The sequence below is a fragment of the Heloderma suspectum genome, chromosome 5 (assembly GCF_057233095.1).
Source record: "Heloderma suspectum isolate Gila_16-S chromosome 5, 16-S_ref, whole genome shotgun sequence".
In the NCBI taxonomy this organism is placed as follows: domain Eukaryota; kingdom Metazoa; phylum Chordata; class Lepidosauria; order Squamata; family Helodermatidae; genus Heloderma; species Heloderma suspectum.
In genome coordinates, this window is record NC_139462.1 from 59,652,127 (window position 1) to 59,760,431 (window position 108,305).

General features: G+C 42.3%; 2 protein-coding genes across 12 annotated transcripts; one reads left to right on the plus strand and one right to left on the minus strand.

Annotated features, from left to right (window-relative positions):
- Positions 1–20,431: 20,431 nt before the first annotated feature.
- Positions 20,432–37,040, plus strand: ELMOD2 (ELMO domain containing 2). 11 transcript variants are annotated; one of them, XR_014792080.1, is made up of 10 exons: positions 20,432–20,689; positions 22,375–22,522; positions 23,676–23,704; positions 24,677–24,774; positions 28,088–28,217; positions 29,333–29,466; positions 29,784–29,852; positions 30,525–30,658; positions 31,900–33,334; positions 33,567–33,849. XR_014792080.1 is itself a non-coding variant. In XM_084856120.1 (9 exons), exons 1-9 carry the CDS (start codon positions 20,645–20,647, stop codon positions 32,046–32,048), a joined length of 936 nt encoding a protein of 311 aa, XP_084712246.1. In that variant the 5' UTR covers positions 20,432–20,644; the 3' UTR covers positions 32,049–33,849. The 11 variants fall into 11 exon arrangements, 4 of the variants coding, with proteins under 4 accessions (XP_084712246.1, XP_084712248.1, XP_084712247.1 ...); XR_014792084.1 differs by lacking the exons at positions 20,432–20,689; positions 33,567–33,849 and adding exons at positions 20,829–20,968; positions 36,471–37,040 and having other exon boundaries at positions 31,900–32,226; XR_014792082.1 differs by lacking the exons at positions 20,432–20,689; positions 33,567–33,849 and adding exons at positions 20,829–20,915; positions 36,471–37,040 and having other exon boundaries at positions 31,900–32,226.
- Positions 37,041–38,256: 1,216 nt separating this feature from the next.
- Positions 38,257–107,373, minus strand: TBC1D9 (TBC1 domain family member 9). Its single transcript, XM_084856119.1, has 21 exons — positions 106,146–107,373; positions 84,509–84,619; positions 75,955–76,073; positions 75,059–75,287; positions 73,101–73,362; positions 71,704–71,911; positions 69,672–69,878; positions 64,559–64,729; positions 63,157–63,307; positions 61,393–61,607; positions 58,435–58,552; positions 56,925–57,210; positions 55,245–55,374; positions 52,809–52,907; positions 52,640–52,708; positions 49,963–50,203; positions 46,719–46,784; positions 45,558–45,644; positions 42,401–42,475; positions 42,187–42,287; positions 38,257–40,559 (listed from the first exon to the last, which is right to left on the minus strand). Exons 1-21 carry the CDS (start codon positions 106,270–106,272, stop codon positions 39,855–39,857), a joined length of 3,777 nt encoding a protein of 1,258 aa, XP_084712245.1. The 5' UTR covers positions 106,273–107,373; the 3' UTR covers positions 38,257–39,854.
- Between the last annotated feature and the right edge of the window lie 932 nt (positions 107,374–108,305).

The window sequence follows — 108,305 nt, forward strand, 5'->3', positions numbered from 1 at the left end:
ATTCTGTTTGCTGAATCAAATGCAACTCTTTCAAATATCTGCTGTGTTACTTGAATTTAGATAGAGGTTTTTAACATTTTAAAAGTTAAAATAGAACTTCAGAAACTGAGCAAGTTTTCATTCATAGGTAAAGTCTAATTTTCTCATGTACAGAAGAAAATTAAACCCAGAATATCTGTGAAATTTATATTTCCCACATTTGAAACTGCCAAGTTTCAGAATAGTTGAAGGGCCCACAGTTTTGTAAAACCTTGGTTTAAACTCAGAATGTGTGCTGAACTCTCAGTTTATTGGTGAAACATGCATTTGATGTGTTCAGTACTAATTTTCTTTGACACTCATATTGTGACATTTGCATTTGCAATTCTAATTCATTTTAAGTATTCATTTCAGTTCTAGCTAAAATGTAAGTTTAGCCTAAGTACAAATATTAATTGCACTATCCTCTCAAAAGCTCTGGGTCAGTATGCTCTTAGTCTCAAATGTTGGCTCTTAGTCATCAAATGTATAAAATGTAAAAAATGTATAAACAGTACGCTCTTAGTCATCAAATGTATAAACCTTCAGAGAGGTGTATACAACAGCCACCAAGAATGCTTGTGTGTCCTTCCTGTATAATGCTGGAACAAATGTTATAAACAAGAGACTATTCTCTATAGGTATCAGAGACTATGACAGGAGGTGGAAGTTGTTTCCTATGTATTTTAGACTTGGGTGAAAGTATCTTTTGTAAAATGTATTTTGTAGCAGAGGCAGTTTTTACTTATACATTAAGATCCTTCATTTGTTCACTTTCATTGGAGTGAACTTCCTGTATTTAGCAGTTTACAAGGGTAGTTTTACTGCCCTTCTTAATAGTCATTATAAATCATAAATGATTATTTGTTTATGATACCCATGAGTGTACTAGAGTGTGTAATGAGCGTGCTCTCAGCAACATAAACAGACAGTCTTTTCTACAGAGCTTGCAGTGTGATTTCTAGAATAAGAAACCTGTAGGTAAAGATACAATATTTACTTAAAGGAATTCTAATATTTATTTGATGCCTATGGCATATATTTTAAGATTCATGTGTTTACAATTAGCACAAAAGTGTCATTGTAATCAAATTAGCATTTAAGTTGTGCATTATTTACATTGTGGAACATTACTGTAATGTATAGTCCAATTTAAATAATATAATAATTATATATTTCTGAAGTGTGTGATCCTGTTGAATATATCTTTTCTTCTGAATAACTAAAGCAAGGTATATTTTTTCTTTCAAATTTTAGGCTTACAGGTAAAGAGTAATATTTGACAAAATAGAAGCTATCCTATCCTATATGTGTTATGTCTCTTTTTTCATTTGATTGAATTATAGATAACATCTTTGTGTAGACAAAAAAAAATTACTGATCCATGATAAATCAGACTACTACTGGAGCTGCTTATTTGAAAATGAATACACTTCTACTGTCTAAATTAGATGCCAAGGATCACAAAGGGGCATGATGTTAAAAAGGTGCCATTATCCTTTTTTATGCAGAAGGTATTTTCAAAGGCCAGGCTGAAGAATTGATTAATATAAATGGAGATCTCTGAATCCACTGGCAACAGCATATATTGATTCTATTTGTATAATTAGTAGACTTTACGTAAGCAGTATTCCTATGTACTAGTTATACTAAGGGGAAAACTGTCATATGCACACATACTTGGGAATAAGTGTCATTAAACAAAGTGATACTTCTACGCAAATAGCTATTGATTCAGGATGTACATATAGTATCTGTAGTTTTTGTAACAGATGCAAAAGTATGTGACAAAAGGTCAAATGGAAAGTTTCATAGCAGACAAAAGAAAATGTAATCGCCTGATTGTGTGCAGCATTTGGCATAACTAAGCCAACTGAAATCCACAGGTTCAGACGCACTTAGCTCTGCATAGAATTGAGCTGGTAATTAGCTTGGTGAGATGGTAACTGCAATGTGAACAATAACTCATGCAGTCAGAATTAAAAAAAAAGTAAATCTATTTGCTACAATGTATTTGGCAAGAACAATCTTAATTACCATTGTTATAATTTTTAAATTCATAGTCTAATTTCACACTACAAAGAATAATGTTAAAAAATATTGATGTCCACAATTTCTAGCTCTGAGAGCCCTTTAATCTAAAACAAAACAATGGACATATAAATATCAGAACTTTGATATAAAATACTCGTACACTAAAATATTTTTGAGAACCAATTTTACTAGGTTCTATTCAGTGGTGGCTTTGTGTAGCAAATTAGCTCATGCAAAGGCAAGGCACCTGATTTTTGATACTGCCCCCAACCATTGCAGCCCTCTCTTACCCCCTGAAAAGTGTCGAAGGACTGTCTGGAACAGAATGGGATATGGCACAGAGGAATACCATAGGTAGACAGGACTGGCAAAAATTGGGCTGGAGGGCTTCCATCCTTCTTGGGGACAGTGAAATACTCTGAACAAAACCCACAAAGTCTTTTGTACAGGTTATATTGCCCCCTTGCACAGAAAGGTTTTGATCCCTTCCTCTAAAGGAGGAATTGGAGATGTTGAGTGGAAAATGCTACCTGGAGAAAGCAGGAAGAATTTGAATGCATACCCCATGCAAATGATGGTTAGTTCCCAATGGGTGATGATGATGGCATGTAACATATGATTAAAACACCAGTCTGGTCCTCAACAGCAGGGGCATGGTTCACTTGGACCTCTCCTAGGTCCATCAAGGAAGCCCATATGGACTTAGGAGCCGAAATGGGAAACAGATGCTGGAGTTTATCCAGAAATGTTGTGGGGAGACCATGGCAGGAATAGCAGCAGCAGCCTGAGTAGGAAGAATGGCTGATCCTGTCATACTCATCTTTCTTCCTCTTCTGTTGTTAGGCTCTGCCTTGAGGACATGGAAGGCACCTTACCCTTAGACTTACATGCCTGATGAGAAGGATCAAGGCATGTAAGTAAAAGGAACTGCCTGAAGTAAAAGGAACTACGTCCACAGTGAGCTCTGGTACCAACATCAGTACTAAGATGGTCAAAGACTGACTGATGACATGGTAATTGTGGATGGGTCAAATCCTGATTGGCGGTGTCTTAGCATGGCTAGAGGAGACCACCATGACACTTGCAACTACTCTTGAAGGCTGCAGGGCAGCTGAAGGATTTGTATGCATGGACTCAGGCTCAGTTGAAAAAGAGGATGGAGCCAAGATGCAGCAGTATAGCCACTGCTCTGAGAGCTTGAGTGATTTGAGCTGACAACAGGTTACCCAAGATATGCCAGTGTGGCTGCCTCATACATTTCTCACACTGGCAGCAAGGTCTACCACAGGCCCCTCACTGAGGCAAAGACAGTAGACATGTCCATCAGAGGGAGGGAGTTTGCTGCCACACAGTGCAGTTCTAAAAAAACCCCACTGATCTAGATGTCCCAGTTAACAGCCTCACATCCGCATTCTGAGCCAGGTGAAGTTTCTGAACATTCTTCTCAGGCTGCTCTATATCAGGTGCATTGCAAAAATGTAACCTGGATGCTATCCAGGCAAATTATGGCCTGGACCATTTCTCCAAGGAGAGTCACAGCTGGCTTACCATCTGAAGCTAAGTAAATAGTACAATCCTATGCATGTTTATTTGGAATTAAGTCCCACTGTGTCCTATGGGGTTCACTTCCTAGTCACTGTGTTAGGATTGCAGCGTAAGTCACTTCTGAGGTATGTGTTTCTGCAGAAGATAATTGTACTCTGATGGGATATTTGCATAGAAATGTTTTTCGATTTTGTATATAATGATGCCAATATTTCAGCTGATAAAGGTGCAAAAATGTACTTAAAAGGCAGTCATATAGTTATCAAATGTACTCCCTGTGAAGGTTTGAGGCCTACAGAGGCAAGGTAAAAAGGTAAAGCCTAGAGGCTTGGGTTTTTTTGCTGGGAGGGGGTATCCCTGTAATTTCATTTCCCCAGTGTGGAAGAAAATTCCACGAGCTATTAATCAGACTAGGGATGTGAGAATTGACCCCAGCTCCAGTTCTCTGGGCACCCGCAGAAGAGCAGTCCCTGCTTGCCCCCGCCCCCCGGACCTGCACTCAGGCTGCCTATGAGCTCAGCAAGTTGCCCAGACTCACCGCGATCCTGTCTGGTGAGCGCTCACCATTTTCCCGCCTTTGTTGTCTGTGCAAAAAGGAGGTTTTAAAAAATGCACATTTTTAAATATGTGCAGTTTGGGGCCAAGAAAGCGTAATATGCGCAATATTAGAGGCATTATACCTCTAATATTGTGAACATTAAGCTTTCCTGGCCCCAAACTGCGCATATTTAAGTATGTGCATTTTTTAAAACTTCCTTTTTGCACAGACAACAAAGGCGGGAAAATGGCGGGTGCTGTCAGGATTCCTTTTGCCCCGACTTTACTTCAAATGCTGAAACATACACAGACAAGAGGCTTCAGTCTACAGCTTTTAATCCATTACTTCACAGGGTCATACAGATACAAATTCTCAGTGACTCTCAGTCTACAGGGAATGCCTTCAGGGAGTTCAAAAGGTAGGTACGAAAGTTGCCCGCTGTTTGAAGTAAAGGCGGTCTTGCTAGCCTAACTTAAGGTGGGGAGGACCCTCTCTTCTCATGAGGCTTCTAAGTGCAGCTTTTCATACAAGGCCAATTAGGTAGACCATCTAAGTTCCGCCCCTGCCTTCTCTCTCTCTTTGCTCTGCACCTGCGCCCGGCATCTATTAGATCAGACTCCCCAAACCTCCCCTCCCCGTTCTCGGTCTCTCACAGGGGGCGTGGGGCGTGAAGAGGGACCCTCATCCTCAGCCAGCTGGACATTTGTAACCCGAGAAGCCAGCCTAATCATGTCTGGACTAGCCTTGGAAAACATCTCCCCCATGTCTGGCAGTTCTCCTTCAGAATCTGAACAACTATCCCCCTCCCTATGCTCAGAAACACTCCTGACAGGTACTCACTGGACCGATCACGGTGAGTCCGGGAGGGTGCGAGCGGGGGGCTGAGCAGGTGTGAGCGGGGGCCAAGCAAAGACAGCATCTTGGTGGGCGCAGTCCGGGGGTTGTGGGTGGAGGGGGCTCCAACAGACTCCTGGACCCACTTGGGTGCCCACAACATCCCTAAATCAGGCCCATGTTTGCTCTGACCCCACGCTTCACCATCTTTGCATGTACCAAAATACTGTAAACAAAAGCAAGCAGACTAAGTGTCTGGGTGCAAGGAAGTATCAGGGTAGAGGGGGAAAATTCCAAGCCCCAGCTTCAATGCCACCTGAAAAGCCAGGTAAAACCAGAAGAGTAAGAACTGCTTATCACACTGGCAACTAGGCTTATTGTTTTGCTACGTGGCAGTTACAAACCAATCAGAAGTATTATACAACTTGTCCCACCTATGTAATGTTCTGTATCCAATCAGTGTTAGCCAAAGTTGTGCCTTGTCAAACATTGTATAAAAGCTGCATTTGACATGTAAACAAACCTCCTTACAAGAATTTTGTAGGAATCTCCACATGTGTATGCTTTCTTTTCTGTGTTTAGTTTTCTTTGAATAAAGATGTGAATGCTCAGAATAAGCTGTGAAGTTTTCTTCAACACCAGTGAAGTTTAATCTTCCTGACTTAGGTTTCATCTCTCCACGTTTGAAATAGTACTTTTGGTTTTAAGGAAGGAAGGGATATAAAAGGAGAGTGCTGGTGAGATTGACCAGAAGAGAGGAAGACCAGAGAGTCAGGAAAATCAGAGGTTTAATGCCTCTATTGGAATTTCTAGAGCTTTCTGTAGAAGTCTAAGTGCAGCTAGGGTAGAGGAACTTGCATTTTTGCAACCTTCATTTTCTTTTAAAACCTTTTGTATCACTCAGTTCTAGTCTGTAAATACTTTTAGTTGTAATTTGCTTGCTTTAATTTACCAGTAAACTGCTGTGGTTAAAACCCCAATTGTCTGGAGTGTCAATCACCCCATGTCTACAGCCTAAACTCCATGTTATTGGGAAGGGGAAATTCAAAAGAAGGAAGGTTGGACTCTTGAGGAGGCAAGAAGTCCGTAAGGAGTTGCTCAGGAGGTCCAGGTCATAAGGGGAACCCTGACACTTCCAAATAAGGTTGCATCCAGATCAGTATACATTTTATATTACTCTGACTGTTCTAGAAGAAGTCCTGTATTTACCCAATTGCATTCACACAGCAACTACCAATAAATGTGATCGTTTACAAAAACAAAAATTGAGGGGTAACATTTAGATTAGATTGTAAAGTAACCTGGTTGAGAGCTGATGCAATTTTATAGTGGTCTGTGTGAGAACTCACATGACCCACTTACTATGCAAGTTAGCCCATTCACATGTAGTTAGCATTAGCACACCAGCAATCAGTGGCCTTGGCAAGCACACACTTGTCATGCTAACAGGAATGTGCCAGTTCACACAGTGAATGCTTCCAGATGGGGCTTTTATGGCTCAAGTGCCCTGCCTCATTAACTGAATTCTACAGGTGGGTGTGAGGGAGGAGTTTCAAATAATGTCACCTTCAGTTTGTAACCTTCTTGGGTTTCTCACTGAGTGGGGAGGAATAGAGCTCAAACAGGGACAGATACCCAGACCTTTCTCTATACATGAATGTTCATAGCAAATATGCCCACAATTAATGAATGCTTTACACAAACCCTATCATACTTGGGATATCAGCTTTAGACAAATTTGCAGCATGATTCTAAGCATTCTTACTCAGAAGTAAGACTCTCAGTGTTCTGAGCAAGCATGCAGAAGATTGCAGCCCTACTTGGAAATAACTACTACTAACCTGAAGTTATTTGGAAGCAAACCCCCCTAACTGTATTTTTAAGAACACTTCTATCACAAGAGGACTGTGATTTATTTTAGCAGCCATGGTCATACAGTGGCAGATGCTTTCTGTAACAAAGAGCAGAGAATATTTATAAGAACAGCTGGGATGATTCATGCATTAATGTTCTGTATTTTGTTCCAAGAGGAAAAAAGGCAGGATAGAAATGTAATAATAAATAAATAAATGTGCACATATCCTCAGTTTCTGATAGTGCTTTACTGGCAAACACAATTGGTTGCTGTTTCTGTAACAGGGCAGCTCCTAGCCCTGTGTCAGACAGATCACAGTGTAAGATTAGCTGTTTGACTGTACTGTAGTACTTCAGTCTAGGGCTCTTGGGTATTGTGCCTTAATTTTCTAAAAGGCCTACCAATGGCTTTTTGAACATTCCCACTCCGCCTTCTTGTGCGTCACCTGTTGGAATGGCTAACAATGACTCACTAGCTCTTTGCAAAATTTTACCAGGTAGTTTTCCAGCCCATTCCCAAGAATCTTTGGACTCCTATTCACATCTACAGCTCTTGGCATCTTCTGAACTCCTTCAACTTTTCCTGGGTCCACTTTCAGATCCTCTGCTGTCAACAGGTGGCCAGTGTAAGGCACTTCCTTTGCTCATAACATGACTTTACCTGAGTCTAAGTTTTTATGTCTTTCTCTGCACTTGGAAAAAAAAGTGGTGGGGGGGATGAAGACACAACTTTTTGTCATGATCTCTTAGGATGTCATCCAGAATGATTTTTAGGCCTGGAATATTCTGTAGCTCCTGATTCTGTAGCTCCTGTGCTGGAATATTCCTCAGGTGGGGCCAACAGCCACTGGCAATATTGGCTAAATCGAGTGGCAAAAGTGATCAGATAGCTTGCCACTGTGGCTGGTTCTACATGACACAATCCTTAAAAAAAAAAAAAATCAAACACAGAGAAAACCATTTTTACATTGAACAGTTAGGATAGGTCACATACCTGATCAGCAACTGTTGGTAATGGATAATCACTGGGTTCAGTGCTCTGTTCAAAGGTTTAGGATCAATCCAACTTTCTTGAGGGGTTTCATACGATAATCAGGCATGTGATCCATCCTATGCTGGTATCTACAGGGGCAATTATATTGTTGGTTTATGGGATGGCCAGTTCCTGCTTCAGCAGTTCAATTACCCTTCTTTTGAGGGTCCTCACTGGTTCCACCCTGGAGTCTAATTAAAGTTTTGGCTTCCCTACCATGCAGGGAAAAACATCCCCAAACCCTTCTTTCATTGTCCAGGCAGTGGGATGACTTCAGTCACTGGTCTGCACTGCATGCAAAATGTTCTGATGTTGTGCTTGAATCAAGTTGCATGGCTTGCACTGCTTTGTTCCCAAACAGTGTCCCATGCTCTCCCCCTTTCAGAATAACACATTCTAAGCAATTGTTATTGTTGTTTGAGTTGTTAACCTTAAATCTGCACTTGCCCACAGGATTCAGGGTATTCTTATTGTACATAATAAGCATCTGACCATATGGTTTATTGCATGTCTTTTCATTTACCAATTTCAATGACAACACATTGCAGCTGGTTTCACAATCCAGTTGAAAGTGACCTGTTTCTTGGTCCAACAGCATAATGGCAAACATTGCAGTGAGGAATGTATCTGTCCCTTCAGTATCTTTCACTATGTGGATATCATGAATTCGTGATCCCAAAGTCAGGCATAGGATAGCCTCACAGCTTTCAGATTCAGTCTTCCTGCACCAGTGTCAGTCTCTGAGGTTTCTACACACTTCTACATTGACTTTGGAAATAATTTGGTTTGCCACATTCTTTCCACTGCTGCCCGTATGCTGGGCATTTTTCTTCTCCCTTTTCATATTGTTTCCCACAATATAAGCCTTGTACCCTGGGTCAGCTCATAGCAATGCTCGAACTATCGTTGGACAGTATGTGCCTGCACTTCTAATATTCCGATCCTCTCTTTACAAACGTTTGCGGCCTACCAATTTCCAGGCAACAATTAGCACGGAAACTGCTTCTCCAACAGTTGCTCACAGAGATGCAGTTCTCTTGTCCCATGTACAATTATGTATATAATAAAGAGTGTTATCATCCCAAAAGTACACGTTGTTGCTACTGTTCTTAATAGAGCTTCTTCTGGCAGTCATTTAAACTTTAATCTGTTGCTCTGATTAATAACTTTACTGTTGGCTCTAATATTTTACTGTTTTAATATTTTTATTGTTGTGATTATTACTATTATTAACTCGCCTTTTAGACCACACTGCCCTGACAAGGCAGTTTACAATGCTACAAAAATATGAACATACAATTACAATTAAACACAGACACACACCAGTACCAGCAGCAGCTAATGATTTTTAAGCAGAAAATACAGATTGGAGCAAATGAGTCTTCAGGGTTTTATTTTTTTTAAGCCAGTCATGATGAAGCCATACATATTTCCCTGTGGAGGGAGTTCCAAAGGTGTTTGGCCACCATTGAGAAAGCTCTATTGTTCTGGATGTTATTGTATTGTTATTTTTTTAATGATTGTAAATCACCCCAAGGGCATCTGCCAGCTGAGTGGTATATAAATGTAAATAATAATGTTAAGCTCAATACCTGCCATCTCCAATTAAAAAAAGGAAGAACAGACCAGGTAGAATGTGATGGGAAAGACCTAATGGGAGAGTCACTGTCAGTCTGAGTACAGAATAATAGGCTAAATAGACAAATAGTCTGAATTGGTGTAGGGCAGCTTTCTATGTTTATTATCCTTTAAAAAAGCATTTTTTTATCCAGCTAAAAGGCTCACAGGTAAAAGGTAAAAAGGCTCACAGAGCAGCATACTGTAATAAGACAGTATTCACCCTTAGACTTACAATAGAAGCCATGACACAAAAAGGAATGGCAGGGGGGAGGAAAAAGGCAAATTCAGACACTAGTTTTTCGTTACAAACAATGTTACCATATTGGGGGTGGGGGGCTCCAAGAACTACCAGTCAGGAGGCTTTATGCAGCACTTCCTTTTTTTCTTTTTCTTAGGGTTGGATTTTCTGGAGTAAGGAAAAGAAGTTAGAAGCGGTGGGAAAATGCAACAGGGCTATGAGGTGCGTTCTCTACATGGAGCTTTTATCCTGCTATTTGAGATTGGTTACTTGCAGACGTTTGCGGGTCCTTTAGATGACGTTGTCAACCTTCCCGGCATCTCCCGCACTAAATGTCCTTTATTCCATTTTTAAAAGATTGGAGATAATGAGCTATCAAATTAAAGCACTTCAGTTCCCTCTGAAGAAGAAAACCTGCAATAAGAGGAGCTAGACCACTGCGCCATCTAGTGGCTATATAATGAAACTTATCAACGACTCAGATAAGGGGGAAAGGGGGGGAAGGAAGTGTGTGTAAAGGGAGTCCGTCATGATCCCACATTTAAAATGGAAACAGAAAGCCCCGTTTTAAATGCAGGATTTTAGGCTGGTGTAGAGATGCTTGAAAACATCTGCTGGACCCATAGGATTCTGTGCATGAGACAAGGCAATGATGCCATAAAAGCCTCCTGTGGAAGCAAAGTTCTCTTAAGTGTTCTTTCTGGCAGGAAGGAGGGAAGCTGATGCATGCTGTATGATTAACAAGAATTGATTAATGTAGCACATCAGTGCTCATTTGCTTCCTTTTAGACATCACTGGGGTGTGAGCAGAACGGAGCGCGAGTATGTGGGATGTCATTGGTACTAATTATCGTTATAGTAACCAGTATGTATATTTCATAATTATGCAAACATTGTTCAATTTGTTTTTGTAAACTTATAATTAAAATTCTTAACAGAAATAAATTGTGACACTGCATCTTCAAGCTCTTCTTATAGCACACTCAGAGGGGACAGTGTAAAAGCTGGAACAGAATAGGCTGGAACGGCCCCTTAAAAAAAACAACACCATGCCAAACACTATGGTAGGTGTTAGAGACACCTGAGAACAATATTTTAGGACAGAAACCATTGAAAAATTACATTAATCTTAACCCTTAATGCCCAGAACACATCTGGAACAGAATGGAATGGCCTGGAACAGCCACTTCGAAATGAGCCAAATCAACCAAATTCACCAGTCACACATAATTACATATGAGACATGCAATAAGCCACAAAACGTCCACAGAAACCACATTCGGACAGCCAGGCAATAGTCCATATTCCGATAAACAGCTGGGAATGGCAACTTCCAAGTGAGCCAAATCAACCAAATTTATCACCCAGACATAAACTGCATGGGAATGATATAATAAGCTACAAAACTGCCATAAAACCATGTTCCAGTACCTGTTTCAGGCAACAGCCTGTATTTTGTAAAATGGCCCATAATGGAAATTTCCAAGTGAGACAAATCAATCAAACTCACCAGTCACACATGATTAGATGAGAGTGATACAATAAGTCATAAGCAAACACTACCACTCAATATTGGAATTAAAAGCTATCTTTAATGTATATTACAATAATATAATAATTATAATTATTATATATATAATTATTATTATATTATTATATTTTATATTACAATAATATAACAGAATCAAACTCAGCTCAAAAATTACTGGTGTCTTTAACCTTTAGCCCTACCAAGTAACATTTGACATCATCAAATTAGTCTATTGTTAAAGCAGCGTAATTTATATTAAATTATTTTTTAAAAGCCTGCTGGTTTAAGATCAGAGTTAAAGCTATCTCACATTTGCTCAAGGAAATCCAGGAAATTGGAAGCTAAGTCTGATGACTTAACTGACATGCCAAGTGATGATGTAGTACAATATAATGAATTATGCTTGCTTGCCACTTACCCTCTACTTTTCTTCAAGGTCTTTCAGGCCCAAATCCACAAGAGGAGGATGGAGTGTCTGGGACCAGCAAAGATGCCACATGTTGTCCTGGTCCTGTATTGCTTTATGAAGCATCTGAGCCTTACTCTATCACTAGAAGAATCCTCCTGTGAGTTGAGCCTGTATGCTAGTTACATCAGTAGCTGGCAGGATGGGTTAAACAATGGGAGGGAGACCTCTTTTAGAAGTAATACTAGATGCCTCATAAAGGAATATAGGGCCAGGACAACATGGGCATCTTTGTTGACCAAGGAAACGTATGGGTGTATGAAGTGATATGAAATGGGCATATGGAGTGTACACTCTCTGTATGAAATGTGCATACTGTGTGTGAATGCATGTTCAGTGTGTTGCAGAACCCAGAGTCAGAGAGACCACGGAGTGAAGGAAAAAGAGATTCTTTATTTAACGCGCGGGCTTAAGGCTGGAATCATTTCCAAAGAGCCAGAAGCCCCGATTTACATTAGCACATTGGTTTTATAGACATTGTGACACATATGAAACGGCTCCTCCTCTCCCTCCCACGTGGGGTTGCAATCCTCAACATTTCTTCTCTTAGCACTATTGTTTATAATACAAGAACTGGGTTATAGGGTAGCCATGATAAGGAGAGAACAGAAGAGAACAGCAGAGAACAAGATATACAACTGTATGACCTTTGACAAGATAAGGAATTCCTGTGTCTCGTCAGCTTGCAACAATATATTCAAGGGAGAAAGAGCTCAGCAAGAACATGAAGCATGAGACTGCATGAGGCTACTTAGTCTGACCCCCGATATGGCTGCTACATTCCCCCCTTAAATGCATAATTTCATTACAATTATAGCATTTTTGATAACCATACAAAGCTTTTTGTGACATACATATTACTTAGCCTCTTGTTGAGCTATTAGAGCGTAGAGGGCAGCAGTTTTACTAGCTGAGACATAAAACAGATTGGTTAAACAGCGCATAAGACAAGGAACGCAGAGACATAACAGTATCTTTATGAACAACACTGGTAGAATTAGGATGAACAATGCTTTCAAGCCAGCTAAGATCTGGAAGCCAAGGGGTTAACTAATTTAGCTAATTGTTTTGTCTTATTGTTTTGTTAGCTACTATATTGTGCAGCTTGTTGATTTGTTCATCTACAGCATTGCCATTATCAGTTAAGTTAAAACAACAGAGCTTTTGGTGGGTCTCACAACTTAAATGATGAAGAAGGAAGAGGTAATCTATACCAGCTCTATTTTCTAGAACTGCACCTCTTAGATCACGCAACTCTTTATTTAACAATGACAATGCTCGTGAGGTGGCATTTATGCTTTTGGCTAAGCTGCAAGCTAACCGGTTGATCTCCAGACTATTAGCCAAGGCTAAACCTGGAACCTTAACCAGTGACATTGCTAAGGCCAATTTTTCTGAGTCAAAATATAACTGCACATGACTATTACAATTTTTAGTTAGTTGGAGTGCTCGAGGCTGCCGTTGACGGATTTTCTCGGGCTACAGGGGAAGAATTGGCACCAGTTCAATTGGCGGCTGAGGCAACATGGGTGGTTATTAGACAAGTTGGCAGGAATGAATGACCAAGTGCGGGAACTACATGTTTAAAACTATGAGGCAAAAGTATGTGGGCATCATTAAAAGATATGTTTTGAATTTTATTACAGTGGAAGGGGGCCAGGGATAGCTTTATATTTTCTGGAAAAATTTTTTGACAATTAAGCATTCGTGCACACGTAGCATTTGTTTCAGCAACGATGGGGGTGCGTAGAGTGAACTCTGTAGGGGGTAGGATCTTTGCAACCACGCCCCAATTAGCATTTTGGGAATAAGTTAAACTTACACCATAAACTCTTAACATGGTATCTTTTTGAATTTTTCCAGGATGTCTACAGACAGGTATTAGGCAAGAGCTAATAAGCCTGTTTGCAGGTATACCTCTTGGCAAACAAAAATGTTTTACTCTCGTGATGTTAGCCAGGTGAAGCCAGTAATTATCAGCAAATCACTGGGACAAACTTTCCCTTTCAGGGGCTGGCCCCCCTTTTTGCACCTTATTAAGGAAACACAATGCAACACTACTAACACTACAACACACATGTTTGATCTTCTTTGGGATCTGACCGTACGCCGGGCAGCTATTCACCTGGCAAGCTGCAGTAGGGTCTAGTCCCCTTCTTCAATTTTCCAGTTGCAGGTCTGACCGTACGCAGGGGGACAGTTTCCCGGTGTGTCCACAGTAAGGTCTAGCCTGAGTCTTCTTACTGCTTTTTCAGAATGATTTTTAAAGGATTTTCAGGATTTCTGTTTATAGTCTACTTTCTCCCTCTTGCTCTCTTGACTCGTGTCCAATGTATCCAGGGTTTAATTCTAGCTGCTTTCATAGCTGCGGGGGTGGAAAGTATGACAGTTTTCAGTCCTCTCCATCTGGGAGTCAAAGGGTTATTTTTCCCTCTTTAACTCATACTTTAACTCTTGGTTGGAAAGGATGAGCTTCTGTGATGGGAATGGCTTATTTTTTTAAGACAAAGCGATGGTGGGCTTGAAGAACTTTGCTCAGTGTTTGAACTTCTTGTTTAAGGCTAACGTTTGCTTGCTTTTGATGCTGCTCCAGTGTTAATTATGAAGTCAATGTCACGGCCCCTCAGAGTCAATGTCACGGCCCCTCTCAAGCTGTCTCCCTCTTCGCCCATTCTGGCCCCTTTGGTTTTTTCCTTTGTGTATTTGATTTATTTTATTTGGGCATTCATGCCACTAATGTCTATCTTGTCCACACTGGGCACACTGGTTCTTTTTTAAGAATCTTCTGCCTCTGCCGGGTCTTCTTCTTTTTTCTTTTGTCCACGTCTTCTTGGGCCTCTGGGTTGAGGGAGGTATACTGGCGATAGGCATTTGAAAGACGCTCCAAGTACGCTCTGGGGCCTCGGTGGCACCTTGCAGCACTTTAAACACTTTGGTCATATTAATTGACTTCTTCATACCTGCTTTCATGGCTTCTAACAGCAGGGTTTGATACTGGGTGAGGCGCTCTAGCCCCACTTGTGTTTTGGGATTTCAGCGGGGGGGGGGGGTTACTTACAAGGAGACTTTATTGGGTAACTTACAGCACACAGGTGTACTTAATGGTTGGATCAGACAGCTTCTCTGAACCACGAGCTATTGGGCTAAATGGGTTTTTATACCATACATGTTACCCATGAGGCAGCACAACACTAGCAAGCATTTTCAGCATAGGCTAGAAGTGTTTGGTTCTCAGGCACAGCTTCCTGTAAACAACTTTGCTTCCCAAAGTGCTTGATAACACTTTTATTTATTAGTATGGGAAGACAAATTTTTTCTCTTTCTTTTGCTTTCTTTTTTTTTTTTGCTGATCTGCCTGTATTGCAGATCATGTTTCAAACTTTTTATATAAAACTTTCTGCTCCATGCACCAGCCTTGTCTCTTTATTTGTCTTTTTCAAGTTAAACTCATTTACTTAAACCTTTCTGCCTTACACTAGTCCCAATGACACACATTTGGGATAGGGTCTTTTTTTCTTCTAGTTACATTTTCTTTATCTTAAAGAACTATTATACTGCTCTTCTGGCTGAAAGCTCAGGGCCCATTAAAATCAAGGGACGGGCATACCCACACACGCAAAGAGTTCTAGGTCACCATTTTTGCCTCGGCAACTCTATGCTGCATGAGTTCTGGCAGAAGGAAATCTAAAAGTCACAGATCAAACTCAGCCTGCTGTACACTGAGCTGACTACAAACACAGATACACGGTCCACAGCAATGAGAGTTCAAGTTTATCAAAAGCTTCACAGCACTGTCCATGGCAAGTCTTTGACAATTTAAAATTTTAGTTCATGTGCAGAGTGTCTCTAAAAAGCCCAGACATTGATGGAAGCAAACAGAGACGGCTCTGGGCAATGAAGATGCGATGTTTCCAGCAAAGGCTCTCCACTTTTGCATCAGTTTAAAAAGGGAAAGTGTGGCCCTACACCCCTTCTGACAGACAAGGGCCTTTAACTTTTTAGCAAGGCCTCTGTCTAAACAGAGCGGCACAGCTCAGCTCTCTAGCCATGACACTTTAACTTGGGCAACTCCTCTGTAAATTTTATTTTACTTCTATCAGGTTCTCTCACAGACATTTTAAAAACTTACTCTTTTTTTTTTCTTCTAACCTGGTACACGAAAGCACTGAAACACTGAGTACTGAAACTCAGGACGCTGGGGGGTGATGGGCATCGCTTTATACTTGCATTTTTCAGGCAGCCATTAATCTTCAGGGAGGCGGTGGGGTGATTTGCAAGACTTTAAAGGCAAGCTTCTCAGTTTGTTTGTATTTGTAAATCCCAAGCTCAAAACAGGACACGATGAGGTACAGGGCATCCAAATTCTTGCTTTGGCACGGGCAACAAATAACTCGGGTTAGCTTTCTTCGCTGGGGTCTCAAACAGGAAAACAGTCTTAATTTAAAGTTGTAACATCACTGACAGCGTCAGCCAGCCAGCTACACAGATCTCATTGTTTTTTAAGACAGTTGCTCCAATATCTTCTTTTCTTCTCAATCAGGTTGGGTCTCCCAGCTTACACAGTTTATTGCAGCTTTCAGGAGCATGGTAGTAGCGTGATTTTGGCTTGGCCAGGAACATGCTGTCTGGTTTCTCGGTCTCTTTAGCACACACACTTAGGCAGTGTAACACTGGACACTCAAATCAGTGAGATTTCTTCATTGCAGGGAATCCCACGGCAAAAGCTTAATGGTTACGCTCTTCAGAAATCATATAGCTGATGGTCAGTAGCTACAGGCTTTATGCAATTCTAACACAGTTCAAAGCTAAACACGGTTACCTTGACAGAGATCTTCAACGTGGTCTTTCCGCTTTATTCTGCTTTGGGACAGTCTTATGGCACACTTTTCACTCGAAGAGGGGTCTAGCCTGTGCTCTGGGGGCTGATTCTGCACCTTTATTTTCTATTTTGCCTTCATCTTCTGGGTCTTCATTTTCAGTTTCCATTTCTTAGGGATTTCATCTCAATTAGGCGAGGTGATGATGTTGCACAACTCAGAACGTTGTGGGCAATTTTCCTGCCCCCCCCCCCTCTCGGCGCGCTAGGCTAACAGCTACTTCTTCGGCCTTACACTCTCACGCTCCCACGCTTTGTTAAAAGCCAGACTGTCCTGCAACATTTTTCTAATAAACAGCCTCAGATCTTGTTCTTTTTTTCCTCTCAGCTCGACCTTGAGCTTTTTGCTGTTTTCTCTCTCTATTCTGAATCTTTTTAAAAAAACCTTTTTCCTTCTTTGTTTGACATACATCTCAAGGGGGTGCAAGGTTTGCTTTCCCCACCACCCATAGCCTCCCTCCTAAATTGAAGACAGACACAATTAGGGAATGGGAATTGGTCAGTGAGTAAGGGGTCTCACTGGCCGACACAAGAGGATTTTACACACCACGCACTTTGCTACTGGCCTGGGCACCCGGATGGTCAACGGTATGCATCAGAAACCGCAGTAGCCACTCACACAATCATCATTCTCTCTACTGCATCCATATGTCCCTGCCACCCACTTTTCCCACTTTTTACCAGAGCGGAAAACGGCTTCCCCAGCTTCCTCAGCTTCCTACTGAGTACTGGCGTGCTGGGTACTGGCGCCCACTCGGGGGTGTGATCAGGCCCCCCTTCTACCCGCAAGGAGTAGGTTCTTTTGTATACGTATACCACCAACACTGACCTTCTTCATAAGGCGGGGCCCTCTTTTTTCTGCCCAGTGGCCTTTCTCCCTAAAGGCGGGGCCCTCTTTTTCCCATATACTTGCCTTTCTCCTGAAGGCTTCCAATGTGGATTTCAACTCAATTGCAGCTGTGATACAGGCAGGGCTCAAGTTCCTTCCTCTGCTTCCCAAGGTTCTCTTGCCGCTCGCTGCCGTTTGGGCGATCCCGGTGCAGGCTTTCTCCCATTCACTCGACAAAAAGGTCGGTGGCGCCAAGAAAGGGAGGCATGCGCCGAGCTCGTCCTCCTGGTGCGGCGATCAAGAGCAGGCAACTGCCACCTGTCTGGCTCAGAGCCTGCCACATCCGAGTCACGGCACCATTTATGTTGCAGAACCCAGAGTCAGAGAGACCACGGAGTGAAGGAAAAAGAGATTCTTTATTTAACGCGTGGGCTTAAGGCTGGAATCATTTCCAAAGAGCCAGAAGCCCCGATTTACATTAGCACATTGGTTTTATAGACATTGTGACACATATGAAACGGCTCCTCCTCTCCCTCCCACGTGGGGTTGCAATCCTCAACATTTCTTCTCTTAGCACTATTGTTTATAATACAAGAACTGAGTTATAGGGTAGCCATGATAAGGAGAGAACAGAAGAGAACGGCAGAGAGCAAGATATACAACTGTATGACCTTTGACAAGATAAGGAATTCCTGTGTCTCGTCAGCTTACAACAATATATTCAAGGGAGAAAGAGCTCAGCAAGAACATGAAGCATGAGACTGCATGAGGCTACTTAGTCTGACCCCCGATATGGCTGCTACAAGTGTAACATGTGAATATAGTGTGAGATATGATCCTTGCATGTCCTTTCCCCACCACACAGAAAGAGCAAGGATTAGGGCCCTTGTACTGCATTTCTGCCATTAGAAAGGTGGTGTGAGGTCCTGATAGTTCTGCTCCCCATCTGTGCATTCCATCCCCACCCCTCCCAAAGTATCTGAGGGTCAAATTTCATGTTACTGTAAAGATGTAGCTAGGTTCTTTCATTTGTACTCAAAAGTAAGCCCATGGGACCTCATATGGCTCAAGACCCTGGACTGGTGGGTAGGGGGCCTTTAACCCTTTCCCCTATGATAGCAATTTACATTGCAACTACAATTTTCTTAAATCCGTTCTGTGTTTCAGTTTGTCAGGCGTCTTTTGTTTCGTTGTCCACTCATAGACAGAACCATATCTTTTCTACAAGCATTTCATTCATTTCAAATGCACATTTGTGCATTTGCATGTATGCACACGTGTGCAAGTGCACATTTGCACAAATTCCCTGCATAAGTAAAAAAACTAGACTGTAAGTCTGGTTATTGGAACATTTAAACTGTGGCGGTTTTGAGGCTCATTGCATCACTCCCACATAGTTACATGTGACAGGAGATTTTGATTTGTCTCACTTGGAAGTTCCTGTTCCAGGCCATATTATAAAATACAGACTGTTGCCTGAAAGAAGCACAAGAACATGGTCTGTGGAGGTTTATTACATCACCCCCATATAATAATGTGTGACTGGTGAATTTGGTTGGTTTAGCTCACTTTGAAGTTAGAAGTGAAGTTGAAGTTTGGCTCACTGTTAGAGCAATGCGACAATGGAACCAATTACCTAGGGAGGTAGTGGGCTCTCCCACACTGGAGGCGTTCAAGACGAGGCTGGACAGCCAGCTGTCAGGGATGCTCTGACCTGGATTCCTGCATTGAGCAGGGGGTTGGACTCGATGGCCTTGTAGGCCCCTTCCAACCCTACTATTCTATTATTCTAAGTTGGCATTCTGAACCATTTTCCAGAATATGGACTATTGCCTGGAATGGGTATCTGAAAGTAGTTTCTGTGGACATTTTGTGGTTTATTGCATCCATCCGATGTAAATATGTGTGATAGGTGAATCTGGTTGATTTGGCTCAGCTGGAAGTTGCTGTTCCGGGCCATTTTCCAGAATATGGACCATTGCCTGGAATGGGTATCTGAATGTAGTTTCTGTAGGTGTTTTGTGACTTATTACATCCATCCCATTATAATTATGTATGACTGATAAATTTGGTTGAGTTGGCTCACTTGGAAGGTGCTGTCTTGGGCCTTTCTTTGAGAATGCCGACTATTGCCTGGAACGGGTACCTGTACATGGTTTCTGTGGAAGTTTTATAGCTTAATGCATCCTTCCCGTGTAGATATACGTGAGTGGTGAATTTGGTTGATTCAGGTCACTTCAAAGTTGCCATTCCAGGCTGTTTCCTGAAATGTCGATTATTGCCTAGCTAGAATGGATATTGTCACATGGCTTCTGTGGAGGTTTTCTGGCACACTGCATCCCTCTCATGCAGTCACACGTGACTGGTGAAGTTGGTTGGGTCAGCTCATTTGGAAGTGCCTGTTCCCAGCCATTTTTTTAATAATATGGACTATTGCCCAGAACAGATACCTGAGCATAGTTTCTGTGGAAGTTTTGTGGCTTACTGTACCACTCCCATGTACTTACGTGTGACTGGTGAATTTGGTTGATTTGGCTTATTTAGGAAGTGACGGTTCTGGGCCACTTCATTCGGTTCCAGATGTGTTCTGGGCATTAGGGGGTTAAAAATATAATTTTTTTCAAGGGTTTCTGTCCTAAAATATTGTTCTCAGGTGTCTCTAACACATGCCATAGTACAGGGCATAATTTTTGTTTAAAGGGGACGCGTTCTGTTCCGGCTTTTGCACCGTCCCCACCTGGAGCCTCCCTTGCATCTCTCCTCTAATTCTACACCTTATCCAGGTTGTTGTTGTTTTTTAAACCCCTCTTCAGGAGGATCCCTCGCGCCTTTCGTCTTCCCACTCCTGGCTGAGGAAACGTTGCCTCAACCTCCTCATCTCCACACTCTGGATGAAAGAACACCGACGAGCGAACGTGACTGTCACCAACAGTCTCCCTCGCGCGCGCCCCTTTTAAAATATACATACCGCCCCGCCCTCCCGTATTAAAAAGCAGGCGGCAGCCTCCTGCTGCCAGAGCGGCGTCTTAACAGACGGGCGACAAGACTGGATCGCCACGCCCCCTTTACCAGCGCGTCCGCAGTCGTTGCCTTGGTGACAAACGGCGGCCATCCACATCCTTTCCACGCCGGCGGTGACAGCCCCGCCCGCTCGCTGAACGGGCAAAACGGAAAACAGGCCCATTTTTTGGCCCTCGCAGGCTGCCCTGTTTTTTTCGGACGGCCGCCATGGAGGCCGAGGCCGACGCGTCCGCTTACGTCGTTTCTAGAGAGGTGGGGGGGGGGAAGAGGAGAGAAGGTGGGAAACGGGCGGTTCATTCAAAGACGGCGAGAGGACAGTTAAATACCACCTCCTCCTGCGCCTGGGGCCTCCTCCCTCACTTCCGGGTCTGTGTGGCGGCCACTTCCTGTTAGGGTGGGCGGGATCTGCTGGCGAAGGTGACGTGAGGCCGTTGCCAGCCCTCCTGGGCATTCGCTGGGATGATGTGACCAGAGCTTGGTACCGCTTAAACGGGGGAAGGGGCGGCGGGAGACCGTGCAGGGCAGGGGGCGGTAAGAGGACCCTGGGAAATGGGGCGGTGGGGGTAATGCCGCGTACTGGCGCGGCCCCTTTCAAATTCAGCTGCGACGCCGTGGCCTAATATTAGCTTCCGGGATCAGGCACACTTCGGAAGTGGGGAGGGAGAAAAAGAGGGCGTCTTGTGGTTGCGTGCACCAAAACGGGTTTTTTTCTAATGCTGAGATGACTTCCCGAAACTATTGCTGTTTTAGATACCGCGAAAATGTTTAGATGTTGGCCAGAAACAAGCCAACAAAACGTTGCACTTCGGTGCTTTTTAAAAATACATTTATTTATCTGCCCTGAAAAAAGCAAGAAAATATGAGTGAAATTCCAATAATGAGAGTAACTCGTGACAAATAAATTTGCCCTTTAAAAGTACTGTTGTGTTAAGATTTCTGTAACAATTAGTAGGGGGAATTAGGATCTTTTAGAATATTTATATACTGCCCTTTAAACAGTTCCCTGGATGGTGCACAAAATACATAAATAAAATGATAAAATCCGTATGAAGTCAAACCATGTGTTAAACTGGCAGTATAGTCTAGTAATTAAGGTTGCAATCCTATACCCGTTTCCTTGGAAATAAGCCTCATTAAACATGCCGAAACTTGCTTTTGAGTAGACATGTATAATAGGATTGTGCTGTAAAAGCAGCAGATCAAAATGGCCCAAACTCAGAAATTAAAAAGCCTGGGAGAACAAGAAAACTGTAATTATATTCACACTTACCTGGAAGTAAGACTTATTGAATGCAATAAGATTTACTTATGAGGACCGTGCTGGCTTAGTGGTTAAGATGCTGAACTGCAGACTGAAAGGTCGGCAGGTCAGCAGTTTGAGACCCGAGTGCTGCGTGACGGAGTGAGTTCCCGTCTTCAGTCCCAGCTTCTGCCAACCTAGCAGTTCGAAAGCAAGAAATTGCAAGTAGATAAATAGGTACCGCCTCGGCCGGAAAGGTAACAGCGCTCCGTGCACCTCAGTGTTCAGTCATGCCGGCCACATGACCACGGAAGCGTCTTCGGACAGCGCTGGCTCTTCGGCTTAGAAACGGGGATGAGCACCGCACCCTAGAGTCGGACACAACTGGTTGGGGACACCTTTACCTTTTTAGATATGCATAGGGTTCTACTGTTAAATCTCATTGCTTTAAGAAGATCTTTAACTTAAGAAGAAACATTAACTTTGGGTAGAATATGCCCTTAGTTTAACTGCTGGAAACACGTAGAACTGGGATTTAGGGTTTGCAGTCCTATCCCGTGCACATTTTCTTGCAGAATTTACACTGATCGCAGTGGGACCTGACTGAGCATAGGACTAGGTTGCCCATAAGCTCTAGTATATGAACCAGGTTTTACGCTGTTAGTTATATTAACTCACTTTTTTGTGATTTTTGTAGAAAATGATTGTACACTTATGGAGGTATCTGTATAGAAATATCTTTCGATTTTGGTTAAAATGGTTTCTAAGACAGCTCACTGGAAAATGTGAACTGCAGCGTATCTGTGATGGCTCAAGGAAAAGTGCAGAAAGGACATTAAAAATAGGTAATACATGTGAAATATACAAGAATGCATATTGTTATATTTTAAGGTGCAATCCTATGCACATTTAGACAGGAAAAAAGTCTTACAATTTCCAGCGTTCCCCAGCCAGCACTCTGGGAGTTGTAGGACTTTTTTCCATCTAAACATGCATAGGATTGCACCCTTAATCTCTAAAGTTAATTTATCAACCACAGGTTAAGAGATAATACGAAAAAATTTGCACCTTCCATAAAGGTTTGCCAGTCTTTAAATAATAATGTCCTTTTATTATTTTTGTGGGGTGAGGTTGATACAAACAAGATAGGTGATTCAACACAGGAGAGAGCTGACACTACACAGTGCAATATTATATCATTTTTTTTTAACAGTGTCTCTCTTCACCATGTTGGTTATGACAGTAGTAGTTTAGAACCCTGTCCAGCTACTCTGTCTACCTGTTTTTCTTCTTCAGACTCCTCCCTCTGGGTTTATCTTTTCTCATTTTTTTAGGCTTCCATCTGTCACCCTCATACCCCTTTCTCTTTTCATTGGCTGCCTCTTTGTGTCCTAGGTCTTGCTTTTGTAGGTCCCATGGTTCTTTGTCTCCTTTCCTATGCTTTGTTGTCTTTTCTGCCTCTCCCTTCAATCTGGTCAGCCAATGGCAGCCAGATACTCATCTTCCTGTCCTGTTCTTCTCTGGCATTAGGCATCTCTCAGTGAGTCACTCCCACAGATTTTGTCACCATCATCACAGAATTCCTTATTACATTACTATACAGATGTGCAGAAAAGTCTCTTGATTTTGAAATATTATGAAGTCAGAGTTGTTGGATCTTTATTTTTTGTGAAAATGAAGTGTGGTCTTAATATGTTCTTGAAAAGTTCCCATGTTGATGCTTGATAATGCAATAATATGAATTTAAATAAGATACAAAATAGTGTTTTCATAGCTCTGTCTGTGTGGAAGTGGCTAAAAATGCTACTGTAGAAAATATTTTACTTCATTCTTGCTAGTTTTTCTTTGGTTTTTAGTTGATGGTTAACATGTTTTTAACGCTGCATGGAGGTCTTAAACCATTGTCACAATCATATTTACTAATTTATTTCCTACAACGTATGAAATGTAAATTTTATGAACTCTTTGAATAACTCATAGGTATTTATCTTATTACAGAGTACTCATTGGAATCATCAAAGTGTAAGGTAGGATATCTTTAACATTATGGCCAGGATCTAAAGATGCGACCAAGGGCTTGTGTATATCAAGCAGGATTTTTGCCTATTGTTTTTTTGCTTTGAAAACCTCCATGGCACATCCAAACTGCTTTTGAAACTCACACTCATTTCAAAATCAATTAGTTGCCTTCATGGGTGTGTGTGTGTGTGTGCTCTATGAGAAACATACATCCCAAACGTACAGAACTAGTTGTTCTGTTTGGATCCTGCCCTTAGAAGTCAACATTTTCCTTTGCAGAGGCTTTGTATTTTTTTTTCAGAAGAGGTCTTCAAAACATTGTACTCAGGTGGGCATGCTTCTGAGTTAACATGGATAGGATTGGGTTGCATGTTTTTCAGCAGAGTGCTTTGAAGATATACCAGTAATCTAAGGCATGTAAGAAAATTGCTTTGCCATTGGCCACATTCACACATAACAATAAGCCAGAATTACTGGCTTGTCCTTGTTTACTGTGAATGAACAGTCTGCTGTGCATGAGCTCGTTTGATCCTCCCTTCGCTTGAGCAGATAAACAAACCAGAAACTATGGGTGGTAGGTACCATCCTAGAGGTTTCTTTCTTTCTTTCTTTCTTTCTTTCTTTCTTTCTTTCTTTCTTTCACAGAGAACAGAATGCCTTGTCAAAGAAGGTGGCTGCTATGAAATGTGAATGCAAGAAAGAATGCATTTTTTCAGAGCTACTGTTTTATACATAAGTGAACTAATGCATATTTAATTGAACAATTAATTGATTAAAACTTAGGATAAATCAGTTGAGTTCTTTAATTGGATAACAGCTATTATCATCATTATTATCATTATTTTAATACATTTGGTACTAACAATGGGTAGATCTTTCTTTTTTCACAGTCTTGGGACATTCTCTGTACAGTAATGGGGATTATCAATAGATGGTATGTTGACTCTAAAACAGTTTGATATTTTACTTGTATTTATCAGGCTTTACAAAATGCTGTATGTGCCACTGAAGATGAAGTGGAAAAACGTGTCGCACTAATCATACAAGAAAAAAAGATTAATATACAGAAAGATACAAGGTAGGTCTGCTACTATCTCTGTAACATTTTCTTTGAGACCAGCAGTTGTGTTTTGTTGTTGGATACTTTTTGGTATATCAATCTTTATAAAACGCTGAAAAAGTCTGCAATTAATGTATCCTGGGTGATCTAGACGTTCTGGCTGGTAAAACTTCAGCTTAAGCCTTAAGACATCTGCTTAAGACATTGTAATTTTAAATATGTGTTAATATTAGCATAAATAGAACGTGATCTGGACAGGGTCCATCTTCGCTGAAATCAACAGTATTTCTGCTATTGTCTTCCGTGTTATCTGTGTTGTTTTAGATTAATAGTAGTTACTGTGTACCATTCTAATATATCTGAAGAAGTGAGTACCAAACTCTTGGATACATTAGAAAGTTTGTCAAAACTTGATAGAATAATGTCTGCATATCACAGTTCTTCTAACTATAGCCCTGGCTTTACTAGTATTTTGGTTCTCAGGGATTTGTGAGTGGTAATATTCTAACCTAGAGGTGGCAACTAATGCACTCTCAGAATTGGTCTATATTCTGCACAGTGATCTAGTGACTGATACACTGCAACTTCAAATTATTCAAAAGACTTTGGGCATCCAAAGCATTAAAGAAGATAAGGGGGAGTGATATTTACAAAGGGCTGCAATGACATAAGGAATATCACTCCACCCCCCCCCCCTTATTGGCTGTGGGCAGGGGCTTAGTGGATTTGCTCCCACTCTTTTCCTGAATGCAACACCAAGTGGTGGGGCAGAGCTGAACCAGATGTGGGAGGTATGTATGGAATGCTGTTACAGGCATGTGTCCCTCCCTTCCCATCAGTGTAAGGTAAAGCTGCAACCCCTTCCCCTAGATGCCAGTAGTGTGGGATTTTTGTGAACTGCCCAGAGAGTTTTGGCTATTGGGCGGTATAGAAATGAAATGAAATGAAATGAAATAAATAAGTTGGTCACCATTCATGGGTATGATGATGGGCACAGTTCCCAGTATGATAATGGGCAAGGTTCCCCTCACTCCCATCTCGTTCCATGCTACTGGTGGTGGATATGTTGCTGGTGGTAGTGATTTAGGGTAGTCTTGGCTTCTCTAGTTCGGTAGGTACAGTGTTGGTAGGGATTGGTTTTGAAGTGCAGTGTATCTTTTGTGTACACCCTGAAGTGATGGAGAGGTGGCTTATGAGTGTGAGGGAAGCTGGGAGGGAGGGGAGCCACTCTTCAGGCATTGCTTTCTTGGTTGACCCTGAATGCTTAGGCATCCTTAATGGTGTCTGGCAATGAAAAACATGCATCAGCCATGAGGCTAAGCTGAGGTTCAGAGCCAGACTTGGGTTGAAAGAGTAAGGGAGATACCAGAAGGTGATGCCAACTAGGTCATATCTTTGGCAGTAAGTATCCGCACTGTAGAAAGAGAGAAGATCGGCTAAGGTATCCAGTTGCAGATATTAAAGTTTGGGTTAATGTGGTCCTTATTTCAATCCATGTCTTCTTTGTGGGTATGAGAACAGCCTGTGAATCCGAGAATGCAAGCCCTCATGGTATTTGAAAATACTTCAGATAGTATGATCCTTTCTCTGGGCAGTATCTGCCCACACACTAGCAGGAACTATGGTTGGCACAATGGGAAGCTAGCAGCTCCTGAAACAATTGGAAGTGTATGTTTCCATTAGTATCCAGGCTTGCTTTAGGAAGCACTAGTTCGTGTTGTACTAGCAGTTGGTCCCATGGGCACAACAGGTGCAGTGGCAGTATTGGATGCTGCACCATATCTGTAGATTCATACAGTTTGATATTTTCAGTCCTTCAGACTCTACCAATGAATACTGTCAAGAATGGGTTAATAGAGTAGGAGCCATAAGGGCCACTGGGGTAGTCACATATGCAGCAGCCACCTGGAGGTTTATTGTTTTTAGCTGGTTCAAGGTCATGATTTGTCTGGCTAATTGGGAAAATGATAACAGCTGTGCTTGGTGGGAAGATGCAACCTCTTTGGAGGGTGGAGTGGGTTGTCCCAGGCCTGGGTTTGGATTGGGTGCCTAGAATCTGCCTTGGCTTGCTAGGGCTGGGCAATAAAAGGAGGGCTGGAGAAGGCGTGGGTGTCTCTTCTTGGCCCTGATGGTACTAGGGTGTGCTGCTGGTCACTGGCTATCCTGGGAGGCCCATACTTTGGTATGTATGGGATAGACTAGCTAGCTTTATTGTTTTGCTCTTGGGAGTGTGTGCCTTGGTGTTTGGCATTTCTGCTTTTGTTTAGTTTTGAACCTTGCTTGTAATTTCCTGTACAACCTACCACCTCTCCCCTGCTTCTTCCTCTTTGCCCTTTTTCCTTTAATAAACTTTTATCCAACCTTCAGTTGGTGTGGTCTTCCTGAATAACTTCAGTGCTAAATACAGTACCTGTTGGCCTGGGAGGGAGCTACTGGGTTAATTTGGGGGAAATTGAGGCCGAGTTTGGCCCGGTCTACCTTGCAGGGTTGTTGGGGTTAAAACCAGCAATCCTTCACAAATACTATAATACTATTTCTTTCATTAATGTAGCAGGGAAAGTCCTGGTTCCTTTGTGTATTTTTTAAGATGTACATGACAGCTTATTTTACAGTACAGATGAACATAGGCTTGGTTCAGATGTAAAGGCCAAACTATGGTTTTTGGCTATTGTGATAGTGCCTCAGGCTCCTGTGGATTGTGTCTCTCACTTCTTGGTTCAGAAAAAACATAGTTTATCATTACATTTGAATTGGGTGGGGGAAAACTGTGGTTTATGCAAGCTTTAGTTGGTTTCCAATTCCGGTTTGAAGGCAAACCATGATTTCCCTGAACCGGAAAGTGAGGAACGTAATCGGAATGTGGAAGAGGGAAGGAGTGTATGAGCTTGTAGGCACAGTCACAACAGCCAAACCATAGACTGGATATTATATGTGAACTGAGTTTATGGTATCCTTTACTACAATGGTCAACCAATGTTGATTTCAGACTTCAGTAGGTGAGACTTCGGTCAGAGAGCATGTGAGCATAACGTTTTGTGGCCATTATTAAGGTCTTAGTTGAAAGGGTGCAACTGAACTAATTCTTCTTAAATACACAGTTTAATTCTGCAGTACTTAAAGCCTGTGTTAAAGTACTAACTCAGTAGGCACAGAATTGGAACACTCTAAACAATCTTTGTTGTAGTTGTTGGAACGGCAAGTTTGGTGGTCTGGGAAATCAAAGTTGTATATTACACTTCAATCCATACTAGCAGAAACAAGTGTTTTCCATTTTAATTGCAGATGAAAGCGATGTTACTTAAATTCTCCGTGTGTTGTCCATGTATTATAGGTTTGCCTTGAAGCTGCAGTTGTGTTTGCTGCAGATATCTGGTTGCAAGAAACTTTATTTGGCTGTAGAAGAGCTGAGAAAACATCCATATAACGCAGACAATAAAGAACATGAGGAACAACTAATGGAGGTGAAAATGATTGATTTTAAGTGCCTCTTTGTTATGTACTTAACAAGTCCAAATTTGTGACTCCATCATCATAACTAACACATTTGTTTTTGATCTACTGAAGCTGCACACCTCTGATTAGCCTGGGCAGCGGCAATGCAGTAAGGCCACTGCTTCACTACCTGTTGCCAGTGATGTAGGTTTATAAAGTTATGAATAGCATGGAAAGAGTGTGTAGAGCGAGTTGTCTCTCATAATATTACCAAAGTGCAAGGTCGCCTACTGAAATTGATTGAACATTAACTCAGGAACAGGCAAAAGAAAGTACTTCACACAATATAATTAATTTATGGAATTAATTACCATGGGATATGGTGATGCCTTTAAAAAGGATTAGACAGATCCATGGACAGATGAAGTATAAATGGCTGTTTGTTACCCATGTAATTTAAAAATTACAGCCCCCATGTTCAGTGGTAGTATGTCTTTAATTATTGGGGACATACAACAGGGAATGGCTTTGTTACCATGCCCTGTTTGTGAGCTCTCAGAGATATCTGGCTGACTGGTATTGGAGAGAAAGTGCTGGACTAGATACGCTGATTAAATCTGGCATTCTTTATGGCATTGTACTGCTGGCCAACAGTCTGGGAAGCCAGTGTGGCCTTGGTGGGTTGCGCCCGACATTTGTTAGGAAAGTGTTATAAAACAGTTGGTTGTGAGCTCATATGCCTCGATGAAAGTTCAGCATTTCATCCAGTACTTACATGAAGCTCCTAAGTGGGTTGCCATACTCAATTTGATAGGGGGAGCGAAACTGTGCATATAAGCCTACTCTTTTTGCTAAAATGAATAGGGAGTCTGGTGGGCAGAATAGCTCTATGCCTACAACAGAGTGTCTGATCAGTATGACAGATTTTTTTGTTTAGGTTAACGCGACCAGAAAGGAAAACATTCCTCTTTAATACATTTCTGTGACTGTTTCAGGATACTTATGTAAATGGTTGATAGGATGTTTGTCTTTTTTTTAAGTGTGGCATTGTGATTGCATCCGATTCTTTGAGACTTGTATTAATACCTCAGTATGAGGTTAGGAAAATATTGATAATTCTGTTAACAGAGGCATATTTATACAGCTTTGGAATTTGTTGATGCCCCATGAAAAACTGAAGGCTAGAATCACGAAGCAGTGGTGTGACATTGGTTTCCAAGGTGATGACCCTAAAACAGACTTCAGAGGAATGGGCATGCTGGGATTAACTAATCTTCTGTAAGTCAGAATACTTTTCCGTGATGTTTCTATGTAATAATGGGTATACTTTTGCTGATGTAAGTGGGTATTGAGGAGAGAAGTGAGCTAATGCATATTGGATTCAGTATTCAAAATCCAAGATGACAATCTATTTCAAAAGCTATTATCTTAGTGTTCATGACATAAACTCAGTTAATTACACTAGAGAGCAGCTGTCTAGGCAATGCAACGGTTATTATGTGAATGTTCTGAAATAGCTATAATTTTTATCACAGCTAGCATAAGTAGTCTTTTGTAAACTGAAGTAATTACTTTGTGTTTATATATGTTTTCAGATATTTTAGTAAAAATTATCCACGTGAAGCTCGTCAAATTCTTTCTCATTCAAATAATCCAAAACTGGGGTAAGCTACTTCTTAATAAAGCTATTGTCATAATTAGCTCTTAAAGTTGAAAAAACAGACCTGTCCATAAAAGTTACTTTAGTTCCCAATAAATCAGAACACAGTTATCCTCTGATTTAATGGGATGGGTGGGAGAATATTTGTGAGAATAAGACTGTAAGTTAAAAAGATATCAAATATAGACATACATTTTCTTTATAAGTTAGTCTTGTGTTTGTCTCCTCTCCCTTCTCTGGTCTACAGCTAGATGGCCTATTGGTGTCATGCACCCTGACAAAACTCTCCTTCTCTTTTCCCTTACTTCCCCTGAGGGTTGATCAGGGCTTTGTGTGTATTTATTTGCAGTATTTTTATATTCCCTTTCATATTGAATACATGCAAAGCATTTCACATAAACGAGTTTAAAGTCAGAATTAGAATGAAAAACTATTAATGAAAAGCTGTCAACGTAGAATGCTAGACATTGCAGTATTGCCAAAGCTAACAACTTATACATTGAATGAATATATGTATGTATAATCCACAACTTTGGTAATATTTTAAAGATGTCAAGGCTGTTAAAAGCACCATTAAGGGGGCTGGTTCAGTACAACTTTGGTAAACATGATATTAATAGTGTTTAAAGTGCAGAGGCTCAATTTCTTTAGTGGTAAGAATGTACGTATGTTGCAGATATTCCTATGCAATAGTTGGGATCAATTTGACAGAGATGGCTTATAGCTTATTAAAGAATGGCTTTTTAAAAACTCACTTCTACAACCTGGTTCCTGGTGTACCACAACTGAAAGACTTCCATCAGTTTTATTGTGAGTATCTGCAAGTATCTTTTGTAGCTTCTGTACTTTAGGTGGCTGCTCTTCCTGAACCTGGAGGCAAATGGTTCTAACTATTGTATGAAGTGTTAAAAGTGTTGTAGTTGCAGAAAGTCTGGAAAAGACAATGTAGTATGTTTGCTGAAAATTATGTTGAAATCTACCTGGAGCCTGTCAGTGCTATCTCATCCCCAAGGTGGGGTTTCAACACACTTTCAGTAAACATAACATACTTCTCTATAGATGAAGGCTGAGTTTCTATGGGATGATGCATACATTACTTTCCAGAAGAAGAAAGATAAATAATCAAGCCTTCTGCCACCTATATTAGTCTCCAAAAGACTGGAGCAGGCTTGTTTTCTTCCAGAAGAAACAGTTGCAGAACTTCCTTCCAGAATCTGCTTACCCCCACAGTCCACCATAGAGAAAACCCCACTTTGGATTATGATGCTCCACACCCACTGTAGCCTTCTTTGATGTCAGCATACTCATTCTGTATGAGTGTGCTCTTCTTTGAGCAGAAAAGTTAGTTGGCTCCATATGCCTGCTTGTGAGGAAAAGCAAGAAGATAGACAAAAGCTGGAGAAAGAAGTCTCTCCAGCTGTGGCCTGTGCTAGTTTGTTCTCCTTTCTGGAAATAATACAAGTTTGCCCTAAAAAATATGAACAAACCATGATGGAACAAAGGATTGTTAAATACTGCCTACTTGTTTTATAGCTTTAACATATGTGTGCATCTTTGTTGCATGCAAATAGTGTATGTTGGATTCAGATAAATGTACACCTATGGGGGCTGGTGGAAGTTGACTTTCCTGTTCCCTGAAAAGCCCTTTGAAGGTCAGAGGACCCTGCTGAATGAAGTGGGCTATGGAATGGGGAACTGAGGAGTAAAGGGGAGTTCCTAAAAATCAGGCAGAGGCAACCTTCATGAGGTTTCAGAGGGGCTTTCAGGGGACAAGGGGGCAGGGACGTCTTCCCCCATCGGTCCACTTACATGTATATTTATCTGGATCCAACTAAAGATTAATGTTCAATAATACAAGCCTTTAAAAAATATGAAATACCCCTGGAGGTGCCTAAATATTTGGGTATGTCTAATGTTGTTCTTTTGATTTTAGTCAGTGTATTTGGAGAATCAAGCAAAAGTAGTTTTAATAATGGATACAGTTTTTGAAATGTTGCCTCTAGGTAATATGTTCTTTCAACAAATGCTTTGGGTTTTTTTGGTCCTCACAGGTTATTTGGCTTATGAGTTTGACAAATTTTGGTTTGAAGAAAAACCCGAAAGTATTATGTACTTCAACCAGCATAGAGAGAAGTTTCATGAAAAGGTCAAAAGACACCTCCTGGATTATGACGTAGTCCTTGCCTTAAATGAAAAATAGTAATGTGCAGTCCTTTGGGTTCTGCACATAAAAATTATGCACTTGACTGGAATTCTTATATTTAACCAAAAACTTCATTTAATGATCAAAGTTTTATACAACTATTTTTTTTATTAAAAAATCAATAGAGAGCTTGGACAATCAAGGCTTATTTAGGACTCTACACTATTCGCTAAAGGTAAGAACGTCTTAAATTCAAAGATCCTCATTGGATCACAAGACCTCACAACTTTATACACCTGGTAGAAGGTGAAAAGTTTCTTGGGCTGCATCATACTGTCTAGCAATAGTGTTTTTTTTCCAAATTTGACTTTGTTTAGTTTACAGCAAGAGGTGTTGTGATGTTTCCTGAATAGAAATAGCTTTTGGTTTAGATTTGTATGTTAGGTTGTATGTTTTGTTACACATCTGTGAAGAAGACACACAAAAAGGTTAAATTATTTGGATGTATGAGAACGATCTTCACTTGTGTTTATGTAAGCTTATTGCATAATGGTTCTGGTTTAGTTGATCTTTTTTGTGGTAGTATGTAGCTAGAAATTGCCATATTAAAGCTTCCTTTTTAAATGAGTCTTTGCAAGGTACCATAGCCATTTTATGCTAAACAAATTTCCCCTTTTATTATATTTATTTAAGGCTATGCAGTTGCCTTCATGTTTCAACTATTGACCTATCATTTTTCTTTGTCAGCTAACAAACTGACAGCTGACACAGAAGCTTCAGAATAGTGGAGCTTAAAATATTTAAGAGGATAATCAGCATTAACGGAATTCTTTCTTCTATACATTTCTTTCATGTACTGAGGAAGGCGAGTTAGATAGCATATTCCCAGACAATCTAGGCAGTAGGATTTATCACCAGTTGAAAGTCTAAGCCTTGTATAAAATGTTTCTAAATAAGCTTGGCTTGTAGCTAGCCTCATGTTCATATATATGTGTGTTTTGTGGGTGGGGTGATCATTCAAATCTTTTTTTAAAGTGCCTTTGATTTACTGCATTGAGCCTCATCCATGAGGCTTTGGAGCTGGCACTGGCTGAACCGTTTCTAGCACATACTGGCTGCTCTTATGAGAACTGATATCAGAATTGGGCAAAATTCATACTTCCTCTTGCCAATAGATAATTGACTTACTAATTATATTGCCATTGAGGAAAAATTAAGAGCACAGGAGGAGAACATCTGAAGAAGAAAAAACACATACAATTCTACATGGGACGTTGGGGCCAAACTAATTAGCAATTGCATGAATAGCTTTTAAATAGTGTATTGCAGGTGTGGGGGGGGCAGTCCAAATCAGGACCCTGGAATAGGGGGTAAGGGGCTTCACTATGGTCCTACTTTGGATTGGGGAGCCCAGTCCTACTATGTGCATTACAAAAAAAGCTCCCATTAGACTGAACGTGAGCTTTTTTCCAATGTAACTACTAAGCACAGGGGGAATGGGATGGATGAACAGACAAATTGAACCACAGTGGTGGAATGACACAAAGGGCATGAGCCTTCCTACACCCATACCAGGGTCCTGATCTACATTGGGTCCCTTGTGCTTGTAATTTACTTTTTAAAAGCTTTTAATGCATAGTTTTAAAAAAAGCAACATTGAAGACATCTAATTTTGGGGAGAGTTTAATATCTTATTGTACTGTTGTAATAAAATGCTTTTCAGAATCCCTTTCCCCTGGGGGACAGGGTATGCCCTGGCAGAGAGATAGAGCGGTTGGTGAAGGGTTTAGTTTCAATATCTTTATCTATTTTTATACATGTTCAGTATTTGTGCAATAAAATATTCTTGCAAGAAAAATTTTTTATGTGCAAAATGTGTTGGGCATAATCCTTAAGTCTAAATGGCATAGATGCTCCCCTTGAGATCTGTGTGCAGGGACAGCCCTACTTCCTTCTCTGAATTGGGCAGGAACAATGTCATAGAGAAAATGGAGAAGCTCATATACCTGGTTTTATATGAGCACTGGTTCATGGTATCAGAATCTACACAAAAGTAATTCTTGGCTAAAACTGTTGTAAATAAGATAAGCATTCCCTTTTTTCATGGTGTGGAGGTAGTGATCACACATTCAGTTCCATTTGCGTTTTCCCTTGAAATGGCTTAATTGGAAACAAAGAATTTTTTAATAAAAAGTTCCAGGTAGCTCTTTCAAAACTACTTTCACTAAATTATATGCATCAGGAATACTATAAGCGGAAAATTCCCAAGTGTTTATATCAGGGTATTGCTTCTTTATCACTTAGTACTAAACCAGAATCACAGGAAGCTCTATTCTTCTACACATTCTTGCATAAAAATCAATTGTGTAACATTTTTTCAACATGAACTATAGCACCCACACTGCCTTAATTATTCCCTCAATCTGCCTTTTGGATTTACCGGCACACTTGGTTTTGTGAGGATTGGATATGCTGAATCAGTCCATCTGAGGCCTGACAAACTTCATTTGGATGTTATTTGGCTCACAATCTGTAAGAAATGTTATGGGTTTACCTTTTCTTGTCTAGTGTTGAGAAACATAAAGAAGACTGACATCAGATTAGAAATTCCGCCAACTTTTAATGTTTTAAAATTTTAATTCTGAAATGGCAATTTGGTCATGCAGGGATTCATAGTTAGGTAACCTTCACAGCCAAAATGAGCAGTTACCATGACCTTGCCTCTCTCCCAACTTAGAGGCAAGGCAGGTGCTTTACTGTGATGTACTGCTGAGCTTCAGCTATGCTTAGAGGGCATCCATATGATGACTGCAGGAACAATCCTACCCAAGCTCAGGAGAAGGGGGTTCATTATGAAGACGAATGAGTTTGTAGACCTGTTCCGACATTTTCTGTGAAGGCCCCTAGCACATTATGCAGGGCATGGCATCACCAGAGGGTGTTGAGGCCTTAGATATTTGATAACCTGATGGCTGGTTCTGGTATGTCTGGATACTGGTTTGTTTCGGAGTATGCCAAGGCAAAACCTCAAATCTGCAACGTCCTTAATGTATTTTACCTGAAAATTACTTTATGTATAATCCTTGAGCATTCCTATGTTAAAAAGATCAATGTTTAACAACAGAATACACAAAAATAGTTTTAACTTTGGTTTGTTGCTTTAACTATTTAAGTGGCAGGCTAGACCAGATTATAAAAAATCTACTTGTTTTTTTTAAAGCCCTAAATAAAACATCAGATGAAAATGATTATCGGTAAAGCACAAGGTGATACAATAACATATCCAGTTTCAGTCAGTGTTCATGGTGCTAATAATTATACTTGGCAGTCTTTATTGAGTAGATTTCTAGAGTTTGCAAGATGCCAGTTGTGTTGTAAACATTTTGAAATTTTTACTGCCAAATTGAATGATTTGTATCTTCCTATTGAGTGTATTAATGATGTAAAGAAACATTCCTTAATTTTAGATAGCTAGGTAGTCCTACGTGGATGTAATGTTCAGGTATAATTTTTTAAAAATGAATACGTTCTCTCATCCTTAAGCTGCATCCTATACACACTATCTGGGAATACGTTCCATTGAATGTGTAGGATTGCACTTTCAATTTTTTTAAAACTTTTAAATGCAATAGTCTGCTTCAAATATAATTTCAGACAGATTACACCATTATTTATTGGACTTGGAATGAGCCATGAGCCGCTCTCCTCCCTTTTCTAGCTTCAACAAATCTTTCCTGGTCTCAACTACTTTTCTGGGACATCCAAAGCATCCTGTCCCCCGTTCCCCCCCCCCCCCGCCCATACCAGGGTTTGAACCTGGGTTGGAGGGAACCCTTAAACCACGGTTTCCTAGTGGCGAAATTGGATTAAATAATGTAAGAAAGCTTTACTGAAGCTAGTTGCATGAGGGAAGGGTGAGCAGAAACTGCATGGGTCTGTGGCTTCTTCCCAGTCTGATAAAACCTAGGTTAATCAGAGTGATGTGATCACATCTGAACTGGGCCAATGTGTTTCAATAGGTGTGTATACATACTTGTCCATTTCCTTTTAAGAATTCATCTAGACTACCAGTTGGGCCACTTAATGGTATAGTCTTGTGCTGAGAAAACATAATAAGCTTGATGGTAGGTAGGAATATTTTGTAAAAGTAAAAAGGATTTACGATTTAATACAATATTGCATTGTGACAATCCTAAGACAATATACTAGTAGATCTGCACATTTTCTACAAACAAACTCTTCAGTTCACCTTGACGGAGTAAGGGCTGGTTCCTTCTTCAAGGAGTTGTGTACATGACCAAATAGAGAAATGTTAATGTGAACATGGGTGGGGAGGGTAGATGGAAATAAATGTAGTCATTTCCATTATCACTGTATCTGGAAAGTGCACTGTGATCACAGAAATTATTGTGGCTATCTGCATACTCCCCCTTCACGTCGTCATAAACACAGCTTATGAACCTGTGTTTATGTTCACAGGGAGGACAAATCCAGCTGCTTACATGTAAGTTCCTTTTATAATAATTGTGTTTTGAATCGCATGAATGGGACATTAAGTTAGACTAACATTGGATACAACTGTAGGTGTCCGAATTCATCAGGCTATTTACTTCTGTTGCTACCGATGGATCATCTTAAAAGTATTCAGAAGGTAGAAATAAAGACCACATGATCCTAAAGATAATGGACTCCTCTTTTAAAGCAAGCTGTTTCTTTCGCTATCTAAATTATTACGTGTCAAAGCTGTCATAGTTACAGTTGTAAGGTTTAGTAGCCTGTTTTGCTAACTGTTGTTTCTAATCCTTATGATTTGCACTTGTACTAGTTTAATTTAGTGGTGGGTTAAAGTTCTCTTTCTGTTGCTACTTGATGTGTGCCCCTTTCCACTGTATGGAACAGTTGTGGACAGTGACTTGTAAACCTTTTTGGAGCAAGACAATTGTTCACTACTAAATGTGTATTCTTATCACATTATGGAAGCAATACAATGTGATCCTTGTTTTAGGAGTGGGGTGAGAATGTTAATAAAGATGAAGTTGACCAGAAACTATTTTTTCTTGGTGATGTGCGTCATATCGATACTTCTCATTTTCCCTGTTGCTTGGTTCTAACATTAGAAGAGTGCAGCATGGTTTTATTTCCTTCTCTGACTTGTTTTCTACTTTACAACCATTCTAAGGCTCCAATAAAGTTCAGACGTAAGATTCCAACTGTAGTAGTAGGTGTGGGAAAATAAGATAAAGCATAGTTTATGTAATTTCTGTTTATATGAGCAGCAGTAGCCCAAGGAATAAAGTCGGCGTATGAGTGAATACTTAACCCCTCGAATAAATTCTTCTACAGGCAAAGTTTATATGTTCTTTAGACCAAATAGATTACAAAGATAGGTCTCCCCACTATTTTGTTCTGGATTTGTAGCTGAGAAGCTGCTGCTTCTGTATTTTCCTCCTTACTCTTGTTACCAATAACCATTATGCTGAAGGCTTTTAAGCAGATAATGCATGGCTGTGCTTCAACTGGACTGGAATTCTGACAATGATGTAATTCCAGTTCAGACATTTTGTGCAGCAGTGGGCTTCATGCCTGTAGCGAAGACCTCATTAACCATTACCTAGAATTGTTTTAAGTTGTTAGTACAACCAGTGAAGTTATTCAGTAAAACACTGAAGCCCATTCCTTCTTTTTTTCTGGTGATGATTTTTTTTCTCGTCTTACTTTATCCTTACTGCTTAAAGTTCAGGCACTTCTACATGTGCAACTAAGGGCACAACCCTATTGGGCACATGCCTGGACAACAGAAGACTCTGAAATCAGAGCTTTCCAAGAATCCTATGCTTTGCCGGGCTATTGCTGGCAGGGCTGATAGAGGTGATTTTTGCCTCTCCCCCCTCCAAAACGCCTTTCTTCGCTAGATGGGCCTCTGAGCCCATCTAGCTGGGTTGTGCTGCTGGGGCCTGAGAGGCTTTCACGATGGTTGGGAATCCTTTCACAATGGGTAACCAGCGCTTTCCACGATGGTTGGGAGCGGCTGGGGAGGAGGGTAGCTGCCTGGGGATCTTCTGGGGAAGATTTCAAATTCCATGCTTGAGTCGTAGACCTATGAAAAAATGACATGTGGCCCTGGCTTTTCCTCAGTGCCATGGAGACAATCTGTACATTGTTCATTTTTTCCCCTTTTAAGTTATCTTTGGCAGAGATGGTCCCCCTCCAATGCAAGTTTTGATTTGTTGCATAAAAACTGACAAATTCATGCTAGAAGAGTTATACCATGAAAGACAGTCACACTTGATATTAGTTTAATGTCTTTTTAAAAAAACAAAAAGCCTTGTTCACATTTACCTACTGTGGTTAAAACCACATCAGACAGTTAAGTATCTGAAATAAGAATTAACGCAATAGCTTTGGCTAAAAAAACTGGAAAAGTTGCATGATAATTTACAATATATAAAAAACAAAACAGTGATGGATATATTTTTGAAGGTAGCAAATAAAGTTCAGGCATGTAAGAATAATTTGGGCCTGTGATTAAAAATCATGTTTTTTTTTTAAGATTGGGCACAATCCAGTCCTATGATGGGCACAGTGCCCACATTCAGAGAACTCACAGAGGATCAATAGAGCCATTTCCCCGCCTTCCTGCATAGGCAGTGCAGGGTGTGGAAAGAGGTTTCTATTAAACCTGTGGGAAGCTTCTGTGTATGGGAACTGTACACACTGTGGTACTGGGTCATGCCCATTTAATGGTTCCGAGAAAGAAGCAAGGATTCAAAGTGCAGGTGCTCCATTTGTCATTTAACATACCATTCAGTAAATTACATTATACATTAATCTATAATAAAGTGTCAGTGTTTTCATTCATTAAGACCTCTGAACATTCAGTTACATTTTCTTGCAGATTTTTTTCAGATTACATTCCTGCTAATAAGTGTTTTAAATGAAGATTTATGCAATTCAGCTATGAATTCTTAATCTACAATATGCTAGATTCATGGTAATGCTTAGGTCTAAAATGTAAACAACACAGAATTATCTACAGCTGTATTTTTTAAAAACCCTCTCATTTTAAAAAGGGGTACTATGAAGTGTTTAGGTCAGGACTTGGACAGGTGTCAAGGAAAGTTCCTGGCAGTATCCCTGAAGAATGTATTTTAAAAAGTATTAGAAATCACTAGACTCTTCTTTAAAAAAAATATATATAAAGAGACAGCCTCCAGGGATGCTGCACAGAACTTACTTTTGAATCCTAAACAAGTTGACAGCATCCCTTTCTATTTTTTCCTCAGCCTACCACTCCTTTACAGGCACAAGGGCTCCAGTGCACAAATGGTGCTCCCTGCCTGCAGGGGCTTCCATTTCCACATTCACTTCAATGAGGGAAGCAGCTGTGTGTGAAAAAAGGGCATCCTAATGTAGTGCTGCCTCCTCCCTCAAAGTAAATGGAGAAAATTGCATGCAAAGGAGCTCCATGGGCACACTGCAGCACATACGGTGCTAGTGCCATTTTGGGTTCTTCCAGTTTCTTACCCCAAGATTTCAGGCCTGTATGAAAAACATACAAATATTTTTTCATTAAGTTAAAACAGAACTAATTGTCACCATTTATCCATGAATAGCAAGGCTAATAATACACACACACTACTGACAATGAACCCCCCCCCCAATGTATATTGGCTAGGACAAGCATTCTGGTAATGTTTCCCATACAGAGAAAAAAGTAATAATTCAAGGTAAGGATGGATTTATATCCCAGTATGTTCACATGAGCAAGAACTACCATGTTTTGAAAACATCAGGACCTGTGCCAGGCTGTAATAAATATGTCATAAAAACCTAAAAGATATATTTTTAAAAAATCTAGCCCACTTAGCCTGACATAGCACAGATTTCATAGTCACTCGCAGATATAATGGGTTTACCCATCATCCGCACATTCTTAGCATTCGTAATCCTTGCCATCATACACACTGGCTTGTCAAAGTACCGTACAAGGGCTGGTTCAGTCAAGAGGGAAGCCACAAACTGCTCAAAGGTGATGGCCCAGTCTCTATCAATGCTAGTGCTTCTAGGCAGAGAAGTGGCATTGCTGCTTCGCACCAAAACAGTGTCCTCGCCAATGTCTTCACAGTGCAGCTTGTCATCCTCGTGAGAGCCTGCACTTAGGACGGAGTAGGAAGACATGGAGCTGTCGTCTTTAGTATCATCATCAGAAATAAGCATGGAAGAACCAGCTCCATTATCCCTAGGAGAAGAATCTTCCAGCTTAATGTCCTCCATCTGTGTACCATCACCACAAATATTCTCTTCTTCATCAGCCAGGAAACCATCTTGAAAAGGATCATGTTGGTCAAGGTGATACGGATGGCTCCCCTTCTTTGGAAGTGGTGCATCCTGAATGGTTTTACTGCTACTCTCAGCTTCTTTAATAGGCTGGGCACTAAATAACTTACCAACCTCACCGATCTCCAGAAGCAAACTTGTCACAGCTGCAGTAGCATGGTAAAGATCCTGTTCGTTGGGGTCTTCACTGAACATATTATACATTGTCTTGCATAATTCAATAAACTGTCCCTAGATGTAATAGAAATATGCTTTGTTGCTTAACATTTATTCTACTCATATCCTATTTTCACATGTGCTCCCAGTTGTCCCTCATTTTAGGGTGTGACCAGGTCCACACCTGCATCTCTCCGCCTGTGACACCATATCAGGTGCTCCCAGCCTATCCATTGGGCCTCAAAAGAAATACCTTTGTAATGAAAATGAGAAAGGCACAGTTGCTCTTGTGTGGGAAGATTACTTTTTATATATGCACACATACATATGTGCTTCAACTGAGATTATGTTCCTGTTGTATGCATACTCCTGCACTTGACAAATGTTTTTAAAATAAATCGTACAGGTTTTAAAGCACTTAGCGCTCAACACAGTTCAAACAAATTGTTCTCAGGCAAGTGATGAAGAATTGGGGCCTCCACATTCTCTCAGCCAGCTTGTATACTTCATAAGGTGAGCGCAAGCTCACCCCCCATCCCCGTGAATTTTAACTGAAGGTCTCTCCAGCCTCTCACAGGACTCTTTGTTTTGTCTCACACCCACAAATTGGGGAAAAAAAGTTTTGCATGGCACTAGTTATATGTGAGTTACGTAAGGCGCCATAGTTTAATCACCAAAAAGTGGGTGTATATGGGGGGCGTCTATATGCAAAATTATAAGACGACAATCCAGAGAAATTCTATATATTAAGACCCGGTTTACAGAGTCAAAATAGTCTGCTAGGCTTATATAAGCCACAGTGGGCTGCTGGGCAAGATTTGAGCATTCAACACCTGGCTATGGCTTGTGGTGATGTGTGAACCTGGGCCGTGGGAGTTGTGTGACAGTTATCCCTCGCATAACCCATGGTCTGTTTGGCCATTATTCAAAATGGCAGCCCACACCATGCTGCAGCCTATCATGGCTTATTTATTTTAAGGCTGTTCCATTGTGCAAACTGGTTGTAAGGCTCCATTACATCTGGGCATCTGCATTCAGAATTCAATTTTTCAAAGTATTATGAGTGCAAACAAATGATGCATTTATTTTGTTTTAGGCCTATGACTGAGCTCTAAATGGTTTAACAGTGCAATCCTATACCTATCTACTCAGGAGTAAGTCCGACTGAGTTCAACAGAGCTTGCTCACAGGTAAGTGGGTATAGGATTGAAGCCTAAACAACCTTCACCCAAAAAATAACAACATGGGATTGATTCATCGATCCTTCAGTACAGCTGTGGTGTACATGTGTTGCTGCAAGGATCCACACACTGAACGAACTGTTGGTGTGTATACAGCACTGATCACCAGCTGGAGCAAGTGGGAAAGGGATCCCTTGTTCAGTTTTGATGTAGTACTACTAACAGTGATAATAAAACTAACCGTACCACCACCATCCCGATCCTGTTATGGGATGTACATGCAGACTCAGCAATCCACACCAAGTTCCAGGTGCTGGATATATGGCTTTTGACTCCACATACCACACTTTTGGCACACAGAGGACCCAATCCAGAGGGTGAGCTATGCATGGAAGTCTTGCTTCTGCAAATGGATCATCTTTTGCCACATTAGGATATAAAAGGCTCATTGTGAACTCTTAGTGAATCTGATAGTTTTGCAAAAGTATTCAAACTTTTCTTCATGTGCCAAGAAAGCTTACCTGGTTTAGTTTGGGCAAATGCTTTGCATTCTTTGCTTTGGATTTATTCTCTTGGTTCCACATTCTAAGGTAATTTCTATTTTCTTGAGAGTTCTTCTTACCTACCACAATCAATTGTCCAGAAAACAGAGGAGAATGTTTAAAATCTAACTCCTTTCACAAAGCAGCATTTGCACACATACACCCAGGTTAGCAAAAAAGATGAAGAGCATACCTTTTTCAGTTTTCACACTCACGTTAATAAATCCTTCCTCTGTTCCATGTTTGTTCCTGCTTTCTACACCAACAACTAATAATGTTCAGAAAAAACATAAGTAATGTATTTTGAGAGATCTCTGCATTTATACAAGTAAGTACATTAGTGAGCACAAGCCTGGGAAATCTGATATCAGCCAGGCTTTCTGATATAAACACACTGAGAGCTGCTGAGCAGAGACAACTAACTTGAAGAGCAACACCCTCTTAATTGCTGGCTTCGAAGTTCTGCGGGGGAAAAAAGATTGTGGGAGAAGACTTGTTGGGACCCTTCAGGACGGGAAAGTAAATCAGCTGCAGCTTTCTGACTGCAAGCTAGAAAGAAAAGAGAGAATCCATATCTACTTATCTCTGACCCTGAAGTGTCACTAATCTGGAGTGGTGAACAGGCCTCACACTAGACCTACCGTATCTCAAACTGTAAAAGGTGAAGAAGCACCTAATGCATCCCAGTGCCTATCAGGCCTATTACGGAGTGGTTTTGCATGTATACAAATCAGTCAATATCCCCAGTTTTACCTATTCCCACCTCCTTATAAACCCACCTCTTCTCCATAATCTGTGTCTTGAGCAGGTTGGGAGAGGGTGGCCAGCATTAGCGGGAAGAGTGCCGAGGGGCCCTTTTGGCAGACAATTTGTTTCAGGTTGTGTGGATTAAACTCATACAACATTTTCTTGGTTATTTACGTATAATATAAATATATATCTGCTCAACTTAGGTAAGTGGTAGTCTTAAGATGCTATACTATATCTACTTCCCTTGGAGTAAACCCCAGCGCCAGCCCTACCAGTAGGCAAAGTGAGGCAGCCACCTCCCGTGGCAGATGCTGGGGGAATAGTAGCAGTGACGTATTGGAGGACTGAGCTATGGATGCTATGCAGCCTCCTTTGTACCTCCTTAAGGCAGCCTTCCCCAATCTGGTACCCTCCAGGTGTTTTGGACTACAATTCCCAGTATTCCTGACCATTAGCTACGCTGACTGGGGCTGATGACAGCTGAGGTCCAAAACATCTGTAGGTTAACAGATTAGGGAAGGCTGCCCAAAGCTATCTTGCTGTTCTCAGATGTGGTGGAGGACGCTGCCCCATCACCAGCGTTGAAGAAAGATTTAACTATCACTCTGGTTGACTTCTGTATGTAGTCTGTATGTGTGTGCCATTTTATCCTTTACCTCAGGCAGCAAAGTATCTTGGGCTGACGCTTCATTAAATTCAGTGGGACTTCTGAGTAGACATATATAGAATTCCACTGTTAGTTAAACCTACACTGAGTGACTGTATGGTGCACTGGCCTTGACGTGAAGGTAACTGCAATCTAGATTCCCTAACAACCTGTGTCTGCCTCCCACACAAATAAGCAAATCATAGTCTGATTTGTGACAGCCAAAAGATCTTTAGATATTGGGGTTAAATCTTTACAAACGAAAATTTTGCAAGCTACTTATTAAACCATAGCACTTGCTTAGGGCATTTATGAATTTGTCACTATAGGAATCTGAGATCCCAATGTTAAAAAGAATTCCTTATTCAGTCATCTGGACATTAAGAGGGAAAACACTAACTGTTTTATTTGGGGCACAAGAAAGTCTTTAGAAAATGTCCTTTATAACTGGTGCTTTTGTTATTGTGAAGAAACAGAACTGTTCTCCATTCTTTGCCATTTAGTTTGGATTTAGGATATTACAGGGTTAAATCTGTGTGTGTGCTACTTAAGTTTCAGTCAAAAGATTGATATTTTAGCGGTAAACCGTTTAGTTAGAATATAGAGGTCAGGAAATTGTGGTCAGAGGAGCAGGTTATTGTAAAGCTCAACAGAAGGTCAGAGGAAGAGAGAGAAAAATGGTTTCAACTCAGCAAACAAAAATGTTTGCAGAAATGAACAACTGGCCTCCATATTGGTTGGGGTTGGGTAGACAAAAAAATAACCTTAGAAGATAAAACCAAAGACAAGAGAGCCAGAGGGGCAGAGAGAAGAAGAATGAGAGAAAAGGAATGAAAGAAGGTCAGAGTCTTACAGGAAGAAAATGAGAGTTGCTGGAACTGGAAACTGCTTGAGAGAGTGGGACCAACAACAGTAAGATATTGCTTGAATAAAGGATCTGGACAAAATAGGGATATAATTTAGTTTGGTTAGCTGGGTGCATTTATCCCTGATTTTTTAAATTACTCTATTGCTCATATGTTTTTTGGTGTATGTGTGGGTGAGTGTGTATCCACTCAGATTTTAAAATGTTTTCCTATTGACATTTTTACTCAGTAAAATTTGAAACTCTGTGGACTCTTTTTTTGGGGGTGGGGTTACCCACCCTAAGTCTGACAGCTAACCTCCACACTATCTAAAATAGATACCCAAAATAAATGTTTGCATATTTTTTCTTTCTCCTCGTTTTTATGTTATATTGTAATAAAGTGCATATTTGTGTGCATGTGTGTGTACACATATAAATACATTTTTAGATATGATATTACTTAAAATATACAAATAATTTGTTCCTGTTTTTATCCTTTTCTTAAACTTCTCTTCCCCCCCTTTTTAAAATTATTATCATCATCATCATTATGGGATTATTATTATTACTATTCCTTGTTGGCTAAACCTTTAATATTTATTAATACGTGTTAACTGAATGGTAATTTATGGCCAATGGAAAAGGATTGTTTGCTTCTATTTCTGTGCTATAAGACTGTTTGGATATTTTGTTTGTTCTTATTGAGGTTTAATATAATTGTTTTTTCTTTTTTTCTCTTCCTTCTTTTGCTATCCTCCCTTTTTTCTTTTTCTTAGAATACTATAATGTTGGAAACTGAAAATTCTGATTATATTGTTAGTAGTGTTTATTTCATTTATAAAAATAAAATAAAAATAGATTCAAAAAAATAAAATAAAATAGATAACCAAGACATACAGGAGGTTTGAGGCTGGTTTGGTGGAGGCAGCCAGAGAAATAAACATTTCTACCTGGTGGCAGTGGAAAAGGCCACTGAAAGGGGCAAGCAAAAAAGAATGTGAGCACACTATTTTTTCTATTTTCCCTTCCACCCCCAGAACAGGACATTGCCAGTCCATGAAAGTTGTGAAAGAGGAAAGATAATAAATCTGAGGTAAAGTCTTATACCATGTGTACACTCTGGTGTGATGTCTTCAAAGAAGTACTGAGTTGCTTCAAAAGCAGAATCCGGCTCTTCTTGATCAGAGGATGGATCTATGCAAAGAAATGTCATGAAGCATCAAGTACAGATCAGTAGACAGATCAGTCAAACCACTTGTACATATTAGAAATACATCCCCAGATATAGACACATTACAGAATTTATAAAAACAACACCATTTGTTTCAGGACAAGAATAAATTATTAATGAATAGGTTTACAACACCGCATTTCCTACTTATGAAATGTTTCTTTAAGTGTCTGATATAGGAGTATTGGGTCTATGCTGCTTGAAGTCCTATGATGTGCTGATTACATAGACAAAGGCTGAATTATGGTCCCTGTTGACACAGAAGGCTTTTAAAAGTTCACTGGTGGATATCACAAGGCAAACACTTACAGTTGGATCCGAATTACCACCTGTAGGAAGGGGTGGGCAGAAGGTGACTTCTGACCCATCTCTCCCAGCCAGTTCTTAAGAGTTCCCCGAAAATGCTTCCTTGCGGGTCAGCAGATCCAACTAATTTGCTGTGATCTTCCCCTCCCACGGGAGTGCACCACAGACCTATCCACTAAGCAGGGTCCCCTCACTCTCATGGGAGCATTTTGGGAGGCTGGAGGGAGAGAAGAGGGCAGGAAAGTCAGCTCCTACTGTCTTCTGCGGGAAATAATCTGGATCCAACCCATAATTCCTGCCTGCAAAATTGTCCAATCATTTAATCAAACATTTCAATAATAATAATAATAATAATAATAAGCAAATTATTGAGTGCCTACAGTAACTACATTCTGCTATAAAGATGTTTTCATCTATGTGCTTATTCTATCTAGCACTGCGGTGCACATCTCTTTGATTTAACACCCCCCCCCCCGAAATGTAATTATGGCTATGCCCTGTTGCACAGCAACTCCAGCCAATCATTCTGCTGGAGTAGGAAGCCCACTGCTGATTGGTGGAACAGGGTACAGGACATGCCTCACTAAGGCTGCAACCCTAAACACACTTACTAAGGAGTAAGCCCATTGAACCCAGTAGATGTTACTTCTGAGTAAACAAGTTTAGGATTACACATACAAGAGGCTTTAGCAGAACGTTAAAATGTCTTGAATGGCCCTATGCTTACTCACCAGGCAAAACATGCATTTTGTACAGCAGCTTCAGTTTTTCAGTAAGATCTCCATGGCATGCAGCACCTAGAAGAATTATGTTCACTGTATCAGAGTTAGGAAATATATTTAACTCTCTACAACACATACAATCTTCCAAACATCTGGAAATAAGTCTTCAGCTATCTTAAATAGAATATTATCCCTAATTTACATTTAAACTTCATAAACATCATATGTACATTCCATAAACATCAAACTCCATTTTCATACCATATATACAAAAAATAGGTGATAATGTAGTAATCTAGGGTACTTGGTCTCACAAATATAATTTGGACTCCAAAATATAATCCAAAATAATAAATGCACATATTCCAAATTAACTCTCTAGAGAGCTTAAACAATTAAATATTGTTTAACTATAGTCTTATTTCTGGGGATTAAAACAAACTATTCTGGTCTATGTGGAAATTCAATATTCGTCACACGTGCATTTCTTATATAGGGAAAGTGAATAGGGAAAGGTGCCCCACCTCCGCCCTGACCTCCAATAATACTAGAACCCGAGGTCATCCCATGAAGTTGAATGGTGAGAGATTCAGGACAGATAAAAGGAAGCACTTCACACAGTGCATAAACTATGGAATTTGCTACATGATGCTGTAATGGCCACCGATTTGGATGGTTTTCAAAGGGAATTCGTGAAATTCATGGAGAATAAGGCTATCAATGGCTACTAGCCATGATGGCTATATGCTACCTCCAGTACTGGAGGCAGTATGTCTTTGTATACCAGTTGATGGAGAACATGGGCAGGAGGGTGCTTATAACTGCACTCATGTCCCACTTGTGGGCTTCCCACAGGCAGCTGGTTGTCTTAAGTGAACAAAATGCTGGACTAGAGGTAGGCCTTTGCCCCAGTTCAGCATGGTCTTCTTATGTTCTTATACTTGCATATTTGCAATCTATTATTTGCATTAAGGACATATTCTAAAGGGCTCAGGGACCATGAACTAGGTTATGAATACCCAAAGCTGGACCTCTGTGCCACAGAAGTCACAGTTCAGATAAACCTGTTGGTATGAATGGAACGCTTATGTTCTAGTTTTCAACTAACACAGGAAAGAAAACAATCTGAACCGAAGACCACAATGAGCAGGTGGGGCCTGTGTGGTGAGGGTATGGAGAGGAGCGAGCAGGCTGCTTGATCCCTCTACGCAAGGCATGGAAGGACTCTCTCTCTCTCTGCTGGCCAGGCGTCTTGCAGCACACCCAGCTGAGGGCTAGTAGGGAGGATTACTGTTGCCTTATACCAAGTTAGGCCATAGATTCATCTAGCTCAGTAGAGTATACACCAGCCTTTCCCAAACTGCTGCCCTCCAGATGTTTTGGATCCCAACTCCCATTAGCCATAGACAGCATGGCCAATGGTCATGAGTGCTGAGAGTTACAGTTCAAAACATCTAGAGGGCAACAAGTTGGGGAAGGCTGCTCTACACTAACCGGCAATGGCTCCTCAGGGTTTCTGAAAGAATTCTTTCCCAGCCCTAGCTGTTGTTGGAGATTGAATTTGGGAGCTTTTGCATGGGAAGCGTGTTATGCTCCACCACTGAGCTGGCCTGGAGGGAAGAGCTCAACAGAATCTCTATGGGATTCTGTCCCTGCATGCAGAGGTGTACATGCAAAAGGGGATGAATTGTGCTCAGTGTCTTTGAAAACTGAACTAGCTCTAGGTTGACCTTTCTACTGACCAACAGGACCTCCATCTTGTCTGGATTGAGACTCAGTTTATTCACCCACATCCAGTCCCTCACTGCACCCAGATAATGGTTCAGGACTTCCACAGCCTCCTTGGCATTGATAAAGCAAGCAAGCAAGCAAGCAAGCAAGCAAGCAAGCAAGAAAGAGGGGGGGGGGTACGTTTGGAAACTTCCACTGGTCCCGAATGGTTCGGCCAGATTATTGACTGGAGCTGGTTATAGGGAGCATGTGACTTCCTTATTGCAACAGCTTCACTGGCTACTGGTCCATTTCTGGGCACAATTCTGATTGCTAGTTATGACCTATAAAGCCCTACGCAACTTGGGACCAGGCTGTTTGAGAGACCCCATTCTCCCATATGAGCCTGTCCATGTTTTAAGATCCTTGGGATCTTCTTTCTGTCCTGCTACTATCAGAGGCGTATTTGGTGGGAATACGAGACGGCTTTTTTTTGGTGGCTGCTCCCAGGCTCTGGAACTCCGTGCCAAGAGAGGCCAAGGTAGCTGTATCTCGGTTGTCCCTTCACCAGTAGGCAATTATGTTTTTATTCAGACAGGCTTTTGGCATGTGAGCTGATGTGCTGCTGAAGTCTAGCGCGGGGTGTTATTCATTTCTTATTGATGTGTTTTTATTGGGATGTCTTTTTAATTGATAAGTGTTAATGTTTTAATTATAATGTTTGATTTTATCTGTACTCTGTTGTTCGCCACCTTGAATATTATTTTTTGTGAAACAGCGGGATATAAATTTAATCAACAAACAAACATGGTTATATTTTCATTGCCCCCAAATGCATCAACATCAAATTCCTTTTTCTGGGTGTCTCTAATGTCATTAGCTTCTCACACAGCAATGTAGTGTATACTTATTGTGCAAAACTTTGACCATATGAGAATATAATAAACTGGGCTTTTGTTAGAAACTCTCCCCCAAAACATGCCAGGAGCAATCTTTACTAACACACAATGTGCCCTTTGAAATGGTTAACAAGAAGAGATTGAAGGCACTACTGTTTTAAGCCCAACTCAAATGTTGCTTAGCTTTTGGAATGATTTTTTTAACCATCTTCAAGTGTTCTGTTCCTTAGCGTCAATCAGTAAATTTACCCTTGATACAGAACAATGCATATAACAATGACATATTTAGATTATATATTATGGAGTTATGCAACAGATATACATTTTACTTTAATAGCAGAATGAAAACCCAAAAGACAAATATCAACCAAATATCAACAAGGTATTTTATCTTCTAGTAGTGTCAAAAAGATATAATTGAGTTTGAGGAACAGAACATTAACCGCCCATATAACTTATTGTTGAATGTGACTCTCACAGATATAGTCATATCACAGTTATTAGAACATATATGTATACAGCCTTTAAAAAATTAAGTAGTATTATCTAAGACTGTATGCCAAACACCAATGATTTCACAGTTAATGGAGACAGGAGAGACAGACAGCCTTAGAAAAGCAGCTCAGGGCATGCATTCTCCTTACTTAGCCCAGAAACAAATTCCCGGAAGTTGATCAAGGAATCTCCATTTTCATCCAGCAATCTGAACAAGCGTGCAGCCAAAACATCAGAGTGGGTCCCACAGGCCCAAGGAAAGAGGAGAGCAAACATCCCCTTGAACTGCTCAAAGTCAATGCGGTACTGTTCTAAATAAGGCAGGCTTGGGTCGTGGCGGTCAGTGGCATTGCTGGTGCCTCCCCAGTAGCAGCTAGTGAGATGCTCTGCCTGAAGAAAAGCAAGGCACAGGGCATTGTCATCATTATTACAATCTTTGTAACTATTTCCGTGGCAGCACCTGCCATCACAATTTATGTTGCTTTTAAACAAAGTTGAATTTTGAAAAATACACTTCACCTTCACTAGTGTTGGCATTGCTATAGACCAAGGTCAGGCAACCCAGTGCCCTCCAGATGTTTTGGAGTACAAATCCCACAATTCCTGACCATTGGCTATATTGGCTGGATCTGATGGGAGCTGTAATCCAAAATATCTGGAGGGCACCAGATTGCTTACACCTGCTATATGTTCAAGTACTATTACTACTAAGAGTGTGAGAATTCATTCAGTGCCACCAATGCACTAAAGCGCAAGTGGGCAACTTGGTGCCATCCAGATGTTGTTGGATTGCAACTCCCATCAGCCCTAGCCAGCATAGTCAACGGTGAAGGCTGATGGGAACTGCAGTCCAACAACATCTGGATGGCCACCCATTGCCCACCCCTCACTAAAGTCCTCACTGAACATAAAAGTAACACAGTCTTACACAGGAAGGTTACAGTCTACAATTTTAAGTCACAGAGTCCTTTCTGCGATAAGCCCTGTGGGTGCGACATCTTTGGTCTGGCCAGATTACAAACGCAAAGAGCCCAGGACCATGGGTGCTGTGCAACTATGTGCTATACTCTTTCCCCTAACTGAGGTAGTGATCAGAGGGAGGATGACTAATCACGGAGACAGGAGTGCCCAGGTTGCCTCACTCAAGTCCTGCATCTGTGTAAAAGCATTTAATGTCTTCATTTACTACATTTTTAACCTGCTTTTCTTCCACCGAACTCAAGGTTCAATACCTTATACAGCCAGAACATATCGAGATATACCTCTGCTTCCGTTACACTACTGTGGTATGGACTTTGCTACAGTAATTGACTTAAAAGAAGGATGAATCTCCAATTCAGTGTCATGGACCTAAACAATTTTGGTTGCCACTAAGGGTTTTTTGTTTTTTCACAACCAGTGTACAGTTATGACCATTTTACAGAAAAGTGTTAGTGGGAAAATATTATTTTATACATTATGGTCACTGAAGAAGTTGCTACATGTCAGTTAGTTTTGTTTCCCACCATCAAGTACTACACTCACTTTAGTGTCATGTTAAAATATCATATTTGCATATTTAGCAAGAAAGGAAAAGTGGTTACTTCTGCTTTATAGGTTAACTGTTTTCTCTGCATGAACTTTCTAAAAGCTGGGGGGGGAAATCATAGTTCTTGAGGCAGCATACACCACAGTTTGGGAGCAACACAGGAGAAAGCCCTTTCATGCGTCCCTGACAAATGGGCCTCTGTGGGTAATGGTGCCTCCTGCAGATATTAGTAACTGGGCAGGTTCATAACAAGACGGGTGGCCCCTTTGATAGCCATATCCTATGCCGTTTAGGGCTTTACATGTTAAAATCAACACCTTGAATTCAGCCCAGAAAGCAACTGGCAACCAGTGCAAGTCTTTCAAGACAGGTCTAATATCGTCCTGATACCATGCACCGGTTAGCAACTTAGCTGCTGCATTTGGCACCAATTGTAGCTTCCAAATGCTCTTCAAGGGTAGCCCCACACAAAGTGCATTGCAATAGTCTAAACCAAGGCATGAATAACCGTTGCCAAGTCAGACCGGCTCAGGAAGGCTTGCGGCTGGCACACCAAGTATAATTGTGCAAATACACCCCTTGCTACCACTGCAACCCTTCCAGAACAGGTTGAATTCCAATCCCCCAGTCAGTCTTTCTACTGACTAACAATACCCCTGTCTTATCTAGGTTTAACCTCGGCTTGTTCAGCCTCATCTAGTACTATCAACCCAGACAAGGTTCAAGGGGTTTGACTGCTTCCTTGGTGTTAGGTGACAAAGTGCAATAGAGCTGGGCATCATCAGCATATTGGTGACACCTTACTCTAAAGCTCTGAATGACCTGTCCCAGCAGTTTCATGTAAATGTTAAACAACATGGGGAACAAGACAGAACCCTGTAGCTGTGGAGTTGAACAGTAATCCCCCAACACCATCTTCTAGACATGACCTGACAGAAAGGACCAAAACCAATGCAAAACAGCAAGCCAAAAAGTCCCAGCTCCACCAGGCGGTCTAGAAGTTCCATGGTTGATGGTACTGAAAGCCACTGAATGGTCCAGGAGAAGTAATAGGACTGTGCTCCCCACATTCAGTTCCCAGCCCAAAGCCATCTCACATATCACATCCAAAAGCCTGATTGAAATGGGTCCAGATAATCAGCATCATCCAGTTTATAATTGTATCCACTTCTACAAACTATTTTGACAAACTAAAATTCAGGTGAAATTGGTGGGAGCAAAAACACTGTAGGTCACAGATGTCAGCTGACCTAATACTGCTAAATAATTAATGAACTAGACAGGTATGTCAAATTTACCTTGAAAAGAGCATAGAGTTCCTCTAGCTCATCTATTGTAAAAGAGGTTTCAGTCACTATGGTCCGTACCTTTCAAAACGTAAAAGCAGAAAGAGTTTAGGTACATGGAAATGATTTGAGTTTCCAAACTCAAGAAACAGTTGATCAGTAAAGCACTCCAAGAACCTACCACATTGCGTTTGGTAGTGTCTTCAAGCGTCTGGATCACCTTCAACCTCTGTTTGAATCTCATTTGTTCAATCAAATCTGCTCGTATGCTTCCAAATTTCTAAAGGGAAAAATGATTGTACGATTTTGCTGTAGAACGTGCAATATTATGTTCATTAAGCAAATTTTTATTTTAACTTTAGACTCTGCATCTAGCTGTCTGGATACAGCATCTAAAATAAAGGCGTATTATATACCATCTTCCTCTTTGTATAGCAGACAAAATACATTTGCCCTGATAAACCCAGCGTTAGAGGGAAATTGTGTAAAAAAAAAAATAGCAAGTTTGGGGTGCAATACTGAGAATATTAGAACCATTTAAATTGATGGAACCTAAAAGTTTAATTGTGGTCTTAAGTCTCAATCCTAAATACACTAAGACCTGGTTCACCTGCATACTAAGCTGTGGTGGGTTGGCACCATGGGTGGTTGCATCATGGGTGGTAGTGTGACATCCAAACCCAGTGTGGCTTTTCTGTTGTGGGTTGTTTTTTTTTACAGACAAACCACTCTGAGAACCCACAGTTTGTGGTAGGGTTGTTCAGAGTGGCTTGTTCTGAGGGTGGCTTGTCGTGATGTTCAAACTTGGCAAAGTCACTTCAGCGTGGGTTGTTTGAAACTTCAAGAGAGCTTCCTAGCAAGAGCAGTGAAAAACCGTGCCTACCAATCCTCACAATCTGGGCTACTGCTGCTGCCATCCACCCTCCTCCTTTGCAGTCAGTGTCCACCCCTTTACTGGTACCGCATTGACACTTGCCGATGTCCCTACTGTGCTGGCAGCCCTTAAAAAAACTGATCCTTAAAAATTGCACAAATGTTTTCAGGTTTTTAAAATTTAATTTTTTCTTTGGGCCTGCACACGTGAGCAGGTGTGCACATTTGCAGGATCACAGCAAGGCATATTTTCCTATTTTATTCGCATGCTTCTTTGATTATTAAATTGGCAAAGCAAAAATAAGCAGTAATTACACCCACAGCAAAAGCTCCTGTCTTGTTCAGCCGCCCCTTTCAGAGTTCGCTGTCAAGTGAAGTGCCGAAGAGGAGGAGGAATTTTACTGATGGCATTTCAACATGTTATGAGAGGGGGAATTTGACAAGTGATATTTCTAGACGTGCAGAGGGCATATTGATGTGCTTGGGTACAGTACTAGCTGCTGTCATACTAATGCAACTCAAGAATGTAAACTGCGCTCATGTGAATATGTGCACTTGTGAAAACCAAAGGGGGGAGAACCTGACCCCATTTGTGCAAATTTGAAGGACCAAAAAAAAGGATTGCCAATGTTAAAATTGCTCAGAAAAGGGGTAGCGATTGGAGGAGGCTGAGAAGTTTCCCTCCGTAGGGAATACAAGGATCTGAGATTTTGTCATTTGTAACTTGTAGATTTCACAGCCATGGGGGCTAGGGGGAGCTCTCAGCCATTGGGAATACGAGGATCCTAGAGGGGTTGTGCCGCAAAGGCAACTAGGGTACATGCTAGGATAGGGCAAGACGACTGAGCCATGTTACTCCCGACTGTCTGTCGGGAGTAACATGGCTTGTTCAGAGAACAGCCGACCCACAGTGGCTTATTCTCAGGGTGGCTTAGTGTGAAGTGCAAATTCACCCTTAGGCTACAATCGTGTGGCCCCTGGAAGGGCACCTCACAGGCCATAGGACAGTGGGCCTCCCTTTCTACCTCCAGAGAGTGAGGTCTGTGAGCAGGGAAGGTCTGCTCTTGCAAGCCTCCCCACTGCAGGCACAGAAACCACTGCCACTCTAATGCCTGTAACAGCAAGAAGAGGGTATTCCAGGGGTGTGCCAGATGAGGATTCGGGGAGGCTTTGGATCTGTTGGATCCAAAGTCCTGCCATTCTCCCAAAGGCCCCTGGAATGTTGTGGGAGGGGGAGGAGTATACTAGCCCTGGAAGCGGAGTATTATGTTTCCCTCCCGCTGTATCCAAGAAATGAGAAAATTGCTACTCCCTCACCTTCTGCCCTGGCCAGTGCAAGCCTGACAGAGTGGTGGATGCACCAGAAATCTCCACCACCCAAGACAGTCGGGTTGCTCTGCCAGTAAGCCTCAGTGAACACAGTGCATTTGTTTTCAAGCAAACATACATGGGATTGTGCTGTATGTATTATTATGTTCAATGGGAACATAATGTAAATTCTTGCTTACATATTGGTATGTAAGAGGAGGGGTTTGTGGGTAAGCCTAACAGTGCAACTGTATACAAGTCTACTCAGAACTAAGTCCCCCTGAGTACAATGGGGTTTACTTCCAGGTATGTGGGTTTAGGATTTCCACTTCAGACTTATTCTTGTCCCTGTTGCATAGAGCCAAACAAGACATTTGTTACTGCTTTCCCCCACATGTTTCAGTTCTTAGAGTTACTGATATCTTTGTCAAATTACCTCATAGGAAGTTCTGATGAGCCTGAAGATATCCACCTCAGGATAAGGCCCTATATCATCACTGAGTAGTGAGTGAAGGTGAGGAATCGGTGGCAAAGTGCTATCCTTATTGGTCACACTGTCCAAATACCTACAGACGGCAAGAGAAAACAACTGGCACACCTTCGGTCACAACTCAGCCAGTAAACTTAATCCAGGTGTAAAAGTACTGTCCTTTTTATTTCTCCCTCAAAGTTTATTAAACACACACGCACACACCAAGCAAGTTGAGAGTTCATAACAACAGTGCTTAGTACTTAGAAGCACTTCTCCTAAAGAGCTCAAAGCGCTTCATACAAGCTAACTCAGTTATTCTTGCAACAGTCCTGTAAAGAAAGCTATTGCTATATATTGTGGTTGAGGCTGAAACACAGTGGGTTGCCTATGGCTATTCACTGGAAAGGAGAAGTTAGCTAGAGGAGAAAAAAAATGTGGGCAGAGCTTGTGGATGTGTCATTTCTGGACAACTGCGCAGTGTGTGATGTGTCATCTTTGACAAATGCACAGACGTCACACAAAAGGAAGTTAGTCACAAAAATATAATGCATGCACAGTGGAGGCTAGTGCTCCTTCGCACCTTGGATAGCTCCTTTAGAGTTCTGACTGACACCCAGAGCAGATTCATCACCCCAGAGCCACCAGCCTCAAGTGGGCTTGCAGGTATTCAAGAAGTTATGCAGTCCAACTCCTTACAGAATCTACAACACCCAGCATGCTGATCATCCGATAGTCACACACCACTTTCCTGTGTTCCCAACCATGTGGGATTAAACCCTTTCCCTGAATAAGGCACAACCTGCATCTAAATTCTGAATAAGATACAGGTAGTACAGTCTACAACAGGTGTGGGGAACTTGCACCCCTCAGCCTAATTTCATGCGGCCCCCAGTCTAAAGCATTCTGTGTCCAATAAGTCCAGGCCTCTGGCAAAAGCAATCTGGCACTTTCCTAGTAGCCCACTTGGGCAGGAAGGAAGAGGCAAAGAGAGAAAAGTCGGTCACAGAAAGAGAGAGAGAAAGTAGGTGGCAGAAAGAAAAAGAGCAAAGGGGTGACCCATCCACATTTGGCTCTGGCCCTGCCCACTGCTAACACGTGGCCCCTGACAGATTACCCACGAAGGAACGTGGCCCTGGACAGAAAAAAGGTTGCCCATCCCTGGTCTACAAGAAGAGATGGAGTTATAGGTGGGTTGCATTGCACATGTTTTGCAATCACCCCAGGGTGATTTCTAGACAAAAGCCCACAGTAAGCGAGCACGGAAAGGCTTCTCTTTGAGCGCCACTGCCAGTCAAGGTTGACAATACTCTGCTACTGGAATCACTCGCTTCAATCGGTATAAGACAGCTTCTTATAATGGAATCAGATGACAGTGCCAGAGGCAGCATTGTCAGGGGGTGGGGGAACAGACTCAAGGAAAGCTGCTCCAGTGCTAGCAGGAGGCCAATTAGTAAGACAGAACAAGAGCATCCTTCATTTAATGGCTATGCTTTTCCTTTATTATATGGAAAGCCTTTTGGCATGGAAGATTACTTATTTAAAAGGGGGATAAAGCAATCTGATGCGACTTGCATTAAAGCAAGCAGGATGTTTACAATTACAAGATACTTCTACCATATCAAAGCAAGGAGAGGCACAGCTTACCTTCCGAGCACTGTCATAGCTTCGCCATCATCTTTACAATTCAGCAACTTGTCCACATTTGCGTCGAGCACAGCCAGCGCCAACTGGAATATCACCTTTATGCCTTCATAGAAGAAACAGTCCACAACCACCACAGCACTCTCAAAGGGCATGACACTGAGGAAAAGTGTGAGGAACCAGGACAGAGAGATTGTGGAGATGACCCCCAAGTCCTGCATACAGTCATAGAGTTGGGGAACATAATCTCGAGCCAACTCTTCAAACACACCTTGATCCACCAGAGCACCTATAAGACACAATTGATATGTGAAATTTGAGTCCGTGGAATGGATATTTATGCCCATCTAGCAAAACAGAGTGGAATCATTTCCCAATTTGTTTACAGTGAACTACAGTATCGAAAGGACAGGTTCTTTCATTCATTAATCTGCAATATGCAAACACAACAATCTGTTGTAAAAAATCTGCTTCACATAACTGAAAATCAACATTAAGGTGATCAAAATCTTTACCCCACTTACTTTAGGTCCTATTGCCCTAGTTTGGATAATCAGACTATCATCGTAACCCAGCATCTTTCTTGATTTCTGCAGTCCACCAAAAATTATTTATCCATTTTACAGACTGGAAACAAAATACAGAACGGCTTTGTCTGGATATGATATGAAGCAAGAAATACCAGCTTCGGGTGGTTCGCCAGCTACGGTCTCTCCTGGACAGGGATAGCTTGGCCACAGTAGTACAGGCATTAGTAACCTTAAGACTGGATTACTTCAATGTACTCTATGTGGGGCTGCCCTTGAGGCTGGTCCGGAAGCTGGAGCTAGTGCAGAATGCAGCAGCTCGGCTGTTGTCAGGACTTGCCCCTTTTCAGCACTCAGCTCCTTTGCTGAGGGAACCGCATTGGCTGCCTATTCACTACCGGGCCAGGTTAAGGTATTAGTACTAGTGTGCAAAGCCCTAAAGAACTTGGGACCAGGATACCTGAGAGAGCGCCTTTTTCTTTACCAACCTGCCCGGTCACTGAGGTCGTCGGAGGGCTTGTTCCTGGTGGTTCCACACGAAGCTAAGGCCTGGCTGAAGTCCACCAGGAAAAGAGCATTCAGCACGGTGGCCCCCTTCCTGTGGAATTCCCTGCCTTTGCAAGTCAGGCAGGCGCCAACATTGTGTTGTTTTCGGCACCTCCTGAAGACATTATTTTGAGAGGCCTTCCCTGAGTGACCAGTGATGGTTTATTAAGTTCAGAATCTGTTCTTTTAAAATGTGTTAACTGTTTTAATTATGGGGTTTTATACTTTTATCTTGTTGTGGAGCAGTATATAAATATTGTAATAAATAAATAAATAAATAACCCGGTTTTTCAAAATACAAGCTCCAACCATTCCACTGTCACTCAGCATCAATGAACCCAAGCATCCTCACTGCAGATCAAACTTCACATTCTGTTCGTTTAAAAACTAGGTCTGAAATTTCCAAGGATTAGGCTCTTTAAAAATTTCCTTTAACATACCAACAACTCTTGTGTTGTAGTAATCTGGCAGCATGCGCTCACACAAAGCCACAAGCAGCCAAAATGCTTCCTCTTCTTTTGCATACAAAAGCAGTACTGATGTAACAATATTCATGGCCTAGAAAAAGTTTAAAAAGGACATATACTAAATTTTTAACAATCTAGGTAACAAGACTTAATCAAGCAGCAGCCCTAGTTTTTGCCCTGGTTTTGGGAAGTAGCAGCGGCTCTAGGCTGAAAAGTTTTTCTATAAGAGGTACAGCCATGCAGTTTGGCCATCTCTATTAAGTTATCATAGACCCCCAACTCTTTCTTCCCAGGAAATGTGCTGAAGCAATAGCCATGCTTTTCAAAGACTGAATGATGTGCCCGAAGAGGGGGGCAGGGCAAACTATGGTGTTACCATATATTAGCAGTTTTAAAGCATCCAGCTATTCCAGAATAACTCCCCCCTAAAAGAGAATTCAGGTGGCAAGTACCAATGGCCACATTTTCAAAATAGGCCACTGAGAAAGAAGATGAAGGTATTAACATGCTTGGGGAAACCCTGGGGTTTGCAAAATTACAAAATATATTGAAAACCTAAGGAGGCACCTCCCCCAAACAGACCAATGAGGGAGGAACACATTCAGTAGTCACAGAATGTTAAGTGTCAGCTGGAAAAGAAAAGCAGAAAAGGTGGGTAGAGGACAATAGACTGGGAAGTCCTGCTTGGACAGAACGGCTGGCTTGAACTTTGAACAGCAGCAGTCCTGTTAGGAGTTGTAGGACTTCTGTTTCTGTCTAAACATGCATTGTATTGTGCCCTTAATATATGAATCAGGCCTCAGGGGGGAAAAAAGAGCCAACCCATGAAAGAACTGTGCCTGCTACCATTATATCCACAGCTTCAGGAAAGCTATTTTAACTTAGCTGATGACTCAGCAACTTTTGTCATCCTTGCAAACGACCACCAGACTTTCAGATTAAGTGGCTGCCATTATGCTCAGAGGAATGAGCAATGCAGACTCCAATCCTTATTCTCTGAAGTCTTTGGGATACAACTTTTTACCTTTTAATGTTGATCTTGTACAGTAGATTGGAAAGCTTAAATCTTCCGTGATATTAATGTTTTACATTTTGGGGGAGCTGAATCCTTTAAAACTGCTGATATGTAGTAACACAATAGCTTCTTTGCCTTTTTCATGCACATAATCCAGCTTTTAAAACCCACAGCTGTTGATGTTGCAGCAAGGCTATCCACCACCCCAGTTTCATGTGGGCTAGCTACTTTCTTGCATATGAATCAGGACTTTCAGGATTATCCTGGAAAGTCTCAAATGGGGTAGGGAGCACACTTTTATTAACTAGATCAGAGGTGCACAGCATGCACCTCACCAAGCCCTTAATTGTGTCCCTCTGCCACCACCAAATTCCTTTCCCCAGCGATTCTGATCACTCTTTCCTCACTGGTAAAGCACCAGCAAGGAAAGAGCAATCTGTATCACAATCAGTGGGGAAAGGAGCAGAGAGAAGGTTCTCCACTCCCTCCCCCAGCAATCTGTATCAGGATTAGGGATGGGAAAATCAGCGAGTTTGAAGCGTGTTGAGATTCTCCTATTTTCACCTCTGAGTTCAGTTCGTCTCATTCCCATTCCTAAACACCAACTCTTTTTTTCCCTTTTCAACCAAAAAAGTGTGCATTTCAGTGTGCATTTTTAAAGTGCTGACCCAAAACGTGCATTTCCACCCGCCCCCAGATTAAAGCATGAAATTGTGCATTTTTTTAAATGTGCACTTTTTGAACATGACCACAAGTCTGGGAACAACTGTGCTCCCATTCACATTCATGCTTGGGTTTGTGAATGGGGCAAATTCAAAGTAAAAACGAACCCCAGCAAAAAGTTTATGTGCCCCTAATCAGGACTGCTGAATGGGTGAGTGTGTGTGTGTGTGCGTGTGTGTGTATGTGTAGCCCCCGACCAAGCATCACATGTGGGCTTCAGGGCCACAAAAGTTGTACACCCCTGATCTAGACAGAACACTAAGACAAGCCCCTTTAACTTCTGCCCCAAGCCCCAAACTAGCCCTTTCTTTCAGGTATCTGTGAAGTTCATTTTCATTATGCACTTTAGCATCATGTCTTCAGTTATCTTCAGGGTGTCCTAAAACCTTGCAAAACAATATACTAATCAGAGCTGGCACAAATAGCCCACGCAGCACTATTTATTTTTAGGGACTCCAGTACGCAAGGAATGAGGGCACAACTTTATTGGCTCTGAAGCACTGCCAGAGATCCAGGAGGAGCATAGCCTCTTGGGAATGCAAAATGTCTTGAGCTAGCTCGAATATGTAGGTAACAGCTGTTGCCTCACTGCAGCCCATCTTACTATGCAAAAGCTGTCAATACCAGTGAATTTCTTAACAAGAGACACTGGGGCTGTTCACACAACACACTCACACACACTCAGTGGTTGAGTGTGGGTTGTTTTGAACCGTGGGTTGTTTGTTGAACCATGGGTTATTGTGTTGTCTGAACACAGCCAGGGTGGCTTGTTAATCATGCAGTGTGGCTTATTTTTCTTGCACAAGCCACCTTGAGAACCCATGGTTTGTTGTTGGCTTGTTCAGGATGGTTAACAAGTTACAATGCATGGTTAACAAACCGCCCTGGCTGTGTTCAGACAACAAGATAACCCACCCTGTGGAAAATGTGCTACGTTCAGACAACACACTAACTCACAATTCAACAAACAACCACAGTTCAAAACCACCCATACTCCACCACCGAGTGTGGGTTAGCGTGTTGTGTGAACAGCCACACTGATGCTTAACTAGCCAGCATGCATCAGTTACATACTAAAAGCACAGATAACTATTTATTTTTAAAATCTGGCCTCAGTACCAACAATTCCATTCAACAAAAAATGCAGAAATGAGTGAAGGAATTGGGTTCTTAAAAAGAAAGGAGCTTGTTACCTGACAGTATCCTATGTTTGGATTTCTAAACGCATAAGCAGTTAGCACTCTCCTCAGGGCAGCAATACCCATCTCATTCTGGAATGCAGGATGTTCTGGGAGAGAGCGGTGTAAATCCCTCTCAATCTCTTCTGTGGCAAGGTTGTATTTCCCCATGGATTTCTCCACCAAGTCTTCATAATAGCCAGTGTGGGTGGCCATTTCATTAATAGCTCCTAACAATGCAAAAGAACAAATCGACACAAGAGAAAAGTAGGTTACAAATATAGGCCAGGATCCAAAACAGCTGCACAGCTAGTTCTGTATGCTGAAGGGGGCTTTGAGCTTCTTTTTTCATAAAGAGCAGGTCCCCAAGCCACTCTTTGGAAGCTTGGAGGATTTTTATGAACAATTCATAAGAATATAAGAAGAGCCATGCTGGATCAGCATTCTGTTTGCACAGGGGGCAACCAGCTGCCTACAGGGAAACCACAAGCAGGACATGAGTGCAGAAATATCCTCCCACCCATGTTCCCCAGCAACTGGTGTACATAGGTATACTGCCTCTGATACTGGAGGCAGCATGTAGCCATTGACTGCCTTCTCCTCCATGAATTTGTCCAATCCCCTTCAAAGCATCCAAAGCGGTGGCCATCACTACATCTTGTGGAAGTGAGCTCCATAGTTTAACTATGCGCTGTATGAATAAGTACTTCCTTTTATCTGTCCGAAGTGTCCCACCAATCAGCTCATGGGATAACCCCAGGTTCTAGTATGATGAGATAGGGAGAAAAATGTCTCCCTATCCACTTTCTCCACAGCATGCATAATTTTGGACACCTCTATGTTGTCTCCCCTTACTCTCATTTTTTCTAAGATAAACAATCCCAGATGTTGTAACCTTTTCTCATAGGGCAAATATAACATGGGGGATGTTGCTGTTCAATTTTTTTTTTAATCCCACTAGGCCTACCAAGCCCTTGGGTGTGCCTAATGTGGCTTTTTCGATCCCAGCCACTAATTACAAGAAGCAAGTTATGTTCTCACAAGACCTTCTGCCCTCAAGTTAACTGTCACTAGACCTTTGGTTTACCACAATCACTTCACTCACCTCTTCTTCTAAGATAAAGTTTGTTGGGCTGGGGCAAGCCTACTATGAGAGATTCAAGCTACTGTGTAAACACCTCCAAACAGATTCACACTAACTGGCGTGTGCTGTCATGTCTAAGTGAACAGAGTTGCATTTTCACGTCCCATGATGAACTGGGCTTGAGAAATTTGTATTCCCCTGATAGTTCCCCCAAAAGCTTACCCCAAGCCATAAGTCCCAGTGCTGGCTCTATGATGTTTTGGGGCCCTTCAGCTAGGTAGCCTCAGCTGAACCTCAGACTCTGACACCTCTTAGTTATTGATTTGTCCAGCAAAACATACCTTACCAATTCAGGCTGCAATCCTGAATGGGCTTATTATCATTGAGTTAGTTCCACTGAACTTAAGAGATACTTTTTGTGAGTACACACACTTGGGTCACCATCCTATACTCATTTGCCTGGGAGTAAGTCTCATTGAACCCAATGGGACTTACTTCTGAGTAGACACACATAGGATTGTGCTGTTAGAATTGCAGCTGACAGTCTCTATTTATCAGCAGACAGTCTCTATTTATCAGCAGTCAGTGTGTCCTTCAATATCTAGATCTTCTATAATGCATTCCACAGAAGAAATGGACCGCCTGGGAAACATCTGACTCAAAATCATAAAACTGTGTTATCTACTGATACCCACCTGACAGGAGCAGCCATAGTTCTCCTCTCATGATTTCAGGAATACCTTTTAGCACAAGGTCTCTTGTTTTCTCTGTACGATACATACAGATGCCTTGGCCATATTCAGCAAAATGAATCCTCCAAGCTTGTTCCTTCAAAAATTCTTTTGCCTTAAAAATAATGGAGGACATAATATAAAATACAGAGAACCCTCCCGCCCTAACTCTGACTGGATTCAGACATGCTGCAGCTCATTGTGGGTGAGCCACGGTGCCTGCGGGTGCAGGGTTGCATATGCAACCCCCATACGGGGGTTGTTGTGTCGTGCGAACCTGGCGAGCATGGGTTATGCAATGGTTAAGCAACCCTCACGTAACCCTAGAACAGACTGCGGGTTATTGAGGAATTTTAACCCTCGCATATCGCATGCTCACCAGGTTTGTATGACATGACAACCCCCAAGTGGGGGTTGTATATTCAAACTGGTGGCCGCACATGCTCTGCACACACTGAAGCCTCAATATGGCTAAATAACCCACAGTGGGTTGTCATGTCATGTGAACAAGCCCATCATGTAACAAATCCAGTAATGCATCCAGACATTATGAAAGATGAAGCCACCCCTCCAAAGTCATTGTATTCCTTAATTTTATTTTGCGGGAGGAGGGGTTTTACCTACTATTTTAGTAAAGTTTTCTCAGTATGCTCATTCCAACATCACATTTATTTGATGTTCTGACATCACTGTGTGTGTGTTTATGTGTGTGTGTGTGTGTGTGTGTGTGTGTATACACACACACAAATATATAACACATACATATATTTGGGGGGAAATTCCTGTTGGGATCGACTCTGGAAAAGTTACAAGCGATAACCATTCTGACAACAACAACAAAACTATTTTCCATATGTATGCATTTATTTAATCTATTTATTAGCCACCTTTCAAGACCCATAGCCCAAGGCAGTACATGGCCACAATGACTTTAAAGCCATCACGTGGTATCAAATTAGTTGCTCCTAATTTCTTGACAACAGGTTCTATACGGAAAATACCTGTATCTAAATAAATCAGAAGAGAACAAGAGAGATTTCCTATTGAACTGTGTAATGTGTTTTAAAGTTTTCAGTTGTTATGAAAATAAAATTCCTCATATTCCTCGTAATAAGCATTACACATGCTATTATTTCATGACACTGCCTTTTCACATGAACTGTGCAGACATCTTACTAGAAAACTTTATTTAATCAGGACAAGAAATATTTTTCCTGTACTAACTGTGCAGCCAGCCAACAACAAGACAAAGTCAAGACACTAATTAGGGTATAACTGATAATTCGTTTCTTTTAAAAATTCATGTAGCAAGCACTTTTGTAAGCCAGTTGAGAGAGAGAGAGAAAGAGAAAATGGCATGACCTACTAATTTAGGGTTGAATTCCTCTGGTGAACGTCGCCGATACATGGTCATTAGTGCTTGTGTTACAGTTGGGATGCTGTTACCATTCAGGTTAAACTGCCGCTCTCCATCTGCTTCAGAACCAAGGCTCCTTTGAGGGCTTGATGAAAGGATACTACTTGCCCTTGAATATAGCTGATGGGAAGGAGGGGAAAAAATTCCCATTATTTACAAACTGTTGAGGTGTGGGCAGGAAACTGGCATGGATAAAACTACTTGAACTGTGCTAACATGATGATGTTGTTAACTGCAGATCCGCAGAAAGGGCTTCTGAGCTTTTAATAGCTTGTGGCAGGAAGCACTTTGGCCTGTTTTGTTTCTGCTGTCACACTGCCCACCCTTCTCCTCAGCCAGATGTAGTGCTGAGCTCGGGTAATTCAAGCTACTGAGGATGGGAGAAGAAAAGGGCAGATGGACTGCAGCACTGCGACAGAAAAATCACTTTTGCCAAATGTATTCTGCCACGAAATCTCAAAGGCATGAGCCCAACCCCACCCCGCTTTGAGTCAGGTGTCTGCAGCCTTTTAATCCAAATTAGTGGCCTGCACAATGATTGCTTACAACGGTGGGTTCCTATTTAAAAAATCATTAAGAAACAAATAAGCTGCAGTAGATTTTAGGAGTGACGTTCTGGCACCAAAAATAAGCTCCAAGGAGCATTAATTCTTCCATTAAGGGGGCAATCCTATGCATGTTTAGGCAGATGCACAGGATTGCACCCTAAGTGAATGCTAATCCTCTCAGAAAATAACTTCTGAACATTTTCTACAGTACCCCACATTGCAATACTTCATCATGATAGTAGAACAGAAGTGGAAAGTTTTCAGTGAACAACTTAATACATTTTTAAATCGGCGCACTGGCATGGTTATTAAAAATTATATACCCAGGAGCATTCCAAATAGCTAAACCTAGAAGAGCAATAAAATTGCACTAGTCCTGCAGGGTATTGTGCTCCACTATGTAGCAATAGCAATATATTAACAGGGGTTTTTTTCTTTTTGGTTTTTATTAACAAGGAACATCAAACTGATGACAGTTCCAAGAAATGTAATTGATAAAAGTATGGGGCAAAGCAAATGTGCAGCACCTTTCCTATCAGCTTGTTGAGGGAAGTAATACTGCAGCGGGCCTCTTGTAGCTCTTTTGTAATTGTATCCTAGCAGTCTGGTGGCAATTCAGTGGTTGAGCCATTTGTGTCTCATGGTCTTGGGATAACATGAATTTCTTTAAAAAAAGTAAAGATGGGGATCATCCAGCAACCGAACTAGTTTAAGAGATTAACAAGGGGAAGCAGAAGTTCAAGGCAGAATGTCTGGCGGAGAAGCGAACAGCCTTACAACATCACAGTTGAGCCATCGATTTTTCATGACATAAAAAAAAAAGACATGGTGGCTGATTGTGAGCTGCCTAATTAGCATAATTACCCCCGCCAGGTGTGGGTTGTTGTGACATCCGAACCCAGTGAGGGTGGGTGGCTGGGGTGGTTTACAAACTACTCTGAAACCATTGTAAACCACCCCAGCCGCCCACCATTGCCAGGTTTGGATGTCATGATAACCCGTACCTGGTGAGGGTAATTATGCTAATTAGGCAGCTCATGACTGATACGTGCAGGGAGGGAAAATAAGCCACCATGGCTTATTTTCCCTCAGTGATCATGCAACCCTGCCCAGAGATTCTCTAGCCCAGCCTTTCCCAACCTGGTGCCTTCCAGAGCTTCTGGACTTCAACTTCCATCAGGCCCAGCAAGCCTGGGCAATGAACGGGAATGCTGAATACTATAGTCCAAAACGTCTGGAAGACACCAGGCTGGGAAAGGCTGACACAAATGGAATTGAGTTTATTTAGACCAAAAAGCAATCATATCAGTGGCACCCTAATTCTAAGCTTGGGAGAGCAAGGGGGAATTACTGGCATGGCCCAGGGCTTACTGGAACTCGAAACTGAATGAATTGTAACCAATTTACAGTGCTTCATTCTATAGCAGGCTTGCAGACCTCGTGACCTACAAGCCAAATGCAGCCCTGCCATGTGTTGTGGGCTGCCTGCTGCTTTCAGTGCCCCTGTGTTGTTGTTGTTTTTCCCAGTTCCGGGCAGAGGTCTGTTGAGCCCCTAGCGTTCTGCCACACATAACTGGTGGGCTAGATGGAACTTGGTGTGTCACAAACTGTGCAGACTCACGGCCATATTGAGCAAGAAGCAGGAACAGAAGGACCATTGACAGCTTACTGACCTTTTCAAGACTGTGAAAGTATTTATACTTTCAGCCTGTTGATAAATCAGACATGCTTAAACGTAGCACATGTCTAAAGACATATAATACAGTTAAAGAAGTCATCTGATTCAGAGAGGTGAGCTTTTAAATTGTGGCTCGCTGCCACAATTTTTAACATTCTGGCTACAAAGCCTAATTTGATTATTTGGCAAGGCAGTTACTAGGCTGGATCCAGATTTAGGCGCATGCAACTAGGCTGGGGACAGCAGACTTCCCTGCCTGCTCCTCCCCACAGCAGCTCCTCCAGCCCCCGAAATGCTACACACAGGGCTGAATGGGCGGAGCTGTGTTGCTTGCAGGGGAAATGTAGGGGATCCCCAAAGATCAGGCAAGGCACCTTCTGCAACCTAAAATCCATGTCTTAACATCTTTGGTTCAGGTAATGTCTCCATGCTAATTAGAATCCATTTGTAATATAAACAAAATGATTAATTATTGTAATTTTATGTGTTCTCCATCATGGTATTTTCTTCTGGGTTTTTCTGCCTTGTATTTCACTTGCAAGTTGGCAAACATTCAACAGTCAATTTTGCTGACGCCAGTATAAGGCAACTTTCCAGACAAGATGATATCTTCTGAATATAGATTTCCCCCCACATTTAACTTTAAAAGCAGGTGGTTTCTTTAAAAAGAAGCAACTTTGATTTTTGACTCATGGTTCTGAGATTCAAGGCTGTAGTTGCTGGAGAAAGATTCCCTGATCTCCACCATGCCAGGATGTGTATATGTCTGGAGTGGAGAACGAGAAAGAGTTGATCCAGACCTAACACCAGGACATGCCCAGGTTCGGACAATCACAGGGGTAGAAGAAACCATCGTGGTTTCTTCCCCGTATGACCGTAATTTGCATAATTATCCATGTGGCAGCACAGGTCGCTGTGTTGTCCAAACTTGGTGCGTGGCACGGTGGGGGATGGCATCATACCCACCCTACAACCCACAACTTGCAGTAGGGGTTGTAGAGTGGGTATGAAGCCACCGCCTCTGTGCCAGGTTCACACGACACAGAAACCTGTGCTGCTGCATGGGTAATTATGCAAATTACAGTTGCACGTGCAGGGGTGGGGGGAGAAGCTACAATGCCTTCTTTTATCCCTGTGATCATCCGAACCCGCCCCCCGCAACTTGGTGTTTGTAGTTATGTGCCCGAGCATCAGGCTTTTCTGTTCCTTTGTCCCCTCCCAAGCAGCAATTCCCTCCTTCCCCTCCTGGTTTGAGGCAAACCATAGTTTGCTATTTCATCCAACATGTCACAAACCATGGTATGAGCTTCCCTGCAAACCAAGACTGTAAAGCAGTGTTTGATTCTGGTTTTCAGGGCATATACAAAGCATAGTTTTGTGATTTGGATAAAATAACAAAACTATGGTTTGCCTCAAACCAGAAAAGGAAGGAGAGACTTGCCATGTCTGAGGGGACAAGAAAGAGGGAGGGGGAAGTGTGCAAGCCTGAGGATCCTTGAAAGGTTGTTCTTGTAGGTCCAAACCATAGTTCGGTGTTATGACTGTGCCAAACCACAGTAACCAACAGTTCCTTCCCTCTCTGTATACCATCCCCTTGATGAACTGGGAGTGCTGGAAAGGCAAGTTCATTTTCCAGGAGCCTTTTGCTTCTGCACCACTTTCCCATAACAACTTAGTTTAGACTAGAACATACTAGAGAGTTATGGGTCCCTTTTCTATTCCGTTTCTTTCATATGCCTTGCCTTTAGCCCTGGGCCAAAAATAAATAGCCAAATCATGATCCGACCATTGTGAATGGGGTCACATCCTCTATCTCCACCTCTCCTCATGCATTTGGATTTCTTCCATCCCTTCCTAGTCTGAGCAGACTGTGGCTTGCCACAAGGTCTGAACTGGGCAAAATGTAGTTTATCTAAACCATTGTTCAGCAAACTATGGTTTCTCCAAACCTGAGAGGGAATCAGGGGAGGAAGAACGAATTGCATGAGCCTGAAGTCCAAACCCCATGATTTAGCCATTACATCTCAACTGGGGCAGTATTATCAGCTAAGGAGTCTTTTTTTTTTTTTTTGCCGAGTCTTAAGACATGTCCACAGAGGCTTTGCCCATGTGGCTTATTTGGCCCTGCAGCGCTACACAAGTAGTGCAGAAGCAAATACCCAACCAAACTACAGGTTAAATTGAGCTCAGTCCTGGACCCTTGGACACAGAACATGAGAAACAGGAAAGTTCTTCTGACTGCGCACAATGTGCATTTTTTCCATGACTGAACAGCCACAGCTATTCCCCAAGTCATCTGGTATTAGATAACAGGGATTCTGGAACAAAGCATAATTTAGGAGCTCTGAAACCTCTCATTTTAGAAATTAAGGCTTTGTGGGATGGCAAGGGGCTTGGATGCAGTGAATTGGCACACCTGCTACTTACATGTCACAGAGCAAAGTAAAACATTCAGAGAAGTACAAGATACAGAACTCCATTTCCTCTTAGTTAATATCTCAGAAATGCATGAGCAGCTTTCTCCTTGATGTACAAGTTTTCCATGTCCAGGGAAACAATCCTACAATGTCATACCGCTAACACAATTACATTGCACTAGCATTAGGGACCTCTAATGCAACACCAATAGTGTTAGCAACAAGTTTTCTAATTTGCATTAGAGGTATGACACCACAAGATACAGCCCTTTGATATGGCAGCATTTTGGCAAACATCTGCTTTACAAATATTAACCTTTACCCCACATTTCTTACTTGGGACCAGCAATTCATAATTATATAATCAAGTTAAACAGAAATGTACTTCAGTGACAGAAAAGATTCTGGTATCTACCCACCTCATCATCCGAGCTATTGTAACTACCAGAAATCTCTTTCTCTGAGTAGATTTTGGAAGTAGTTTGCTGGAGGAAGTCAGAAATTCTCTGCACCAGAAAGTCTCTGTCTTTTAAATTGGCAAAGAGAAATGTCATGCGGTTTTTGGTGCTGATAGATAATGGGCTGGGTAATACACTAGAGCTGTCTGCCTTTTCTACAATAGTCACCTAAGGGTGGGGGAGGAGAGAACCAAAGAAAACAAAGAAACACACACAAAGGTCATATTTCTTCAGAATTTGGCAATGGCACTATTTTAATCTGTTGCCTATATAAATATCCATTTTATTTGCTGATGATTTCCTTTGACACACTCACAGCAATAAGGCTGAACACCTTATAAACTATAGCCCTCCACAGGCGATAACATGTGAAGAGAGGAACGCTCCAGTTCTGCCTGCTCCATCATCGCATCTGTCACCTTGTATACATGTAGTGCAACGGTCTGAAGGGGAGCACCTTCTGTATCTGTGGAGGCATTCCACATGGTTAAGAACCCTGATCTTCCACAGATACAGGAGGTGCTCCTTTTCAGACTGTCACCCTACGTGCATACCTTGGACCTTACGTAAAACATGTGCCCTACCCATGAGTTATGATGATCCTACTCTTAGAGAGCAATCCTATGGCCCCTAGACAGCATCTGGGGGGCCATAGGATTGTTTGGTTTCCTGGCTCCAAGGTCTGAGACAGGGCTCTGACTCCAGAGCCAGGAAACCGTGCTCCCTGCCCTCTCGCCCTCCCCTCATGGCCGGCACAGACAGAACCGTGCTGACTACCTCTCTGTGCTTGGAAAACAGAGGGTGGAGACAGGGGAAAGGGGGAGTTCCAAGGGGCGGGGAGGGGACTGGGGCACCTGTGGTATGCCATTTCCTATGGCCACCCCAGCCTCCTTCCCTCCCCATCTGAGGCACTGCTGTTAGACAGGTGAAATCACCCGTCTAGCAGAAATGCAGGGCGGCTGGAGCACAGAGGCAACCATCGCCTCTGCTGTCCTCCCACCCTGCACTGGGTATTTGGCAGCCTCTGACTTTGGAGGCTGCTGACTATCTACATAGGACTGCACCCTTAATGTCTTCACATTGGCTCTTGCACAATTAATACACACACACACATACACACACACACACACACACACTCTGTGTATAATTATGATACTTTTATTTCATGAACAGTGAATTAAAGTGAAATGAAATAAATAAGTGAAAGTAAGTTGAAAGACCCCTTCTCAAGAGCATGAAGAAAATCTCTTAAGATCTTTAAACCACTGCTTTCAGATAGTTTATCAGAAGTAATAAAAATTGCATTAGGCTCTTCAGGATAATAGAGTTTCAATTTACAGAGGCTTTAGTTTCAGTTTACACAGAGTTTTTTAATTTAACGATCTATGGTCAAGCATTAGTACAGGGTTTTAATGTTTCATTAGCTGAAAGGGATAATTTGTTTTTTCATTTAACATCCTGTTAAGTTGTATTCAAAGATCACAAGCTGTGTCTCGGTTACTTGAATTATATTTTCTCAATCTTCTCCCCAACTAGACTCATCTTATCATTTTTTAAAATACTAGTTAAATCTGTCCATACAAAAGAGCCACATTAACAATGTATATTCCAATTGAACAGGGAAAGCATTCTTGAACTTGTTTATTTTCCTCTTCCTGCCAAACCCCCTTTTCCTTTTCTATTACCCCCTTTTCCTTTTCTATTATGTTAATAGGCTGTACACCATTAAGGTATGGACTCATCTGTTCTACTATTTATACAGTATACAGTAGGAAGGTGTATTTTGGAGGAGAAGGAGGAGGACCACCAAAATGTAGAGATCCTCATGGTTGAAAGAGAGAGAATACCAATTTTCTGTTAATTATATAAATTCTATGATGAACATGAAAATAAAGTTCTGGAGTTCAGTGCTGAGATGCTACCTGGAAGCTAAGAAGAAATCAATGAACTTGACTTACATAGTATGATAAAAATGGCCAGATTTTATACGAACCTCTCGAAGTGGGATAATGAGGCTGCACAAGTTTTCTTCCTTGCTAGTGAAACAGATATAATTCGTAGACACAAACATCTGACCCAAAATGTGCATTTTGTTAAATGGAGTCCACAGAGTACAATCCGTATGTCCATCAAGTTTTTCATTCTTTGGAAGCCGGAACAAGGCACGGTACCTTTCACTTTTTGCTCTGGCATCAAGATCCCTGAGGAGAGTGTTTCAAAGTTTGAACGTTCATTTTCAAATTCAGCACATATATCTCCACACAGATCAGATAAATGTGCACTGCATTTTGTTGTTTGCACAACAGTTCACAACCATGAACAGCATAGTAGGAAATAATTTTCTATGGGAGAATACTTTTGTAGCATTCCCTATGTATATATGCTGCATTTATAATAACATGCTTTACATCAACCTTGTAAATTAGCTTGGGAGGGGAAAGAGCTACTACTTTAAAGGCGCAATCCTAAGCATGTTTAGACAGAAAAAAGTCCTATAATTCCCAGCATTCCCCAGCCAGCCATGGCTGGCTGGGGAATGCTGGGAATTGTAGAACATTTTTTTCTGTTTAAACATATGTAGGATTGCACCCTAAAAATGGTTTTACTTGCCTGCTTTTTACTCCTAAGAAGGGGTGACGGAGGCTATCAGTAGCTGCTCGTCATGATGTGGTATAATATTATTGGTAGAACTCCATAACTGTACATGTAGCTTTACACAGTAACATAAACAAGAGGACAGGTCCCAAGCCCAAAGAGTTTGCAACCAAAATGGCTTACATTCTAAATTTCAATAGTGTGGAAGACAATAAAGGGAGGGGAAGGAAATATAGGTAACGAAAGATATAGCAGTGGCAGGTAAGGCAGCTCACTGCAGAGCAATCAAGGAGGGGGTGTTCCCACTCTTACCTGCAGGCACCAGGAGACAGCGGTTAAGTCAAGGGGCATCTCAGCCACCACAGCACAAGCATGCCGATGCCCATGAAGTGGAGTGGAGGTTGGTGGTTCTGATGTCGGGTGTGTGTGTGTGTGTGAATCCATGCCAGATTTCAGTCAGAACCAGTCCAAACTCTAAAGGAGCTATCCAGGGTGCTTTGCACCTGAATAGCCACTGGAAGGTGGCTATTCAATCAGCAACTGTGTTGATGCGGCCTCTACCTCCTAGCACTTACAGGGAAGGGCAGGAATTTCCCGCCCACCTTAATTGCACCACAGTGGCAGCCGGTAGTTTTGACTATCAAACCACGTCACCGGCCACCCCTTGAAAGTTGAACATGAGCAAAAACAGTTACACCTGCTAAGCATTAGTTTCAGCTGGGCATTTCACTACAAATTTCACAAAGGTTTTGAAATTAAAGAGCTACACGTCAAGATGCTGACTTTGAAACCTACCGTTTTAGTGCAGACACTTTTTTGGGGGACTTCTTTTTAAGCCTGGGTAGTGACCTGTCTTGCTCAAAGCCTTCGTTGTCCAAGAGCTGCCTCATGGCTATGTTGGCAAGTTGTTCCATGAGTTTAAACGTTTCACTGATGTTGAGGAATACCGAGAAGAAATGCTGACTGGACCTTGTGCTAACCTTGATCACATCAGGTAAAAGCAGAGTGGCGTTCTTCTCAAGCTGGGTAATGTCAACCCACCGGATGACTAGCTTGGCTGATGAGAAGAAATAAAGGTTCAGCCGAAACAAGATCACTCAGTGGTTTCAAATCTAAAAATCAATGACGATTAAAGATCAAGAGCCTTATCATAACTGTACCCACCATACACCATACAATTCCCTTGTTTCAGCACTTTACAGTGCAATCCTAGGCATGTTTGCTCAGAAGTGAGTCTCATGGCCTTTAATGGAGCTTGCTTCCTAGGGCAGTGGTCAGCACCACAGCATCTGCGGCATCCACAAAGACCCCCAAGTGTGCCTGCCACACCCCTGCCCCCTTCCCTACCCCCATGCACCTTCCCCACCATGCCCCCTTGGGATTTCCTCCTCCCCCTCCCTGCTGCTTCTGCCACCTACCTCCGCACTCACCTCAGCAGCCCCTAACAAGGCAGCAGGAACTTGGTGGATCGGGAGACTTCTGCTGCCCTTTCATCTCCCGATCTTCTGAATTCTTGCTTCCTTGTTAGGGCTGCAGAGGTGAACGCGGAGGGAGGTGGCAGAAGCGGGGGTGGGGGGAAGAGAAACTCGAGATAGGCAGGAAAAGGGGTGGGCAGGAAAAGACACGGGAACTCACAACATTTTGTGATCCCCCCCCTTGGCAATTTGTGGTGGTACCTGGGACACTTTTTCAAAATGTCAGATGTGCCCACAGGCCCAAAAGGTCTGCCTACCCTGCCCTAGTACCAGTTGCTGAGCACAAACGAGACGGGTTGGCCATCACCTTCACGCCTTGTCCGTAGGCTTCCTGGAGGCATGTGGCTGGACTACTGAAGTTGAAGATGTGCTTGTGTTCTTTAATCAATATACCAGCCACCTCTCTTTACACACAACGTACACCAAAAATCAAGCCTTTTTGTAGTCAGAGTCCATACTTTAGTTACAGAAAAGCAAAGTTTGAGACACACATTAAAGCAATACTAAGGCCTTGTGTGGTTACTTCATACACACTAGGTTAAAATAAACAGGAACAGTTAGAGCTCACAATTAGCTCAGGCGCTAGGAATGTTTGTTATTAGCCTAGTGGTAGGATGATGTTGGTGAGCCAACTGCTAGTCAGGCAAGGTTCAATTAATCATATTGTTCTGCAATTTAAAGCAGTAAACTTCTTAGAAAATGACCATGCAAATGATGAATACTGTGTGCATGTGTGCACCTGAATCACAACTTACCTGCACTGAGGCAGAAACTAAATTTATATACCATATTATTAACTAAATAAGAATGAGCTCTTTTTGCTACTTGACAAATACAGCTTTGTTATGTGCAGCTTCTTCAGTCCATCAGGCCATTTTTTCCTCCACTCACCATCCACAAAGTTGCATCTGCTATGGCATTTCTTTTACACTGCCAACTTTCAAGAGCACACTCTGCCCGCTCCCCGTAGAACTCTGGCATGATATGTTACTGCTGCAGCACCAACCCTAATGCCAACATGCCTCAGATTGCCATGGAACTGACATGTGGGCCACGCTTAAAATGAATGGGCAACACTCATTGGAGGAACAAAACATAGCTTAGTGCACAGTTGCCAACCCTTGCACTACATCAACTGAAGACTGAAACCATGTGGGAAGACAGGACACTTTCTAGGTATCTGTGCGCACTCTTCTACATCATCAGTCTTCAAACACTCTCTTTTTCTTTTGTACCAGGATAAAACTGCTAATAAATACAGAAGCTGCTCATACATACCTTCCCGTCCCATGAGAAAGGAATAGAAACATAGGTGGTTAATGCTGAGATACATCCAACCCTGACGTGGGACCTTCCCTTTCCAGTAACTGCAAGAGTAGTAATTCACCAGCTTTTCTTCCTCGGGCATCCCAAACAGTTTGTGGAACTTCACGATGGCTTCCTTAAACTTTTCAGTGTCATCATCTTCCCTGATACCATTGATTTTGTTATATTCTGCAATGATGCCCTGAAAGACCACACAGGAGTTTGGCCACCCCAAAAGTATCTGTGCACTTTGTGTTTACATTCCAGCATTGACGTACACAACACACATACACTTTTAACAGATGGACCAACTTACCAAAACAGTGTAGAGAAGAACACTGTGACATAAAGCCTCAATAGCTAACTTTAACCCACCCAGGATGTCATAGAAGCTTTTGGGTAGAGAAATTGGGGAATTCATATGGGCAAGATGCAAAGAGCCTCACAACTAGTTTCACTCTGCCAAAAAGGCTTTAGTCTTAGCGTTTCTCAAATAGCAGCACCCCAAGCTGCATGGCAACCCTGCTGTTGTAAACTGATTTCAAGCATATTTGTGATATTGTTGGTGTATATGTGTGTCTGCCGTTACAAGATAAAAATTCAGAAATCCCACTGGGCTAGCAGTAGCCCCTGACATGTGCCTGAAGTAGCTCTTTAGATCTCACCTTATCTACATAATTTGACAAGACTGATGTGGCTGTTTACACTGGTATATGCTTCCTCAAACTAGTCAGACCACATTGTCACCGGAAACAGTGCTTTCCTAAAAACAGAAGTACACAAACCAGCAAATCAGGTATAAAGGACAAATTTACATAGTTTTTCCTAGTCACACAGATAATGAACATTGCTGACAATACATGTATTACCTGTATTTTTCCTCTGACAAATGTGTTTATGTCATTTTCATTTTCAAAGATAGAAAGAGTTTGTAGTAAATTCTGTTCAAGCCATTCCCAGTGCTCAGTTATTTCTTTCCTTGAACAACCTACAACAAAAACAAAATAAATTACAGAGGATAGCTGTAACTTGTTCATCGTGTAGCACACACACAAAATGCTTAATAGATTTGGTATAGACATGAACATGTGCTTTACAGGTGATCACCAAGAAAGGTGCAAAGAAGAGCACATTGTGAATTTAAAGCAAACCAGCACAGAAGAGTACTTTCATTCAAAAGAACACTTCAGATGCAGTGGGAAATCATAGCATCCTGCTACATGAATGGCACATAGTGCTGAGCTTGTATGCTCCCCTCACCTTCTCTTTCACACACTAGAGGAAATGATTGGAAGGATCTGATTCCCATTTTAAACAAACCACACTTTCCCATGATGGTCAGACTCAGGGAACCGGTTTGCTTAAAGTATAGTTTCAGAACAAGCTGTCATCTGAAACTATGGTTTAATCCTGGCATGTTCTTGCTAACCAGTATTTAAACAAACCACATTTTCTTGAGTTTGGATGTCATGGGGAACAGTGGTTTATTGAAAACTGGAAGAGAAAGCCTGCAATTTCCTTCTTATGGGCATGAAAGAGGAGAGGGGAGAGGGACAGAAAGAAGCCTCAGGCTTGCAACAACTTGCTCACATAGCAGGCAACCATGGTTTCCCATTACATCTGAATTGAGCCTATGTGACTTGCAGATTATTAGACTACAGTCTATAAATCTTTTGTCTGACTATTCCAGACTATTCTTTTGTCTGAAGACTGGATGTTCTGGTTATTTTAAAGACTTGGTTACCTCTGAAAAGAAGAGTTAATAATTCAGAGGCACTCTTAGAGAGAAATCCTATGGTCCCTGGGCAAGCATCCCAGGGAACATAGGACGGCTTGGATTCCTCTCTCCAAAGTCAGAGATGGTAGTCCGACCACAGGGGTGAGGGGATACTCAGAGATTCAAGCCCTGCTCCCTTGCAGCCCACATGAAGAGAACCATGCTGGCTGCCCTGCCAAGGTTCGAAAATCAGCCTTGGAGAGGGGGAAAAGGGGGCATTCTGATGGCTGGAGAGGAGAGTGGAGTGGAGGGGCCAGGATATCATTTATCCAGAGGCTCCTCCAGCCTCTTCTCCTCCCCCTCCGAAGTGCCCTTGCTAGTTGGGTCGAAAACCCCATCTAGCGAACAAAAGCAAAGATCAGTGGACAGGGAGGCAAAGATGGCCTCCACCCCTCCTACGTAGGAATCTCAGGAGCCTCTGAGTTCAGGGGCTTCTGAGCAGTGAGGGCACAATGCATAGGGCTGTGCCCTCAGGGGACAATGCAGAAATCCAGGACTTTATTCTTGTAGGAATTTGGCAGCATTGCCCCCAAATCAAAAGCGAACACAGAAGTTTATGCTCTTTTAGACAGTACAGAAAAGAATTGTTTTGCAAGGAAGGGAGGAGTGAAATGTCTGCTATTATCATCTCCATAATGCAGATGGGGAGGATGAGAGAGAGAGTGGATTATATAGTACAGCATTCTTATTTGTACATTGCAGATTGGGAGTGGATTGAGACAGGGTGGTTTACAAAACCCCTGCTCTAACCATCTGCATGCAGATGCATTGCACTCTTACTAGGATACAAGAGATCTATGGAGATTCCATATAACACCAGAAATTGGAGGCAGTATATTCCTCTAATCATAGTTTTAACCTTTATGCCTCCATGCTAATTATCGTTATACAAACACACAGCCAACAGCTCAGGAACAATTGTTTTAAAAAGGAAGTTAAGGCTACTCATGCACAATCCTTGATGAGAAAGAGAGAGCCTGGAAAGGAACAATGTTATATTAATTGATCTCTCAATATCAGTAAATATACAGGGGTACAATCCAGTCTATTGTAATCAGTGGGACTTAAGTGCTTAACTTCAGCTGGATCATGTCCATAAATTATATTATACTCCTGAATTAATAAAAATGATACGATACATATTCTATAAATCATTGAAGATCTTGTTACAATAGGGTCAGAAAAGGCATGAGAATATGCAGTGTGCAAATCAGTTATTTCCTATCCACTAAACTACAGAGCTAACACAGTGGAATTGCACCCATAAACATATCTCTGACATTGTTCTGCTGATGAGGAATGAGATCATTTTGTGTAGCTTGGGGGGGGGGGAGCTTGCATTTCTGCTCTGCGCTTTGAACACAAATCATTTCTGAGAGCCTACATAATTTAAACAACAGCAGCAAAAGCTCATATGTGATCATCATATTCGGCTTTACGTGAGATTACTGTATGAAAATGTTTAAGTCCAGATGTGGCTTTGAAGGCAGACTTATTCTTCCTGTAGCTTTTATACACCTACAGAGACCCATAACGTAACATATAGGTATAACACTTAAATTAACATCACTAGAGAGATGCAGGTGTTTTTTTAATGGTTTGCCTTCTGCTGATCAATATGTTGTTTCTACACCATCACTGTCTCTGCTCTGCAATAATCTTTTAAATTACATTTGTGTTATGCACCATTATAGTTGAAGTTCCATTTCAGCATTTCTAAATATCAATACTACTGTCAGTTAAAACCTTCATTTTGGCATTCTGATGAGCAAGCAGACTTATTCAAATTTGTTTAATTCATAAGAATTTGTCTAGAATAATTTGTCTGGATTTTCTTCCTCAGTGCAGAAGATTTTCCAGACTGTTTACAATGCTAGAAACTGAACAGAAACCCACAACACAAACTAGTCAGATTCACCTTAACATAGAGGTAAATATTATGAACTTAGACTGGTCTTTGGTGAAGCATTCACTTAAGGACAACCTGATGTATTAAAGGGAGACCATTTCAAATATTTTCCAAGAAAAGTGTAGCTATCACACAGTGGCTTAAATCTGTGAAACTGCTTCACAGATCTGGAGCTGGATCAAGATTTACACCAGAACAACTGCATTAATGGAAGCATATCCCACTCCATCCTTCCTATGGCAGCCTCTCCAGCCTCCCTTAAAATGCTACACAGAGAGTTGGAGCAGCCTGTTGAATGGAGTGAGCTGGGGAGATTGGGCAGAGGATTCCCAAAAATCAGGTGGAGGGACCTTTTGCGAGTGCATCCCTCCCTCTCGCAGAAGGTCCCTTTCTCTTGTAGAAGATCCTGGATCCAACCCCTGGTGTCAGGATGTAGTTTCACATCATATCAAGCTTGCAATGGGAAAAAAGATAGGCATTTCATCTTAGCTCCCACCTATAACTATGCAGGAAGCTAGCCCTCATGAAAAGCTGATGTAAAAAAGCAAATAATTTGTAATTATTTATACTATGAGAGAAACTAAGTTCCAGGATGCACACTTGAATATTTTTATTGTAAAAGCCCTGAAATCCTATGCATTTGAACTTCGGAGTAAAGCAGTGCGACTTGTTTTTAAACAATTTCTATTTGATAATAAATGGGGTAAAATATCTTTTGAACGAATTAATGAATGTGCAAGCAAGGAAGCATAGGAGCTTGACAGATATTAAAAATAAGACAATTTAAACTGCTCAAAATTGATCTTAAAGGCAATTAAGCATGTGAACAAATCATCACCGCAGGTACAAATATACAATAAAGCAAGTTCAAAGAGTTTCCCAAAAGGCATACACTGACTTAATAAAAAATACCTGTTTGTTTGTTTTCACTAAGGACGAAATACTGTGCCTTACATATTCTAATGAAAAATCCACCGGCAAGCTTTACTATGTACTCAGAGGAGGAAAAAAATACCGATTTCATTACTTTACTTACGGGTGTGGTTACATTTTCTAAAAAAACAAAGCTTTCTCCTTTCTCCTCCCTCCACAAAAAAGCTTTTATATGGCTTGTGGAGATATCCCAGTTAGTTACAAGAAAGAGAGACTGTACACAGCTCTGAAATCTAGTGTGATGAAAGGTGGCAGGTAAGTGTTTAAAATACATTCATACATCTATGCATTCTGCACCAGTGCTAACAACTGTTTGGCAAACCCTGTTTAACTGGGGAAGGAGGACCAGCCAGCAGCTGCACCGGGTGGATCCTGAGCCTGCTTCTGCCCCCGCCCACAGGTACTTAAGGCGGGGCTGCCAGAGGCTGCTCGGGAAGGAGCCTGGGGAAGGAGGACCAGCCAGCAGCTGCACTGGGTGGAGCCTGAGCCTGCTTCTGCCCCTGCCCACAGGTACTTAAGGCGGGGCTGCCAGAGGCAGCACCTTGGCGTCGTGCCAAGTGCAACGCTAAGTGTGCACTTAGCGTCACACTTGGAGTCGCGTAGGATCTGCAGACCTACCCACCTGCCTCTCCGGAAACACCAGCAGCCACAGATACCAGCAGCAAATAGCAGCAGCAGAGGGCAGCAGCTTTAAAGACAAGGGGAAGGGGCAAATGTGGACTATCTGCTCCTTCTTAATTGCTGTTCTCTTTTATCTCTTTTATATTCTTTTAAACTGTTGTGCATTTTATATCCTAACATTTTAATATGTGCCTGGGAGGACTATTGGGCAACTCAGGGGGTGGGGGAGGTGCCACCATAACTGTGGTCACGGGCAGGGGGAGGTATGGCGTTGGGGGATTAACAGGCCAGCTGAGGGGAAGAGGGGCTAGACACCTTACAGCTGTCCCCTCTTCTGGTTCTTCCCCCAACCTAATGGTTCCTGGCAGCCTTACCAGTCTGCCCTCGGGTCTGGTGCTGCTGCTGCTGAATGCCAGGTCGGCCCAAAATAAGACCTCCCTCATCCATGATTTGATTGTGGATGAGGGGATTGACCTGGCATGTATTACTGAGACCTGGGTGGGGGAACTGGGGTCACTCTCTCCCAGCTGCGCCCTCCTGGGTACTCAGTGCAGCACCAACACCGACTCGAGGGTCGGGGACGGGGGTTGCCGTGGTCTATAGGAATTCAATCTCCCTCTCTAGACTTCCTGCTCATTCGAGTGCAGATCTTGAGTGTTTGTACCTTGTGTTGGGTACCCGGGACAGATTAGGGATTCTGTTGGTGTACCGCCCACCCCGCTGCCCATCAGACTCCCTGCCTGAGCTGACGGAGGTGGTCTCGGACTTGGTGTTGAGGACCCCCAGGATGATGGTCCTGGGGGATCTCAACTTCCATGCTGAGGCCGTTGTATCCAGGGCGGCTCAGGACTTCATGGCCGCCATGACAACCATGGGGCTGTCCCAACATGTCATCGGCCCAGCACATATAAAAGGACACACGCTTGATCTGGTTTTCTCGACTGGACAGGTGGATGGTGATCTGAAAGTGGAGGAATTAACACCTGTCCCTTTGTCATGGTCAGATCACTTCCTGCTGAGGTTTAGACTCCTGGTGGCCTTTCCCCTCTGCAAGGGTGGGGGACCTATTAAAATGGTCCGCCCCTGGAGATTAATGGATTCTGATGGATTCCAGAGGGCTCAGGGGGATTTTCCTGCTGGTATGGCTGGTGCTCCTGTCGAAGCCCTGGTCGCTCTGTGGAATGCAGAGATGACTCGGGCGGTTGACCCGATCGCGCCCAAGCGCCCTCTCCCTCTGAGCAGAGCCCGGCCAGCTCCTTGGTATACACCTGAGCTGAGGGCAATGATGCAAGAGGGGAGATGGCTAGAACGCAGGTGGAGGAAAACTCGTGCTGAGTCTGACCGAACACAGGTAAGAGCCCACTATCGAGCCTACTCTGTGGCGGTGAGGGTGGCAAAGAGGCAGTTCTTTTCCACCAACACTGCATCTTCTCAGTGTCGTCTAGCGGAGCTTTTCCGAGTGGTTCGCGGCCTGTTACATTCTGGGCCAGGGAGAGAGATGGTGGAACCCTCGGTAGCACGCTGTGACAAGTTTGCGTGGCACTTTGAGGATAAAGTCGCTCAGATTCGTCATGAATTGGACACCACCATTAATGCAGTTCCATTGGTAGAGGCGTTCAGAGCACCGTCTGGTCCAGTTTTATTGGATGAGTTTCAGTTACTGAGGCCTGAGGATGCGGACAAGGTGCTTGGCCAAGTCTGATTGACCACTTGTGTGCTTGACCCTTGCCCTTCATGGCTTATTAAATCAAACAAGGAGGGGTTGTCTGGCTGGGTCCAGGAGGTTGTAAATTCCTCCTTGAGAGAGGGAGTTGTGCCTTCCGCTTTAAAAGAGGCAGTAATTAGACCACTCCTGAAAAAGCCTAACCTGGACCCAGAGGATGTTAACAATTATAGGCCAGTGGCCAACATCCCCTTCCTGGGCCAGATGCTTGAGCGGGTGGTTGTAGGACAGCTCCAGGCACTGTTGAATGAAACGGATTATCTAGATCCATTTCAATCGGGCTTCAGGCCTGGTTTTGGAACGGGAACTGCCTTGGTCGCCCTGTGGGATGACCTCTGCCGGGAGAGGGACAGGGGGAGTATGACCCTGTTGATTCTCCTGGACCTCTCAGCGGCTTTCGATACCATCGACCATGGTATCCTTCTGGATAGGTTGTCTGGGTTGGGAGTTGGAGGCACTGCACTACAGTGGTTCCGCTCCTACTTGGATGGCCGATTCCAGGAGGTGGTGCTGGGGGATTATTGCTCTGTGCCATGGCAATTGTGCCATGGGGTTCCACAGGGCTCTATTTTATCCCCCATGCTGTTTAACATCTACATGAAACCGCTGGGGGAGGTTATCTGGAGGTGTGGGCTGAGGTGCCATCAATATGCGGATGACACCCAGCTCTACCTCTTTCTCATCAAACCCAGGTGAGGCAGTGGCTGTTCTGAACCAGTGCCTGGGCACGGTAATGGACTGGATGAGGGCTAATAAACTGAAACTCAATCCAGACAAGACGGAGGTACTGTTAGTGGGTGGTTCATCTGCCTGGCTAGGTGATATTTCAACCTGTTCTGGAGGGGGTTGCACTCCCCCTAAAGGATCAGGTTCGTAGTTTGGGGGTGCTCTTGGATCCAGAACTGTCACTTGAGGCACAGGTGAACTCAGTGGCACAGAGCACTTTTTATCAGCTTAGGCTGGTATACCAATTACACCCTTATCTGGACAGAGATAGCCTAGCTACAGTTATCCATGCTCTGATAACTTCTCATCTGGATTACTGCAATGCGTTATACGTGGGGCTGCCTTTGAAAACGGTCCGGAAACTTCAGCTGGTCCAAAATAGGGCAGCAAGATTGTTAACAGGGACTGGCCTGCGAGCTCATATTACGCCAGTACTTTTCCAGCTGCACTGGCTGCCAGTCCATTTCCGGGCCCGATTCAAAGTGCTGGTGTTAACATTTAAAGCCCTTAACAGCTTGGGGCCAGGTTACCTGAAGGATCGCCTCCCATATGTGCCTGCCCGAACCTTAAGATCATCCTCAGTGGCCCTTCTCCGTGAGCCCCTACCAAAGGAAGTGAGGCGGGTGGCTACTAGGAGGAGGGCTTTTTTTGTTGTGGCACCCCGGCTCTGGAATGAGCTCCCTAGTGAGGTTCGCCTGGCGCCTACATTGTACTCCTTTCGGCGCAAGGTGAAGACCTTTTTATTTTCCCAGGCATTTTAGCATTTTAGCTTTCTAAATTTTTATCTTTGTTGTTTTAAATCTGTATTTTAAACTCCTGTACTGCTGCTAGGTTTTATTGTGGTTGTATTGTTATATTGTGGTTTTAATGTTCTATATATTTTAAATAGTTTTATTGTGTGTTGTTTGGTTTTAATTTTTGTGAACCGCCCAGAGAGCTTCGGCTATTGGGCGGTATAGAAATTAAATAAATAAATAAATCTAACCAAGGTTAAAATTAATTACGATTACTCTTAGTGCAGATACTCTGCTACACCGTAGTTAATGCTAACAAGGGAAAGGAGGGGAAAATTTGCATGGAAGAGGAAACAGGAAGGCGTACATTATTATGGCTCATTCACAGACATCCCTCAGAATGACTTCACTAGTTTGCAACAGCCTACAATACAACACAATAGTTGCAATGCCGCATTATAAAACTAAAACTTGGTGGGATTAAATGGCCTTCAGATCCTTTTCAATCTGAGAACTATAGGATCCTACCTAAGACTAAGTCTACAAGGAGACTAATATTTTTAAAATTCATTCCACATAAGCTGCATACTCTCTTCCACTCAAGTCCAAAGTCACTGCATAGCATGTGTTCCTATGAGCTACATGGAACATGGGCATTCTCAGTGGTGGCCCCCATTTGTGGAACTCCCTCCCAGGAGAGATGCAATTAGCCCCCAACTGTAACGTCTTTAAAACATAAGTTAAAGACCTCTCTATTTACACAAATATTTGTTTCCTGGTTCATTTGTTTTGGCATTTTTAGGTTAGATTATTGTTTTTGTATTGTAATTGTTTTAGTGTGACAGCATGATCGTATGGTTGTTTTATTGGTACTTGTTTTATTAATATCGTAAGCCACTTCGTGCTCTTTTTGGAGGAAAGGTGGAATATAAGAATTCTAAGTAAATGAATAAAACATTCTATCCTCCAGCAAACTTCAAATCACAGTTTACATACTTACCACAAGCAATAGTCCAGTATATCATAGAATCTGGAGCCTGGTATAGGATGCGATATGGCGCTACCCTTGCACTTGAATCTAGCACAACATCAAGAGTTCCCACAAGGAGACCTGGAGAAAAAGAAATTCCATGGTGAACAGAGCTGATATCTTGCAACGGACATAAAAACCTGAAGCATAACAGAACATTCCAACCAAGAAAAGGTTGACAACGCAGAAAAAGATGTATTTAAATTGAGAGCAACAGCATGTACAGTGATTTGATTGTTGTCCTTGGATGTGGCTGCTCTCAAGCTAAAATGCTGCTCTAAACCCTTTGGAAGAGTACAAATGCAGCATATGAAGTATGCCTGGGCTTGTTTTATTGAACAAGGTACATAGAATAAGAGGCAAGTTTGAACAGGTCCACATTAATTTTCCAGTGATGAATGTTCCTCCTTTATGGGGAGGGACCATCACTCAGCAGTAGAGCACATGCCTTGCAAGCAGAAGGTCCCAGGTTCAATCCACAGCATCTCCAGTTAGAAAGAGGTGCTGTGTATATAGCAGATGAAAGAGTTCTGCCCGAGACGATGCAGAGCCTCTTTCAGAGTAGACAATACTGGGCTAGAAAGGACCAAAAAAAGGATGGTATCTGATATAAAGTGGCTTATGTTCCTAACTCTGCACATTATTTCAGAAAGTTTCTATATCACTTTTCATTAAAAAAAATCCCAAAGTGGTTCACAAGATAAAATCATGATACAATGCCATAAAACCAATCAATAAAAAAGCAATACAACAATAACATGTCTCATTAAAATCAGCAAGGGTAGCTAGCAATGCTAACCATCAAGGATTGTGAATTCTGAGCCAGTGCTGAGATAACCATTTCCCTTTCCTATAATACCTAATGCATTTGAATTAGAAGACACCATATGTGTACTTTTAATTGTAGTGCACTGGATCCAAAGATACTCTTCTGCACACAGAAAAGTGTTCTCCCATCCATGGAAGTGCTGTTTTATAGCAAGTGCCTGAGTACTGCATGAGAAAAAGGAAACTAAGATGCTCCCTTAAGTGGAAGCATGAGAACTGCTATAGAATCTATGATGATGGTGATGATAATGATGATGGTGAACTGTATGCACCCTTCTGCACGTGCAGCATTTCTGGAACAGTGGTAGCAGCTATTTTCCTTCTGCACACCATTCTTCAGCTCCAACCTGAAGAATGAAAAGGTTCCCTTTCTTTATATTGTTCAGACTCATGGGTTGACTTGTCATAATTCTATCCATTCACCATGAAATCTTTCAAACACAGAAGTTGCTTTTTTAAATAAATGTGGACGATTTCTGAGTCTTCTTATCATGCCTCACAACTCCACTTCACACATTTGGGGCTCAACAAACTTTTAAACCCTACCACAACACAGACATCCAGCATTTTTTACAGTCTCCAGTCAGCCAGCACTTGAAATTTTCCCACATAAGTACAATGAAACTTTTAGTAGGCATTCAGCTGATCTCTCCCCTCTAGAAATCTATCTGTAGTCCTTTGACTAGGAGTAAGTAATCTCTACCATTAGCTCTTGCTTTCTCTCCCCGCACCTTGTTTTAGTCTTAGTCAATAAGAGAGGCGTAGCCTGAACACCATTAACATATAGAACACCACTCTGTTCATATAAGAGCACTGAGTAATAAATAATTGAGCATAATTTGAGACTTTGACCTTGCTTGTCATATCCCTTATTCGTCTTTTGTTGTGCATGAAGAAAATGCTTTAGTGAGCTTCCCCCCACCCCCAACATTTTATTGGCACATTGAATACATATTCAAGAACTAGCTCTCATGACTACTTGGATTTTCCTCTTCTGATACCTATTCTCCTTAATTTAATTTATACCAAAGAGCATCAGAGGTGGTCTTAGTTTGTCTGGTCACAGTGCAAGGAGAGGAACATCTCCAGCGGAGAAACTTAATGTTGCCTGAGGCCTAGTGCAGCCTTGCACATATCTTCCAAGAGAAGGAGGAAGAAGGAAAGCAAGCATTCACTTTGTACTGTATACAGCAGTCCTGTTTGCTGTGGCTACATTGCTGTTTCCCAAAGCAGGAAGGTCAGATATGTGAAGTGGGTTCTAGTCTACAAAAGCTTATGCCATAATAAATCTGTTAGGCTTGCGGCACCTTAAAGATTCTTCTTGGTTTTGGTGCTACAGACCAATATGTATAATGTGGCTCTACCTGGCTGGGAAATAGGAACACAGAAACAGTACAGATGGATGCTACAGAGACAGCGGGATATGGCTGCTAGAAATTTTGAAGGCTTCTTCTAGAAGGCTTCTTCAAGCAGTACACCTAAGCTGAAGAAAGGATGGGGTGCAAGGCATGCCATACACCAAAGAGAAGGGACAAAATGGCAAAGATGAAATCATTTGCGAGAAAGAGGAGGATGTTGGATGAAATGTGATTTCACATTCACATGTTTATGTTTCCAACACCATCTTGGAATGGTGCAGTGACCAACCTTTGAGAGTGTGAGCATATGACACAGAAAGAGATTCAGTGGTTGGCTCCCCCAAAACATATTCCCTCAACAGCTTGATTAGATAAAGTCTGACAGCTGTCCACGTCCATCAAGAAATGAGGTCACCCCATGGGCTGCCAGTTGGACATTCCTGATTTAGTACATAGTAACTTGGTGCTAATAGGTATGTTTCCTTGTTTTCATTGACTCTCCATCTTTTAATCTGCATAATTATTGGACTTAACTTTTGCCTCTTCAATTGCACCTCCCCTTCTGCTATTTTCACATCCTGGTGGTTTTGTGTGCCTCCTTGCTTCCCTCTGTTCCAAGGCTTCCAACCACCTACTCCAGTACTTTACTTGCTTTATGTAATACAACATTTTTAAATCTCCTTCTAAATATTCTATTTTTTTCAGTTCCCTGTTAATGTTTGTGAATAAAGAGATGCCTTAAAATAAAATATATTTTATTTTATTTTCAATATTTATATATATATCAGAATAGATGAGCACGTGTGTATGATGTGTGCTCTATGAGCACCATGGTTTGCAAACCTTCCCCATTTTGAGGAAAATAAGTTGCCTATTTCCACAATTTTTATAGTTCAGGCTTTGAATGAAGAACCATTCAGATAAAGCTACACATATTTTACACTCAAGAGCATATAAAGGGCAGAATCCTACCATATACTTATGCTTCCTGCAAAACTGGTCATACCTGTCACCATTATGCATCAGCTTTAGATTCCAGCCTGTGTCAGAGACCAGCTGATAACAATTCATGGGAGATCATTGGAAAAAAATACATGAATCAGTCCATACTGGTATATGTCATCTAGTGCTTGCGACTTTAAGGGCGCAGTCCTATGCATGTTCAGACAGAAAAAAGTGCTACAGCTCCCAGCATTCCCCAACCAGCACAGCAGGCTAGGGAATGCTGAGAGTCGTAGGACTTTTTTTCTGTCTAAACATAAACAGGATTGCGCCCGTAATCTACTGGGCATCTAGGTAACTCCAATTTCTTACAACCATCTTTACTGTAGCCTGACAAACTACTCATACCATGACAGTTCTTCTAGTGATAGTGATGCACAAATCTCACTGCGGTAGCGTTTCACCTTGGGAGACAATAAACCTTGAGAGTCATATTACCATTCTAAAGACTAAAGCTTGCAACTTGATTCAATGTTTAGATGTTCATATACTGCATAATAAATTAGCAGAGGAATGGAAACAAACCCCTGATCTACTATTAAGGAGTCAGAGCTCAAGCCACAGTTACCCATCAAAAGCTAATGTTTGGCAAAGACAATGGCTTCCTCTACCATATTTCGAGCCTGTCCTCTTTAAATGCAATGTATGTTCTGTAACATCATCTATTGCCAGGTTTTCCTGGCAGACATTTCTATGAGAGACTATTTACACCAGGCCCGTTGCACTTATAAGAAGCAGCAGCAAAAATCAGAGCACCTAGCTATGCAGAGGACTGTGGCCAGCTCATTCCCTGAACTCGTTATCCCATTTGGAGCTAATGCAGAAAGGTAAAAACAGCAAGCAAGCACCACACTCACATCTGTGGCCCAGTGGAGAAACCTCATGCCCTGTAACTGTCATCTGATGCCAGGTTTCCCTGGCAGCCGTTGGGGGGGGGGGGCAGTTGGTTGTTGGCAGTGAAGCAGGGTATCAGATGGCAACTGGTAATCATGTTTGGAGGAGACTTCAGTGAGAGGAAGTAGACATCATATTTTACTGATGTTTTGGATTTGCTTTGTAGGCTATGCCTGAAAAGTGGCATAAAAATCTCTTAACTAACTAACTAACTAACTAACTATTCAATAACAGTTCCAGTTTTACAGTGATTGCACTGGGGAAGTGGTTTGACATCAAGCAATATTACCATTTTATGCCAGTTTAATCACAAGTGCTTCAATAACAAGAATGTGACTTTTAAAGCAGTTTGAAAGTCATCTCAAGTAACAACTCTCCAAAGAGAGACACCGCCACAGCTTTCCCCAATCTGGTACCCTCCACATGTGTTGGATAACAATGTTCATCAGCCCTGACAATTGGCCATGCTGGGCAGGGCTGATGGAAGTCGTACTCCAATACATCCGGAGGGCACCAGATTGGGAAAGGTTGCACTCGTGCATAATAATCCAGCACCAACTAAATTCCAAAAGGGACACTCTCTTCTGGTGATCCTTGAAGCAGAAAGCTCCAAATGTTTTTCTCCACACTGAGGATCAGAGCCAAGCGTTGACCAAGTCTATTCTACAAGCAGTCATGTTCACACAGAGCATAGTTAAACTATGGAATTCACTTCCACAAGCTGTAGTGACAGCCACCAATGTGGATGGTTTTAAAAGGGGACTGGACAAATTCATGGAGAAGGCTATCAATGGCTTCTAGTCCTGATGGCTATATGCTACCTCCACTATCAGAGGCAGTGTGCCTATGTAAACCAGTTTCTGGGGAACCTGGGCAGGAGGGTGCTGTTGCACTCATGTCCTGCTTGTGGGTTTCCCACAGGCAGCTGGTTGGCCACGGTGTGAACAGAATGCTGGACTAGATGGATCTTGGTCTAATCCAGCACGGCTCTTCTTATGTTATATTCTTATCTTTGAGCATTTGCCCATTATTGTACCCATCTAAACTTAAGGAAGCTACCAAGTTTTAGTCCAAAAGGGTGGCTCATAAATATTTAAATAAATAAATAAATAAAATAAAGCGGCATATAACAGAAACAGATGCTTTCTCTACCCCTGGGGCAAGTAAGCTTCATGCATCTGTGATTTTTCATTTTAAATCCGACCCCCAGCAACAACCAACAGAGTGAACCACAAAATGGCAACTGGAGGGGTAGGGGCGGGACAATGCTGCAAGAAAATGGCAGAGTCAGCCACAAGTGCCTCCTGGATCCCATGCAAGTCAGTGTGTACTGAATTGAAGCAAGCATTCTCAGAAGGCCACGCTTAGAACCCAGTCCTGTACACATTTACTCAGAAAAAACTTCCACTGGCTTTATTGGCACTTACTCCCAGTGAATCTTTCTATTTTCCCCATTTTAACAAAATAGTATTTTTTCCCACAAAATGATGCAATTTAGTAACAGGAAACCTTGCTTTATTAAAAAGCTTATTCAGTTAAAAACCAAAGCTGGCATTTCTTGCTCATGTTTCAGCAAAAAATTACCTGATGCCATCAAGACCCTGGGGAATGTGAAAATCTGCCAGCTCTATAAAACACACAGACACACAACTTACGGATTTAAAATGTCAGCAGGCTGCTCTCTTGATTTTTTAGAGCCTGTTTGGAGATTTGTCAGGAAAAGGGTTGTTGTTTGGTTTGGTGCATGTTTTTCTTAAAAAGAAGAAGCTGGATGAATACAGCCTAGTTTGGTTCTCTGTATTCCCAAGGTATATTTATTCCCTAAAGGAGAATGTTGTTGGCTGTCTTGTTTAGCCTTTGGAGAAAGAAAATGTCCGTGGCAGATTTATTCTCTCTGTGTCACATTTTTTCAACCCTGAGTGATTCTTTAAAGAGACTAAATAAACCTTTATTTCATGGGACATAAAACTATTGCTTGTAATTCAGAATCCACAAGAGCTCCCATACTGTAGGTTCTTACAAGTACCCTGCCATCACCTAATACCACCCCTACATGATACCCCCATATATCACAATGAAACCAGAAAGCATACATATGCTGTGTGTGGAAAGGGAATTAAACTTCTTGTTCTAATTTGTTTTAATATCCATTTTATAGTTGAGAAACACTAAGACTATTCCCAGGGGTCTTAACTGAGCCAATGGAAGAGAACTCATACCATGTGCAAAATAGATAAAATAAGTGAGCCAAGACACAGATTAAAAGTTAACATATTCTGCACTATTAGTCCATTCGTATATGCACCACTATTAATCCCCATTCTGCCTGGGCAATAATGAGGCTGAGAAATAAGAATGAAAGCCAATGAATCTCTTTCTTGTTCATATTTGTTTATTCACATGCCTTCCTGGTTCACTACGAAAACAGTATGGGGGTGGCCCACAATTTTTTTTTTTAAACAAAAAGTGCACACAGGTGAGGGAAACTAGCTAAACCCAAACTCTAGCGCTCTGGGTGATTTTCTCCCAGCTTGACTCATATTAGAGCCAGGCTGGAAGTAAAGCACCTGCAGCAATGCAGCTAAGGGAAGTAAAGCAGGGAAGAGGGAAAGATTCATCTCCCCTCACCCATGCTTACCTTCTGTAATAAGAAGTAGGCCAACCTTCACCACCCCTCCATTTTAGACATGAATGACAAATAAGCACATGTGGCTGCCCTGTCACATCTAAGTTGGCCCTGAGAACTAGGTGTTAGGCTGCAGTCCTATGCACATTTATCTGGGAGTAAGTCCCATTGACCATGGTAGGTGTTATTTCTAAGTAAACATGTATTTCTAAGTAAACAGGAATGCTGTGCATAGTCTAATCAATGGAAAATTGCCCTAGTTTCCATGTGTACTATTTCTATAGATTGAAACTGAGGCTGATTCAACAAAAATTGATGTTTTGCATTTATTGGACTCCACAGAGGCTTGTTAAGAAGATGTTGGCTAGCTCTGCCAGATGCTGGCGATGTAATGAGGACCATGCCTCATGGGGGTATATAACGTGGGCATGTCTTACAATGGCTTCTTTTTGATTGGAAGTCATTGCTCATATAAGTTTTGTTCTTGAAAAATCTGAGATGATAGTGGATGTTCATGCACTTTTAAATTACATCCCTGTGATGTGGGGATCAACAGAAGGACAGCAAAAGTGGCTACTGAGCCCTTGCCATTGCAAATACTTGAAGCTTGGAAGTATAAACACCCACCATCTATCATTCAATGGACTGAAGATCTTTCTGATCTTGCTATATTTGAATATATCTCCTACAGTTGTCAATCTCGTATGGACGCTTATTTAGATATATCGACTGCTTATATTAATATATATATTTGAAAAAGAAGTGTCAAATCCTTCTTTTTCTTATTAAGTGTGATGTAAGTGATTATTGCATATGGATATGTTTTATGATATGTCCTTCCTTTTTCATCATCTTCTTCTAGTTCCTTTTGTGCCTTCCACCCATTCCTATTTGTTTTTGGTATTGTTACATTTGCAAATATATATTTTTAAAAGGTAAACATGCATAGGCTTGAGCTACATGAATGTAAAGCTAAAGCTACAAGCTGCTTTTTGCTACAGGTATGCTATTCAAGTATAAATTGTGTGTGTGTGTGTGTGTGTGTGTGTGAGTGAGAGAGAGAGAGAGAGAGAATGTGAATGCACAGTGGACTAGCATGAAGTGATGCAGAATGTCAATTGCTAACTTAAATCCCACCGAGTTCAATGGGTCTTCTACTTTAAGCATAACTAAGTCTAGACCCAACCCATAACTGATAAATAACCAGAGAATTCTTGCTGGAAGGAATCTGGGAGCCTTGGTAAGGTCAACTCAGAAAGCTGTCAAGCCCTGAACCTGCACTCTTCCACACAAAAGCACAGGGCAAGAGTATCTGCATACTCGAAATCCTGAGATAGTCTGAATGTTTTGCATCACATGGTCGGCAAGTGAGCCCTGAGCCCCTAATGCACTTATTCATCGTTCTGAGCGTTATCAGCTTTCACTGTAAAAAGTAATTTTCTAGCTCTTACAGTTGCAACCTGATCTCAGTGCCTAATAGAAAGCAAAATAAATAAATAAAATAAAATCTGATGTCATTCACCATACTTGACAAGTTGCCCACCCTGTCTTGGGCAAACATGTTCCACTTCACTGATACAAGGTTTAGTGGGAAGGAAAGCAGCATCGTGGTGAACTTGGCTTTCTGCCCAGAAATCTAAACTGTTAGTGCAGATTTTTTTTATTTTATTTTTAAAAGAAGTGTCTGAATCTTTAGCAGGGCAGAGGGAGCCTGGCAAGACTGAAGCAGACAATCAGCATCAGAGGCTGAGTATATTCTTCAAGCATCAAGGGCTCTCAGCAGGCCCTTGTAGTTGAATAAGTTGTCAGTAAAGAGGCAAAGAAGGGTCTCCTGGTCGTCCCGTCAGCTGCAGATGTACATTTAATGGCAACCAGGCAGGCACAGAGAGGGCCTTTTAGATTTTGGCGCCCTCCCTTTGGAATTCTCTCCCCACTGCACTGCAACACTGAGAGCCAGCGTGGTGCAGTGGCGAGAGTGTTGGACTGGGAGCCGGGAGATCCGGGTTCTAGTCCCCACTCGGCCATGGAAGCTCACTGGGTGACTTTGGGCCAGTCACACACTCTCAGCCCAACCCACCTCACCTCACAGGGTTGTTGTTGTGAGGATAAAATGGAGGAGGAGGAGGATAATGTAAGCTGCCTTGGGTCCCTTGCAAGAGGAAAAAAAGGCGGGATATAAATGCAATCAATCAATCAATCAACAGGCGCCAACCCTGCTGGTCTTTCAGCATCTGTTAAAAACTCATTTGTGTAACCAAGCATTTGCTGGTTTTAATGTCTAGCTCAGTGAGACTTTATGTTTTTACTGTGGATGTGCATTTTAACTTAATTGTTGTTTTATGTTCTGGATCAGGGTTCCAAGGCTGCTTTTGCGCTAAAATAAAATCAGCCAGATTAAGCACTCTGGTTTAAACATGCATTTTTTTTTCCTGAGAGTATCTCCACCCTGGAAGGAAACTGGGAAGTACCTCACAGAAGAACACAGAAAAATCTTAGGTAACTGTGTTTGCCCATAAGAAAACAAATCCAAAAACCACAGTACAGAAATACCTTAATGATGACCAAATTCAATAGCAAGAAGTCATGAGCAAGCTTCTGAGTTCTCTAGAAAAGTACAAACTGTAGATTTTGGGGCTTTAACACCATGCCCTGCTTTTTCTCCAACCTCCACCCACACATACCCAAAGAAAATTTCTGGAGAATGTGTGACATTTTGGTTTGTCCTCCTAAGCCATTTGCTGTGACGTATAGAACAGATGCTCTTTGAAATGGAAATTTAAAGCTATCTATACGTTTTGAAGGGTGGTTGCTTTCACCTGTTGCGTCGACCCCATTAGTATATTTGAACTAGCAGTATTCAACATGAAAACTGGCATCTGACTTGTTGAGTATCCAGTGTGCAACGGTATGATATCCACTCAAAAGAACCAGTGCCAGAAGACAAGTGGTTTACAGCTAGGCTTAAGAAAAGCTGCAGATGGCTTTTAGAACGTCACCATGTATTTTTCCCCCATTGAGCAAGCTGTCTGTACCTATCAGGAAGAAAGGAGAAGTACCTGTAATAAAGCTGGAAGTTGCAAATGCAGGAGGGAAGAAAGAAATATTCATGTAAGACCAGCCTTCCCCAACCTGGTGTTCTCCAGATGTGTTGGACTGCAACTACAGCCATACTGGGTGGGAATGATGGAAGGGCAATCCAAGATATCTGGAGAGCGCCATCTTGAGAACAGCTGACCTAGACTGTAGTCGGGGAACCTTTTTCAGCCTGAGGGCAGCATTCCCCTGTGGCTAACCTTTTGGACGCCACATGCCAGTGGTGGGGAAAGCCGAAGTAAAACTCCCCACCTGCACATCCATTTTCACCCAGAGACAGAAAAACACACACCCATTCATGGGAGCCAATGGGAGGCTTCTTTCAAGCAGGGGAGGGGCAGCAATCTTCATGGAGCTCACAGTGTGAGGGGAGGGAAAGGCAGGGCCAGATTAAAGTCTTTGTAGGCCCTAGGCACTTTGATAATGTAAGCCCCCAAGATGGATCTATAAATAAATACTTACATTGTATGGGTCCCATAATCATACACAGGGGGTATATTGGGCTAGTGGGGCACAGCCCTGGAAAGATTCTGGCCTCTAAAATATTCACAGGGAACCCCAAAACAATAGTCTAGAATCCACAGATACTCCTCCACATTCATATTGTTTCATTTAAACAGAACAGGTACTTTTCTGTCCTTCTCCTGACCTTTGCTGTTGCCACCAATTGCTCTTACACAGCAGAGCGAATCAGAACCATTGCTAGGGTGGCCCAGGGAGGTTCTATCCCTTCTTTTCAGGAGTGAAAAAAATTGCCAGGTAGCTTTCCTTTTCCTATCAAATTTCAAAAGGTTTGGAACACTGACCAGCTGGGACTACACCCCACCCTTAACAAAATTTGGCAAAGCTAAACCCTGAAAGCTTTGGCTAGCCATTAGCCAATGAGAATGCTGCTGCAAAAGAACTCACACCAACCAACTACAAGGAGACTACACAATGCAAATGACCAAGGGCCTATTTTTTTAATGAAGCTGGCATGGATAATACTGACTTGGGTTTGGGTGCCAGGGACAAATTCTCCACATATTATCCTATGCATCATTGAGATGGGCAGAAGACAAGCAGTATACCCCAAATTCAATCAAAGATTTCATTTCTTGTAGATTTCATTTTCACCGATGAAGTAGCCTCTAGAGCAAGGGCATTAATAGAAACCTGTCCATCAGATAGCAGACGTGCATTCACAGATGAAGGTCTTTTGTTCTCATGTATGTATGCAGACAGGAAATCTGGCAGAAATTATCATTGCACAAATAATGGACAAGTTGGTGACAAGTTTTCCAAATGTCAACATTTCTTTTAGAATGTATCTTGCCGTTTTTGGAACAATTGGTGAAGGGGAGTGCTGTTTTTCAAAGTTGAAACTTACAAAGAACTGTCATAGTTCAACCATAGGAAAGAAACGACTAGCTTCACTTGCACCACTCTCTACTGAGAATGAGTTTTTGCCAGAAAAAAACCCACAACTCCACAAAGAAATTTGAAGATGTAACCTGGGATTCTGCTAAGAAAAAGCGTTACAACGTTCATGTTTAATTTACATTTACTTAAGACATACTGTATCTGCGTGAGTAAACTACTAAATCAAACAATAATTTGCTTTAATGGAACTAAAACATTCTGTAGGCTCTAAACTTTTTCATAGGCCCTTGGGAGTTTCAGAGGCCAGAGGCACTGTGCCTATTATGCTTAATGGATATTTCAACTCTGGGGGAAAGGTTAACCCTTCTTGCCCCAGCTGCAATCTTCATGAAGATTGCCTGTGCCACTGGAGCTTCCTCCGTGGGCAGCTCCACAGAGGGACTCTGAAGCCATCCCGCTTTTCTCTGCTTCTCAACTATTTCCTGCAAATCAGCCGGGGGGGGGGGGGAGGGAGTCTGCAGAGAGGGGAGATTACCAGGAAGGGAGATTTAGATTTCTCTTCTCTATGCCACTCAGCTGATGGGTTAATAACTGAGAGCAGTGGGGAAACAGGGCAGTGGGGCCAATGACAGCAGGTAGAGCTTTGGATGAGAAGCCGGGGCCCAAATGGGGCGGCTCAGTGCACCACATCCAGTCCGCAGGCTACTGGTTCCCCTGGACATGACTTAGATGACTTTAGGATCATATTCAGTTGTGCAGTTATTTGAAATGTGGCTGAAGATCTTCTTGCTAATTATGATTGCTTACACACATTCTTAAGTACTCTGAAAGCTTTTATCCATGTTCATGCCTGAAAGCAGAAAAGCCAACACCTAGGTAACCAGAGCAGCTCCCAGCTCTGGATTGGGGGGCGGGGAGAGAGCAGTGCTCAGGAGTTTCACTGATTATATGTCAAAGAAAATTTGAAAGTGCAGATCTTGTTGCCACTTGCACGTGATAGCATAAGTCTACACAATGAACTATGCTTTCAGCTCTAGAGATGACCACTGATGGATTTAAACAGGACGATTAAGGATAAACTTTACAGTAGCAAAGATTTACTTGTGCAGTACATACACTGAAAGCTTCAGTTTCTGATACCTTAAAACTTGCCCTGTCACAAGAGCAACTCCAAGCAGAAAACCAGCCAAAGCTGAAACCCACAGGTCCCACATCATTGGAACATCTTACTGGAATCAAGCAAAGCAGGAAGGGCAACTTTACTCAGCATCAAAGGTTATTTTTGGAGCATGTTCAGAGGGTTGCATGTCATCTGCATATTTTATATGCATGTAATTAACTATATTTGCATAAATCTTTTGATGTTAGGTAATGGCTAGTAAACATGTCTTTACTTGCCCGTAAACGTCTTCTGATATTTTTTGGTATCAATTTACTTTCAGAAATTAGCTCCTGATCCATTAGCATGTTCACCAAGTATTCCATCAAGGTAAAATTACAAAGGGCAATGGATATTCAATGCCATACAGCAGCTCTCCAAACAGCAGCATCAACAACAAATTTATACAGGGCTGTCAGCACACATGGCCTTACACAGTTTCCCGGGCACAAAATAGACATGTACCTGCCATATAATCTAAAAGTAAGAAGGAGGACTTTGGAATGTCTGAGCCTGACAGACATGCTTTTATCAGATTTTCCAAGAATGGCACTTTTTAATGTTTATTTTTTTATTTTTTTACACGTGGAAGGTTAAATCCACAGGCTTCTAAAGTCCTACAGGGAGTAAATGTATAGTTGCCACAAAAAACTGCAGTGGTATACTCCTAGCTTCCCCACCCCCCTCCACAAAGTCAAACAGAGTTTATCTCATGTTGTGCCATCACAACATTCTGCATTTCAGATAGTATTACCTGCTGATGTAGTGGGTGGTGAAACATGGAACACTGTCAGTGGTAAAATGGTAAGTTCTGAAGTGTGGGCAGCCATCATGATAGTCCCCATAGCCAGGGAGGGTCCAAAAACAAGGCAGCCTTGTTCATCCAAATCAACAAGCATCTCCACCAGGAACAAGTTTTTTGAACATCTAATGGGTCTTAGTTGCCCATTCAAGACTAAGACAGCCCCAAATACTTTGCACTACAACTGGGAACATATATTGTTGCTGGGAAAAGTCACTTCCCCCCAGCTACCGTGAGGATTACTGCTAAACTCAGAGGGACCAGGGAATTCTGCGGGGGTGACAGATGACATCAGCATCCCTGCTAATAAAAAAGTGCTAGTACTGCATCCCTGTGAGCCCTGGCTCCACTATACCACTGAATACTGTGATGTCATGATATAAAGGAACTTCAGCTAGAGGCTATGGAAGGAGCGGAGGAAATCAGATGCACATTTGCTGGTTTTGGAAGCAGCTCTAAGTTTAGCCTCATGTGTAGTTTGGCTATAGCATAAATCTGTAGGCCAAAAGAAATGCCATGGAGGCTGCACATGGCCTGCACTAATGTAATGATCAACCCTAATAGAAGGAAGCATGTTGCCTATGATGGGGGGCGGGGAGGAGAGAAGGAGAGATACAAAACATACCTAAAAGCATCATAAATGTTGACACCAAGGTATAGGTAAGAACGTATATTGGTGTGAAAGATTCTGGTTAACAGAATGTGAGGTACCTAATCATTTTTATAGCAACTCCATTTTTCATGTGTTGAAGATCTACATCTCTCCGTTGAAGAGAAGAGCTGTTACTGATGGTCTGACCATCTTCAGTTTGATCCTTGACTTGGTATAATTTGGTATAGTTCACTTCCAGAGTTTTAGAAGTCATAAGCTTATCGAAGGATAACAGTCCTTCTTACTATTTATATGAGGGCTTCCCTACTAAAGCACTTTTTAACAACAGCCCTATAAGAAAGGCTAGCATTATTATTCCAGTATTACCAAAGCAGAGAGGATGAGGCACACAAGAATAACAGATTGCCTAAGGCTTCTCATCAGATTCATGTCTGCATCAAGATTTGAACAGGGAACTACCTACTTCATAGGTGATGGGTGGGAAACCTGTTGTGACCCTCCAGATCTTGTTGGGACTCCAACTCCTATCAGCTCCAGACAACATGACCAATGGTCAGGGATCATGGGAGTTGCAGTCCAAAAACATCTCTAGGGCCACAGGTCCCTGTTGCAGGTCGTTTGATACACTATACCAGATAGCATTTATAACAAGAAATAGATAAACAAGTTATAGTAACTATTTCCTTTCAGCTCTGTTATGCCTCATAAATTTTCCTTCATTTCATAAGACCGCCCACATGGTTAACAGGCTCACTCATTTGTTTTTTTAATAACAGGAAGAATCATCCATATGACTTAGATGGAAAAACATTACAATTACATCAGTTCCCACATCTTTTATTCCCCATTTGCACAAATCCATCCACTAAACAAGGAATATATTGAGGACCAGATTGTTTTGAAATATAAACCCTGCCATGCTGACCAAACATAAACAAGGGAATAGAGAGTAGAAGGCTGTTCTTAGCTGGAGAATGAATGTTTGCTTGAAGATTTACACTCAAAAGTAAGTCTGAGAAACCTAGAACTCCAGGGCAGACAATACTGTGAAAGAAAAAGACATGAGGATCATTCCCATGAAGTCTTCTGAAAAGAGGAGAGGGTACTTGATTTTTATTAAAGCTGCTCCTGAATTCTAGGGATAAAATGTTGGTGTTGCAAAGATGTGAAAGCCCACACCACCGATTCTTGAGAAGGGATCCTGTGTACCATGTCTAAGAGCACAATCCTAACTAGATAGGTGACTGCCTCCAGCCTCGGAGGCGACTGCCTATCCAAAGCAAGGCAGGAGAGGCACGGGGGGATAATTCCCTCTGCGCCTCTCCTGCCTTGTTATTTTTTGCTAGACAGGTGTTTCTGGTTGTCTAGTGGCAGGGGGGCCGACCCGGAGAAGAAGCTGCCGTATGACACATTGGACATGTCGTACACGCAACTCCGCTCTCCCCGCCCCAGAACGCCCCCCAGCCCTGCCCCTTTTCAGTCACTCTGCACTCCTCTTGCAAGCACGGAGAATAGGGCTTCATGAGCACACCCTATGGCTTGCTAGACAGTGTCTAGCGGCCATAGGATTGCTCTCTAACTTAGCGTTTTGTGCACAATATTTTTAGCACAGTCATCCTTATTACAATCAAAAGGCTGGTCACCATTGTGCCTAATTCACAGAAGGGCAACTGAGGTCCAAACAGAGTTACTTGCTCAGGGCCACCTAGGCACACCTCTGAAAGCCACACTGACCTGGATTGCACATAATGCTAACCCATAGTTAACCCATCGTATGTTGCAGGGTTTATCTGGAAGTTGATCAAACAAACTTCCCTGGGTTGTTTGTTTCCCTCCTCCTCCAGCTCCCTCCCTGTATCCCAAATGCCTTGCAGTACTGTAGCACTGGCATATAGAGTGGCTTGTTCTTTTGACCACTCTTACCACCAAGTAGTCTGGATAAATAAGCCATGAAGAACCCACAGTTCTGGGTTCATGTGTAATGACACCCCATGGTTTAAAGAACCTAGAGTTCACAACCCAACAAATCTTTCTGGGTTGTTCACGATTAATAAACCATAGTTTGTTAACATAGCTGGGTTCACGCATCACGACAGCCCAGAATTTAATAACCCTTGGTTAAATAACCACAAGCTAGCATTATTTGCAAACCAAGTCAGTGAGTCTTCTACTACATATCTGAATGCTGTAAAGATGCTGATGAAACATTCTTTCCTTAATCTAGTTCTCCTTCACAGTGAGGATAAAAAGCAGCAATGTCTCTCTCCCACCACCCTGCAGAGAAATATCCTGTTGTACTGGAGAATGTTTGCAACTACAAATTAAAAGCCAATTAAAACAAGGAGATTGCAAAATGCAATGAATTCAAAACATTTTCACCAATACCAGGATTAACGTATTTCTCCTTTAACTTGGAACATAAACAAATTATTCAAGCCAAGTATTTAGGGCCGGTACCAGACTTCAGAGGGTCACTGGCATGGTGGTCCTGATGGGGACCTCCCCAGCACCAGCCTGGCTCACCACTACCATCAATAGTGTTCTTGTATACTGCAGCTGCCAGTCATTCATCTCACCCCACATTGGGGAAATCATTACATGGTGCCTGCCCACTGTGGAACTCCACTCTCAATAATAAGCAATACCACTGACAGATAAACATGTCCTTTCAGGACTTAAGGCCCCCGCAAAGTGGCATGCAAACACTAAATAGAACATAATATCATAATACAAATATAAAATCTTAACATATATACACACACAAACACTTGTAAAATTAACAGTACTAAGAATCCTCAGGACAGCAATTTATAAAATGCAGACTTAATGTTTTTTTTAAGTATTCCAGTTTTTGAAGGATATTATTTAAAAAAATAGCCTTGGTGATTAACACCAACCCAACAAACTAAATGTGTATCAGTTAGGTAAATCCTTTCCATCCAATGATGAAAAAAACCAATTCCACCTCAGTTTCTCTGGGGACTTTATTTTCTCAAACATCCTCAGCCAGCCAGCTGTCCCACACCTAAAACAAATGTGTTAGAAAGCTCTTTGCCACTATTTCATGGACTTAAAACTACTGCTACATGCCCAGGCTGTAATGAACAGTGCCACAACCCACACTGGCGTGATCCAGCTGCTACCATACACACTCGTATTTATAAAACAATTCATTCTATCCAAATGGTTCTTGTCAACACACACAGCATCTCTTGTTCCCCTTAGGGGTCTGAATGGAAGCCTCCACTAAAAACACGCATTTATGCAGGCACCCTGCTGACTGTACTTGAAAGAAGCTGCAGAAACATAAAAAGAAACAATAGCACAGAATCAGGATTTGAAACCAGGATCCATGTCAAGCACTAATGTTATTGTTAATTACAATAACAACATTTCTATACCTCCCCATAGCCGACGCTCTCTGGGCAGTTTACAGAAGTTAAAGCATTAAATACAATATAAAAAGTTTAAAAGCCATTTACATAAAGGCACACAGACAATATACACAGACAACATGTATAACTAAAAACAACTTTGAACTGTCAGTCATAACTAAAGACACATCCATGACCAATTAAAACCCATCATGTGCTGCAATGAATCTGCAATGAATTTCATAGCTGCTTATTTGAAAGCCAATTGTTCCCATAGCACAGCCTTCCATGCTGGCTGGGGCATGCTGGGAGTTGTAGTCCAACACATCTGGAGGGCACTAGGTTGGAGAACACCGCCATGGCGGATCCAGAACTTGCTTATGAATCTGTGAAGTGCATATCACCATAAGGCAGGGGTGCAAAACCTCAGGCTTGGGAGCCCAATCCAGCCCTCCTGGAGTCCCCAGATGGCCACACACCCTCCCTTGCCCCCCCCAATCATTTGGAGGTTTCCGGGCTTGTGTACATTTTGCCCCCATTCTAAAAGGCTGAAATGCCTCTCCTAAGGTCTCATTACTGGCAATAAGCTTAAAGCAAATTATTTTTGGCATTTGGGCTCTGCCCTTTGGCCTCTAACCTATCCCATTTTGCCTTCAGCCCCACCCACCACTGGAATGCGGCCCCGGCCCCAAAAGCTTATTTGAAGTGGAATTTGGCCCTCCGGCTGGAAGGGGTTCTGCACCCCTGCCATATGCAAATGCACAATACAGCTGAGAACACTTATCGATCCCATGTACAATGTGGGCAGACACCTGGAGGATCTCAATATCTCAGGAAGCACCTCCAGCAACACCAGACAGGCTGCTCAATAGATCAGCTTTGGATGGCCTTCTCTTTGTCCCATCAGCCAGGACAGCTAGGCTGGTAAGAACGAGGGAGAAAGCCTTCTCTGTGGTGGCCCCTACTCTGTGGATCTCCCTCCCTAGGGAACTCCGCCATGCCCCCTCTTTAATGAGCTTCCACCAAGCATTGAAAGCTTGGTTGTTCAGGCAGGCATTTGGGATGGGTTCGGGTAATTTTAGAAATATGATGTTTTAATGTGTAATTTTAAACTGTTTGTATTGTTGTACATCGCTCAGAGTGGCTAGGTGACGGGCCAGATGGGCAATTAAGAAATTTAATAAATAAATAAATAAATAAATAAATAAATGTATGTTACAAACCAATTATATGTCAGTGGCACACAAAAATAATGAACATAATTAAAACTTCCAAATATTTTGAGACGTTGTGGCACAGAATGACTTGAAAGTACATTTTACTAAAAAGGATATGGAAAACTGCCTATTCTGACTTGGGCTATTGGTCCACCTAGCCTAGTACTATCTAGCAGTGGAGGCTGGTGGCTCCGATGTCAGTGGGGCAGTGAGTCCGCTCCAGGTTTCAATCAGAACTCTAAACCAGCTATCCACTGCCCAACTGACATCAGAGCCACCAGCCACCTGTCTGATTGGCAGCAGCTTTATCAGGTAAAGCTCTTCTCTTTCCCTACTGACCAACATCACCTTTAAACCAAAAATGTCAAAGACATGTCAAATACTGAACCTAGGACCTTTTACATACAAAGTATGTGCTCTATCAATCATTATGGCTCCTCCCAGTCTAATCAAGTGCTTTCATATTTTAATGGGAAACTACATGGAGCTGAAAATGCTACACCCAAGCCCTTTACACTTGCAAGATCTGTTTCATCTGAAATACTGCAGACTTTCCCAGGGCAAAATCATCTTTCTCTGGCTGCTTGGGTCTTCTTTTAGATCTGTCTTTTCTTATGCTTTTACTTGTAAATTTACATAATTTGACCACAGACAGCCAAGACTGCAATCCTATTCCCAGGTAAGCGTGTAGAAGCCCCAGTGAATTCAATGGAGCTTATTTCTGAGTAGAAATGTAGAAGATACCCACTATATGCCTGCTCTAAATAGGCTCTACTATATTTGAATCTTCAGCCCAAAACATCCAACTGTGTGTGTGTGCGTGTGTGTGTATCGTATATACTGTTATATAAATATACTGTATATTCCATTACAGTGTCATTGCCATATTTTTGTCTCATGTAGTATGTAAAGCCGGATTCTAAAGCCTTTATTTCATGCAGCAGCAGTCACAGATAGACCGAATTCTTGGCATACAGGAAAATATATTACTTTCAACAAATCCATGAAATCCTAAACATATTATACAGAGCCAGCAGGATTTGGGGCTGAAGTGCTAGCCTTTGACTTTGGAAGCCTACATTTGAATCCTTGCTACATCAATTTTCTAGGCAGCCCAGAGCAGAGCAGTTGCTATCCACTGAGACTGTGGGAGGGTTTTCCTCTGCAAGTAACACTTGGAATAGCCTTAAGTAGCTTTTTTAATTAAGACATACTCACAATGACTCAGACGTTTGAGACCCTGCTTTACAACAACCCCCTATTAGAATCAGGCAAGAGATTTAGTAAGCAAAACACTATGCAAAAACCATTGCTATCATTCAACTATATATGGAGATCAATCCAGATCATGAAGGAAGGGATAAGGAGAAGTTGAACATGTATTTATGATTCATTTCTGTGCTTTCCACACTGGCAAATCACGGTGACCAACAGGGGGGAAATTAATCAGTTTCTATGAAGGAAAAATAATATCCAACAGTGGTGGCTAATGGAAGAGCCCTATTGCTACGCTTTCCACAACACTGGAATCAAAATATCCTAAAAAGAACTTTAGTCTAGAGAAAGACTCAGGCACAGTAATTTCTAGAAAAGCTGGATCTAGCAACCCTGTCCCCTTGGCAGCATTAACATTCCTTTAGGCTCATCCCACACCCAGCATACATATCTTTAAGGCCAATTAAGACGTTACATTGTTGCAGTCACCCTCAGACCCTTGCTGCTAGTTTTCTAAAGTCAACCCTGAATTATATCATGCGTGCCCACATAAAACACACTTGCACACATGTAAAAAGAGCTACATCCTATTTTTTTGCCTGAACAATTCTTCACTATTTCTGGCTCTGCAATATTAGCAGAAAAAACAAACACGGCTAATAGTAATTGTAGACAGGATAACCCCCCTACTGGCACCACCGTCACCACCACCCTTAATATTCTAACTGTCTATTAAATAGAAAGGCACTCTCTAGAATGGCAAGGCAGGGTCTAGTTTTACTTGGTCTTTGGACTAGATCAGCCTTGCCCAAACTGGTGCCCTCCAGATGTGTTAGGAGGGGGCCGCAGCTCAGGGGCAGAGCACATGCTTTGCATGCAAAAGGTTCCAGGTTCGATTCCTGGCATCTACAGGTATGTCAGGAAAAACTCCTGCCTGAAACCCCAAAGAGCCACTACTGGTCAGCATCAACAATACTGGGTTAGATGGACCCATGGTTTCACTCAGTATAAGGCAGCGTCCTATGTTCCTGTGACTAAGTCCTATAATTATCAGGTCTGGAGGGCAACACTGGTTGGGGAACACTGGACTAGATAGCTGCCTCTAACCCAAACAGGTGTAGATGTGCATCTGATCCACTGAAACAGTGAGTGAAAATGAGAGTTAAAGGTTATCGCTTTTGCCTACATCACTTATGTCTTGGTGTACTGTAGGCCATAGAAACAGATGTGCCCTAAACTGTTTCTAGCTCTGATGAGCCAGATGGCTCAGAATTGATTTTGTCTTCCTGAAACAGAGAAGCACAGGGCACCAGTACATAAATAATTGGGCTTGGGAGACTTGTATTCCTGCTAAGTCCCAAACTCACTATGTGACCTCAGGCAAGTTACTACATGTCATTCCCGGTACAGCATATTTACGGTGATGATGAGGAATGACCAACCTTCACAGAGTCCACTTGAGGATAAATTATAAAAGGACTACAAAGCACTCTAACAACCATACTCAGTGTATGGTCACATGGAAGTACAACTTGCAAAGTCCAATGGGGCTCACTTCAAAGAAACCATGCAAGACTGCAGCCTAAAAGTTCTCTGTGTGTGATTCCTCAGTATCATCCCTATCATCATCCCAGTGCCTACATGGAATTTTCATAGAACTCCATTTCCTAGGATGTCCCATAAATCTTCTGCACAAGGAAGTAGGAGATCATAACAAAAATCTAGGAGTCCCATCCCAAAAACATAATTACTGGCATGCAGATATGAGGATCATGCCATAAGGATAAAGCCCAAGCAAGCTGGCACAGATATATTTGGAAGCACAGCATGGAGGAATACCAACATCCAGAATTTACTCTTCGATTTGCCAGTCACACAAATCATACACCTCCAAGATATTCCAAAGTGAAATGAAAATACCTGTTGCAAATGCAGACCCTGCTCCAAGATATTAGATGTTGAGATCATATACAAAACACATACAAATAACAGCAACAACAAAAATAGAGGGACCAAGATCTTCCCGTTCCCTCAAAGAGCAGCCTCTCTCCCTCCTTCTCTTACCAGCGATCCCTCCGCTGCCTCCATCTCCGCCGTGCCCCTTCCTTCTCTGCAGGATGAAGTAAGGGTTGGCCCTCTCCGTGATCCACAGGGCGTTTGCCAGCAGCACCTCCTCCGGGTTGACCCACATGCTCCCGGCCAAGACAAAGGCAGCCTGCCGGTAATCGCTTCGGATTTTCCTTTTAAATCATAGAGAGCCCCCGGGAGGATGCTCCAAAGCCCCGATGCGCCTTAAGCGTCCTGCCCAGCCCAGGTAGGACCCAGCTACGCCCCAGGTACCGCTAGAAGCATCGGCAGGAAAAAGGGAAAGAGGCAGCGGCATGCCCGCCGGGACTCCCCAGCCCTGGTCAGCCCCCTTGCAAGCCTAGAACAGCAGCCAGACGCGGGAGACATGCTCGGTGGGGGACGCGGGGATGAGCGGAGCGGTGACCTCAGACAGCATCAGCAGCACCCGCCGCGGCGGCTGGGCCCGCCCAGCCTCGCACCACCAGCAGCGGCAGCGAGCAGCAGCGCCGTCTCACCGCAGTCAAGCTCTTGGAAGGATCCGATTGCAAAACGACGCCCCCACCCGTGCAACCCAAGGTTAAAAGCTACCCTCCCCGCCCGCAGAACCACTCGGCTCTTCTCCTCTGCATGGATACGCTATGGAGCCAAGATTACGCAGAGAGCAGCGCCCTGTGGTCACAGAAAGCTGGCTGCGGAAGATGATCCACCGCCGCATCTCTGCGAAACGCCGCTAGTCCCTTTGGAGGCCATGCTCGGCAAACCCAAGAGCTAATCTTTATGGAGCGGGGCTGCCGAGAGGCGCCCAAACACCACGAATCTTTGAAGAGCTTCCCTCCGAGTTTAAAATGCGCACAACCGCCTACAAAACCCGGACGCGCGTTTTGCCTCACGCACGCACGCACACGTCGCTAAAGCCTGCCAAGGGACAATGGAAATATATTCGAGAGCACTACAACAAAATCCTCCTCACGTAAACCCCGCCCCCCCCGAAAGGGGCATTAATTCCTCAGATAAAGAGACGGGCAGCCGCAGCGCGATCATCTGCAAGCGCGCGAAACGTGCACAAAGCAAACGAGGCTAACCACCCTCTAATCACGCGTTAGCTATGGGTCGGGTTTCTATCTTGTCCACCCCCGCTCCGTGGAGGGTGGCAAAAAGAAGAGACATGGAGCGCTCCGGAGCCGGCGCAACCTATCGCCGCGTAAACTGCTGCCTCGCCAGGCTCCCAATGGGCGTGGCCAGAGCCCGGACAACCTGCGGAACGTTCTATGGTTGGTTTCCTACTTCCTGCAATCCTGGTGCGGTCACGCGCCGCCTCTGCCCCTGCTCCATTTCGATCCCCTGTAGGCTCCGCCCCTCCCCCTCCTTGGAACCAACTCGGGAGCCCCCCGCGGAGCGCTGGCGGTCGCCTGGGGGCCCTCCGGAGCGACTGGGGTGTGGGAGCGGAGCCGCGCAATCTCTGCTGATGACCTCCAAGTCACCGTTCTTCAACCAAAAGATTTCAAAGAGAAGCGCCAGCAAGACCTTGCTGAACCTGAATTAATCAGCACGTGCCATTCAATTCGGCCTTTACGGGGGGCGGAAGCATAGCTAGGAAGATAGTATTATCTGCCGCGATGGCTGTCGTGAATAGGTCAAAACAGTCTTTTCTTCAGTGTTTCTCATCAGTACAAATACCACATATCTTTTTCTTAACCACATATCTTTTTCTTACATGGTCTTTCTGAGTTCACTGTTTATGCCTCTCTCTCTCTCTCTCTGTATGTCTATGAGATGGTTTCCAGTCCAGCTCCATAATAAACCTAGACTTTAAGGTGCCGCAAGACTTCTTTAAGAGTGAATGTCGGTTATAGCAGTCTAGTTATGGAATATACAGAATTGCCCAGAAATGTACTTATTTGCAGAATGGTTACAACATTCTTGTTCTAATTGTTTTAAAGTTGGCAACCTTTTCAGTGTCTTCAGCTTAGAAAGAAACTTCATGAGGATCTGTTCTTTGACTATGGGTGTATCTTTAAGGTACTTTTGTGTGTGTTTTAGTTTTACTTGCTTACTATTGCTTATTCAGATAACTTTGGAGCCTTTGTTTGTTAATATTTTAGGGGTTCTTTCTCTCTAGAAAATAGGTATTTTCAGCTTGGCTGTAAAACTCTGCAG

Coding starts and splice junctions, on each gene's coding strand:
- ELMOD2 (XM_084856120.1), top strand. CDS start 20,645: ATGGAGGCCGAGGCCGACGCGTCCGCTTACGTCGTTTCTAGAGAG. Junction 20,690..22,374: donor CTTACGTCGTTTCTAGAGAG/GTGGGGGGGGGG, acceptor TGATTTTTGTAG/AAAATGATTGTACACTTATG. Junction 29,853..30,524: donor TCAAATAATCCAAAACTGGG/GTAAGCTACTTC, acceptor CGTATGTTGCAG/ATATTCCTATGCAATAGTTG.
- TBC1D9 (XM_084856119.1), bottom strand. CDS start 106,272: ATGTGGGTCAACCCGGAGGAGGTGCTGCTGGCAAACGCCCTGTGGATC. Junction 61,608..63,156: donor ACTATGGCTGCTCCTGTCAG/GTGGGTATCAGT, acceptor TTGCATTGTTAG/GAGCTATTAATGAAATGGCC. Junction 40,560..42,186: donor ATTTGCCCAAACTAAACCAG/GTAAGCTTTCTT, acceptor TATTACATCTAG/GGACAGTTTATTGAATTATG.